The sequence below is a fragment of the Monodelphis domestica genome, chromosome 3 (assembly GCF_027887165.1).
Source record: "Monodelphis domestica isolate mMonDom1 chromosome 3, mMonDom1.pri, whole genome shotgun sequence".
Lineage (NCBI taxonomy): Eukaryota > Metazoa > Chordata > Mammalia > Didelphimorphia > Didelphidae > Monodelphis > Monodelphis domestica.
The window spans coordinates 497,051,308-497,195,486 of record NC_077229.1 but is presented as its reverse complement, the minus strand read 5'-3'; the positions used below and the strand labels follow the sequence as shown (position 1 = coordinate 497,195,486).

The following is a 144,179-nucleotide window of genomic DNA, read 5'->3' as shown; positions in this document are numbered from 1 at the left end:
AGCATTTTAATAAACATACTAATATACTGAGCAGAATTGTTCCAGAAGTGTAGAAATTCCCATATGGAAATATTATATCAGAATATAACTATGTACTAATGCATCATTGTGAAATATTAAGAAATTCACCCAAGAGATGGAGATAAATGCTTCAATAATTTAGGAATTTGCCTGATTTGTACCCTATTGAAAACCCATGAGCCATCATTTAATGAATAGTTAAACAAACCATACTATATGGATATAATGTAATATTCTGAGCTGTAAGAAATTATAGGGGTAGCGGGAAACAATTTGAGAGAGACCTGGGGAGACTTGTATAATTGACACAGAATGAAGTGAGCAGAACCAAGCAAACAATTTGTACAATAACATTGTAAAGATCAGCAATCTAAAAGACTTCAGAACTCTGATCAATGCAATAACCAATCAAAATTACAGAGAACTTATGATGAAACATGCTTCCCATTTCCTAAGGAAGAGATTGTAGACTCAGGGTCTAGACTGAAACACACACATACATATATGGGGAATTTGTTTTGCTTGACTTTATTTTATCACAAAGATTTTGTTTTCCTTTCTTTTATCAAGAAGGGGGGCATGGTACAAAAATTTTGGTTTTTTCCATTTAAAAATCAGCATTATAAAGAAAAACAACCTTGAAGAATTTAAGAATTCTGAACAGTGGCATGACCAACCACAATTCCAAAGGAACTATAATGAAGCATATTATCCATCTCCTGACACAAAGGTGATAGACTCAAGGTGCAGAACAAAATAAACATTTTTTTTGGACATGAGCAATGTGAGAATATGTTTTGCTTGATTATTTATATTTGTTACAAGGGGGAAGAGGAGATGTTAGGAATGGGGAAGAGATAAAGAAAGAGAGAGAAGGAGGAGGAAGAGGAGGAGGAGGAGGTGAAGTAGAAGGGGGAAGAAGAAGAAGAAGAAGAAGAACAACAACAACAACAACAACAACAAGAGAAGGAAGGAAGGAAGGAAGGAAGGAAGGAAGGAAGGAAGGAAGGAAGGAAGGAAGGAAGGAAGGAAGGAAGGAAGGAAGGAAGGAAGGAAGGAAGGAAGGAAAGTACCTGCAAGTGAATACTTTTTTTATTACTGTAAGGATAATTTTAGCTTTGTGACTTGAAATCTGAATAATTGGTCGCCAGGGAAAATTCCCAAATAATAAAATACCCAAGTTAGCTGGGAATTATGGTGATTTTAATTAATATCGAGAGAAGGAATTAAGGAAGAGAGAGAGAGAGAGAGAGAGAGAGAGAGAGAGAGAGAGAAGAATTAATTTAAACTGCTTTGACTCAGGCTGAGCCAGGCAGTAGATAAAGGCCTTGGCCAAAGTAGCCTCCCTGAGCCTAAGGGAAAGGGAGTCAGTCTTATCACTCTCCCACTAGACCGTCTCCAAGGAAGCTGTCTGAGTGAGATCCACCAGGCTGAGTTCCAGTCCTCACTGAACTGAACTCCGAATCTAATTGCACTCCAAACTGAATTCAATCCGAACTGCATTGCTTGAACTGACTTTTTAGCTTCCTTGTAAAGAAATTTTCTCTTATGTCACCTCCACTAAATTTTCATGTCTACCAATCACAGTAGACATTTTTCTCCAGGACTGCCCATTCTTTAGTTCTCACCTTCTTCTCCAGGACTATCCACTCTTTAGTTCTCACCTTCTCTGGTTAGATTATATCTCCTGAGGTACTTCACACTTCTTTGTTAAGGTTACCTTTTGTGAGTTACTTGACCTTTTTGTGATTAATTTAATCTTTATAGGTACTTAACATCCTTTTGTATTAGATCTAAAAATAGACTTAGCTTAAGTTTTAGCTTCACTATAAGGTATGAGTTAAGTAGCTTCATTGTTCAATCAAGAGTTTACAACTTTATCTTCCCCTAAAGTATGTCTAATTAGGGTGGAGTAATAAGTTCACATTATTTAGCCCAGTGATGGTGAACCTTTTAGAGACCAAGTGCCCAAACTACAATTGTCATACTGCATGAGAGCCCTGCCTCCTTACCCCAGACAGGGAGGGAGGAAGAACTCCCATTGGGCTGCTGGGCAGAGAGGCGGGGTCATGTGAGAAATGTCCTCAGACATGGTGTAGAGGGGGAGGGGAGCAGTTTTCTGGCATGTGTTCCATAGGTTTGCCAACATGAGCCTAGCTTTTACTGTTCTTCTCTCTTGAAACTAATACACAATATTGATTCTAAGTCAGAAGATAAAAGAGTTAAAGCGTACACACACACACACACACACACACACACAATTAGACCAGAGAAGGTAAATTTTTAGGCAAAACTGTTCCTTTAAATATTAGGAAATAACCTAGTCTATATGGGCATATTATTACTAATAAAAGTGCTATTAAAGCACTTTAAGGAAAGAATTCTGCATTGCTGTAAGTCTTATGTCATATTCTATCTCTGAAACATACAGATTGTGTGACTTTAAGCAAGTCATTTCCCTTCTCTAGGCTTCAGTTTTCTCATTTACAAATGAGAACATTAGTCTAGACTAAATCTTTATTGACCCTTTACACTCTAAATCCTGTAATACCAGGTTCCTATGGTCCCATGCAATAGAATTGTCATAATAAGAGACGTCCTTTCTCTTCTCTGTTACAAACTCCTGTACTGGCAGCAGCCCTTTGGATCAACTATGGGTGATGACCTTTTCTCTCCCTTTTGAGATCCTTAAAGTAACAGACTTAAGTAATTTGTACAATCTGGGCCAGTTGCCTCCGGAAAAAGAGAGGGGACCAAAAGAAAGTTGGAGTATTTTTTGGAAAACCATAAGGTCTCAGTGGAAAGTACTGACGAAATGGAAGGACAACAACTTGTGCCCTGGGGGAGAATAGAAATAAAAAAAATATGTGTTATATCAAAGTAAAAGATGGACACCCACTGAGTGAGGAACTAGTCATTGCCACAATCACCTGGAAAGACCCTTTATGTGAGGAGTTTTTAGCCTTGTCAGTCTATATGACTGACAATAAGTATCTAATTTGCACCTATTATATGCCAAAAGATAGTCCTTGCTCCCAAAGAGCTCATAGTCTAGTCAAGGAAGAGAAGACCACAGGAAAATGACTATGAAAAAACAAGATATAGTCAAGATAAATTGGAGATAATCAAATGAGTGAAAGGACAAGCATGAAGGGCAATCAGGAAAGTCTTATAGGAGGTGAGACAACTGGGACTTGAAGGAAGCCAGAGATGCTTGAAAGTGAAGAGAAGGACAGATGAGATACCAGTCATGGAGGGCAGCCAGAGAAAATACATAAGGTTGGAAGATGAACTGTCTTGGGTGAGGAATAGCAAGGAAGCCAGTGTTTCTGAATCAATGAGTACCTGGAAGGAGGGAAGGAAGGAAGGAATAAGAAGACTGGAAAGGGAGGAAAGGGACAAATTGTAAAGGGCTTTGAATGCCAAACAGAAGATTTTATACTTGATCCAGAGGTAATAGGAAGTCATTTGAGTTTATTTAGTTGATGGAGGAGAAGGGGAGAGCTGACATGGTCAGATCTTGGGAAGACTAATTTGATAGCTAAAATGGAGGATAGATTGGAGTGGGAAGAGACTCGGGGCAGGCAGACCTACCAGCAGGTTATTTCAACAGTCTAATAGACCTGGGATCCTTGGATAGATTTCAAGAACTTGTATGGGGGGAAAATACATCTTTATTTCAACAGAAGTGGTTTCCTTTATAAGCCTATGTGTTTCATTCCATTTATTGAAATGTATTATTCTAAGAAAGGTTCATTGGTTCCACCAGACTGACAATTAACAAAGGTTAAGAAGCACTGCTCTATATGATGTGCAGGGTTATGGGACAATAGGCAATACTAGCTTGCAGGCATTCTGAGTCATGGAAGAGTTATAATACTGTCATCCAGGATTCCAATGTGATCCTTCTCTATTTTGGCAGCTTCGGCGCTCAGATCCAGGGAGAAGAGCCAACAATCATGGAGGAGGAAGTAAAACTGAAGATAGTAACTGAAAGGAAAAGGACCATGAAGGTAGTAGTGACACCATCCAAGGCAGGACTTACTGTAAGCCACAGGGACTCTAAAGGACCAATAAGAAGGTGGCCTTTTAGATGCTGAATATTATTATGGGGGGGGGGGGTAAACCCTTAGCTCACCTATTTTAGAATTGATAACTAAGTATTCATTCCAAGGCAGAAGAGCAGTAAGGGCTAAACAACTGGGGTTAAGTGACTTGCCTAGGGTCACACAGCTAGGAAGTATCTGAGGTCACATTTGAACCCAGAACCTCCCATCCCCAGGTCTGGCTCTCTGTCCACTGTAGCTGCCCCAGTCTGATCTTTAATGTTTAAACAAAACTATTTCATGTTTTGAAAAGTTATAAGCCTGTGGCTTATCAGGGAAGCTGGAGATCTCAACTGAGGACATGGCAGATACCGAAGTGCCTGGTTTCTATTTGGAGGGAGACAAAAGCCACATTAATGAGCAATACTTAAAATGTACATAGACCTTTTACAGGAGAACCTCTTTAGCTTTCTGATATGACTCATATTCCTAGCCTCAGAATATTACATTTCTCTTTTTAAAAAAAAAAACCCTTACCTTCTGTCTTAGAATCAATATCATGTATTGGTTCCAAGGCAGAAGAGTGGTAAGCATTTGGTAATGGGGGTTAAGTGACTTGCCCAGGGTCACACAAGAATGTTACATTTCTAAGGTAAGGTAATTTTTCAGAGATACAGAGAAGTTAGGTTCTATAAAAATCAAATTTGCATATGGTTATTGTTCAGTCATTTTTCACTTGCGCCCAACTTTTCATGAACCTATTTGGAGTTTTCTTGGCAAAGATATTGGAGTGGATTGTCATTTCCATCTCCAGTTCCTTTTACAGATGAGGAAACTGAGACAAACAGCATGATGAGCTGTCCTAGTCTGACACATTCTCATTTATAACTGAGAAAACTGAAGCTCAGAGAAGATGAAATGACTTATCCAGGGTCACACCGTCAGTAAGTGCTTGAAGCCAACCTTGAACTCAGGAAGATGATTCTTCCTGACTCCAGGCCTAGTGTTCTCTCTATCCACTGTGCCGCCTCGCTGCCCATATCTACTTTAACGCCTTTATTTTACTGATGAAGAAATTGAGACACAGAAATTTTAGGTTCTATAAAAATCTAATTTGCCTATGATGGATCACATCTTAAATGTACTAAAAGGAATTACACAGTGAATGGCTGTGTAATGCAGGGGCTCAAATATTTGTGGAATATGCATTCTTAGGTAGATAATCATCTCCTAAACTATCTGTGGAGTAAATTTGAATTTTCCCATACATATCAGCTTTTCCGAAAGTAGGACATGCTGATGCTCAGCTCAGCCTTGAGAATAAACCTCTGCCCATTCATCTCAGAGCCTAAAAAAATTTAAGGGGACCTACAGTAAGTCAGGCAGCGAATCCCAGAGGAATTTACAATAACTCCAAGCTCTGGTTCTTTTCCTTTCTTGTTTGCTGTTCGTGGAAATCTGGGTTTGTGAGAAATGCAGTGTTGGTGCTACAGAGACGTTATTTCTCTCCCACCCTAGTCCTCTGAGGAATAGTAGGAGACAGATGGCAAAGGACTGGGGCAGCAGTGTGAGTGTGGGCAGAGTGAATGCAAATTATGCAGGCCAGATAGATTATTTTTACAGGCCTGAATAACTTTGAAAAGAACCTTATTTAGCACTTTAAAATTTGAGAATCCGTTTTTACTAGCTTCCTGCTTCCCCCAATACAGAGAGTTTTCAAGGTAGGTCAGTCTCGTAATTATAACTTTGCAGCTAGAAAAACCAAAATGGGGAGGTGAGGTAAGCTGTTCCCTCAGGTTAGGCACTCAAACTATTGCCTGTAAAAATAGAGTCAGTCGTTGCCTAAAAGGTTGCTGGCCTCCTGAGGCTGCACTGCTCAGTGCCCAACCCAGGGCTTGGTTCGCTGAGCCATGAAGCTGTGCCACCACTGTTCACTGCGCCGCCCCCCCCCCCCCCCATCATCCTCTGTCTCCCGGATTGAATTAAAGTCCTATAATTTCCATGATGTCTGAAATATCGTGAAAAATGACAGGGAAAAGCACGTTCACACTTCCATGTGTAGCTGAAGGGCTGAAAGGGAGCTTTTGCTTATTATACAGAATTCCCATGATTACCCTCGAGTTACTCAGGCAGGCTTATTTCACTGTGGTTAGGGTAAAAAAGAAGCTCTCAAAAGATTTTTTTTCCCTAATATAAGCTCTAAAACGCAGTTATTCTGAGAATTATTGATAGCGGGACATCGGTGTTGTCACATAAAAAAGGAGGTCTAACTGGTATTTTTGTCATTTGGACCATAAATACAGCACTGGAAAAGGCCACCAATTCCTTCATGGAAAATGGAGCAATGTGAGGTGACTTACCTGAGGTCACACAGAAAGCAGGTGGCAGAGACTAAGTCTTTTGAAGGTAAGTACAGCCAATGATCCTTCCACTATACCATACTATCCCTGGTGGAGTTTTTCTCAAATTACAAAAATCCACAAAAGCTATCCCTCCTTCCCTCACCCTTTTTTAAACCTTTTCTTTCTATCTTAATAAAAACTCTAAGACCGAAGGACAAGGACTGGGCAAGCGGGTTTAAATGACTTGCCCAGGGTCATACTGCTTGGAGGTGTCTAAAACCACATTTGAACCCAGATCCTCCTGACTCTAGGTTTGACACTCTTTTCACTGTGCCACCTTGATGCTCCCCAGTAAACTCTTTGAAGAATAGTCAAAACTGGTTCTTTTTAGGGCAAGACTTAATTTTTAAGCCTTTATTTTATGTTATTTTTTGAGGGAGATATAGATACAAACAAGCAACATATTGTTTCCTCCTGCGAAAATCCCCACATCAAACAAAAATAATCCATTCCTTTAAGCATTTCCCCATTGTTAACTCTATTCTGGTTCATTGTTTGCTTTAAATATATTTTTGCTATGGTTTTCTGTTTTTCTTTACTAATTCACAGTACCTCACACTGGTTATGGTCTGAACAATAGTGATCCCTGTGTATAACCTCTATCAAATTACTTGCCATCTCCGGGAGAAAAGAGGGAAGAGAGAGAAAGAATTTGGAGCTCAAAATGTGAAAAAAGAAATGTTAAAAGTTGCTTCAACATGTAATTGGGGGGGCAGTAAATGAGGGGAAAAACAAAAACATTGATTCCATCCTCTGAAAAGCTCACAGTTTAAGAGCAATTAAGGTAGCTCAACTGACAGTCAGATGAAGAGATGAGATGTCCTGGGTTCAAATTTGACCTCAGATACTTCCTAGCCATGTTTCCCAGGACAAGTCTTTTAACCATCATTGTCTTTTATTTAAGTGTTTATTTATTTTTTATTTTATTTTTAATTGAAATTTTTTATTTAATTAATTAATTTAGAATATTTTTCCATGATTACATGATTCATGTTCTTTCTCTCTCCTCCTGCCTCCGCATTCCTGGTGCTGAGGAGCAATACCACTGGGTTTTACATGTGTCATTGATCAAGACCTATTTCCAGATTATTAATATTTGCACTAGGGTGATCGTTTAGAGTCTAAATCCCCAATCATGTGCAGTTGTTTTTTTCTGCATTTCTGCTCCCACAGTTCTTTCTCTGGATGTGGATAGCATCTTTCCCATAAGTCCCTCAGAATTGTCCTGGATCATTGCATTGCTGCTAGTAGAGAAGTCCATTACATTCGATTGTGCCACAATGTATCCGTCTCTGTGTACAATGTTCTGCTTCTGCTCCTCTCGCTCTGCATCACTTCCTGGAGGTTGTTCCAGTCTCCATGGAATTCCTCCACTTTATTATTCCTTTTAGCACAATAGTATTCCATCACCATCAGATACCACAATTTGTTCAGCCATTCCCCAATTGAAGGGCATCCCTTCATTTTCCAATTTTTGGCCACCACAAAGAGCGCAGCTATGAATATTCTTGTACGAGTCCTTTTCCTTATTATCTCTTTGGGGTACAAACCCAGCAGTTAACCACCATTGTGTAACCCTCACTGAGCCTTCTGCTTCAGAACCAATACACCGGATTGATTCTAAGAGGGAAGGTAAAGTTTAAAAAAAAAAGACCAAGGGGAAAGTGGTTTTCTTTGTCTTTGCCAAATACTGTACTGTACACCTTGTTTCCTTGCTACAAGTTGGAAAGGCCATCATGAGAATGTAGTCATTGTGTTTATACTTAGAATTAGAGAATCAGAGAATTATTAAAGCTAGAAGGAATTTTAGAGAAGAGAACATCTAAGTCCCACCTCCTCTCCTTCTCCCTTCCCCCATTAAGTGACTTGCCCAAGGGCACACAGCACAGTAATGGTAAAGCTGGGATTCAGACTCAAATCTCCTTACTTGATAGACTAATGCCCATTTGATGGTATTGGTCTGCCTCTTTAGTAGCCACTGTTCAGGGACACAGTTTGAGTCCCACATTATAGGAACTGGCATCATTGTTTAGTTTCTTTTGTCTCTTGCTTCTAGGTCAAAGAAAGACCCAGAGAATTCTCATCGCCACACCCCTCTACCTCAAAGAGCTCTTTTACAAGTCAGCCTTCCTCCACCTTTCCAGGACTTGCAAGGGACTAGACTCTTTCTTGAGTCTTCTCAGGGACAAAATCATTTCTGGCAGGGTTTTCCCATAACATACAAGCACAGGATAATCCTTCAGTGAAATGGAACTGTCCTCAAACCTCTTTAAGCTTGTGGCATCATCCTATTGCATTTTTAGGTGGTGACAGTCCTCTCTATATCATAGTTTCACGGTCGGTAGCTGACTTAAGTCAAGTTGGCAGAGAATTGAGTCACCCCATCACAGCACAAGAATGAAGCTTGTTTCAGAAGATGAGCAGTGGCTCCCTGATTTAGAAAATCAAAAACTTTAAGGTGGAAGGGACTTTAGACATTGTCTAGCCCCAACCCCAACTCTCATTCCCACTTCTTAAGGTATAAAGGAGGAAAGCAAAGCCTAAAGAATTATTTTTTTCAACCTTTACTTTCTGTCTTAGTATTCATTCAAAGACAGAAGATGGGCAAGGGTTAGACAATCTGACTTAAGTAATTTGTCTAGAATCATACAGCTAACAAATATATGAGGCCAAATTTGAACCCAGGCCCGCCAGACCCCAGGCCTGGTGCTCTATCCACTGGGATACCCAGCTGTCCCCAAAAGTCTAGAGAATTTGTGATTTGCTCCAGGTCACACAGGACTTAATGACAAGACAATTTGAGTGCAAGTCCTGTGTGTGCAAGCCCTGCCATATTTCGTCTTCACTGGGAAGTCTTAGAAACATCTAGTCCAACCCTCTCATTTTTCAGCCTCCATTAGCTTCTTGGCTATCTCCTTATTTTCTCATAGGAACAGATTAGAATGACTTCAGACTATGCCAATGCCATACTTAATGCTTAATTTTTTTTTCGGTATCTGTAATTTCCTTAGTCTAAGGAAGTATCACGTGAATTAATTGGGTCCAACAATGCAGAACCCCAATTATTGAGCAACTTCAGTTTAGAGAATTGCCTGGGGTATTTGAGAGACTGCTAGTTTTGCTCAGAATACTACTGCCAGAGAAAAGATTTGAAGGCTCTTCCATACTTCAAGGCCAGTTTTCTATCCCCTAACCCAGATTATCTCTAATGCTTAATTAGCACAGCTATAAAACTTTGATTAACCAGAATCCAACCAACTACTTTCCATTTTTATCTGAGAAGCAAGGAGAAAAGGGCAGTGGTGACTGAGGTCCAGGACTTTAAACTCAGTGAAGGCAGAAGAAAGACTGTGTCTTAGTTAATTTTGTATTTCACTGAGGATTTCATATCTTTTTATTTCCTCCTTTGTCTATTCCCATAGTACAGTGTCCTACACATAAAAATGACCTAATAAAAGGTCTTACAATTGAAATGTCCACACGTCCATGATTTTGACAATAATTAAAAGATTCGGTTGTATTCAATCTACAGAATTTACTCTGATAGGAAATAAAATTAAAACCTTTAAGACAGATTTTAAATAAGAATTGAAAGAAAAAATGACTTCCTGGTTTACACTTAATAAGAAAACTTCCTTACCAAGAACATGCTGATGTGAGATTATTCCAGTTAATCCAGGCTTTGCTGTTCTGCTGAAGGAGCATTGCACCATTACAAGGTAAGAGAACAAATGAATTGCTTCTTCTTTCCCATTGTTCTTGGGTAACATATACACTGATAACACAGAAACTCAAGAAGAAGGATGTTCCCTTGGCAGATACTTGTGACCAGATCAGTGGATAACCCCAGGAATAAATGAATGAATGTATGAATGAATGAATGAATGAATGAATAAAGAATTTATTAAGAAATTATTGTGTGTCTGTTGGGTTTGTACCCCAAACAGATTATAAGGAAAAAAAACTTGTACAAAAATACTCATAGCTGCGCTTTTTGTGGTGACAAAAAATTGGAACATGAGGGGATGCCCTTCAATTGGGGAATGACTGAACAAATTGGGGTATATGTTGGTGATAGAATACTATGGTGCTCAAAAGAATAATGAACTGGAGGAATTCCTTGTGAACTTGAATGACCTCCAGTAATTGATGCAGAGTGAAAGGAGCAGAACCAGGAGAACATTGTACACAGAGATGGATACACTGTAGTACAATGGACCGTAATAGACTTCTCTACTAGCAGCAATGCAATGATCCAGGACAATCCAGAGGAATTTATGAGAAAGAACGATATCCATATCCAGAAGAAGAACTGTGGGAGCAGAAATGCAGAAGAAAAACATATGGTCGATCAAGTGGTTCAGTGGGGATATGATTGGGGTTTTGATGTTAAAAGATCACTCTACTGCAAATATGAATAACAAAGAATTAGGTTTTGACCAATGATAATGTATAACCCAGTGAAACTGCTTGTCACTGCCATGAGGGGGTGTGGGGGCAGTCATGAATCATGTAACCATAGGTAAATATTCTAAAGAAAAAGAAAGAAAAAATTTAAACAAGAGAAATCACTGTGTGCAAAACACCCTGGATCTACAATGCTTCTTCCTTTAAAGGCTGTCATGGGAACTGGACTAGAAGTAGTTTTAGTGATCTGGGGGACCCTGCTCTTGGACTCAGAGTCAGGACTTTAGGAGAGATGGTGGTCAGGTGGTGGTTTGACTTGGCCAACATATGCTGCCCCCAATCTCTCCCTTGGGGTGCCCTTCTGTTTCAGTTAGAGTGGTTTTCTAGGTAGTAGAGGTTGCCAGTCTTTCACTTCAGGAGAGTTACACTTTTACAGTTTGAAGATCAAGAGCAGAGGTCTTAATTTGAAGTCATTAACTTCTTTTTATAATATTTTGAAAACTGCATTTCAATATAATTGATTTCCTCTGCAATCCTATATATCTTATTTTGTGCAATTAAAAACATTCTTCTAAGAAAAAGTCCATAGGCTTTGCTAGATTTCCAAAGGGGTCCATGATGCAAAAAAAAAAAAAATTAAGAACTTTGTTCTAGTATCTAGAGACTCTATTAGAATTTCAAGGAATATGATATCACATCATCTCACAGCTTTTTAGAACATTGAAGAAGATACTCAAATAGAGAATGAATTTGATTAATCTAAATGTTAAAACACTATAATTCTATTTCATTTTAAATAATATTTTTATTTATATCTTCTCTTTTTACATCACCAACATTTCCTTTGTATCATCTGGCCTATCACTTTTCAGAGTGATTTCTTATAATAAATAAAATTTTTAAAAAGGGACAAAAGAAAGTTTCACAAAATGAACAAAGATAGTTTTAAAATTTGATATTATATGCAGGCTTTCAAACCTGTGTTCCACATATGGAAAAAAAATCTGATGGTATGTGTAGTCTCTCATACCCATAGTCCCCTACTTCTCATGTCTCTTCATTGCAGCCAAACTTAGTCATAATTTCTGAACATGGTTTCAGTTATTTGCTTTTATTTTTTTCTCTTTTTATTGTTCATCATATATATTATTTTCCTGGTTCTGCTTACTTCACTTTGCATCCATTAATGGAAATCTTTCCACATTTCTTTGTATCCATCACATTGATCATTTTTTATATCATAGTAATATTCCATTCTATTGATGTACTACAGTTTGTTTAGCCATTCCCCAAACAATGGGCACCTATTGTGTTTTTAGTTTCTAGTTCTTTGATGCCATTAAAAAAAAGTAGTATTATAAATAGTTTGTGGTATCTGGACCTTTCTTTTTGCACGAGGAAAGACTTCTTAACATTTTTGATGATGTAGACTCCTTTGGCAGTCTGAAGTCTTTGTACCCTTTCTTGAAACATTTTTAAATGCATAAATAAGATACATAAGGTCAGGGGCAGCTAAGTGGCACATTGGCTTGAGAGCCAGGAGTTCAAATGTAGCCTCAGACACTTCCTAGCTGTCTGACCTTGGGCAAGTCACTTAACTCTCATTGTCTAGTCCTTACTGCTCTTCTGCCTTGGAACTGATACATAGTACTGTATTGATTCTAAGACATAAGATAAGGTTGTTGGTTTTTTTTAATATATAAGATCACAAATAATACCAGTTATACTGAAATATATTTGTCAAAATATTTTTAAAACAAGTTCATGGACTCAAATTAAAAGCCAGTAAGAGGTTTCCCATTTCAGACTTTGGCAATTTTGCTAAGTGAGAGAGACAAAGGCCCTTTACAAAAAAAGTAACCCTTGCTTTCAATGCCTATCCTACAGAGATCATGGAGACTGTTACTGTCTTTTTAAAAGCTATGTAGTTCAGAGATTGCTACTGTAACACTAAAATGCTGATAAAGTGACAGTCAGTGCAGGCAGTTAGGGGTGATAGTTGAGAAATGGTTTGAGGTAAAGTATCTCCCGATGGAGTAAGAGAAGATATAAATAAAAATATTATTAAAAATGAAATAGAATTATAGTGTTTTAATATTTAGATTAATCAAATTCATTCTTTATTTGAGTATCTTCTTCCATGCACTAATGTAATCTGTGATTATAAGGATTCATGAAGAATTTATTTCCTAATTTTCTTATTTCTATTAAAAAATAAAGATCCCTTACCTTCTGTCTTAGAATCAATTCTGTGTATTGGTTCCAAGGCAGAAGACCAGTAAGGGTTAGGCAACAGGAGTTAAATGACTTACTTGCCCAGGGTCATATAACTAGGAAGTATCAGGCTTCATTTGAACCCAGAACCTTCCATTGCTAGGCTTGGTTCTCAAGCTACTGAGCCACCTAGCTGCCCCTACTTTCTTATTTCTATTAAGGGTACCACTATTTTTCCAGTTATTTTCAAATTCACAAAATTGGTGAAATCCTTGACCTTCACTTCCTTTCACTCACTGCCAGTCCTTCATCCTCTTTCATATCTGATCCAATGGCCAATTCAAGTCCAAGACTGGCCTAATATAACTCCACAATGTCTCCTAAATGAGTCCCACTCCTTCCATTCAGGTAGGTAGCCCCCATCCTCATAATTCAGGCCCTCCTCACTTCTGACCGGGACAATTGCAATAGTATTCCTCATTGTCATTCCCATCTCCACTCTTTTCTGACTCCAATCCTTCTTCTGCACAGCTCCCAACATTTTAGAATTCAGTTCTGATCATGTTCCTCTCCTCCTCAAGAAGCAACACTTGTTCCTAATTGCCCCTAATATGAAAAGAAAACTTCTCTATTTGGCAATTTAAAATCTCTTTCAACTAACTCCATCCTATCTTGCCAGCTTTATTCACTACTCCCCTTCATGTAATATTTTTTTTTCTTATTTCTGTTCTAGTAAAACTCTAAGACAGAAAGGCAAGGGCTAGGGAATGGGGGTTAAGTGACTTGCCCAGGATCACACAGCTAGGAAGTGTCTGAAGTCATATTTGAACCCAGATCCTTTCTTCTCCAGGTATGGCTCTGTATTTGCTGTGACTCCAAGGTGCCCCTTCTTCATGAAGTCTTTAGTTCAGCCTAAGTGACTTATTTTTTGTTCTCAGACAATTAGATCCTATGACCCGTCTCCGAAGTCTATGGGACGTAGCCTGTAGACATACTATCACTCCATTACTGGAAGGCATCTCACCTTATCCTTATAGAATACCCAGCTTCCTTCAGTCTGTGTCACCCTCTAGATATGGCCTCCCCTGACCTCCCCCGTTGTTAGTACTTCCATTCCAACCATCTCCAAATAACCTATATTTATTTATTTTACATTTACTTTTCTGTGGACATATTGTTACCCTCTATAAAATACAAGCTTCTGACAATTCTGAAGGACTTTTGACAAAGAAAAAGACCTGTAGGAGTCAGATGCAGATAAAAGCAGACTATGTTTCACATTAGATTTTATATGGTTTTATTTTGGGGTTTGGGGTTTATGTGAGTATCCTCTTATGACAATGACCAATCTGGAAGTATGTTTTTCATAACACATGTAGAATCAAGATCGAATTGTTTATTATCTCAGAGAAATGGGGAGAGAAGGGAGACAATTTGGATCTTATTTCAGAAAACCTATGTTGAAAACTCTAATAACACGTAATTGAGAAAATAAAATATCTGTGACTTAAAAAAGAAAAGAAAATACAAGCTTCTGTAGGGCAGAGATTGTTTTGTTGTTGCTTTTCTTATCACTTGTATTTATCACAGTGTCTGGTACCTGGTATGTACTGAATAATTGCTTGTTAATTGAGAAAATGGAGACCCAGAAAGGTCTCAGCTCATATTTTTAATAAGGAGCAGGCCACGATTGGGGCAACTAGGTGGCAGAATGGATAGAGTGAAGGCCTGGAGTCAAGAAGACTCATCTACCTAAGTTCAAAGTTGACCTAAAACTAGCTCTGTGACCCTGGGCAAGTCATTTAATCTCCTTTGCCTCCGTTTCCTCACCTGTCAGATGTGCTAGAGAAGGAAATGACAAATTACTTCGGTATCTTTGTCAAGAAAAAACCAAATGGGGTCATAAATAACTGAAACAAGCAAACAACAATAAGGAAGAGTCTTGAGGGTTGGAATTCCAAATCCTGTGCTCTTTTTCAACACACCTCATTTAGTCTGTCACTGTACTCCTGTGTCCTGAGTTCTAAGCTATCATATTCCCTGTGCCTAATGTGTGAGTCTTGTATCTCCACTCAGACTTCCTGTAGGAAATGCCTACTTCATTGCCTTTATTTCTCCCCCATTCCAGTTCTGTAGTTTAGGTGAGAGGTGATGAAAGCTTGTACTGGAGGTAATGATATTGGGAAGAGAAAAGAGAAAGATAGAAAGTAGGTGGAATCTATATAAGGAAGAGGAAGAAGAGTTCTCTATGACCCCAGGAATTCACTCTGTGTGCCAGGAAGAGGGAGCAGCAACATTTGCTTATAATCTCACACTTAAAGAAAACAATCATGCAGAATATTGTAAGAACAAGTTAATCTTGAAAAGAATATCTTAGAATTTCTTCCCTGTTAATATATTCATCCTCAGCTACTTGCAAACTCCACTACTTAAGGAAGCAGCTGCTTGGCACTAACACCTACTGATCATTCCTATTAGGAGTTGCTCTCTTTCTGTTGCTAGCTGTAGGCAGATTGTGTACAGAATCCCCTTTAATGATGCTACAGTTTGACCGTATGGGATTTGTAATGGGGTTTCTTAACTTCTCCCTTTTTATTTTGTCACATTCAGCAGCTCCTTCAGTAGGGAAAGAAAAAACTCTATTCCATGCGGTATGCAGAATTCTGCTTGGTAAGGAAAACACAGATATTACATTTGTAGCCATATGAATCAGCTAGGAAGGGACAGTGAAGAGGGAAGAGCATGCTGGGCAGGAGCTAGTGAGAATGCCTGGGGTCAGGAGATGAAGGGTCTTGTTTGAGGAGCCTCAGGGAGGCCAGTGCCCCTAAACTGTGGAGGATTGGGTGTGTTGGGGTAAGTTATGAGAAGACTCAGAGCCTGAAACATTCTGGGGTGATCACATGTAATCGACAATGCAATGATCCAGGACGATCCCGAAGGACATGGAGAGAAAGAACTGTGGGAGCAAAAACCGCAGAAGGAAAACATTGGGTGTTCCATTTGTTTATATGGGTATTGGATGTGGGGCTTTAGTTTTGAAAAGATGATTAATATGGAAATAGTTATGGAGTGATAATACATGTATAACCCAGTAGAATTGCTTGTCTATTCTGGGAGGGGGAAGGGAAAGAGCAGGAATCATGTAAACATGGAAAAATACTTCAATAAATTAAGTTAGAAGAGGACCAGGTTACGAAGGTCTCTGAATGCCTGACAATTTTATTTTTCTTCTTAGAGACAATGGGGAGCCACTGGGATTTTTTGAATAGGGAGGATGATGTGGTCAGACCTGCACTTTATTTGAGTGTAGGCTGGACAGGAGTGGGGGAGACATTTGAGGCAAGGGGGACTAAGCCCAGGGCTAGTGAAACAGTGTGAGGCCATGAGGGCTTGGAGCAGAATGGTGCCAGTGTCAGACAAGAGAAGGGGATATATGGGAGAGATGTTAAGATGGTAATGGGTATTGCAACAGATTATTTGAGAGATAAGAGTAAGAAACAAGAACGGAATGCCTAGGCAGTGTTCCCCCAGTGATTGAAAGAATAGTAGTCCCTTCAAATAGTAAAAGGGAAGTTCAGAAGAGAAGAAGGTTGAGGGAAGGGAAGATGATGAGTTCAATTTTGGACAGGTCAAGTTACAGATTTCTATGGGACAGCTAGTCTGAGATGTTTAATAGGCACCTGGAGACATGAGTCTGGATGTCAGCAGAGCAATTAGGGTCACCTTGGAAGGAGCACTGGCAACTGAATGATGAGGTTAGAAGCTAAACTATAGAAAAGAGTGAGAGGTGAAACATAGGCAGCTAGGTAGCAGCTGTAGACAGATAGCCTTCTCAAGGAGTTTAGCCATCAAATAGAGGAGAGATGAGATGATAACTAGTGGAGATGCATGCATCACATGAGAGTTTTTTGACAATGAAGGAAACATAGACATATTTGTAGGCAGGAGGCAAGTGGCCAGTAGACAAGAAGAAACTAAAGATAGGTGAGAAGGTAAAGATTAGAAAAGGGGCAATTCCATAGCTGGAATGGGAGGATTTATGCTTATAGAAGGGATAGCCTTGGTAATAAGAGTCTCCTCTTTATGTGAGACACATGAGATGAAGGAGGAGATAATGATAGAAGCATGTGGGAAGTGAGAGATAAGAAGGATAGAAGAGAGAAGTCTTAGGAGAATGGCTTCAATTTTTCAGCAAAATATGAGGCAAAGTTCTTAGCTGAAAGAGTATCGAAGGATCATAAAGTCACAGATTTGTTGATAGAATGTACTTCAGAAGCCATTCAGCCCAGTGTCTTCATTTTACAGATGAAACTGTGGGATAGAAGTGAAGTGACTTACCCAAGGTCACACAGTCAGTGACTAAAACAAGATTAGAATTCAGATCTGATGTTATTTTATAGTTTTCAGAGACTGAAAGCCTGAGATGAAAGTTTTTAGAATAAAGTAAAGATCAAGATGAAAATGTTCATTTACATGGACATTTTTGGCCTCCTTACAACTCCCCAGTTCCCCAGGGGTTCACAGAATCACTAGTATAAAGTTGAGTGATACTTAATTCCTCTAGGATAATTATTTAATATGCATGTACATGTTTCTTTGATAACTCTAGTCTCATAAGTCTTTTAAGTAATGGTAAAGAGATCTGAAAGGATGTTGATAAATATATTCATCACAACATTAGAATATCCAAAAATAGGACACCAGATATATTCATTTGCATTCACATAATGCTTTGTAAATGTACTTAATCCCTTTTCATGACTGTAACATTGTAGATTCCTAACTAGATTGTAAAATCCTTGAGGATTCAAATTTAAAATATCAGACTGGTGGAACTTCAGAATTGGTTTGTGAATGCAACCTCCTCCCCACAACCCAACGTCCTCTCCTCCTGATTTTGGTGGTTTGATCCTGATCAGAGCTGGCATTCATAGATTAGTAGTCAGTGACACCCTCCCTTTTTCCATACTTGATTATTGGGGGAAGCCTCATAGCTCAGTGGATTGAGAGCCATGCCTAGAAATGAGAAGTTTGGGGTTCAAATGTGACCTTAGTTGCTTCCTAGCTGTGTGACCCTAGGCAAGTCACTTAAACCCCATTTCCTAGCCCTTGCCACTTTTCTGCCTTGGAAAAAACGCGATTATTCTAATAAGGGACTTCTATCAATCCTCAGTGTCTTATCCTATGAATTGTTCCTCAGGGAGTCAATAAATATTTATTAATCACCTATTATGTGCCAAGCACTGTGGTAAAGGCTGGGCATACATAAAAGGGCAATTAGTAGTCTCTACCCTCAAGGAGTTCACAATCTAACATGCAGAGACAACAAACAATTATGTACAAAATATATACCGGATAAAAAGAAAATAATTAACTTGGGGACGATTCTAGAATTAAGAAGGGTTAAGAAAGGCTTCCTGGAGGACTTTAGTTGAACTTCTATCCTACAGTGAGGACTGTCTAGCCCTAATGCTCCAATATTTAAACTCTGAACTAAAAATAGGAATGAATGGCACTCATCTGCTAAGCCTCAAACTTAACCCCAATATGATTATTTTTAATTGCACCAAAGTTTTTGTTGGTTTGGATTTTTTTTTAGTAAACATTATTTAGTGATCCTTTGGTTTTTTTTTAACCCTTACCTTCTGTCCTAGTAAGGGCTAGGCCATCAAGATTAAGTTACTTGTTGAGAATCACACAGCTAGGAACTATGTGAGGTAACACTTGAACCCAGGTCCTCCTAGCTCCAGGCCCAGTGCTCTGTCCACTGCATCACTTAGTTGCTTCCCCAATCCTTGGTTTTTTTTTTAACTTCATTGAACCAGAACTAAACAAAATCCTTCTATTTTCTAAAACAAAAGAGTATTTTATAGTATAATAGTTCTGGGCAAATCATTGTTTCTTATATATCCTTATGCTAACTGTTCAAATTACTTCTCAAAGCAAGAAATTCCAAACTTGACCTGTAGTTAGTGAATCTGCATGTTTATAATTATATTTATATAATAATTATAAATATGTATATATTTTCCAGAAACCTCTTAAAGAAGGGGTAGCTGGGTGGCTCAGTGGATTGAAAATCAGGCCTAGAGACTGGAGGTGCTGGGTTCAAGTCTTCCCTCAGACACTTCCTAGCTGTATGACCCTGGGCAAGTCACTTGACCCCCATTGCCTAGCCCTTACTGCTCTTCTACCTTGGAACCAATACACAGTATTGATTCTAAGATGGAAGGGAAGGGTTTTAAAAAAACAAACTCTTAAATATAAACACATCATTTTGCTCTTTGCTTTACTCATATATATATATATGTGTGTGTGTGTTGCTTATTATATTTGACTTTTAATCTTTTTTGTTAATAACAGATTAAATATTTAGTATTTGCTTGTATATTTTAAAAGAATATAATGTATAATTAAAGTTTACTGACGCTGTTTTTATTGCTGTCGTTATTTATGGATGACCCTCCCCCTCCTTTGCCCCCTCCCCCCCATCTTGCCTTGCACCTAGTATAGTCCCTTCCCCAAAGTGAACTGAATTGGATTGAAGGGAAGGGGGAATGTGCCTGGACTTGCTGACCAGCAAGCTCTTTAGTTCAATGGGAGTTTTAGCAATCAATAGATACTAGAGTTCGGATCAAAGGAAACAATCGCCTTTTGGCGTGCCTATCGGTTTCAGGGTTTAAGGGCGCTTACAAAGCAATCTACACATGAATACAGGCAGCTATCATGCAAATGTACAGCCCGAGCTGAGGCTGGGAGTGTCCGCCGCTCACCTGGGAAATGCTTGGGAAAGGTGGCACTCACCTATTGTGAGCCACACATCCAGAAATAGCCTCCCTCCGGAAGAACTGTCAAGTAGTTGCCCTCCCGTCTACTTTCTCAGCACCTCTTTAGGGAGTTTCTCCTCTGCGTCATCTACATCCCTCTCCTATATTGCAGTTCTTAATTGAATGGCAAATAATGGCAAATTAGGTGTTCCGTGGATAATTAAGATTTCCCTCTGATAACAGGCTTAATTTGGGACTTCTTCCAGTACTCACAAATCCAAGCTGGTCAAATCCCAAGAGACTTCTGGGATACCGCTTCTGCCATTTCAAGGCGTTAGCCTTTTTACCTTTATACCCTATAGAAAGAAAGCTTCCTGAGGGAAGGAACTGTTTAGGGTTTGCTTTTTTTTTTTTCCTCTGCGGCTCCAGTACCTAGTCCTGGCACCTGGTAAATGACTCTTAGTAAATGCTTATTGGTTAATAATATCTCTTCCCCTCCCCTATATGTATACTCTCCCTAACAAACTCTCAGGCTCATTGGTGATAGGAGGCTCTGGTGTAAAGAGGGCACTGCTTTGGGAGTTGGAGGACCCAGGCTTGACTGTAAGACAAACGCTTCATCTTTCACGCCCTAAATCCCCACTCCCTGCCCCCACACACCTTCGCCCTCCCCACCCCACCTATGCAAAATGAGAAGTTGGAAGAGATGGCTTCTAACCTTCCAGCTCCCAGCTGTTGATCCCTCTGAGAGACTGGAAATTCCAAAGAGAGGGAGCTGCCTTCTAATGGAATGATGAGAGCGAAGCAGAGTTTTTCAGGGAGGATTTCCTGAAAGTTTTTTCTTTTCTTTTTTTTAAACTCTTACTTTCTGTCTTAGTAACAACTTTTAAGATAGCAACTCAAGGGCTAGACAATCAGGGTTTGCAACCCACTATCTTCCCAAGTGTTTGAACCCATGGGACTAGAGTTGAATTGAGTGATAGGAAGACACTAGGAACTGAAGAATAAGCAAAGGATATTTTTAATGTATTCTCAGCAGAATGAGCATGCATGTAGGAGCCCCTCTCACTAGGAAAAAAAAGAGCCCCCCCCATTAGATACAGAAATTAGCCAGTTGTTGTTGTTTGAAAGATGAGGAAGATTTTAAAAAAAAACCCCAACAAGATTATTGCTTGTCCAACAGGTATAACTGCAAATTCTTGACAGTTAACTCCTTAGAGTGATTTTTGGGGTCTCAAGGATGTAGGCTGATAACAGTCATCTTATCTGGAAACCTCAGGAACCCCTCCTGGTGAGGTAATGATCATCCTATTGGGAACAGTTAGGGCAGAGTTAAGTTGGTAAATCACCCTTTCTCAAGTTTAGCTTATATTCACAAAGGATCATTGTTACCTATCAGAAACCCCTGGAAAAATGGAGGCAGGAGCAAATCCAATCAATTATTATAGTCAGTATTCCTTTCACTTGTTCAGTGTTGTGACTTTCTCAGGGTCATACAGCTATGAAATGTCTGAGGTCAGATTTGAAGCCAGATCCTCCCACTTCAGGTCTAGTAGCTGGCCCATCTAGGGCTCCTCCCTCCTGGCTCATCTTCCATAGCCCTTGCTAGTGGCAAAAGTGATTCTCGGTCTTGTGCATCCACTCTTTCCTCAGTTCCCCTTCTCCTTGTCCTTCTTTTGTTTTGTGGGGAGAAGGGAAGCATCAGGGGGCCATCCATCGAGCGGTGTGGGGGCCAGAGGGAGATGTTGGATAATGTGCCTGTTTTTTTTAACTCGACTTCAAGCCTACCTCCAAAATCCCCTTTCCGTTCTTCCTCCTCCCTACCTGGGCCTTCAGCCTTCTGCCCTCAATTGAGTTGGGAGCCTCTCGGCCCCAGCTCATGCACCCAAGCTCCTAGGTCACAGGAGAGCCCCTCGGACATCCCCTCCTCTCCTCGCATGTTTGCTAGCAGCTGGTAAGGCCTTGATGCCCCTGGCTCCTCAGGCTTCTGCCAGGCGAGGCTGATAGTGGTGTGAGAGATGGCATAAATACTTTTTGACTTGATTAAACTAGGGATGTGGGATATAAAGACAAAAGTCCAACAGAATCTGTGCTTAAGGAACTTACAATCTATCATATATTTAATACATAAAACATATGCAAAATTAGCCCAATGTAATTTATTTTGGGGGGAGGGGAGTCACTGAGCTAGGAGATCAAAGTATGTTGGAAAATGTACATTTCTCTTTTTCTTTTTTTTAAACAGTACAATTCTTTATTTACTAGCCAAAACAATCCTAATTACTTCAAAGTTTGGAAGTAAAACTGCAGACCACAGTAAGGAAGAGAAGGGGAAAAATCAAAAATTTGGTTGGAGAGTTTACTCATTGAACTGAGCTGGTCCATTCATAAATAGTTAATTCCTGTCCCATAGGAAGATGGAATTTCTTTACTTGGGCTTCTCATAGACTCTGTGGCATGTGACACTGGTCATATCTAGTCCACAATAGCTTGCCTCTTCCATTTTTCTTGTTACTGTGCTTTCTTTTCCATCCCTGGTGCTGGACCAATGTATCATTTTCAAAGGTACAGAGAGTCTAAGTTTTCCTGCCATCAATTATGGTTTCCTCAAATTTCTCACCAAGTTTGAAAGAAAATTGTGTAGCTTTTATGGCTCTCTCAGTCTTAATAGTAATTGTATTTCCATTTTCACTAATAGAAATATCTGGTTTGGCCATTCTGGTCATTTCCCACTCCAACTTTCTTCATGTACTTGTCAAATCCTTAAAAACCAGATGCTTGGGAAGGGCCAAGGTAAATGTAGGTGAGATGAGGAGAGAAGAAAACCCAGAGAGGATCACAGACTACATATGACATTCCCTTTTCTTTAAGTGAGTATAAAGCCAGCAGGATTAGTGAGGTGCTTGTCATAGCATTGCCTAATGTCCTGCCTTAACATTTCAGGTTAAAAAGAGTTCTGCCTTAGCATTCATCTGACCATATTGACACTTCTGTTTTTCCTATGCCAAAGCGGTCACATTTTGTACAATAGTCTGAACCTTATTATAAATAAATATTTATATATGTACATATATGTATATATATAAAAATAAAAAGGTTGGAAATCTTTGGGTCACATAACAATGGCGTTAATATTTTCTGCCAAATACTTCAGCTGTTTGTAGTAAGTATATTATATAACATAAAGCCACAAAAAGAGGCTTTGTGTACCAATGGGAATAGTATTGGCCTAACAATCAATTGGGCATCTAGTTCTAGCTTAGTTGCAAGCTATGGGACTTTGGGCAAGTTGCTTTCCAGCTCTGTGACACTAATCATTATTACCCACTATAATTGGGGTCTGGAGCACATCCATTTAGAGGACCCAAAGGGAAATACTCTTGGGAAAACCAAGATGACAATGTAAAGAAGTGACTTGGAGAGAAACATAATGTAGAACATGCATGGATGGATATTTTGTCACTAGTTCTAATGCACCAATCACTTGTTAAAAGTAGGCTCTTTGGGTATAGAGGCATTCAAAAAATCCATTCAGCTTTACTTATGGTCTATCGACCTCAGTACTTCTGGGGGAGCTCCAGGATTATGCTATTGCAAGAAGAAAGCATAAACAAGTAAGTTTGAAGGGTCAAGAGGGCTTCTTGGCATCCAAGTTTCACATCCAGGGTGGCAAAGATGCCCTGAGGAGCAAGTAGAGACTTTGGAGATATGAGCATGTACTTCTTGGATACAGCCCAAAGGTAGCTGAGGGTCAGACAGTTGTCATGCCACATCTGGATAGGAACTCGTTGGGACCAGTGCTATGTATAAACTGAACCCCTCTCCCTTCCATTTAGGGTATGGGGGGGTTGTGCCGCCAGGTGTTGGAAGAAATATTTACGTTTGTTCTCGAGGATCTTTAAAGTAAATATCCATACATAAAAGTCAACCTAATATTAAATGGATTTGGAGAGCAGTCTGTAATCATGCTCAAAGAGTTATAAAAACTGAGCATACCTTTTGACCCAGCAATACCACTAATTAAGTTTATTTCCTAAAGTGATAAGGGAAAAGAACCCAAATGTTCTAAAATATTTAAGGCAGCTCTCTTTGTGGTATCAAGAATTGGAAATTGAAGGGATGCCCTTCGGATGGGGAATGGATAAACAAATTGTGGCTTATGATTGAGATAGAATAAATTCTACTGCACCATAAGAATGACAAACAAATTAAGTAATTTTGGAAAAACATGAAAAGATCTACATGCCTGAAATTATGAAGAGTGAAATGAGCAGAACCAAAAGAAAAACAACAGAAATATTGTTTGAAGAATGACTTATATATGTCCGCCTCCATAAAAAGAACTACTAGAAATAAAACATAGTTTTACATATACATAGATCTTTTTGTTAAATGATGCCTTCTCTAATGGGAGGAGGGGAGGAAGAGAGGTAGTTAACTGGGAACTTAAAGGCAACAAATGTATATAATGTATATTACAACATATATACAAAATATAATAAATAAGTTTATTTTAAAAATGGAATTGGAAGGTATTACTTATTGAACTTCTAACAAGGGGGACAGGAGCAGCAGTGAGGGTTTGAGTCAATGGCAGGAGAAATGAGATACCCCTTCTACTTGGTACCTCAGCATCTATAAGAGGAAATGTAATGGGCTTGACCCAAAAAGAGAGTAGAGCTAGAGTCAACCATTTAGCATAAGTAAGAAAATAATTTTTATTGACCTTGCTTCACATCCTGCAAATATTCATTTGGTAAATATCTATTTTCATCCCTTTTCGGTGGCAGATACTTCTCTTACTGTACATATCTGGTGTAATTACTTATCAGGTAAGGAGTATTGTGTTGCAGACAGAGCAGGAGTTCAGCATGAAGCATGAATTCAGCTTAATGACTTTCCCCTTAAAATAGAATAAAGAAAGGATGGGAGTCTGGAATAAAGTAATGATTTTTAAAAAAACTTGATACCAAAAAAAAAAAGACATCATCTAAGATATATCAGTAATTAAGGCTTTTAAAGTGTGTTTTAGACTAATAGTTACATACACAAAAATACTTGTTAAAACTTGAGTACACATACTCAATAGGCATTTTCTCTGTTAAAAATACAAGATTCTAACCCTCAGGAAAAATAATATTTTCTGAATGCATCTTTACTTGATCTTAACAATTTCCTTTGGAAAAACTATTTCGCAAGGCTTTCAGAAAAGTCTCTGTGATAATTGCAAAGTCAGGGAAGTGAATGTGATTCCATTATGCCAGGAACGTGCCTGAATACTCTGACAGTTCCATAACCACCATAACAGAGAGAACAAAGACTGGGATCTCATTTTTGAAAAATCCATTTAATCAGTTTGCTTGTCTAATATAGTTTTCGTGATCAGGGATATCTACTATACTGGTGTGTTTCTGTGCTTAGATGACAGTGCTGGGCATATGTCAACCGTCATCTGCTGCCAAGGCACTCTGGACACCATCTAGGCAGGAGATATGCCATCTCTGACTTCATTCACCAATATTAAGATCTCCCAGGAATATGACTTCGGTCTTGTTTTTTCCTGTTTGTCCTTTTTGTCTCTTTGGTTGCTTAAGTTTATTTCCAGAAATATGACTGCTTCTAGAAATGTGAGTTATTTCAGATTTGTGTCTTTGCTAAACTGACATTTCCCTAAATGCCTTTAGGATGGTCACAAATACCAGATGTTATGGCTACTTCCCACTATAAAAAAGAGGCTATGTTTTATAAGTTTGGTCCCCTTGAAGGAGCATGCATTTATAATCACTAATTTCTCTGAGTAAATTAGCATGGTGCAATGGAGAAAGTGCTGGGTGAAGACAGGAAGAAGGTTTAGGATTTTAAAAAATCCTGCCTTTAAGGCTTGCTAGATGTGTGAACCTGGGAAAGTCATTTAATCTCTTGGTGCCTCAGGAAATGCTCTATGATTTATTCCCTAAAGTTGGGAGATCTTGGTGGGGAGATGATGAATGAAATCACAGATCCTTTAATTACTTCTTAGTAGCCACACACACAATATGAATATATATAAAATAAATGCAAATAAAAATATAATCACATATAATATCCAAATACATGTGATATCTTTGGAAAAACTAATTTTAAATGAAATCTCTAGGCTACCGAAGTTTTACAAAAATGCAGCTATATGAGGTGCAGCTGAGTGGCTCAGAGGATTGAGGGCCAAGCCTAGAGATAGGAGGTCCTGGGTTCAAATCTGAATTTAGATACTTCCTAGCTGAGTGACCCTAGGCAAGTCACTTAAGTTCCGTTGCTTAGATCTTCTGCCTTAGAACCAGTATTGGTTCTAGGACAGAAGGTAAGAGTTTTGAAAATATATATATATGTATATATATGTATGATTATATACATAAACAAATATGTGTATATATGAGTCAGGAAGACTTGGGATCAAGTACTACTTTTCTTATATTCTGGCTGTGATCCATGGCAAGTCCCTTAACTTCTCACTGTCTCACACAACTCTTAAATTGTGAATATAGTGCCCTGCTACACGGATTGAAGAAGTTTCTCACCAGGAAATCTCTATGCCCGTGACATCATAGCCTCTCCCTTAATACGCAGACACACATATATGTATGTGTATACAAATATTCATAAATACGTGCCTGGAGAGAATTCCATAACATGTAGTGTGAGATGACCAGGAATTGCTTCCCATCTTGAGGAAAAACTTGGTCCAAACCACTGAAGTGTCCAGCGAAAGTCCATCTCACACTGCTCTCTCCACAGGCTTAAAGCCAAATGAGACACTAAGTGTGCAACTTAAGGGAATCTAGAGAAGAAACTACAGCAGAGAAACCTGAACACATTGTTCTATGGAACATCATTTCAGCAATATCTGACTTCATTAAAGCTGAAAAAGAAAGAACTGCTCAGCCAGGGCTGGAGACAATATAATAACGAGACTCACAGTACTGTTTCCCTCTAGAATTCTTGTGTCTATAAGTGTTCTTAAATAAATGCTTTTTAAAAGTTTCTATATTAAATTTTACAAGCTTTTATTAAATACTCATTAGAGGCAGTTAGGTGACACAGGGGATAGGACACTGGGCCTGGAGTCAGGAAGATTTGAGTTTAAATTTGGCCTCAGACACTCAGCCTCCACACTGGGCAAGTTATTTAACTTGCCTGCCTCAGTTTCCTTAATTGTAAAATGGAGGTGATAGCACCTGTTGTCGGTATCGAATGAGATAATATTTGTAAAGTGCTTAGCACAGTGCCGGGCACATAAAAACTGACAAGATAAGGGAAAAAATAGAATGGAAATTATAATCATAAACTTACTCTTAGAAGGGACTTCAGAGATCTTATTTAGATGTATCAAAATTGGTCACTGACCTCTCAGAAGTGTAGGCCTAACCAGATGAAAACATAATTGGAAAATAATTAACAAAATAAAATAATAAAACTTTACATTATATTTTTTTATTATTTTTAAAATTCTGAGTTCTAAATGATCTCCCTCCAGCCCCTCAACTCATTGAGAAGTATGATGCCAAATTATACAAAAACATTACATTTTAAAGTTAATATACTGCCTGCCTGGATCTTTAAGTACAGATGAAAGTTCTCTCCCCTTTTTATTTGAGTTCAGCTTCTCCCTTCTTCGGTTTGGCTGAAAGGAGGTCAAGAGTTGAAAGGCCTTGTCCGAGATCATGTAGGTATCCAGCAGCAAAGCTTGGATCCAACCCAGGTTCTGGGAGTCCCAAACTGATTGATTTTTCAATGGAACTTATATATAATTAACTATTTATAGTCTTTCATTCAGAGAAGGCTACTGCTTGTGGCTCTGTTATTTTCAAGTTTGCTTTGAAAGAAAGTAGATTCTTCTTCCTGCACTGACCCTGGGCAAGTATTTTAACCCTTACCACTCTTCTGCCTTGTGAATCTAAGATGAAAGGTAAGGGTTTTGGTTTTTTTTTAAAGTAAAGTAGATTCACAAGTGTTTCTTCCTAGGATCATAGTTCTAGGGCTGGAAGGGACCTAAGAAGACATTTAGTCCAACTCCATAATTTTACAGATGGGGAAGGTGAGGTTCAGTTATAGAGGAAACTTTGTTGTTCAGTCCTGTCCTCTTTGTTCATTTTACAGAAGGGGAAATTGAGGCAAACAGGGTTGAGTGACTTGCCCTGGAGTCATGTGGCTAGTTAAGTGTCTGAGGCCTGTTTCAAACTCAGGAAGAGTCTTGATTCCAAGCTCAGTACTCTATCCACTTCACCACCCAGCTGAACCCCCTGCTAAGGGTAGATTTACCTATAATGTTTAGATAGAAAGAATGGCAACAAGAAGAAAATCGCAAATCCTTGCCACCATTATATCCACATTCTATGGCAATTCCTGAATTATTGGATATTCATCCTCACCATAATTTTCATTCTAAGCCAGGGCAAATGAATGACTGAATTCAAGAAAAACTGTACCTTAAGCTTCAATTTGCTTGGCAAGAATGCAAATAAAGCTTTGGGTTTGAAGCACTCAGCAGCATTCTCCCAAGGAAATGGAAAGTTTAAACAAGGAAGCCTTCTAACTGCTTTCACCATCCTAGCTCAGTTTTCTGTGCTGGCCTTCCATCTCCAGTAAATACCTAGCAAATAACCTTTCACACTTTGAAAAAATGACACTGTTGTTAGAAGGCATCTTTTCATACTTTATTAGTGGATCAATAATTTTTTTACTCAGCCTTATGCAGAATTCAGGACCAAACTTCTTTTTAAAAAATTTATTTATATTTATTTTATAAATTTTATAAATATTTATAATAAATAAATAAATTTATTTATTTATATCACCCCAATTCTCTTGGTTATATTGCCCATGCTGGTTGTCAGTTTCAGAAATGCCGGGATACTAAAGAAGAAAAAAACAAAAACAAAACTCTAAGCAGCAAGAAACAACAGGAAAACAAAAACATCTGAATCACAGAGAGCTCATGGAGTCTAAACTCTCCCTTAACCGGTATGGAAAATAGAAGCTCAGAAAGATAAAGCCATTGTTCCAAGGTCATGAGGTAGTAAAAGAGCTGAGAGTGCTTCTCAGAGATCCTCCTTCCCTCTTCATTGTACTTCTTCATCATCCCAAGTTTTCACATGTTATTTACATCTTTTTTTGTAGTTACTGCGCTGCAAAGTGACTTCGAATCCTCAATGAAAGACTCACAGGACTGATTACTTCTTCCCAATAGTATTATAAAAAGCGTCGTAGCCAGCTCATTCTATTTTGGCAGTTAAGATAAGGCTTTTTAATCCAGGTTTTAGAAAAGGTCAAAGAGTACTTGGTCCCGCAGTCCTCAAAACTGCTGGAAAGGGAGAAACTGAGTATTGTAGAGCTACTGTAAAGAGGAAGGGGGGCAGGGCATTCATGTTTTAATTAGCTAATGTCTAATGGGAAAGGATATACAGGTTTTACACCTAAATGTAGAGCCTACTCTTCCCTCTTCCATTAGGAATGTTTAAAAGAATACTAACCTTAAAGCCAACCACAAAAATCAAGTTGGCTTTTGTTCCTCTTTCCTTCCATTCCTCCAACCACACCCCCGGGTGGGATTGGGGAACCGGGAGGAGACAATTAGCGATAACGGGGTCACTCTGCCTGAATGACCTACATTTGCTTCAACAGCACAAGAGTGGATGGGATTAATCAACGTATTTTCCCGCTCCCCCCCCTCCCCCCATAAAACTTGTATTCCTTCACGTAGGCACGTCATCCGGGGTCCAAGTTTCAGGGGTTTAGAAGTCAGGGACAAGGAGCTAGACTCTCCAGCTGACCCTTTCGGACCTTTCCTCATTGCCCTGGGACAACGCGCTGGGTAGCACGGTCTTTATACGCAATTTGAGGGCTGGTGCCCAAGAAGCACAAGCGCTAGCCGATGGGCACCCTGCTCGGGTCAGCTCCAGGAAGGCTGAGGGTCAATGGGCATGGGGGAGGGCGGAGGTTTGTGGAAAGGGGGGAGGTGGAGAGGAGAGATCCATCTGCAGAATAAACACTAGCGGGTCGGACACACACGGCCCCCCAGGTGCCGAGCTTGCGCCTGCCGCCCACACGCCGCCTCCGGCTTAGCCCGGACTAGGGCTGGGGGAGGACAGGCCAGCGTCCAGCTTTGCACAGTCACGCGAGGCGAAGACTCAGCGCGCGCCCGGGCGCTCATCCAGAAGGGCCGAAGCGGAGCTCTCCGCGTGCCCGGCGCCGCTCCTCCTCCACGCCCGACGGACGCCAGGGGAAGCGGCAGCGACAGGTTCGCCGGCTAGTTAGTAGAAGAGGAGGAAGGAAAGAGAAGGAGGAGGAGAAAGAAGCACGCCCGAGGCCCGGCCGGCGCGGGGGGCAGGGCGCGGCGCAGGAAGGGGCCGGCGGGCCCGGATCCCCGCCACCCCCCGCGGGGGCTCATTGGCCAGCGGGCAGTGGGCAGCCCAGTGAGTGGCGGCGGTGGCGGCGCCGGGAGGGAGGCGGGGGAAGGGGCGGTGGCCTCAGCGCTGGTTGGGAGAAGGCGAGGGGGAGGGGAGAACTGGGGGCCGGGTTGGAGGCGTGGCCGGTGCTGGGCGACTGGGAGCTCCGGTGGAGAGGAGGCGCCGGCGGCGGCGGCTGGAGCTGAGTTGGAGGAAGCGGGGGGCTGCGAGTAGGTCAGCGGGAGAGTGGCGGCGGGAGGAGAAGGAGGAGGAGGAGGACGACGTCGCGGAGAAGGGCGGCGAGGCAGAGGCGGCGGCAGAAGCGGCGAGGTTACGGCCCGCGCATCCTTCCCGGGAGTGCCTGCGGGAGCGCGAAGGCCGCGAGAGCTGCGGAGCCAAGCTGCGGGGAAGGTAGGGAGCTCGCGGACTGGGCTTGGGGCGTGTGCGCGCAGCCCCTGCTACCTTCCTGTCACCACCAGCCTCTTCTCCCAAAGCTCAGCCACGACTGCAGAGAAGCGGTGCCGGCGTCCCTGTCCCGAAATCTGGTCGTTCCATCCTGGCCCTCGAGGCGCGTGTGCTGCCCCTTCACTCTCCGGTCTGCGCTTTGCTTCCGTGCGCGCCGTCGGGCGTATGTGTGTGCGTGTGGGGTCTCCTTACCCCTTCTTATCTCTCCGCACCCCAGGGAGCCTTTCCGGGGTGGGGAGTGGCTGCGGGGGTCCATGCTTTTCCTAAATCCACGAGACTTGTTTCGGCTTCTGGGCCCCCCAGTCTAATCTTGTAGGCATTTCAATGGATCTCGCGGCGGCTGCTGTTGCTGCTGCCCGATTTCTGGACGCTTGCGGTAAGAAGGCGCCCTCCCGGGGGAGCTGCTCCCTCGCCCCTGGGAGTGGAGGACTGGCAAGTGGTGGTCTAACCAGCGGGCTGGCTCCTGCCTCCGCGGTTTGACGCCCTCCTCTTCCGGGGTGGGGGGAAGTGTTGCGGGTCTGGGCGCCCCGGAGACCCCGCTGGTCTTGCATTGTTTGGCCCTGGGCTGATTGTTGAATGCACATTGAAAGACGGGGGTGGGGGGGGTGGGAGTCCTTTTGGATTCGCCCAGACAGACACCCAAACGTTTATAACCCGGTGCTAGACAGCAAGGCCTGCCCGGCAACATGGAGACGGGGTGGGGAAGAAAAGTGAGGATGTGCAAAGCAAACTGTAGTGTCTTTGGGAAGCGTCAGTCGATTTCTCTAGCAGCAGAAAATAATTAATTGCAAATTTTAAAACAGTTGCTCTACTGCCCTCTTTGTAACACACACCCTCCTCCCCAAAATCCACCGCTTAAACAACAACAACAACAACAAAAAAAAAACCAAACAGCACTTCTGCAAGCAGCGTTCAGGCATGAAATGCAAGGGAATAAGTAGAATGGCCGTCAGTGTTAAAAGCAGAACCGTGTGAACTAGATTTGGGCAAAATACTTTACTGTAGCTGGGCTTTTGCTCCCTTGGAAAGAGCTGACCACCGTTAGATCCTCTGGTGCACTCTGTAACGGTGCTGTGACTAATTTTGAGTTTGCTCTTCTCTTCTGGGGTTTTAAAAGTGTTAAAGGGTTTTCAGTCGAGAACTGCAAATGGAGCAAGAGAGCCCTTAGATTTTGAATGAAGTGTAAGGTTGTCATTTCAAGCGTGGATTGCTGGGGCTTTTAGCTTTCAATGAGAACTACGCATGGTTAAGGACAAGTCTTGAATTTTGTGTGAAGTGGAAGAATGTATTTCTCTGTGGCTTATGTAAGCTTTTTAGCTGTTCAAAGCTACAAACACAAAGGCTTACCGACTTGAACTTTTCCGTGGAAAATCAGTGTTTAGTTTTAAGGTGCATTGTGTTTCAGAAAGCTTTTAAAAAACAAGAAAATGAATTCTGCATCTCTATCAGAGGCAAGAGTGTGTACGGTAAATTATGAGTGGTTTCTTTTGTGCCAGTTTTTGAACATTAAAAGCTCATTTCAGTCCATCAGCAAACATTCACATGGTAACTACTGTGTGTCAGTCACTGTTATTGACAGATCACGTTATTGGAAAAAGAGGATATGGAGTTAGTAGCTTATAAACTCTCAGATAGTACAAATAGTAGAAACCTAAGTTACCATACTTCTGGAAGCAAGCATTTTACTCTCTAAAGAGCAAATATTTTAAACATACTCTTTCCCCCCAGAGGATTGTGATGGTGTGATCCTTTTAGACGTAGATAATTGAGACTAGAATTTAGGGTCTAACTCAAAAGACTAGACTGGAAGGGGCTATCTTGCAGAAGTGTTGAATTAATTCCATCGCTGGCCCCTTAGTTGCTTTTATTTGCCTGACAGTGGTAGATTCCAGAGGGACAAACTGCTTTTTCCGTAGGGATTTGTTAATTCTTTCTCTTGATTGAATGAAGGAGACTGTATACACCAGGGGATGGACTAATACTGGCTTAAAAAATGGCTACAGGTTTTAATTTTATTATTATCTTGACATTGGGCCTGCTCTTGAGTTGCAAAATTGTGGTTTATACACACAAGCATCTGTTGTTTCCTATATTGATATCATTGTATCTTTTCACAGCTGGAGTAAGTGACAAAAGATTTAGTTGCCCATTGTTGGAATGACTTGAGGTTTTTCAAAAATTATATTTCTTGTCTAAACTAGGTTGGTGCAAGATACATGAGAAGCATAAATTGTTGGTTTTTGTTAGGAAGCAGAAGTAGTATGTAGTAAGTCAGATAATGCATCTCGTGATTGCTCCTGGCAGGTTTTAGAGAACATTTCATTTAGTCTCTTTAGAGCTGAGGACCTTGCCTTTTGGGAGAAGGAAGCACAAAAAGTGGAGAGCTGCTCTCAGCTTTGTTTGTGATGGGTTTTTGGTATTGAGGCTTAATGGGTAATGCCTACTTAATTATCAAAAGTCAACATTTAAAATATTTTTTTCCTTAAAAAAAACAACAACTTAATTGCATGTAGCCATTTCACATTGGTGAGCTACTAATTTTCATTTTTCATGGGGTTCAGGAAATTTTTGAAGAGTATGACAGATGAAATTGCAGCAGAGACAATAAAATTCATTTTATTTTAGCTTTAGACTTTTTTTTAATTTAAAGAGGAGGTATGTAGCAGTCTTAAAGTTAGATTTGAGGTAGGTAGGTGAGAAATGGCTGTGCTATATTACTGCTATTATTAAGACCATTATTAATAATCTCCATTGTCTTTTGAGTTTGGATACTTGCTCATCAGATTCTTTGTTCTCCCATTTGCCCACTCATTTTTTCAAGAGTATACAAATTTGCTACTAATAGATAAAAAAAATAGAGAGTGGTAATGAAGTGTCCCCCTTCTCATATAAGATAACAAGAAATTCTATAACCTCTTCAATGAAACCTAAATTGTAAATCAGGTTTAATATTTGGGTCACTTGTCACCGCTCTTTTTATTCCTGTCATGCTCTTCAGATACAATTTTTGAGTGTCGCCTACTTAAAATGAAGGAAATTAGAGGCAATTAATCTACATTAAGCCAAATAATATGACGATATTATTTATAAATGTGCTTTAGTTTGTTTGACTTGTTAGATTTAAAAGAAATCTTAACTGGGTGAAGTGTGGCTTTTTCTTTAAAAAACAAAAACCGTGAAACACAACTTACAGTACCTACTTCAGAGTACCTTTTGCCAGTTATATTTTGTAAGCATTTTGGTTAAAATATATACTCATGCTTTACATATAATGAAGATGAGTTTCAAGTTAATGATGACCCCACAAGTTATGTTAGCTGTCATTTTTTTGTCACAGAGGTCATGGTTGAAAAGTGAGTGGAAATTCCTTCAGTGGGAGTTGTAAATTAATAAAACTCAGGTGGCTTGCCTCACCCTCTTTCTCTTTGCTTTCCGCCTTGGACTCCACTGTTACAGAAGTGAGATGATTGGCAGGAATTAGGGCTATAATATGAGTAGGCAGTTGCCTTTGCTCCCAGGTTGAATAGTGATGGCATCTTTGTGTGCCTTTGGGTCACTGTTGTGGCCTTGAGAAGGTCAGAGCCCTGTGGGTGTGAATCTCATGTTTTGACCCTCTACTCCTCATATCTACTGTCTTTTACCTTCACTTATGGGTCAAATCCCCTATCATAGAATTTTAATTTGAATCTTTGCTTTGGGATTCCGCAGGAGGGAGGAGTGTTATCATGCTTAAGAGAAATTGAGGTGGGGGCGAGTCTTTGAATAAAATACATGGAAGCAACTAATTAGGTAGTAAGATCCAAAAATACTCTTTTGTTTCTTATAACTGTGATCAACCAGGCATTGCTATATGGAAGGACTATGTCTTTTTCTCAGTGCTCTATAGACTTAGACTGGCTCTGTAATCACAAATTGCAGAAAGTTAGATCTCTTCCACCAATTCCAGGCTTTAACCATATAACTCCTAAATTGTGCATACTTGACAAATGGAGACTTTCTTTCACTCTGAATCCCTTATCAGACTAGCTGCTCAGTTAATTAGTAGACATTTATTAAGCCTCAGTACACAGATTAACATATAATTACATATTATGTCATTATTCACTAATCAATTCTCTGTTTGACCAGCTAGACTGTACATTTCTGAAGGGTAGGGATCTTGTCTTAATATACCACTTATTCTACTTCCACCCATTCCCAATACTGTAGTAATTCATTTTATGCCCAGTGTGGTATATTTTCACTCAGTTTTTCCAAGCTCATTTTTCTAAATTTGAGATAATTCAGTTGATTTCTCAGCATTATGAATTTGGCCTTTTCCAATTAGATTTCTCATTGTATTGAAATAGAGGAATCGTGTTATGGTGACGAGTTTGGTGTTGGATTCCCAAGATCTGGGTCCAGCTCATATCTCTGCCATTTACTAAATTTAGTGAGACCGAAAATGGGAGTAATAATTAAACTACCTCCCAAGATGGTGGTGGTGGTTGTTTTAATAAATCCTTACTTTCTGTCTTAGTGACAACTTTTAAGAAAGAAGGGCAAAGGCTAGGCTAATGGGGTTAAGTGACTAGCCTAGCATCACAGTTAGGAAGTGTCTCAGTCACATTTGAACCCAGGCCCTTCACTCCCTGATGCTTGGCATTGTCCACTGAGATACCTAGCTGCCCTTTGGAAAGCACTTTGTAATCTTTAGACCAATATTTAGTAGGAAGTTGGCTCTAGGGAAGAAATTTATATACAAGCATATCCTGCATGAAGTCCTGAGCAGTGCTATAGGGTAATAACATCAATAATAAGTTTGGATGGAAGTCTTGGAACCCTACTGCAAAAATCATTTGGCCATTATATTGATAATGTGGACCTGACTTACCCCTTTAATACCATCAAGTTTTCTTGAACACTACAGATTTTGTTACATTAGTGGAAACACCATTCATCTGGGATTTAGGAAGCCTGATTTTTGATGCTAGTTCATTCATTCAAAAAGCATTTTGTAAGTATCTCCTGTGTGGCAAGGCACTATGCCAGGTCCTAGAGATTCAAAGACAAAGGGTAAAACAGTCTCTCCCCTTATGGGGCTTATATTTTTGAGCAGAGGAAAAAAAGAAATCCAGATCATAAGATGTTACTTTGAGAACTAAAAGGGATGTAGTTCTACCCTCTCTTTTTCCAAATGAAGAACTGAGCTCCAAGGAGGTTGAAATGATTAGCCCAAGTAGTAAAGGGAGTAAGCCAATTCTTCTGATTCCAAATCCATTGCACCATATTTCCTGAGTAAATACAAAATATAAACAAAGTAAATACAAAGTGATTTCTAAGGGAAGTGTATTAGCAACTCAGGGGGTGGTGGCAGCAGTGTGGATAAAACTCCTTCTAGGAGATGATATTTAATAGGAGCCTTGAAAGAAGCTTGGAATCCTCAGAGGAAGAGGTAGGGAGGTACATTCTGGGAATGGAGACAACACAGACAGATGGAGGAGCATGTGTTGGGAACATTGGTCAACTGGGCTAGAATATAGACAGTGTCAGATAATATGTAATAATCCTGAGAAGAGGGAGTAACCTTCAGTCTCATTTGTGAGACTTAGTACTCAGCAAAGGAATTTTATATTGTTTTAGAGGAAATCAGGTGCCACTGGAGCTAATTGAGCAGGAGAGCAACATTGTCATACCTACTATTCTTTGAGAAGTATCACTTTGGGGGCTATTTGGAGGAGAGATTGGGGTGAGGAGAAAGAATAGAAAGAATTCCCAAGACCAAGGAAGAAAATTTTGCCTGTAGTACAAAGAAAAGGTGACACGACTTTTGAGCTAAGGTTGTTGTGAGTGTAGAGAATGGAACAGAAATGAGTTTGTAAAAGTAGAATTGGAAAGACTTGCAAGCATTTGGATAATTGAGAATCACCCTTAGGTTGTCAGTGAGGTGACTGGAAGGAAGGTGATGCCTACAACAGAAATAAGGAAATTGAGAAGAGGGAATGGTTTTAGGGCAAAGATAATGACTTTGTGTATGTGTGTGTGTGAGAGAGAGAGAGAGAGAGAGAGAGAGAGAGAGAGAGAGAGAGAGAGAGAGAGAGAGAGAGAGAGATTAAATTTGAGATTCAAATGATATCCATCAGTGAAATTTTTGACTGGATGATTTAGATTTTATTCTAAATAATTATGTTTGGAAAGGTTCTACTTAAGTCTGAACTTCCCTTATCTGATTGCAATCTGTTGTCATTCCCTCTGCCTTCTAGCCCCAAACCATTTTCTTCATCTAACCTGTAACCTCTAATCTTTTGACCCCTTAGTTTTTTCTAGGCCACTACCCCCTATACTTGCCATGTTCTCATCCTTTTCCCATCTTGACCCCATGGTGAACCAATTCAACTCTACACTCTCCTCTTTTGAGTCTCCTGCCTCCTTATCCTATCTCTGATCTCGCCCTGTCAAAACTCAGCCTTGGATCCCTTCCACTTTTCTCCTGCACCCATGTTGCTGAATGAAGTTGGGGAAAAATCATGAAACCATGTTGAGTCCATTACAATGAATTTATGTTATATAAAGCCAACCTGAGTCCCAATGTTGCAAGGCAATCCTTTCACATTCTTCTATTTAACTCACTATCCCACTGTCAAGAGCAATTTTTCCAAAACTTTTATACTCTCTCAAATTTCCCATTACTTGCTCCTCCTTCCATCCTCTCAACTGTGAGAGTCACGCCTATTATTTTTTGGGAAAATTTGAGGTCAGTCATTCATTGAACTCCCTCTTCTCCCTTCCTCAGTCACCAGGCCTACATGACATCTGCCCTTATGTTCTCCTTCACTTGTGTCTTGAGGTGGTGGCCATGCCCAAATGATCTCATTCCATCTTGTCTTCTCCAGCATATTGCCCTATTTATCATCCCTTGCCTCCTTCAATCTCTTCTTGTCTGCTGGCTTCTTCTCCATTACCTACAAACATGTCCATCGTCAAAAACCCTCCATCAATTCATTCATTTCCTCTAGTTATCCTATTTCTCTTATACTTTTCATGGCTAAGATCCTTGAGGTTATCTATTCTATATGCACCCGTTTCTTCTCACATTAAAAATTTCTACAGTCAGACTTCTACTGAATTTGCTTTCTCCAAAGTTACTAAAGATTTCTTAATTATCATGTCTTAATGGCATTTTTTTCAATCCATTTCTTACTGCTTATTGGATATCTCAAGCTAGATGTCCCATAGACTCTTTTTTTTTTTAAGAATTGAAAAATTTTATTTAATTGATTTAGAATATTTGTCCATGGTTCCATGATTCATGCTCTTTCTCTCCCCCATAGTCAATGAGTAATTCCACTGGGTTTTACGTATGTCATTGATCAAGACCTATTTCCATAATACTAATATTTGCATTAGGGTGATCACTCAGAGCCTATAGACATTTTTAAATGCCACATATCCAGAACTAAAATTCATTATCTCCTCTCCCCCACCAAACTCTTCCCCCTTCCAAATTTATTTATTACCATTGAGGGCACCAATATCCCTTCAATCACCCAGTCACCTCATTCTTTCTCACCCTCTCATATCCAATATTTTTCTGAACCCTATTGATTTTACCATTGGAACGTTTTTTGTATACACTCCTTTTTCTTTTCTCCATCCTGGTATAAGCCTTCATCTCCTCATGCTAGGACTATTTGCAGTAGCCTTCTGGCTTGCTTTTCTTTCTTAAGTCTCTCAGTACAGTCCATCCTACAACCCAGCAGTAAACTTAATCTTCCTCAAGTACAGATCTAACCAAGGCACCTTCCTATTCATTAAACTCCAGTGGTTCCCTATCACCTCTAGGACCAAATATAAAATCCTTTCACATTCAAAGCCCTTCACAACCTAATTTACTCCTACCTTTCCAGTCTTACATTACTTCCTGACCTCCTCCCCTTCCCCTATTCTGGGATACAGTGATAAAAGCCTACTTGCTGATCCTCAAACAAGACATTAGTTACTCCAGGCATTTTCCACTGTGTTGCCCATGGCTGGAATGTTCTCCCTCCTCATCTCTGCCTCCTTGCTTCTTTTAAGTCTCAGCAAAAATCTTATCTATTTTATGAGAAATCTTTCCTGATTTCTTTTTTCTTTTTTAAACTGTTACCTTCCATTTTAGAATCAGTACTATGTATAGGTGCCAAGGTAGAAGAGAGTGGTAAAGGGCTAGGCAATGGGGGCTTAATGACTTGCTCAGGGTTCCACAGCTAGGAAGTATCTGAAGCTAGATTTGAACCCAGGACCTCCCATCTCTAGGTCTGGCCCCAAATTCTTTTTAAGAGTTTTTTTCCTTGGCAGTGACACATTTTTAAGGTTATTGGACCAGCTGGAGTACCAATAGGAGCAATGTGAAGAGGAAGAAGAGGTAGTTAGTCCGGGGCTTTAGATGATGATGACGCCTGTGACTTGTGATTCCTGAATATTCCTTGTTCTTAGGTTGGAGGGAGTAATACCTAGTACCTTGTGCCTGACATAATAGTAGAGGAACTGAGATGGTAGCAGGAAATAATAATTTAATACTTAGAGAGCAGCCAGGTGGCACAGTGAGAGAGAAACCAGGTGGCACAGTGAATAGAGTTCTAGGTCTCAAGTTAGGAGAAACTTGAGTTCAAGGATAGCCTTCAGATACTAGTTGTACGTCCCTGGGCAAGTCAGTTGCTTCTCAGTTTCTCTCATCTGTGTAAAGTGAGCTGGAGAAGGAAAGGACAAACTACTCCAATATCTTTGCCAAGAAAACCCCAAATGAGATTACAAAGGGTCAGACATGATTAATCAACTAAGCAACAACAGAATCTTCGCACTGCTTTAAAGGTTGCAAGACACTTTACATACAGTATCTCATTTGAGCTTCACAGTATCCAGTAGATTGTTCAGAGATAATCCTGATTTTCCAGATGAGGATACTAGAAGGGAAAGAAGTTGCCCAGCATGGTATTATCTGGTGGGTATCAGAGGTGAAGTTTGAACCCAGTTCTTTTGACCAAAATGGAGATGTTTGAACTTAGGCGGGGGTGAGGGGGCTGGGGGGGGGGGGTCCACCAGACTTCCAGGAGTTAAAAAGTAAAAAGTGATCTAATCTTTTATCAACTAATTTAAAGTTTCTTTACTACATGCTGGTAGTAAATTTTAGCATTTAGTGTCTTAGGACTCCCAAGTGCCATTCCTTTTGCTATCTTCCCAAAGCAGTTAAAGCTGCTGGGATTTTTAAACTGAAGGACCCTTGTCCTGGGAGTCTACATACTGAAGCAGTTGATGGGGTGAGGTTGGGGCCACTCTTGTAGAACTAGCTTGGGCTGCCAAACAAGTCAAGTGTAGTCTCCTGGGGCCTAGGAATAACAGGAGAAAAAGGAGGTCTTCAGGGCAGACTCTCCCAAAGCCTCCTCCATGGATTTCCTGGAATCAGAGCATTAGGTTCTTAACTTTTGTATGTGTCAAAGATCCTTTGGGAAGTCTGGGGCAGTTAGTGGGGACCCTTTCTCTGGATGATGTTTTAAAAAACTTAAAATGCTGAAGATCACAAAGGAAACCCATTATAGTAAATAAGATGTAATTCCACCCCCCCCTCCAGTTTCACTGATTCTCTGAAATCTGTGCCTTGGGGGTGTGGGGTACAAAAAAAAGTTCCCTTTGCAAGCCTTAAAGTGTTATGTAAATGGAACTGCTATTACCATCAACAATGACTTGCAATCAAAAGATCTCATCAAAGAGATCTATGGCTGGAAAAGGAAATAGGATACAATAAGAGCAAGTGATAACAGATGGACCGCCCACATGCATCATTTATGTTGCTTACAATGCTGAGAGACATAAAGGAAGGTCCCCAGCTTGGTGGTAGACCCTTTTAGAGGAGGGGTTTGTGGGAAGACTTGAGCCATAGATAAAATGAGGGTTGGGTGGAATGTGGGATGTAGAGTCAGGAAGACCTGTGTTCAAACCCTGCTTTTCTAAACTGTTTACTAGAGTGAGTTTTCACGAGTAACTTCTTCCTGTTGGTGACAGCATCTACCTAGGATTTATCTAATAGAATTTTGGTATAGGGAGCCTTTGTTGACAGCATCATAATGTATTCATATATGGACCCAGAAGTAGGGCATGAGAAGGTATGAATGGATTGGGAACTTGCCCATGCAAGGGAGAGATCCTTTAGAGTAGAAAGGTGTGGTGAAGCATCCTAGCCCCCCTTCATCTGCACATGTTAAATCATCCACAATACTTAGCACAGGCATGGAAGTCTACAGGGAATGAATTAATATTTATTAAAATGATCTCTCTTGGGTCCTCTTCCAACCTGAAGTTCTGCAATATCACCTTCAGGTCCTGGACTCTGGTTAACGCTTGGTCCTTGATTTTTGAATTTACCAGACATTTCTTCATTCAGAGTCTATGGATCTAGCCTGCATGTGGCTTTCAGCATGATATATAGGTTTGAAAAAACTTGATATTGAAGTAATTAAAAAACCCCATTATCCTCTACTAATGTGATATTGGGTCATGCTTCATTCCATTGAAGCACTGGTTTTGTCAAGGAGGGAGGAGGGGGTTTTAATGTGTATCTGTGGATGTGAGATTTGGGAAGAAGGGAGGAAGACCAGTTAGCTGGCTACCCTACCCTCCTTTATTTAAGTTAGGGAAATATGCTTCTTGAGAGAAAGAACTTTGATTTTGCATACTTAATAAACACTTGTCAGATTATATGGGAGTGGCATTCAAAGCTCACCACCATTTAGTTCCAGTTAATTTTTCCATTGTTTGTTTTGCATTCCACATCCCAATTTAACTATACTATATTTTCTTCTCTATTCCTATTTTGTCACAACATCTTTGAGTCCAGAATGGATTCCCTTCTTCATCTTTGCCTCATAATATTCCTTTATTCAGGTGCACTTCCATGATAAATTTTTTTCCCCCAGTTGAAAGTGATTATCTTCCTCAGATTTCTCATAGGATTTTGTTTGGGCTTCTCTTTTAATATTAGTTGCATTTTCCCTACTACTAAGAGTTATGCTTGTTTTATTCTACCTATTAGATTTACTGAAAGCTTGTTAGAAGCAAATCCTATGTCTTGATTCATCTTTGCTTATAAAAGTTGAATTATGGAGGTGGGGCATAAAGGACAGGAAGCTGTTGGGATATCTACTACAAAAGACTTTGAGATCTACTAATATCTCTATCTGGTGGTTGAGGACACAAACTAGGGTACAACTTTGATGGCACTGATTATAGACTAAAAATAATTATGATATTTGTGGCATATTATGCAGTCTTTGTTTAAATAGGTTTCTTAGGATATAAAAAGCCCACATTTCACAGATGACAGAATACTCAGAAGAGCTGTTGAAACTGAAGTCAGAAGTGCCAGGATCCCCAGCATGATAAGTTCCTTAAGTTTCTCCTAGGCAAAGAAGTTATTAATTCATATTTGCTTCTTTGTAATTAAAAATGATAAATGTAAGATAAAAGCTTTATTTTTCTTAACTAAAAATTATTAAATAATGTGTTAGATGCTGGAGATACAAATAGAAATTACAAAATAATTCCTGTCCTCAAAAGCTTATGATCTAAGAAGGGTTGACTATATATTGTTGAGGGAGTAGCCAGGGGGACCATCTTGGTCTTCAGTAATAAGGGATAATGAATAAAAGCAATAGGGCAATGAATTTTGTACTTTGTGGCAATGATGTTGAGTTTTTTATTACAATCCTCCAAGCTGGAGGGGGAAAAAGGGATAGGAGTGAGGTGGAGGGGGAGGCTAAGTGGAGCTAGATATAGATAGAGGATTCTGACTGATCTTAAGAGTTTCAGGGTGGTGGGGCAGAAGCTAGAGTACGAAGTCTGAAACTGAGGTATATGCATTTTGTGCAAAATGGTTTCTCCTTTGTATGCTGCACTTCTAATTTCTGTGCTTGTGACAGTCTATGACTGGGCAGGGACTCCCTCCAGTGGCTTTTGGCCTTCTGATGGGGAAAATAAATTCTCCCACTTCTGTTTCAGACATTGAAGATATGGGCATTTTTATGAATTCTTAGTCACCATTATGGTGGAACCCTGAAGTTTGGTTAAAAAAAAAAGCCATTTGTTAGTTTATTCATGCTTTATCTTGCAGTGAATGACAAGTTCAATTCTGGTTCTGTTAAAAACAGTTGCTCTTTAAATAGATATTGGAGAAAGGAGTTTTCTCATCCCCATAAAATCTGATAATTGCTTGGATTTCCATTTGGTGTATTTTTTTAAAAATACAGCTATCTTGAGTGCTATTGCCTTTGGAAAGGGTTAAAAGATTTTACCATGGAAAGTTTGAAAACACTCTGAGATGTCAGCATGTAAACATTTAATTTGTAATTAGATTTTTTTACAAAAGATCAGAATTTTAAATGATTGTATACTGAAAGTTTTAAAAATATGCCTTTAGATCAGTACACTTAAAAAAGTGGTTTATCTAAAAGTAGCCATATCATGATTATCTCCAGTCTCCCTGATTGGAACACATTCTTTCTTCACCTCTGCTTACTAGAATTCCTAGTTTCCTTCAGGGCTCAGATTGTTATTGTTCAGTTCTTTCAGTTCTACTCTTCTTGCTCAGCTTACCTGACACTTTTTACTTGAAATCTTATCTGACATTCTCAGCTGTTAGTGTCCCCCCCTCTCCTCCCCCAGCCTTTGGGTATTTATTTGTGTTTATTTTGTATATCCTTATACATGTAGAAGCCTTCTCCCTAAAAGAATCTAAGCTTCTCAGGAGACAGCAATGTTTCATTTTTTGTTGTTGTTTTATATGCTCAGCACATAACTCAATACCAGAAAGGTGCTTTTAAAAAATGTGGTTGATTGAATATAAATAGGATATTGATATTATGATGAATAATTAATAAACTATTCTACATAAAGCAATATATTGAACATATAATGTACACATATTTAATCATGTTCAATTCAATATATGGATATCCTAAATATAAAATATAAAAATATAAAAACTTTTCCCTTTTTTGGGTGACTTTTAGAACTAAAACTGTATTCAAGCTTTAATCTCTATACAAAAAGATAAGCTTCAGAAGTGCCAGAGGTAAAATGTGTGCATTATATTGAGACTTAAAATGCCAAAAAAGATGTTTGAAGTTATTGATTTTCTCTCTTTCCATTATTAGGTAAAACATGTATGCAAGGTGCAATTGTAAGATCTTAAGACAGATGGACCATCAGTGGCAAGAAGATCACAACGGATGGCATTTGACTGTGAAACTCAACTAAGCTTTGGAGTCCAGATAATTGAGAAAAGGAGCCATCTGAAGGGAGGGAGCAGCACCACACCATTGATGGAGGACACATGGGCAGTAGAATGGCAGATCACCTTTCTTTTTAAATCGCTGAAGAATCTAATTTTATTTTTTTCTGAAATTACTGTAGGTGTTTTAACACACTCTGCCCAGGCTCTTCTTCTATAAAGATAATATAACAAAATTCAGTTGTTGAATGGTCACGTTGGCAAAAATGAGTGCTGAAGGATATCAGTATCGAGCCTTATATGAGTATAAAAAAGAACGAGAAGAAGATATTGACTTGCATGTGGGGGACGTGTTAACTGTGAATAAAGGGTCCTTAGTAGCACTTGGATTCAGTGAGGGGGAAGAAGCAAAGCCTGATGAAATTGGTTGGTTAAATGGCTATAATGAAACCACAGGAGAAAGAGGCGACTTTCCAGGAACTTATGTAGAATATATTGGAAGGAAAAGAATTTCACCTCCTACCCCAAAGCCTCGGCCACCCCGACCCCTTCCTGTAGCTCCAGGCTCTTCAAAACTGGAAACAGATAATGAACAACAAGGTCAGTATTGACATATGCTTTTGCTGACATTCTCTGTTAAAGACAATTCTTAAATTTGTAGCATGATCATTAAACTCGGGCATTATGTGTTTCATTCCCATAGTATCTTTACCTAAAGGTCTTATATGAGAACTGTGATCATCATTATTACAAACCTTTTGTTGTTTAAGTTTCCGTTGTGTCCAACTCTTCATGACCCCTTTTGGAGTTTTCTTGACAAAGGTATGGAGAGGTTTGCCATGTCCTTCTCCAGCTCATTTGACAGATGAGGAAACTGAGGCCAACAGGATTTAAGTGGCTTACCCACACAGCTAGTAAGTGCCTGAGGGTCACATTTGTGTCAAAAGATTTGAACTCAGGAAGATGAGTCAGCCCGATTCCAGGGCTGGCACCTATCCACTGTGCCACCCATTACAAGCCTAGGAATATTTCATGAAATGCTACTTAGTAATGTGAATGTATTTTAAACATTTTATGTTTAAAACTTTTCTATACTGCCACAGTAGAATTCAGTGATTGCTACTCTCCAGAGGAAACATTAAATGCATTCTCAGTCAATCATCAAGCATTTGTTAACTCCTTATTTTGTACTAGGCACTGTGCTAAGGACTGGAGATACAAAGAAAAGTAAAACCATGATATTTCTAACCTCAAGGAACTCCTTTCTAAGGAAACAACTTGCAAAAAAATATACACAATATACAATATAAATGAAAACCTCCATAACATTTCTACCATAACAAGGGGAAGGCAATTCTTATTGTAAAACTTATATTTGGCTAAGTAGGAATCTTGGAGAGGTGGGAGTCTGTTTAAAAGTTAGCCATATTTATCATTAGAATATTTGTATGGTAAAATGTAGAGAGTAATAAAATGACCACAGAATCCAGTACAGAAGAAACTGTTGTTTTTATAACCTTCTATCTACCTTTTGGTTTCCTGTCCAGGAACATTGTGGCTGAAACCTGAAACACAATCCTGTAGTTAATATAAATGTGGAGACTTTATTTTCTTTAAATGCAGTATATCATTCATAGCATTCATACATATTTTTCTAGTTGGTTGATGTGTGGGGAAAAAATTGTACTTTAAAAGAAATTATGACTGAAGCCATTTTGACTCCAACTCTTTAGGAGATTGATTGTCACTAGCCTTCTTACTAAACCAAAGTAGGCTTACTACGCCTGCTGTGCCAGCCTTGTGGTTTAAGTTTTATTTATATATATATATATATATTTTTTTTTTTTGCTGCTTCACATAGGAAAGAGCCTCCCATTTAAGGCAAACGTTGTAGAATTAATTTGCGCCTTGCTAGAATATCTTAATTTTTTGTGCATTGTACTTTTTAAAAATATTTTTTGATTAAAAGGAAATTGTGTTTGCCTAAGTTGCCTAATGAGTTACACTGTAAATGATGACACAATGACTTCTGGAATAAGTTCTGATGTTGCTAATGGTGGACTAGACTGCCACTAATAATGGATTATTCTGTCACTCAATGAATTGAGGCAGAAAGTGGAAGTGGAGGGAGGATTAAAAACTGCATTTTAACCCAGTTATCTTAGTAATCAGGAATGATAGAACAGGAAATTAAAAAAAATAATTATGAGTCAAAGGAATTTGCTGAATGCTTAATAAATTTGCTAAGGCAAGCCAGAAGTTATGTTTTTCTTCCCCAAAGAAAATGCTGCTTCCTTAAACAATGTAAATTTATACAATTAAATTCAAATAATGCCCACCACTGTAAGACTCACCAGAGCTCATTTCTGTTGGCATGTAAATCGCCATGTGATTTAGAGTGCAATGATTTAGCAATAAAATAGAGCTCAGCTGCTGTTCAAAAATGATTTGCATAATTTCACTGTGTCTGTCTAAAGGTATTTATCAGTTTATGTGTGAGTATTGTGCAAACTATTTGGAATCCGATCTTAAGAAATTAAGTAGAATTGTTTTTAACAGAAGTATTAAAAAAGGAAAAGGGAGCCAGTGATCCTTACTATATACACAGCCTTATTTTTGAAAGGTGGGGTAGAAGGCCTCAATTATCAATATAGTTTTTCATTGTTATTGTTTGTTTTTTCAGTTGTGCACTACTCTTTAGGACCCTGTTTGGAGTTTTCTCACCAAAGACACTGTAGTGCAAGTCACCACACCTACACACCCACACATACACCCCTCCCCTAATATCTAGTGTTGATTCTAAGAGGGAAGGTAAGGATTTAAAAGAAAAAACAACAACTGAGTTTAAGTGACTTGCTCAGGATCAGACAGCTGGGAAGTGGCTGAGGCAGATTTGAACTTGGGGAGATGAGTCAGTCTGACTTCAGACCCAATGCTCTATCAGGTTTACTACTTAGTTGCCCATCAAAATACACTAATGGAGTAGAAGCAAGTCTTTCCTGATTAAATGATTTTTGTTTCACATATTACATTTTTTCTTTATTATTTCATTGCATGTATATAGCGCTGATTGAGATTTTTAAAATAGCTTTTAAAATGATTCTTCAAGATAATAGCTTTTTTTTTTTTAAGAAGCGATGAATGAGAGAAGCAGAGTGATGGGCATTAAACATCAGAGAGGGAATTTACATGAAAGAGAAATTGGGACAAAAGTGGGAGGAGGTCCACATTCAATTTTCTAGAAATATCGAGCTTCGTGTTTTCAATTTTAAAGTAGTTTCAGTTTAGTACGATGATAATTCAATAGTTAGCATTAGTGACAAGCCAGATTATTATGGAAAATGGGCCAATAGGAATGAATTTTATGCATGTTAGCAATTACTAATAAACTAGTTGGCTTCCTTTGGGCTAAACATATGTATTCTGCTTGAAAAGATATCAAATTGCCAAACTGAAAGTTAGGGAGGATAAATATCCTTTTTTTAGTTAATTGTAACATGGTAATTGTTTTTCAGCATCCGTGTCTCTTCTCTGTTTTCCACCCCCCACCCCAAAAGAGTATTCACTTGTGACCATATGTATTCAGTTTTAACTGGTTACCCCATTGAGCCAGTTTATTAACACACTACATTAGGGCTGGGAATACAAGCAAAAAGAATGGTAGTGCCTGCCTTTGCAATTTATATTCTAATGGGCAAAGACACATTAGAAAGCTGAAAGGGAAAAGGGCAGGAGAGGAAGGTACCCAGTGCCTGGGCATAATGGAGATACTGGAATTATGGTGTGGTAAGCAATGAAGAGATGACTGACTCCGGTCCTTGAAGAAGGTGGAAGGTAGGTCTGGGGTGAGATGACATTGAAAGCAAGGACTATATCCATCCATCCATCCATCATCCATCCATCCATCCATCCATCCATCCATCCATCCATCCATCCATCCATCCATCCATCCATCCATCCATCTATCCATCTATCTATCTATCTATCTATCTATCTATCTATCTATCTATCTATCTATCTATCTATCTATCTATCTATCTATCTATCTATCTATCTAAAACTCCTATTTATTGACTGAGGATCCTGCAAAATCTGTTGTCATACAAGAGGAAGAGTTAATGGTTCATAATAGTAAAAAGAGAAAACTGACTTGAGCCACTTGGTAATTGTGAATGTGTTGTACTCTATAGAGTACAGTCATTTTTTTTAAAGTGTTAAATTCTGGCTAGAATCCTATTCAAAAGGAGAAGCCAGATATTGTTTGGATATAAGTCTGTTTCTGAAAATGCATGTAGCTAAGGGAGCATTGTGTCTCAAAGCAGGGATAGCATTCTGACTGTTAACCATCGTAATTGGGCATACATTTAGTATGTGATGTGTGAGACTATAATGCTATAATGGCCCATTTTCCCCCTTCAAATCCACTTTTATTTTTCATTTATGTTCCTTTTTTGAGGATCTGAAGCCCTAAAACCCAGGCCTTCCTTAAACATTATCTTCCTTAAACATTATGTTAACTCCTCCCCAGTAATAAGTACCCAGGTGATTATCTGAAAAAAATATTTATGCTGGTGGGAAATAGGCTTCATCTGATATTACTTTTCCTCTACCACTTAACCAGAGTGAATGGAGTATGTGTCATGGTAAGCATCTGCTGGCCTGAATGCAGCAGTACTTGACAGGAATGAATAGGGGAGGGATGAGGAAAGACATCTTTTCTCTCCTCTTTCCTTTTTTCCCCTTTCCTTGTCACAGATCGTTGAGAACTTCACCATTAACAAACTTTTTATCCCTTCTCCTGTTCTTTTTTGTGATTAGGGAAACTTTGGTTGACCTAGCTTTTTTTATTCTTTCAGATGTGAATAAAAATTAGATAAAACCAATCAGAAGTTGCCTTATTGTCGGTTGACCAGTAAAGTTGGCAATAGTTGTCCTCTCAGTGATTGCTTCTAGAACTTTTAAGAACTTTATCTAAAGAAGGCACTTTTTTTATGCTATTAAAAAATAGTTTTTGAACACTAAAGTGGGCATTTTTATATACAAAGTAAAACAAAAAAAGAATATGTGTAGTTAGTTCAAGTATTTAATAACTTTAGTAATTAACTTGGAGAACTGTTTGTTTCCTTCTGCCTTCTCTTGTGTAGTTGGTAAAAAAAAATGCTTCCATGATCTCCCTCCCCCCCCTTTACATTTTCAGGGTGGGGGGGCATTTCTTTATAGTTCCCTTTACTCTCAACTTATCTTATTTAGGGGAGGGGGATTGTAGCCCCCTTGACTTAGTCAAGCAAAACAGTTTTCCACATTGTTCATGTCCAAAAAGTGTCTGTCTCATTCTGCACCTTGAGTCAGTCCTTTCTCTGCCATTTTAAAATGGTTAGCATATATAATTGGCCCTCTGGGATTAGTGATTACTTATTGCTTTGTTTAGAGTTTTCACTTCACTCTTTATTTTGTTGTCTTTTTTAACTGTTCATAAAAATATAGGGCTGAAAGGGACTTTTTACCTTTGATGAGGTGAATGTCTCTCCTGAATGATAGTTATCTTTCTTTTACAAGTTCTCCAGAGGGATGGAGACATCACAACTTCTTTGCCATACCTCTCTCTTGAGTCAGAAGTAGATCCTCTGACTACTGGCTACAAGATCAGAGATACAGAGTGAGAAGGAACTCAGGACATTTATTCCAATCCTGTCATTTTACAAATAGAAGACTGCATTTTCTTTTTCCTTTCTGACAGTAGCAGAATTGTTTCACTCGGATAAAAACCACACTTCTGTCTTTTTCATTGTTATTCTATATATGCATCTCTATTTCACGGTTCCTTTTAAAAGGATGTGTGTTGGAGGTGGGTTATTCACCTGGAAGCCAAACGTGACTCCCCAGGAGAACGTGGAAGCCAAACCAGCCAGGCTGTTTAAAGAAGGGTATTGTGTGGGAAGTAAAAGTTCTGTTCTACTCTTCCTTGGTCAGGCCAGACATGAAACACTGCATTCAGTTCTGAGCTCTCCCTGTAAGGAAGGAAATAGTCAAGTTGGCGAGTGATATGAGGAGAGCACAAGACAGACATGCAAAGGATTGGTTGGAGGAACTTGGGATGGGACTTGGAGACCAGAAGACTAGGCTGTCATGGAAGAGAGGTTAGCATTGTTCTGGTAGGACTAGAACTAAAAGAAGTAGATTGGCATTGCCCTGGGGTGGGAGCAGATTTAAGCCCCATGTTAGGGAAATCAGTAGGCTTCTACCTCTAAATATTTTCCTTCACTTTCATAGAATTCCTATTCTTTAGGGATTTCAGACATTGAAAGGTCTTGGTTCTGGAGATTTTGTTTTGTTAGACAATGGCATTCCAGTCTCTTAATATATACACAAACCCACATTCTATAGATAATGGGTCTATATTTCCTCTCCCAAAGGAGGAAATGAGTTGATGGCGGAAGGCTGGGGAGAAATGAAAGTTTATTATCCTCCTTATATAATTGAACTTTCAGTATTCTCTCATTGTGTGATGGAGTGTTTTTTGGAAGTGCTTTGAGATCCTTGCTTTAAACTCACTATGGTTGAGTAGCCTATTTAGCTTTTCGTGTGTATGTATGTGTGATCATGCATCAATGAGTCACTGCTGAGATAAGCTGTGAAAGCATTGACTCGTGTCATAACTTGGGAGATGCCAGTTTAAAGGTATCTTATCAGCTCAGAAACATGTTCTCTACACAGGTTCACAAATATTTTGTTCTCTCTTTGAAATGAATCTGACTAGGGTAAACCTCAGTAGTTGAGTGAGATCGGAAGTTGCTAGCAATGATGGGTTCTGTTTTCAGTTGTGATATTTATTCTTTCTTGGTGGTAGGTTTCTTTGGGGCTTCTGTTGGTGAATTCTTTTGTCTTACTGTAATGCTTTCTTGGGCTTGGTTATTTGAAGTGTCCCATGATTGATTGTCAGCATCCTGTCTAGAAAATTGTAAGCTGCCATATATAAAGCATGTTAAATGGCTGCTTTCTACGGAGGTCACAGAAAAGAGTGTGACTTTATACCGAATTGCACATCTTTTGGTGACCTCTATGCTCACATCAGATTATTGTCCCTCCAGTTAATAGGAAGATACCTTTTGAAAGTGATTTGCCTTATTTAAAAAATGTCTGGCTTTATACAGTCTCTTTTCTTTCCTTTCAGCTCCAGTTTTCCCAACTCCTTTCCAGATTCCAGATTTTGGGGAATAGCATGAAAAGTATTCATTCACTGTTTATATCTTTATTGTCTTTGCCTTGGGACTCAAGTTCATCCTGTTGAAGTCTTTTTGAGTAAATATCTCCTCTTAGAGGACAGCTAGGCGTCTCATCTTCCTGAGTTCAAATTTAGCCTCAGACCATTACTATTGTGTGACCCTGGGGAAGTCACTTAACCCTATTTGCCTCAGTTCTTCATTTGTTAAAAGGAGTTGGAGAAGGAATTGGCAAAGCACTCTAGTATCTTTGCCAAGAAAACCCTAAATGGGGTCACAGAGTCAGAGACAACTGAAATGACTGAACAACCGAACTCTCCTTAAAAGGCTGTGAACTTCTGTCATAGAATTTTGATTGCCTGTTCTGTCACTGATCCATTTTGTGGGAAAGTCTGCCTTGTTACTATAGTTGGCATTTGAAGACAAAGAGCTTTGAAGAATATCTAGAGTCAGGCTGACCAAAAAGAGTACTAGCATTCTGCACCCTCCTCCCTAGGGGTAAAATGGAAATTTTGCCCTTTGTAGTCTAGTGGGAAATAAAATAAATGTCTCACAGATGTACTCAGCATAAAGTGGAGCCATTGACATTTTGGGAAACAACCAAAAGACACAGAAGCATGACAATGATATCAGTTTTGGGATGTCCAGTGAGCATTGCAAGTTAATGACGTGTTACAGCTACACATTAAAACACAGTTATCAGACATAGAAGAGTTTACATTCAGCTCTCACCCATGTGAGTCCTCCTTGCAATTTTCTGGATGATTAAATGAATAATTTAAACAGATTTATACCAAGTAGTTTTAATTGAACTGTTTTATCTTTTTCTGATGGGAAGCTAGGTGGCATAGTGGATAGAGAACTGGACCTGAAGTCAGGAGCCACCTGATCTCAGACACTAACTGTGTGACTCTGGCCAAGTCACTTTACCCCCCATTTGCATCAGTTTCCTCATCTGTTAAGTGAACTGGAGAAGGAAATGGCAAAATACCCACTTCATTTTTTTTTGCTAAGAAATCTTTGGTAAGAAATCCAAAAGTGGAGTTATAAAGGGTCAGATATGTTTGAAAATGATGAAGAACAAATTTTTTTCAGTAGATAGAGGAGAAAAAGGAAAGGGAGTAGTATTCTTATGAGCTAATATTGACTTGGAAAGATAATTAGTGTAAGAATGATTTAACTTCCTTGTTAAGGTTCAATTGTTGAAGGTCCCCCCCCTCTCCCCCATGACAATTCCAGGATAGAAGGGCAAGGGCTAGGCAAATGGGGTAAGTGACTTGCCCAGGGTCACAGATGGGAGCTGTCTGAATACAGGTTTGAACCCAGGACCTCTGACTCCAGACCTAGGGCACTATCCATTGTGCTACCTAGCCGCCTCTTTATCCATTCTTCTTTTTCTTCTTTTTTAGTTTTAATTTTTAATTTCATACATTGTTCCTTGGTTACAAAAATCATTTTATTTCCCTCCCTCCCCATCCCCACCCCTCCCAAAGATGATGCGCTACCCATTCTTCTTAATAGTAATTAGGGGAGAATTTTACTCTAGGTATCCCTTTTTATGGTTTGTGAGCTAGAGTACTAAGAAGTATCTTACAGAGTGTGATTTTTTCTCTTCCCCAGATTCCATAGAATTATCTTTAAAACATGTTCTAAGAATTCTTTAGAAATATTTGAAGTGAAATCTATCTTGCTAAAGTATAGGCTAGTAAAATTTTAATTTTGCACTTGGATTTCAGCTTGTGTTTTGTATTGTGAGAAACATTTTAGGTTGTGAAAAAAGATCTTTTCAAGGTTAAGCTTTTTGATCCTTTGACTTGTTTCTTTTGATATATCTATTTGAGTCAGAATCAGTATTTGAATATGTATGCTTCACCATATAAAGTGGGGCTTCTTAACTGACTTTCTGTTTCATTGCCCCTTTGGCAGTTAATCTGCTGAAGACTATGGACCCTTTCCCTGAATGATGCTTTGAAATGGGTAAAATAAAACATAAAGATTTCAAAGGAAACCAATTATATTGAAATCTTAGCTATGACAACCAACCTGGTGAAAAAATTTACATAACCTTTTGGACCTTAAAATATATAACATGCCATCAGGCTTCCCCCCAAGTCTTCTAGCTTGATGTCAGTAAGGGTGTGCCTTTCTCTAATGGCATAATCTTGGAAAACCCAGACACTTCCATATGCTAATGAAGAAATAAGTAACTCAGACTTGTATTGGAGGAAAAAGTAACAGATACAGGTACATTACAAGACTCCATGTATAAACTTAAATAATGCTTGAGCTTTCGTAGCATGTGATGGTGCATAGCCAAGTAGCTGGCAGAGATCATTTTGTACCACTGGCAGACAGTCCCACCAAGGGAAATCCTTGCACAGATCCATTTACACATCCATATCTTGTTTAGTAAAGGAAAACAGATGTTACTGGTACCGTATAGCCTTTCACATAATAAATTTCCCACTACCAAACGTTCATAAAGAGATGCCACAGAATTGTTCTGCTCACTGAAACAGACAAAATCAAATTGATTTTAATAGCTAAGAATGAGGGAGGACATTTGCATGATAGATTATATTCGCTATTTCCAAATCCTTTGTAGCTTTTATTTTTGAAGTCTAATAGTATAACAGTTCTTTGGCATTTTTCACTAAAACTAGCCTGGGTTAAAAAAAGACCAAAAACAACAGCTAACATTCATTGTATTAATCTGGCACAATTTCCCCCAAATCTTAAGCAACAGAAACAAATGCTAAAGTCACATATAAAAAAAAAATCCCTTCTTATTAAAACAGTACAAATAGAACTCTACAGTAATTTAAACTTTTTGTCAAAGAACCAACATTTCACTTTTGTCATAATCATTCAGTATATTATGTTAAATTTACCTGGCTGATCTTATGGACTGTGGTCAAGAATCCGGCTTGTAAAGATGAGACTCTGTACCAGGTTAGCCAAAAGGTGATGAACTTGTTAGCCACAGCTTGCTTATCAAGAACATCTGTCAGAGTCAGCTAGGTAGCACAGTGGATAGAGCTCTAGGCCTGGAGTTGGGAGGTCCTGGGTTCAAATTTGGATTTAGATATTTCCTAGCTGTGTGATGCTGGGCAAGTCACTTAACCCTGATTGCCTAGCTCTAGCCCCTCTTCTTAGAATTAACAGAAGTGTTTAAACAAACAAACAACCCACCTCCTGCCCCCATCCCAAACCCAGAAACTGGGGCATCTGTCACTAGAGATACTCCTCAGGCTGCTAAAGTAACAGTTCTTTGTAGGATTGAAGTTAAATGGACCTGTTGGAATGTTAGCTTTAAAACAAACAAATGGACAGCAAACAACCAAGTACTGTATTTTTCTTTTTAATTTTGCATATTGACCTTCTGTCTTTGCCTTAAGTTTTACAGAAACAAAGGTATTGTCTTAATTTTCAAGAATATAAGCTATTTATTCACTTGAATGTTGCCTACTAACAGCTCTTTAGAGTGAACTTATTTTATTGAATAACCATCTATTTCAACTTGTAGCATATATGATAAAGCACCTGTACATTTTATTGAACTGTCAGAGTCTGATGTTTATTACAGTTCTACCCATGAATTTATTAGGAGAAATGTTCAGTCTGATATCAAGAGAAAGTACAAAAACCCTTTATAATAATAAATAGAAACATCCTTGGAGTACTGTTGAGTTAGAACTCGTGCCCTGATATACTTCATGAGTTCCTTAACCCAGCTGTGCTTAAGATTTCCCCAGTTTTTCAGTGCTGGAAAGATGAATGTAGGGTCTCTTAGTGGTTAATTTTCTCTTGAATAACTCTTGTGACCTAGAACTATTCAGGGGAGTTATGCAAATGTGAAGCTTGCAGTTTCTTTTCTTTCCTTTAGTTTTCCAGGAAAACAAGTTCCAAGACCTTAAGTAAACCCCATAACATTGTCGGCTGAGTTGGAGAATCATCAGTTTCATTAGAGCTATGTTTTATTTTGTTTAGTTTTAAGAAACTGATATGCAAGTCAATGTACAGTTGACATATTGGGGACTTGGTTAGAGCATTTTTGATGTTTTCAAAGTTTAATAATGTTGACCTTTAAATTAGTAGATCTATAAAATGAACTGGAGAAGGAAATGGCAAATTCAGTATCTTTGCCAAGAAAACCCCAAATGGGGTTACAAAGAATCAGACACGACTGAAAAAAAAATACAAAAAAGTCATCATCTCATGTGATTTGAACACCTCACCCAAATTATAGCCAAATTTAGGAAAATTTTAATATAATAATGAGAAGAGGAATATGCCTAACCTTGATGTTATTGGCATACCTGGAAGAGGAAACTCCCTCAAACTAATTTAGTCTGATACCTTCTCTGTAACTCTTGGTTGTTAAGAAGACCAAGAAGTTACAAGTGACTTTCCCAGGATCACACAACCCATATGTTATAAGGCAGGACTATCCTGACTATAAAACAGGCTCTTTAACACATCATGATGCCTCTCATTTAAAAAAAAAAATGAAATACCTGAGCTCTTCTTCAAATAGCAAAGCTTTTTATTCACAAGGAACACTGTGCCAACTTTGGGAAACACATTGGGTTTTTGTTAACTGTATTTTAGAAGTAAAAATGTTAAAACAAATAGATGGATTCTGGCCTCCCCAGTTTAAAAACAAACATATTTGAGTTTCATGAAGATCATCTTGAGAGGAAATTTTAACTAAGCACAAGAAGTGTGCCAAAAAGTCGCAGTGCAATTAAGCTTTAAATTTTATGCTTTAAGCTGCACTGAGACTTCTGGAACTTGCTATATAGTAGTAAAGTAAGTAGGGCCCTTGACAAAGAGGAAATAAAAATTGTATTTTCTGATTGCTTCTAAATTTGGCAGAAAATAAAAATACAATTTATTAAGTTAAAAGCTACGTGGTCATTGGGAGATTATCGAATACCTTTGCTGCACTGAGAACTTTCTTGCTCAAAGAATTGAGTCAAGATAATATGAAAAAATGATAATAATACTCAGCAGTGTATAATTGATTATAGAAGATCATTAATTACTAAGTAGACTGATAGGGAAATTAAAATATCACCTGCCCTCAGCAAAGTGAAGGACTATTGGGTACTTTTTCCTTTTCTGTAGTTCCTGACCTGTTTATTCTTTTAATTTTATTTTTAATTTATTTTATATTTTTTAAATAATTTATTTTAAAATAAATTTCCATGGTTTCATGATTCATTTTCTTTCCCTCTCCTCTCCTGGAACTGACAAGCAAGTCCACTGGGTTATACATGTGTTATCACTTGATACTTATTTCCATAATTCTTGACCTATAGGAGGCCCCCTAAGACATGTTTGTTGAATTGAATTGGAAAAGACTTCAAAGAAGAGGTAGAATTGAACTGAAACAATCTGGCTTTTATTTTCTTGCCTCTACCCCAAAGTATTTTTTCCCCCATTAACAATGTTTCCTCCCAAGATATATGTTTTTGGAAGTTGTTTGTGATTTCAGGATTTCTGCTATTTTAATCTACAGTAAACAAGGTATATGAAACATTGTTGGATGTGGCCTGGAGTCAGGAAGATTAGAGTTCAAATCCTTCCTCAGGTGATTTTTTTACTAGCAGTGTGACCCTGAGCAAGCCACTTACCCTCTACCTACATTCCAGGATTGTTATGAGAATAAAATGGCAAAATATTTGTAAGGCACTTGTTATAGTACCTGGCGCATAGTAGGTGCCACTTGAATGTTCTTCACCTTTTCCTCTGTGGGTGAGATTGGGGACTACAGGTTTAAACTGTTATGCTTAAGAAAAGATTGAAAATTTGCAACTCTTGTGTCTGTTAATCCATCCATTCTCCCCACTATGTGCAGTTTGATATAACAAAATATAAATGCTCCAGAGTTTGGAGTTTTCTAACACTAAAAACACATGCATTTAAAAGATATGTTTAAAAATCCTCTTCAGTGCCCCCTCCCCCCCTCCCCCCAATTCTCCAATATCTTAGCCCTATTTGCCCTCACAGCTTATTCCTGGGCTGTGTCTGTTCTATACCCTTTAAAATTTTTTACTCCTGCTAGTGCATCTCAATGTCCAAGATTTATTTATGCCTTTTATCATACTTGTAACATCACTTTGATGGAGAGGGTAAGGTACCTTTGTTGAAATAACTGGGGCAGATAGAATATACTTTTGTAAATTTACCTAAGTCTGCCTTTAACTGAAGTTTGGTTTGAGGGATATCAGCTGTCAATATTCAGAATCCCATTTCTTGGACATAGTTACGTTTGAAGTAACTTATAACTGTCTTTGTTTTGGTCTAATCTTCCCTTAAATCTCTTTCAGGACATTCTATCAAGATTTTATTTTTTTATCTTTTTTTGAGAAAGTTTAGGAAAGTTTCTCATCTAAAGCTTACTATTTGTTTTTCTTTTTTAATTCTTTCAGTTTATCCTCTAGCCTGACAGCTATTTTGATAACCTTTGGTCTACACTTTATAAAAAAAGAAAATAGTGTCTGTTATTTCACAAGTCATCAATTCTAACCTATAATATATGGAGTCAATAATTATATATATGTACACACACATTGTGTGTGTGTGTAAATAATTGCATATATAGGAACTATATTATATTGAGTATGTAAAGAACAAATGCGAGATGTGGGAAGATAGTATTAAAACTTTGTCTTATATGTAAGAGAAGGCATTCTGTTCATTTAAAGTATCATTAAAAGTGATCTGGAGTCCTAGTGCTGTTCTACTGTCTTTGTAATTAATTTCCATCATTTGACTGATGGATGTTTGTGCCTTCTTTAACTACGTTTGGTGAATTGAATGGATCTATACCATTTCTTTCCTTTTTTTTTTAAATTTACTTAGTCAATTTAGAACATTTTTCCTTGGTTTACAAGAATCATATTCTTTCCCTCTCCCCCTCGCCCTTTCTGTAGCTGTCTACCATTTCTTTAATGTTTCACTTGTGTAACTTGTATCCCTAAAGGAGAGAAGCCAAATGTTTTTTGTTCTAATTTTGTTTACTTTAGATTTACTAGAACACAATTCGGTTAAACAAATATTTGAGAAATACCTCCTGCCTATGAATCATGATCCTGGGCTCTGGGGAAGATAAAAAGTTTAGATAAGATACAGCCCTTGCCTGCCCTCATGGAACTTAATATGTATGCCAAGCTTCTACTGTGAATGCCTGGGACATTATAAAGGATGGGATGGAACCTAAAAAAAAAAGTTAAAAATGGCTATTACATATAATTGGGGATGGGGATGGAATGTGGAGTGTGGCAGTGCCGTGTGTAGAAACATCTATCAGACTATCCTATATTATTATTTGTTAGATCATTTCCCAACCTTTCTGAACTTTATAACAACAGCTGTTGTAATTTTCATGTTAAATAGTCTCACACTTTAGTTTTCTCCAGAGAGAGAACCCTGGTATTTAATCCTTATTGATAGGAGCTAGCTTTCTTTTTTTAGCCCTTGTTTTCTATTGTAGTCACAACTCTTAGGCAGAAGGACAAGGGCTAGACAAAAAGGGGTCAAGTGATTTGCTTGTCTAGGGTCATACAGCTCTGAAGTTTCTTGGGGCAAATTTGAACCCAGATCCTCCTGATGTTATATCCCACTAGCGGTCTCAAGAGCGTTATTTCTCCTGAGAACAAAACTTTTGTTTATAGCAATGGAAAAGACCATTATAGGTAGTTCCACTCAAATTTAATTCCCAAGTTCATTGTGAAGAAAAATTAGGTGTTTGGTGTTTGTGAGGTGAAAGAACAGTAGGCCCTTATTTATTCTGCCTTTTTGCAGGAAAAAATTAATTTGTAACTTAGTGAAAAGAATAATCTTTAAGAGAATATTTGCTATTTGTTTAATTATTGCAAAAACAATATTGTCGCGCCCCCCCCCCCCCCCCATGTTACATGGAATTGTTTAGTTTAGAATAGTACTCTCTTAATGAATGATCCTCAGTGGGGACAGTTAGGTGTGTAGATGTCCTTTGCTGCTCATGTGATAGTTATATGAAAAATAATATATCCCATAAAATTTTATCCTGATCATGTATGGATCATAATCCAGTTGCTGGATGAGGGATATATGTAAGGAATGTAAAAATGTATTTCTTCTTAAACTCCTATTTCCCAAATGGTGAAGTATAAAGTTAAATATTTTCTCCCTGAGAACTAGGAAGGTTTACATGTCCTTAAGCTACATGGCTCCTTATTAGTATCAAAATGAAATATGAAGAAATGTTGACCTATCAGTAGTAACTTTTGTTTTTCTCTTTTTTTTTTTGGGTATATAAGTGAAAGGTGGTGGGCTTTCACTATGCTTGGAGCTAAGAAGACCTGGGTGTGAATCCTTTCTCAGCCAATTAACTAATTATCTGACCCTGGCAAGTCTGAGCCTCATACCATCTCTGTAAAATGAGGAATTATAATAGCACCTACCTCACAGCGTTATTTAGGATCAAATGAGAGTATGCTAATAATGCAGTCTGCAAACCGTATATTCTAACTATTATTTTTATTATAATGTTAAATGTTATATTAAATTAGTAGTTTGGGAATTAGTGGGCTTCTTAGTGAGGTCACATCTCTTTCATCTGTGTATAACACTTCCTAGGAAAAAAGTTCTCAAACACAGCACAACTTAATATTTTTATTCATTACCTAACATTGTGTTTCAGTGTAGTAGATTTGAACCCACAAATCAAGCCGAAGTCTTTCTTAATATCTTTTACTCTGTTCTGAGTTGTGTTGGGGGGAGGAAGGATCTGAACCCATTTGTTTTGATTTGTGGGGAGCTGCTAATGATAAATTCCTTCTACTTAGGCAGGTAAGCAACCTAGTTTTAGAGAATTGCTTTGGGGGGTGGTGGAGGAGTGACTGAAAGAGACTGGCACACATCTACTTGCCTAGGGTTGCCCTACTACCATATGGCATTAAGGCAAGGCTTGAAATCTAGATCATCCAGACTTCAAGGCTTGATCTCTGACCTTTGCATCTTGTCTCTCCTGCTCTACCAATGTGTACAATTGTCCAGTCTTCCTTTGTTATCCCGGAATGATAGCCTGATGCATGCAAAAATGTTGAGATATAAGCATTGGTTTTTCTGTCAACTTAAAGTAATTTTGTTGTGACACAGACATCATTATAGGAGGGATTTTGCATTTAGTTTCTTAATTAAAAGTTATACTTTTCTTTCCTGGGAAAGATCACAGATAACTTAGAGTAACCTAAATAGAGGGAGTCACAAGCACTATTCTCAGGGAGCTGTGATAAGAATTGAGTCCTGTGGACTGACTGATCAGTTTTCTCCATCCAGAATCTGGTTCAGGGGTTCAGCGTGTCACTGACAAAATTATATAATCCAAATACCAGGATTGGTTCCAAACCATCATATGGCTGTGTGCTACTCCCATTGAACCACAAGCGGGGAGACAGGGTGGCCTGCCGAGGGGAGGGGATTGATAGAGGCATGTACCATTGTGTTGGAGGCTTTGTTCCAGCTCTGACTCAGCTCAGTTCTCTCTTCAGTGCCAGGGACATAGCTAGCCCCAGGCTAGATCAACTCAATGCCTGAATCAGAGTGGCTTGTCAAGTGAGGCAGTGGGAAGAGAATCGCACCAGTACAGTGTCTCAGATGTACTCAAGAGTTGCCAAAGACTTAAGTGCCAGCTCAGCCTTGGCATGTTGGCTTCTCGTCTCGCCAGGCTACATTGCTCCCCACTTTTTTGAGTAAGCGTAGAAGATCTCTCCAGTGTACGCTCATTTTCAGACTTGGGGAGGGCTTGGTTTTCTGTGGGGCTTAAATGTTTTGATAAACCTTGTCTCTGAGTTTAAAGTGCTCAGGTATGGTGGAATAATAATTTATTTTAACTTAGCACTATATAGCTAGAGGGAACTATTCTCTTTGCTGTCTTCCAAAGTTAGGTCAGTGCAATTAGGGAGTTCTGTCATGTGCATAGACAAGGCTGAACATTAAAAAACAAAAAAAAATATACATATATATGCACATATGTACATATGTGTGTGTATCTGTACAGAGAGACATACATTTGTAAATGTGTATATAAACAGAAAGAGAAAAAAAGTTCATTATCAAGCAAGACCTTTTTAGCTGGAATAATCACTGTTCAGTTGTAGCAATGATTTACAAATGCTCATGAAGGGAAAAAGGAAAATTTATGTCTAGTCTTATGCCTTTTCTTTAAATGAAAGATATTTGCCTGCCAGCTTTTGGCATTTATAAGAATACTGATTTTTTACAATTGTATGCATCTGAAACAAGTAGATATTAAGGTAAAATTTTGACATCTAGCTATTTCTCATTCATGATTAGGCACATCTTTTTTCCCCCCTCTCATCCCTCCATTTTCTGCTTTTAAAATGTGCCTTTTTCCATTACCCTAAATAAAGATTCCACAAACTGGATTCCTAGAATCCTGGTATTATAAAGGGTCTGAATAGGGCTTCAGTGAGAATGTCCAAATGATTAGTCCCTGATACAGGGCGGTAGGTTTGGAGTAAGGCAGATAAATAGTAGGTTTGGGCAAAGATGGGTAAGCAAGGGAGTAAAAAGTACCAATAGGACAGACCCAAGGATTTTTTGTGCTGGGTGATTGCATTATGGAAGGATGGGGCCAAGATTCAGGCATATGTGAGATCCTGCCCTGCTTGGGTAACCCAGGCCTTTGAAGTAGCAACACTAGTCCCCTCATCTTTCTGTATTCTTGTCTCCCTTCTTATCAGGAATACATTCTGTCCTCATCTTTAGCTATACGACCACAGGCAAATCCTTTTATCTTTGAGCCTCAGTTTCCAGATCTACAAAACAGGAATAACAACATCTGTGGTATCAACCATACAAAGTTGTATTGAGGTTTAAATGAGATTTTATATATGTATATATAACTTGATTGGCAAAACAAAAAACATGGATATTTCTATACACACATGTGTATACATATGTTACATATGAAAATTTCAGTTCAAGGAGAATGTGGGCCTCATGTAGGTGGCAGGAACCATTTAAAGGTTTTGTCTGTTTTTCAGTAGACATGTAAGTATTAATTTGAATCACTGCCTGTTGAAATTTCTCTTCTTCATTGAAGAATAATTAAGCTTAGGTGTCACCTCTTTTATGAAACCTCTAATTCTTCCATACTCCACCTCCCCCAAAATAATCTTTCTCAGCTTACTTTTTCCTGGGATACTTTTTCCTGGGATCACTCCTTTGCCTCTGTCATAGTCATGTCAAATCATTGTGTCATACCCTCTCACTCCCCAGCCTCCTTTCTTTCTAGTTTCTTAGAAACTAGACTTTGTTAGGTTTCTCTTGTTTATCTCCAAGTGCATGTTGAATAAATGATTTGCTGTGCTGAGAAGCTGAAGTAAATTAACCTAATATAGGACCAATTAATCAGCCCCTGAGTAATTGAGGACCTGCCTCTTGAGACCAGAAGACCAACTAATCTGAACAACATAAATGGGGCCTTTAAGGGCAAGGGACAAATGAGTAACTTCAGTTCCCTCTATTCTGCCCTTGTTCACTTCCTCCTAGTGTCACGCGATAATTTTTCCAGCCTTTTATAATGAGAAGATTTAGCCACATCTGTAGTTTAAATTAAATCATTAATTTCAAATGTACTCAATCAGGAATATATTAATTTACTTAAAAAAAAAAGCTGGCAGTTTGGAAAGCTTCAGCATAGGAAGGAGCAAACAGAATTCCTGCAAAAATATGGTCATTCTGAGCTTCTGACATTTTTTTGGAAACGTTTTGAAAATGATGTTCCTTTTCATTGAATTTCAGTGTAACATTGAAATTCTGTGTGTGGTGCCATGCAGATAATGCTTTCCAATGGGAAAGTCTATGTTGTAATTTGTAAAAACTTCAGAATAAACACTGACAATGTCCTAGAAAAACATAAGGCAAAATGAAAGTAAGAGTCTTAATGCAGCTTTTCTTCCTTCCTTCTTTGGTTAATATTGGCATAGCCCCCTCATTGTATCTAATTGTATCTGCAAATGTTCTGTGCATTTACTATCAAATTAGGCAAAATAAGTTCAGTGAACATGTTGGACTGCTGTCATTGTAACAGGGAAGCATAGGCAATTTTAGAAACATCTAGTCCTCTTTTTTTTAAATTTTTAAAATTTTTAGATAACTAGCATCACCTAGGAGAATGTAAGTGGATGGCGCTTTGGGCTTGGAGTCAAGAAGACATGAGTCTAAATCCAGCTAGATACTAGCTTTGTGACCCTATTTGCTTCAGTTCCCTCATTTGGAAAACTAACTGGAGAAGAAAATGGCACATCAAAACCTCAAATGGAGTCCAGCTAAAAATGACCAAACAACAGAGCATCATATGGATATAATGAATTGCTCAATAGCAAATGCATATTTTTGTGTTTTCCAAATAGTCCATTGCTCTAGGAGTTGTACTAGGGAGAGTTCAAGTAGGGAACATGTGATGAGCCAATTTGGAATCAATACTCTACAATTTATGCTTGATCTATGTATAGCTAGCATTTAAATAGCACTTTCAGGAATGATCTTATTTGATCCTCACAATAACTGTTGGTATTATTAACTCCATTTTACAAATGAGCTAACTGAGGCTGAGAGGCTAAATGTACCTAGGCTCACCCAGGAGTGTCTGAGCCGGAATTTGAACTTAAGACTTCCCAGGTCCACAGCTCTGCTTACTGTGCCACCTTTCTGCCTATGGTTACTCTTAAACCATGGGAGCCACAGTTTCCATCACTGATTTATCCTGTGACCTAAGGGAAGTGACATATTTAGCTACAGTTTTTTCATTCGATTGGGGAAAAAAAAAGATTTCACATCACCAAACAAAGTTGCAGATTACAATAACTAAACTTAGTAACCAGCAATAAAACAATCACTCAACTAGACTTAACAAGAATCTCTTTTATAAAAAGATTGCATACGAAACTATAAACTTCCTTTATTGAGTTTGTTTTAAAAAATTAAGTGAATTTGAACTTTAACAGTAGTTAAGTAACAAAGTTATCCAGTATGTTTCTGTGTCCCCTTTTCTGAACTCCCCCCTCTTCTTAAGAATCGAGATTGTTTAGCCTCAGGAGATGAGGCTGGGGAACAACTTAAATAATCTAAAGTCATATGAAGTTGTCATAAGAATGGTAATTAAGTGTTCTGAATTCCCTGAGGAGAGCAGGGAATGTCATGGCAGTGAAGCAAGAATGAATATGGGACTGCAAAGCTTGCCTGCCAGCCACCAATTCCCTTCTGCGGTCAGCTATTGGTATTATATCTGTCCCTTCAATTTCAGTGTGCCAGTGGTTGTGCAGAAAGAAAGTTGGATGTTTTCAATGAAATGTTAATGGTAATACTTGTATTAGAAACTCTTGAGGTAAAAACTTGCCATTTCTTTGGTCGTGATTGTTCTCTAGGATAAGATTTTTCAACCCTACTCATTTCTCATGCTTTTCTTGATCACAGATATTTAGGGATACATCAAATATTTTAAAAATGTACCTAAGCTGTGCCTTTTGCGTAATGGTAATATTATTGCCAAATGATGCTAGTAAAACAAACTTCTCTTCCTTGAAGTACAATCTGTGTTGTTAAATGGTTAAGGTTTTCCTTAAAACTCCTGAGTTGCATTTAGTTGCCCCTCCTCAGATACTATCCTTTCATAATTACTAATCAGTTATCTGATAACTTGTGGTTTAAAAGGTTTTTCTGGTCTCCCCTCCTTCTCCCCCTCCTTTTTTAGTTCTCTTTCTGTATCTTTGTCTTTTTGTTTTAAATTCTTAAGGGTGTGATTATAATAAAAGCTGATGCCACCTTTTGGAACACATATGGAACTACAAGATCCTTAGTAGTTCTCTGAACTGACAACCCGTTCTGGACTTTGCTGATGATGGCACTAGTCCTGTTGTTTTAAAGAGGTTTTATTTCATTTGGAGTCTTTAGATTATACTTTGTGCTTATCTAAGTTCAAATGTTAAATCAGTAATAAAACCATAGGGAAGCAGAGTATTATTTTCATTTTTAAGTGTCAGAGTTTTTAAGTGAAAATTTCAAAAGTCTTACTATTGCCAATTCTATAGCTTGTAAAATTATCTCATTTTTCACCTTCTCTTCATTTTTAGCTTTGAGAGAAGAATATCCTAATAAACCAAAGTTTCTTTGGACATATAGAAAGAATTTCATGGGAATCAAGGGCCTAAGATCATTTAATCTAGATTAAATTAAATGATCCTCTTCTGGGTCATAAACAGTATATAGTAGAGTTGGTATTTAAACCCAAGTCCCAAATGTAAGGATTTTTTTTTTCTGCTATAAAGAGTAATTAAGTAACAGTGAATGGAAGAACACAGAGTGGAGGATATGAATTAATTACTATTAAATCAGGAAATCTTTTTTTGAAGACAAATAGAATATATTTCCTTGGGAACTAGATTTTTGTAGCAATGATGTATTTCCTTTAGTGTTTGGTGGCAGTGATACAGTATAGAAGAATGGTGAAAGCCCTGAGATCAGGTTATGCTTGCCTGAAGGATCTGGGTATTTTAAACCTGGAGGAGATGAAATTTAGGTGATGTAGGGGACTTGGTAATTGTCTTCAAATATTTGAATGAGGCGGCAGAGGGTTTAAACTTATTCCACATAGCTCCAGAGGGCAGAACTAGACACTTGCTACAAAAGTGGCAGAGGCAAATTATGGCTAGGTAAGAGAGAAAACAATTCCGTTTCTAGACAGTTGAAGCTGCTATCTCAAAGAGGATCAGGTAGCCTCAGAGGGTGATGGCTTCCCTCTCACTGGAGGCAAAGATGGGTCTCCCACTTGTCTAGAATGTCATAGAAGAAATTTATATTAACATAGCCTCTGGTGTTTCTTGGACATCTTATATTCTGTGAAATTCCACAAAGGTAACCCTTCTTTGTGAATATTAACCAGAAACTTTAAAGGCTTTAAAGAAACTTTAAAATGTTCATACATTTTAATTAGGAAAAATGAAATGTCATTGTTATAAAGAGATCAAATAACTTCTCTCTGAAAGATCAGCCTGCTTACCAGTAAATGACACCTTCCTTCTCTTCTATTTCAGTCTCTTCCTTTAGGGAAAGGAATAGATGTCCAGTCATTATTTAAAAGCCAGTCATTTTCCTGTTTCTGTTGTTTTTTGTTCTTGCTAAAGTGATTAGGAATATATAGATACTGGAAGCTTTTCTGATTCTCTTGTACTTTCATTCATACTCAAAGTCCTTAATCCTGAATAGTACTTACTCTGATAGTTTCCTAAAGGAAACACATCTAAAATTTAGCTGCTCAATTTACATCTTGGGGATAAAGAAATCTTGCGTTTTTTTCCTTGTCATTATTATGAATGACTAGTTTTGATATACTGCTTTGTAAGTACTCTCCCGCCCCTCCCTCTTAACCCCCATTCAGTTTTATGTTTTCTAAGTAAATTTTGTGAGTTTTATCTTGTCTTTATATTATTAAAAATAATTTATATTATTAAAAAATGGGCAGTTGAATTTGATAGCTAGCTGTGTAGTTTTTCCTCTAAATTATACATCTTAGCCAAACATTCTGGAGTGACATTTAAAAAATTTGGATCTAGAAATGATTACGGCTTCCATTTCTAAAAGGGTGTTATTCTTTTGATTCCCAACAGTAGATACTAATGCATTGGTTAAATTTGTATACCATTACTGTCATTTTACCCTCTGGAAAGTTACTCTTTATAACTCTTGGGAATCCATTCAGACCCTGAAGGGAAATTTATAAAGTGAGGTAGCAGACCACCATAACACAGAGAGCATTATTACCTTGAGAAACTACCAAATTAATTAGTTCATCAGTACTTGAGAAGAAAGAAGTTTAGTTATCTTAAACCATTCTTGTCTGAGTAGGAAGACTGTTCAGGAATTTTTTTTAAAAAGCACATTTAAAAAATAGCAATTGTTAAGTATTCACAGTTGACTAATACTAATGTATTAGTCAACTGTGAATACTTAACAAGCTTTCTCCACCTTTAAAAAGACAAACTAAACAAACTTTTACTGCCTTACTTTTAGTAAATATTCCAGATCTTAATGTATTGATTTTCTTTGTCCTCCAAATAAAGAAATGTTACTTATTTAAATGTCGTTCCCCCTACTTCATCTACTTCGAGCTTTCTTTTTCCAGTTTTCTTTTTCATCGTCATTTCATCTTAAAATTTCAAAAAAGATCATGTCTTTTAATAGTATATTTGTAAAAATTAAATTTAATTTAATACATTATATCAAGGAACAAAAACCAGATTGACACATACATTAATTCATGTTAAGACAAGAATTTTCTTTCTGGAGTGAATTTCATTCATCTGACTGCTAGAACATTATTGTCTTTTCCAGAATTTTTTTTTGGTTAATCCTTACCTTCCATTTTAGAATCAACACCCAGGGTCACACAGCTAGGAAGTGTCTGAGGTCAAATTTGAACCCAGGACCTCCCATCTCTGGGTCTGGCTATCAATCCACTGAGCCACCCAGAGACTTGTACTCTCACCTCTGTCTTTTCCTTTATGCTGTGCTATTCGAAAGTAATTTTGATTCCCCACAAAGTAGATATTATAATAGGTAATACTTATTAAGCATTTTGAAACATAGGTGGGGTGTGGGGGAAGAGGGACCCTCCCTTCTGACCTACAAACTTTTCTCGTGAACACTGTGCATGTGTCAGGGGTGGGGTCTCTCTCCAGAAAGAAGGAAGCCTTGCTTTAGACACACATTTTCCCCCTACTTGTTGGCTGGTTGGATATTGTAATCAGAAAACAAGGTCCTGTGTTTCTGGTGCTGCTGTGTGCCCCTTTCTCCAGCAGTTGCTGTGACAAGAATACTAAGGGAGAAAATTACCTCCATTTTTCCTTCTGTGTTGGCAATAGCCTGTGGTCAGAAGTCAGGTGAATTAGCGGGAATTTGTTGGAGGAAGTTGGAGGGGCTCCTCAATTGTTCCCCAATCTTCATGTGATTACTACATTTCTCATTTCCTCACTCCTCTTCCTTACCTCTTTCTTGCCACCTCAGCAGCTAAGGAAGAGAAAGTTGCCAGTTTGTTCATCTGCTTTTCTTCAGGTATATTATAAAGTATATTTATCCATATAAAGCATTTGAAATGGTATGAAGCTTAATGTTCAAAAATCATAATGTAGCTAAAATCCAGTGTACTTATAATCAGGGCTTATATTTCATCTACATTATAGATTTAAACAAACTTTGGTGGTCTAGCCAGGGTGATCTGTGAAAAAGCTTTCCAAGCTTAAAAAAAAAATTGGCTTATAAGTTACTTTTTGAAACATATCTTATGAGTAATTAGGAGACTTTCTATAGTCAAGCTGTCCCAGGACTTGTTTCACTTCATTCCTACTATTCCTGTTATTCTTATTATTTGGTTTATCTTCGCATAAACTAAAACCAACAACTCAATTTGATTTGATTTATGATTTTTTAGATTAAATAATAGAATAATAACTTTTTTTTTCTGTTTTTGACTAGCTATGTTGATAGAAGACCAAGATCATATGGATAATCCAAATACTAAATTTATTTAACTCAGTTTCTACCTTTTCCTCACCAGCTATTCACAGGATCTACTGAAGTTCATTTGGTAATAATATCCTTTCTCCTTAAACACTAACAAAAGGCAGGTAACAGAAAGGAGCAAAGGAAAGGATATATGCACATAATTGTCCCTTGAGTAATGGAGAGTTGTCTGTACAGCCTTTTGTTGTAGTAAAATTCACTTTATCTGACAATTTTGAGAAATCTATTGTAGTAATAACCATCAAGATGAGAGTGTTTTTGTACTATAGAGATTAAATAGATGTGGAGATAACTAGATGTAGCTGGTGACTTAACTACAGTAGCTGAATGTTACCTTTTTTTTTTTTGGATCATGGGAATTTATAATTCTTAGGTTCTCAAATCTGATCTGGTAGTTTTAAAATTTGTCATGACAATAGGCTGTTTGACCAGACCTTTATAATATTCAATAGGCTTTCTTTGGATTATATTAATTAAAGAGGACTTGGAATTTCAGAGGGACTCATTTTACACATGAGGAACCAGGGGTCCTGAAAAGGGGAAGTAACTTTCTTGCCCAAGGTCATAAACTGCAGAGGAAGACCCAGAAGCCACATCATTTTCGGAGAGTAGCTAGTTGTCACATTGTATAGAGCACTTGTCCTAGAGTCAGATACTTAATAGCTATGTGACCCTGAGCAAGTCTTTTAATTTCTGATTACTTTAGTTTTCTCATCTGTAAAATGGGAATAATAGCAACCTTGTCTCCCAGGGTGTTGTCAGTATCAAATGAGATAATAATAATGTGTTTAACGTAATGCCTGGTACATAGTAAACTATATGTTAGTAATAATTGTAGTATAGTAGTAAAAGTAGTAGCAGTAGCTGAAGTAGTGGTGGTGGTGGTGGGTAGTAGTAGTAGTAGTTAGCAGAAGAAAGAAATAAAGATACAAAGAAGAAAACCATTCAAGGATTAATGATCGAAGCTTAAAATACTATTGCTTTGTTAGGAGTAGGAACTAGCCTTGTGATTGCATTGATAACTGGGGATTCCTCAATAAGGACCCCCCACCCCCACCCCCTGAAACACTGTGCAGGTAGTTTTCTTTCTCCTTTCCTCCCCTTCCATCTTAGAATCAATACTTCGTATTGGTTCCAAGGCAGAAGAGAGAAATAAGGACTAGGTAGTAGGGATTGAGTGAGTTGCCCAGGATCAAACAATTAGAAAGTATTTTGAAGCTAGATTTCAACCCAGGTCACCTAGCTGCCCCCCCTCATCTTATACTCTTTAAACCTAGACCAGAGCCCAATTATTAAGGGGCTTTGTATAGGCTCACACAGCTTAAGTACATGGACCTCCTGTTCTAGGAAGAGGATCTGAAGTCTCAGTGTTTGACCAAGCATCCTTGCTACTTTCCTTGCCAGCAGAGCTGGTGACTAATAACAAATGTTTGTCAATTGAAGACCCTAGAGCTGGAAGTAATCAGGAGATCATCTGGTCTTTATTACCTTTTGCCTTGTTGTATGTAATTTGTGAATTTCATTTTAGAGATAGGACAACTGAGACCCAAAGAAATTGAATTATTTTTAGCTAGTGAACTAGGAATTTGAACCCAGTTTTCCTGCTAAACTCAGTATGATAGACCACCTCTTGGCTATACTGTAGTGAATAAGAAATTACAGAAACAATTTCAGTTAAATTTTAGGAGTTTGCCTCTGACTGGCTAATAATAGGATGTGCAAGTCCCTACATGTGTGTTTTATTTTGCATTTGCCTTAACAGACTGCTTATTTAACTTGGCAGATACACCCATTAGAAAGTAAAGCTTGTCCACTGGTGAAATTGCTGATTTCAAGAAGAGAAAAAAAATGTGAAGTGACTAAATGCCAAAGCGGGGGGTGGGGGGTGGCAGGGGCAGAGTATGGAGTACTAAAAGTGTGGGCAAGCTATGAAGTTAACAAGAAAAAGTTGAATTAAACATGGTTTTAATTTGTTGAAATCAGATCAGGATGATCCCAATTGAGTGGAGTTATGGAAAGATTTTTCCTCACTGCTTTTTTTGCCCTGCCTTCCCTTAAAAAAATATCCAGAGTCCAATTGTATAGGATGATACATTTCCTCAGCATCTAAATTGCCCTCCCTGGTTGTTAAAGATTCTAGTATGGCATTGTTAGGATAGCCATTTCATTTTCATTACTTAGCAATAAAATGGTGATTAAATAGAATAAAACATTAAAGTACACTTACATTTAAAAATTTAAATAAAAATATAAGATCAAAAGATTTATCATCTCCAGCCTCTGAAAAGAGTTGCCACTTTGTTAGAAGTACTTGTATAGGATTTAGAGTCCTCTGTCCTTGATGGGAGTTCAGATAAGCAACTTTGCTTTATTTTCCACATGAAATGGTGGCATGATGGTAGGCCAGATGAGAGGTGTCGAGACTTGAGGGTATAACTCCTGAGTGTGATTAAAATGTAATTAGGAAATGTTTAACAAAATAAATAAAACTATAATACAACATAGATAAGGTTAACTTGCAGCTGTGGGGGATAGGTTTCTCTTTGATTTAGCTGTTACTGAACTAAATATGACCATCAGCTTTTGTGACTGTTGTTACTTGATCCCTAACTCTAATCCTAAATTGTCTTCAAGTGGAGATAATTCTTGTTGTTGTTATACCTTAAATGATTGATTAAAAACAAAACAACCTATGATTACTTTTTCTTTCCTTAAAGGTTTGAGATTAAGGAATAGTGGGGAAGAAATGAGGAGGGGTGGGGGGTGGGGAATATAATGGGCCTTAGTGGGCTTTAACTGATTCACTGCTTTTTTCCAAGAAGTATTTTGTACAAGAAAATTCCAGGACCACAAAAGAATTTGGATAGCACCAGGGAGTTTGTTGTGTGGCATTTGACCTCGTATTACTGCTTCTATGTACTCAGTGATCCCCTAGTGTCCTGTGCAAGAGTTAATGAGGTTCCCTCCCTAAATGATAGGGAGTAACTTGGACATTAGAGCTTAGCTGAAAGATATAATAAAATTTCACTAGCCAAGACTGATTTTGGACAAGGAACTAGTCTGGATTACAGAATCTTTTAAAAGTGATGTAGTTATATTTATGTTTCGTACATATGAGAACTGGATCTAGTCTTAACATTATTAAGTAGTCATCCTTGGGGGACCCTTTTTAGCAACTCACTGAGAACATTGTGTAATTCCTATACCATTTATTTACCTTGGGTGTTTCTAAAGTGCTTGATAACAGAAATTAACCATGCTCCCTATAATTTTTATTCAGGCTTTTTATTGTAGATTTGTAAAGTTTGTCTTATGGTGCTTGAAATTTTAAAGTTTAAATTCCACTTTTGTTACTTTTCTAATTATTTTATTTTTTGCCCTCATTCATTTTTCAGGTTTGGCCACAAGCCAATTGATTGGTCACTTGTAGAAGGGTTTTCTAAGTGGACTATACTGGAGAACCATCCTTTCATCTTCCTTATGCAAGATTGCCACCTAAAGGTTGTCTAAATTAACTGTAGGCCGTACAGTGGATATATACTTCATGGGGAAAGCGATCCCTTGATCCCTTTTTGCTATATGGCTTTCTTACTTTTTCCAAGGTTTCATGGTAGAGAAGAGCAGAGACCCTTAAAAGTATTAATATGAGATTAGCACCCCCCCAACCCCCTGCCCCCAATAGTGCAGAGGTTAACATTTTAGCTCAGCCTCAGTCCAACTTATATCAAGTTAAAAAGATTGAAATCCCTTGCTTCCTTCCACTAGCAAACCTGGTGATCACATAAGTCTATAACTAAAACATCATCCTAATCCCCGGTACCTCCAGCCCCCATAAGTATAGCAAAAATGATTTGAGGGTCGACTGGAAAATGTTCTTGCTTTTTTCTCCCCAAGCTGTTATTTATCATTAAAAGCAATGCATTGCATTTATTTATTTATTATTTTTTATTTAATTTAAAATTTTTTTCCATTGTTATGTGATTTTTGTTGTCTCCCTTCCCTCTTCCCTCCCCACTCCCAGAGTTGACAAGCAACTTCACTGGGTTATATTATTACTCATCCTATTTCCATGTTAATCATTTTTGTAATAGAGAAATTACCTTTATTTAAATAACATTTTAAAATTAGATTTCGACAAGTCTTTCTAAAAGTATTCATTTTACTTTCACCTAAGAAGAAATACCAGGCATTATTTCTGTATTATCATTATTTTGAAAGTCATTTCCCTTAAATACTTGAGTATTTAAGCAGTCCTTGAGGTATGAAATACCAGTTTCCCAATATGCTTCATGATTTTGACTTCAGAAATGAATTAATCTCTCTCATGGGATTCTCCACTGATTTAAGAGGTGAGGCCAACTAACAAATGGAATTATCCAGCCAGTGGCAGTAACTGGACTCTGAGAAATAGAAAACAAATATTCTTGGGAAGAAATTCATAGTCTGTTAGAACTTGGCTTAATTGTTTTTGGTAAAGAAAAGAACGTTTCCTGTACTCACAAGTACATGCAGTTTGAAATACTATACTTTTTAAAAGCCAGTCTTAAATTTATTTGGGAGTTATTTGTTTGACGCAGTCTTAATTCTTTTTAAAAAGTTTCAGAATTCCATTTCTAATTAAATGATAGTTTGGAAAGTTATGCAAGATGTTCTCCACCTCAGCTATCAGTGACAAACAGCTGTTATTTATAGACATGTTTGCAAATTTCTGTGGCGATCTTGGGGATTGGCAACGTATAATAAAAAGTCAAGTCCAGCTGCATGCATTTGCCTTATTAGTCTTTATGGTAAATGAAATGCATACTTCATATACATGCTTTGGTTTATTTGCCATATTCTCCCAGCGATTGACTAAGCCAGGTGGAAAGTTCATCTCAACAGCAGAATCACTGGAACCATTGACATTAAGAACTGCCTATAACTTCTTAAAGAAAGTCCAGTTAATTCTTCCATGTATCCTTGTTTTGTTTCATGTTTTGTAGCATCTTTGCCCCTAGAGCTGGAAAGGACTTGAGAGGTTATCTTGTCCAACTCCCTCATTTTACAGATGAGGAAACGCAGGCCCAGGGAGGCTATGATTTGATCAGATGTAACTACCTCCTTATCATAAGTATTGAATGTAAATATGAGTTTTGTACATTTGAATTTCATAAATTTATACGATCAGTTTTTAAGTGAATTTTCAGTTCATGCCCCTTATAACCTATAACAGCTTTTTTTTTCCATTACCCTAATTATTCAGTATAGAGTATCTGTCTACAAAGATGATTTTGAGGGGGAATAGGAAAAGAATACCCTGGAAAATGAGATGGCTGCTTAGGTTCCTTCCAATTTCCATATTCAGTGATTCTCTGGAAATCTCTGAGTTAATTTAATTCTTATTGATAACTTTTAATATTTTTAAAGCTTGACTTAAATGTGTCATTATAACTGAACCAGATTCTTCATCATTTAACTATGTATTTTTGGTCCTATAATGTATATATTGTTTAAGCAATTACTTATTAAGTATCTAGTGTATGCAGTGTGTGGTGATGGGTGTTGGAAGAGATGCAAAGATAAGGTTCAACCCAGTGCCTACTCTGAAGAAATATTTCAGGGGTATAGCTTTCCTAAATATAGTTTTTATTTTTTTTTCCAAAGAGGTAAACTCAACAGTGTCTTAAATTAAATCAGGCTTTCCTGAGGATCCAGAATTTTATTCCTAAACTTTCCATTGGATTACATCCAAGTTTTAGTCTCGCCTTTGTCCCTAGTTGACATTAGTTGGGCTCCAGTTTAAACCACTTTTGGACTGGAGGCTGTTTTAGAACTGGACACATAGAACAATTATAACATGTACTGATAGACTGAAAAGAGATCTTCAACTATAGGGTGATATGGAAGCCATTTAGATTAGAAGTTCATGAAATTTCAGAATGAATTATGAAATGAAGCAATATTCCGTTTCTTAAAGGACAATTAATTGAATCATTGATTTGACAACTTTAATGATTAACTTGGGTCTCTTGAAACAATTTTATAAGACTTTCTCTCCTAGATATGTAAAGGGATAGCAGTTACCACTGAAAAGTGATGTCACTAAAATATCTTGGGCTTAAAACTTTTTAAATTCTTGACCAAATTAAGTAAATTTGACAGCAAATATGTTCTCCTCTTTAATCACATATCTTTATAATTTTCTATCATCTTTATATCAGTCTTGGGCCTAGCTTCAGATATTAATAATTATTGTTAAACACAAGATACATGAAAAGACTTAGTCTTAAAAATGCACTGACTTTTGGGATGGAGATATATATCTGTAGCCTTATTTACATGAAATAATTTTAATGTTTGAAGAATATATTAGAATATATCATATATTAGAAGAATATGTGTATCATATATAACTATATATAACTATATATATATGAACAAGTTGCTGAAAATAGTTTACTCAGACTGTAATTAACTTTTTATCCCTTCTCCCTTCAGTATTTTCATAATTTCTCCTAATTTGAACTGTGGTCCTATGTCGTAAGTACAAATCAGAGATTAAAGTATAAATAACAATAAGAAGAAATATTTACATAGTACCTGCCATATGTCCATGGCACTATTCTAAGCACTTCACAAATATCTCATTTGATCCTTAGCACAACCTTGAGACATAGGTGTTATTATATCCATTTTATAGATGAGGAAATTGAGGCAAACAGGTTAAGTTACATGTCCAGGGTCACAAGGCTAGATTGGTATGAGGCTAGATTTGAACTTAGAAAAATGGATCTTCTTGACCTCAGGCCCAACACACTTTATCTACTATACCACATAATTAACTGCCTTTATTATCCATATTGCCTTACAAACATACCCACATCATTATCAATAATAAATTATTTCGCAGTCCTGGGCTTCTTTTGCCTTTGATCAATTTGATTGCTATAAATTCCTAGGCAGTAACAGTTATTTGGGACTTTTATGTCAGTAAGAAATTTTACATCGATAACATCTTCAAAACCACCAGAATGTGGGTTTTGTAGGCTTTCTAACTCCGTGTCTTTGTGTTGTGGTTTTGTTTGCTCTAATGCATGTGCCGTGAGACCCTGAATTGTATGTATAGGTAATACTGTAGGACCTTTAAAAGTAAATAGTGGTTTGTGCAAAATAGCATTTGTACAATCGAAAGATCAACTGTTACCTTCCACTTTTTTTTTGGTGGTTGTTTTGTTTTTAATTTTTATAAATTTCCCTTACCTTTTCTTATAGTATCAGGTCTAAGAATAGTGGCCAGGGTGAGGCAATGAATTAAGTGATTTGCCTAATGGTCACACAGTTAGGAAGTGCCTGAGACCAGATTTGAACTGACTCCAGGCCAGTGTTGTATCCACTGCTACCTAGCTGCCCCCAACTTTATTGTCCTTAAATTAAACTAGCCATTCAAACTTATTAATTTGGACTTTTCATGTAAACTGTATTTTTAAATTTTTACCCCTATTGGACACATAGTAGGTAGAGAGAAGGTGAAGGGAGAGGGAGGGAGAGAGAGAGAGAGAGACACACACACACACACACACACACACACACACACATACACAGATAGAGAGACGGAGGGAGAGAGAGAGAGAGAGAGAGAGAGAGAGAGAGAGAGAGAGAGAGAGAGGAGAGAGAGAGAGAGAGAGAGAGAGAGAGAGAGAGTGAGTGTGAGTGAGTGAGAGTGTGTGTGTTCAGGATGGAGATTTGTTGAAGGAACAATAGGTAGAGGTTATTAGCCTCAGCCAGAATGTAAGTAAGAGAGACTTAATAGTACAGGTAGTTTGGCCAGGTACCAGAAGGGACCACACTCTGCTCTTAAGTATAAAAACTCCCAAGTGTTAACAGATGACCAATTTCATGATTTGGTTGGACATACTAGGACTAAGTCATTTTCATATATATATATATATATATATATATATATATATATATATATATATATATATATATATATATATATATATATATGGTATCCTTATGTATCTACATATCTTTAAATATACATTAATTACTCATTATTTTGTATTTCATGGGCTTATGAAATAAAAGAAATTAAAAATATAACCATATATATTTATATTTAGTGTATATAAGCAAGGCCAGTGGTAAAGTGCTAATTAGACCAGGAAAGGAAAAAGATTTCCTTCACCACCTGTCCTTTTACTGGAAAGCCACTATTTCTTTGGCTTTGTTTTGTTAAAAAATTTATAATAAAAATGATTTCAAAACTAAATAAAAGTTTGAGGCACCATGCCACACATTTTAGGCAGTTAGCACAATAGATAGATGAAGTATTGTTGCACTTGGAGTCAGGAAGCTCTACCTTTGAATCCTGCCGCAGACATTTAGCAGACATGTGACTCTGGGCAAACCATTTACTCTCCTAGCCTCAGTTTCCTGATCTGTATGTATAATATGGGGGAAATACCTTCCTCACATGATTGTTGTGAGGCTCCAAAAAAGAAAATGTCAAATTCTTTGCAAAAATCTTAAAGAACTATATAAATATTATTATCATTGCTATTATCTCTCTTCTGAGCTGTGCTCAGTGGGATCTTCTACCATCTTCCAGCCCCTGGTACCTAGAGACAGTGTTTGGGATTTGCCCTTTGATGGTTCATCTAAACTGGCATTGAAAAAAAGGAAAGCTGACTGTAGAATAACTGGGGGGGGGGGTTTCCATGAAGGGAAAGTAAAATAAATGCCAACTTGGATTATGAAGCAGTTATTCCCAGGGATTTTGCATTTACCTATTGTTAATGCCCACTTAAATTCAATTAAATTTATTTATTTATTTATGTTCAATTAAATTTATTATTACTACTACTAAAAATTAACTTGCTCAAAGAATTTGAATGATAGAAAGGTCCTCAGCAACCATCTAATCCAAATCCATCCACTAAAGGAATCTCTACTCTTAACTCATTCTACAAGTGGTTGTTTGCCCTTTGCCTTCTAAGAAGGAGGAATCTACTTCTTAAGGCAAGCTGTTTTACCTTTTTGTTCAGTTGTTTTAGTCAACATCTGACTCTTTAGAACCCCATTTGGGGTTTTCTTGGCAAAGGTACTGGCATGGTTTGCCATTTCCTTAGCCAGCTCATTTGACAGATGAAGAAACTGAGGCAAACAAGATTTAAGTGACTTGCCCTTGGTCACACAGCTAGTAAGTGTTTGAGGACAGTTTTGAACTCAGGAAGATGAATCTTCTGGATTCCAGGCCTGGAATCTAGGCACACTATCCACTGTGCCACCTAGCTACCTTGTTCTATTTTGTACAGCTCTAATTTTGGGAAGCTTTCCCTGACATTAAGCCTAAATTGCCTTTCTTGCAACATCTACCCCATTGCTCCTGTTTCTGACCTCTGGGACCAATTCTGGGACCAAACAGAGTAAGACTAATAATCCCATCTTTGAAGATGTTGGAAGGCTTTGAAGATGTTGGAATACTTCCTCTGAATCTTCTTCAGCATAAATATTCCCACTTCCTTGAAGAAAGAATTCAGGGTGCTTTAAGTCTTGCAGAATGATTTCTTTCCAGCAATCCAACTCTCATGTCTTCCCATTTACCCTTTACCCTCTGAGGCAAGAAGTAGAAGTAACACTATTTCATAGTCAAAAGAAACTAATCTCTGATAGATATGTGTCATTGTAACCCAGCCAATAAATGCCACCACAGATTAGAATTCAAGTTTTCCAATTTGGTCTATTATGTTTCTTTCTACCATGCCAGTCCATTTGTTTGTTCATACTTTGGTTTGCCAGATCTTTTACTAGGAGCAGGTTTTGTTCATAGACAAGGGAAATGGACACTTGTTAAATTCTCTGGTTTCTAAAGGGAAATAGGTGGGGCAGGGAAAAGAAGGAATAAATAAAATCCTCTGATGGGTAGGTAGAATTTGCTAGAGGGAAAGGGGAGAATTAAGTACTAAACATTGTACCTACCTTGCAACTTAGTTATTTTGGAGATGTTACGTTAGCATCTCCAGGCTCCTAGCATACTGTTTGTTGCCAAGGATGTCCCCTGCAAAACCTTTTAAAGTCCATAATAAACATTCAGTAATATCCCGAGCTTGGCCTAGATTTTTTTTTCCCCTAGGATGGGCATGGTGACACATTCTTGTAGTTCTTTTGACAAGGGGAAGTTGAGGTTGGTAGATTAATTGAACTAGAGAGCTCCAAGCTGGTGAAAGGAAGGGGGCCAGGAATCATCATTTACAAAGAACCTACAGTTTACTGGATGCTATATGCCAAGAACTTTTATAAATATTGTCTTATTTGAGTCTTACAACAACCCTGTGAGGTAGCTTGTTTTATTAGCCCCATTTTACAGTTGAGGAAACAGAGGCAAACATGGGTTGTAGATAGACAGTAAGTCTCATTTCCTGAATAGACTCACCAAGGAGGCAGTAGATACAGCACTGGTTCCAAATCCCAGGAACTTGATAGTACTTTTGTGACCTTGGGCTAGTTGCTTCCCCCCTTAGGTCTCATTTTTCTCATTTGTAAAATGAGGGACTTGGTCTAGGTATTCTCTGAGGCCCCTTCTCATCCAAGACTAGAGCCTATGGTTATATTTTAATTTCTTTTTTCATTTTATAAGCCCAAGAAATTAAAAATACGAGCAATAAATGGGTCCCAACATCCACAATTTTACCCAGAACCTTAGAACATGAGAAAAAGCTTCATTAGGAAGCTAACTCTCACTTTCAGTTTTAGGTGTTGCCATCAAAGTTTTTCCCTTTTGGGGAAGTGGTAATAGATGCTGAACTTTGGAGAGGAAACTATACTTTAAGTTGAGAAGCCTCAGTTCAGAGTTGATTGATGTTTTCCAATTCATTATATTAAAGAAGAAATTATAGGTTTTTGTTTGTTTGTTCATTTTTTTTAAGGCAGTGCTCTCTAAATGGTCTCTACAGCCGGGAAAGGAAGCTGTCAAATGGGAGGGTGTGACTTAAATTGCTCTGAAGCATCATCTTGCTGCTTTTTTTGGGCATTAGTATATAGTCCAGAGAGCACTTGCTGTTGTAACCCAGGAAGCTGTAAAATAATTTTCCATTTTATTAAAGAAAAAAGTATTAATGAAAAGGCATGACCTGAAAACAAATCTATATCTACATTCTGGTTTTGAGAGAATTCTATAGAATCTGAATCATTTGACTCATCATAGGAAGTAGAAAATTAGTTCATTGTTAAGTATCCCAGTGCTGATGAGTGTGCACAAAGGCTTCTTTCCCTCATCCATCCTACAATTAGTGTCTGCTTTGTGTTAATGGTCACTAATTTCATAAAGGAAACTCTTGAATCCATTGCATGTTTTCAAAATAAACTTAAGCAGACTCCAGTTTTTCTCACTTAGTAACTTAGCATGGAACTTTCCCCTTATAAATTAAAGGCTCTGTCCTCTGCCATCCCCCTGGCAGTGAGAACAGGAGGTACAGAGACACATACATTTAAAATCCATTTTAAGAGGAGTCCATAGCAGATGTTCATTGCTATTGCATACAAGAATATCATTAACTTCATAGGATATCTGGCAGTAGCAAATGTATAGACATGGCTACTGCCCTGAAATCTTGTTTGGCTTAGTTCTGCCCAGGGATAAATTTCCTTCTGTGGTAACAAGCTTGATGATTACATTTATTCTGCCCTCCAGGTACCATTTTGGCAATCTGGGCAATTTATTAAATTGCTTACAATTGAGATACTGACCATTACTTTATTCTCTTAATTCTTTTTATGTATATAGGACACATTTCTGTAGTGATTTGCAACTCAGAAGCTTAGTGGGCTGTGTCACTTTGACTCTTGAGTAAAGGCTCTTCTCCCTACCCACTCAGTGGTCTCTTTCACCTTTGAACTCTGTTAGTACTGACTATCTGCACCACTCAATCTGGCAGGTGTCATTTGGCTACCTTGTTTTTATATGTCTTTGTCTTGTCTCCACAAGTAGGTGGCCTGATTATCCAGTACAAGGATCCTTTCCCAGCCTCAGAGTACACAGACACACTGTAAATAATTAATTTTTTCCTTTTCATGTAATTTTCCATGTTGTAGAAAGGAAATATATATATATATATATATATATATATATATATATATATGTAGCTAAATCATATTGCCTTAAGACACCCTTTACCTAATCACATTTTGAAAAGTTCTAGGGAATGTGAATTAAAAGTTGTGGGAGATAATTTCACTCAGATTTTTTCCTCTGAAATATTAAGTGAGGAATATGTATCACATACTCATGTGTTACCATTTTAGAGATATTAAAAAGGATTTAATTTATCAGTTTTATGCCAAGATTTCCCCTACCACCTTTATTCCAGGCATTTTCCATGTTCTGAATCTCCCCAGACAAACGTTTTTAGTTTTTTTTCTTTGCTATATTTAAACCTTAAGTATTATGTAGCCAAATTCATTTGGGAAACTGCCTTAATGGATAATGAAATAGCATTTTTAAAAGGAAAAAATAACCAACAAAACTGTAGGCTAGCTGGTTCATTAGAGCATATAGCCAATGTAATCACAAGGTATAGGTTGACCAGTTACTTTTGCTCAGTTCTTTGGGTTACAGATATCTTGATTTTTCTTAACTATCTTGCCAATTTATGCAATTCAGCTTTGGGGAGAGGAGGAGTAGGAAGAGGAGAGGAGGGGCAGGGAGCAAAGTGTACAGGGTCATAGAATAGTAGATTTTGAGATATCTTAGAATTTATAAAGAGCAGCCCTTCATTTTTTAAACCCTTACTTTCAGTCAGAAGAGTATCAATGGAAGTCAAATGATTTGCCCAGTCACAAAGTTAGCTCAGAAGTATCTATGGTCAGATTTGAACCCAGGATACCACCTATCTTTAAACTGACTCAATTCATTGAGCCACCTCAATGCCTCTTTGAAGATGGAGTAGCAAAAAGATGAAAGGATTTGCTTGAAGCATCATACATACAGTAAGTAGAGAGAGGATTTGAACCCTGTTCTATTGGTTTCCAAGTCAATGACACATTGTTCCATAGTTGGGAAATCAACCAAAAGGCTTCACTATTAATAATGGTAGGTCAGAAGCATTATTTTCTAGGTGTAGGACAGTGTTTTTACATTTGTTTTGGAAGTTAATTTTAAATTCCCCAGAAATACAGATCTTAAAGAGTCAAAATTGACCAACCAGTCAGAGAGTAATCTTGACATTACATATTTCAGAGTCCTAAGCCTTTGAACACAGGAGTATTCTTGAAGATTTGGCTTGGGATAGACACCAGCCACCTATAGCTGTTGTGTCATTTGCTTTGGTCTCTCCAAAGTTCAGAAGATCAGAAAGCTTTATCAGCAAGATGGGCTAGGATGGGAGATTGGTGAAGGGAGCCTTGTGTCTTACTTAGCACTGCTCTATTCTTAAGCTTCTGAAAATGGAGAAAAGAAACAGTTCAAAAGTATCCCCCAAACCCAGTAGAGTAGCTGCAGAGCAAATGGCTTATAGGACTTGGGAAAAATGGTGGTCAGTTTACTATAACTTTATTATCCTAATATTCTTTGCCACTGTAGATTAAGTTCTTTTATTGCCACATTTGTTGTTGTTGTTAAAACCAGATTGTTCTCCAGCTCATGCTTGTCTTAATATTTGGGGCAATTAAAAATTTTATATTTGTCTTATCCAGATTAAGGACATGTTTGAATCACTTTTGGTTATTAGAAATTCTCCTATTCACTTTGGTGAAGCAGCTTGAAGAAATCCACATAAATTTTGTTTTTACTTAGCTATTAGCAACATTTCTTTAGGAATGAGACCAGGGATTTTGTGTCCCTCCATCAATATGGATCCTTCCTGTTTTATTATGTCCTTTTTTCCTGCCAGTTTACATGTTCACAACTATTGCTTATTTGTATGTGTGTGTTTGTGTGTATACACGAACACTTCTGAATGTTTATTTATAATCTTTATAATATGTTAATATCTTTTTGAATGTGTGCAGTTATATCTAAATGAATTTTTAATATCAGCCTTGTAAAGGAAGTTTTTATTAGTGGCTGTAACCTTATGGACTCTTAGGATCATAGAATGTTAGCTGTGGATGGGACTTTAATCTCTTTTATGTTTGAGGAAACTGAGATACCCATAAAGTTTAAGTGACTTACAAACCAGTCACCCATCTGGTTGACAAAAAATAAACTTGATATTTTTCCGTTGTACTAGTCAGTTTTTTCTGTAGGCAATATTGGTTGGAATGCTAATTTTGTAGTTTTTAAACCACCTACAAATAGGTCTTCAAAAGATTGTGACAGTTCCCAATAGGGGGTAGCCTAGTATCGGTTGTGCAGTGACTCCCTTAACTTCAAGACACTTTTAAAAAATCACCCAAGCTCTGATTGGAGCCAACCAAAAAAACATCTGTTGTTTTATTTATAGCTGCTATTTCTAAGAAGCATATTCTTTTAACAGATGAAAAGAAGTGGTTGACAGGCCATAATTCATGAAGTTACTGAGGCCTAATCTGATAGAACAAAATGTACAAAACTCTTTTCCTTCATTAAGACACTATAGCTTCCCTTTTAACGGAAGATAGTATTGGGGCAATGAAAAAAGAGAACATAAGTTGTCATACTTGTTAAGAAAGTGAAGACTTTTTAAATGATGCAGAAAATAACACCCTGCCATGATAAATTATGACTTTCACCTGTTGAACTTCCAGCAATCTGAGTCACTGTTTCTGCCTTTATACTGTCTCAGGTGATTTTCATCTTAAAACTAAATTTTCTTATTCCCATAACTGCTTACAAAAGTAAGATAGACCATTTGTCTATTTCACACATGCTTCCTAGGGCTCCCACCATGATAGCATCCACCAATGTCAGTGGCGTGTTCTTTGATAAAGAGACATAATATATCATGGATCAGGGCCAAACTTAAATCTCCTTCCTACCACACATACCCAGCACCAGTTTTGCTTTCTAGTTCTGATATTGATTCTAGTTCTGATATTGATATGATAATTTTTCCCATCACGATTTTCCATTCAGCAGTACACCCTCGTAATAGTAATTAAGAGATTCATTGATGAGTCTATAACTGGGATTACTTTCAGAGGCTTTTCCTGAAGCCACTTTACATCGTATCTATTGCTTTCCTCCATCTGTAAGGCTAACCACTGTACATAGAAAACATTTATGTCTGCCTGACATTAATTACTCTTCATAAACCTGTCATTTAATACCCAAATGCCTGGTACCGTTTTAGCTATTTAATGATTTGTTCTGAGTACATTACGTATAAACGAGTGATCTGTTAACTATTATTTTTTTTCTTAAAAAACAAAAACACAAAACAAGACCCAGCAACAGGGTGATTTCAGAAGTTAATATTGAGTTTAGAAAGATTAAACCCCTTTGTGGATTTCACTGTAGATCATTTTACACTGTGAGATGTAAATGTGAAGCCTTTAAAATGAAGTTCCATTTAATTTTTTTTTACTAATTCCCATTGCATTGAGCTGTTCATGTTGATGGCTATTTGTACCTATAGCATCACATTTGTCTTAAAAATCATTCCAGCAACATTGATTTTTGTTCTTTACTAGCATACTAAAGATGTGATGCTCCACTTTTCTTTTTCCTGAAAAAAATTGTGATAAATATGAGTTTCTACTCATCATCACCCCACTTCCTTTTCTTTTTTATAGCCAGTGGTGCTTTATAGGATTTCCAAGTATCCTTTCTATTCTCTCCATTTCATTTTATCCTACCTAATTATCCAGTGGGGGAGATTGTAGAAAAACTTCATGCTTTGGCTATGAATTAGATTAGATGACCATCAAATCCCCTTCTGATGGGGAAGGACATCCTCAATTGCTTTATGTTATCATTATCTCACATCGCTTCATTAACCATTCTAAAGCTTAGAAATCTTCAGGTCCTATTTGGAGGAACAGTTAAATATGTTTTATTTTAATTTTTGAAAGCTATTATCCATTTCCAACTTGATTAAATAGAATAGTTCTCTTGTACCACTAAAAGTGATAAGTTGGCCAGCTATATTTAGCTGAATAAAAACTATGGCATCCTTTGGGAAGAATGTGCTTATTATTAGTTTAGCCTTATGAGAAAATGCTTAATAAATGTTATCCTGGAAATATTTAGCCTGGCCCATGGTCCTGGCTTAGTTTCAATCTTGATTTATAAAAAAAACAAAACTGCCACAGAATGTAACAGGAATTACCTTACATTCCATAGAAAAGAAGATTTTTGTCACTGGCAGGAGTGGAAAAAAATGGATTTGTTCTGTCACTAATGTGACTGTAAGAAAGTCAGTTAACCTCTGAAACTCAGTTTTCTCACCTGTAAAATGAGTATGTTGGAGTGGATGACTTAAGTGGTCCCTTTCAACTCAACCTTTTATGCTCTGTCCTATAGATATCATCTTTGACTAAAAATATTTTTTTCCTTAAAAATTTTAACCTCTTTAAAACAGTGGGCCATGCCACCTTTCCATGCTTTTGTAGCCTCAAGGATATTCTGTTGCCCCTTGTGTGTGTGTATAATATACTCTCCCCCCTTCCTCTTCTATCGTTCTACTACTTTCTGAGGGTATTTTTTGGGTGAGCAGCTGCTTTGTTTGGAGGAGAGGAGAGTTTTTCCTCTCTGAGCTGCTCCTAAGGGGCTTATAAAGCTCTCCAGGTTTGGTACAAAAAGTCTGTGATTTTCCAAATCTGGATAGAAATAACCAAACTCAATGGCAGTACCAAACCTTGATGGCAACTGGAAGCAATGGAATAAAGGTGGGAAGAAGGAACACATAAGGGTGGGTATTGGGTTTTCTAACTTTGAACTGTTGTTACTATATTGAATTTCTTCTGTATTATTTGCATTTGATAACTTCTGCTGCTATCATGACATGAATCAGGACTTTCCCCTCCTTATTCTAGGCAATTGTCCTTTGCCATTATTTCTTCATGGCATCCCTCTCTTATAATTTATTATATGTACACTATGCATATTCAGTCTCTAAAGTAAAGATTCTTATCTTTTTGTGTTCTGATCTCCCATGACAGTACTGTGAATCCTGTGGAGCCCTTCTCAGAATGCTTTTAAATGCATAAAATAATACATAAGATCACACCAACATCAGTTATATTAAAAGTTTGTAAACTCAAGATTGAGGACTCCTGCCTTAAAATATTAACAGTTCTTAGGATACAAATAGTACACTCATAGGAAATTATTTAATAGGTAGTGAATTAACACATCATTTGTTGTGCCAATTGGACCCAACTAAGAGACTTACAACAAGCCTTTTCTTTCGCTTTGAAGCTAATATTCTCCTTCCTAAACACAAGTTGAGAGACACACTGACCTTCCTTGACCAGAACCAGGTCAAGTCTGGGGGTCCTATCCCCTGGATTCTAGCTAGTAGTCCTTTCTAGTAGTATATTCCATCTTTAGGCTTTGTGGCTTTATTGAATAATTTTCCTCTGTGCCTTCCAAGCCTTTTTTCATACTGATTTTCCCCTCTGTTCTTCAGTCTTATTATTCAGTCTTATTGCTGTATCTTTTTTACTTATTACTCTTTTTATTTATTACTCAGTCTTTTCAATCCACACTTCTCCAGTCTAAATCCATTTTTTTCTCTCATCCCCAGTTTCTCTTAAGTTTTCTTTTCTCTCCATCTTTACCCCTCCCCTAGTCAGCAACAATTCTCATGGGTATATTTAAAATCAGTCATGTCATGAGTGTTTTTGAAATATGTGGCAACTTTTTTCTCAGTTAAAATGCAATATAACTGCTCTTGAAGAAAAACCAGAAGTTTCAGATAATATAAGATATAAAGATTCACCTAGTGATTCTTAAATGTAACTATGAATGGTGTTAGAGCTTTCTTAGTTATGTGATATAGTAAAATGGGCTGGTAAAAGAAGAAAATGAATCCTTTCTAAGAAATTCCCAAGTATTCTCAGATCAGTAGGGAGGATTTTTTTGGTCACTAAATTTAGTGACGGTGAGTTCTAACAAGGAAATACTTCTGTGTTCAATTTGCTCTCATCTCCCCCAGTACAAGTGGCTTTCAGATTTCTGTCAGACCAGCTTTCTTTTGTTAATATTTTAAAATTAGGAAGCCTTGGAAGGAAATCCCATTTCATTTTGACACCTTCAGATTTTTTAGGCATTGTCCTTCTGTCTCAGCAATCAGAAAAACTTAGTTCTACTTGTAATACTCCAGACTCTGGAATTCTGTAGAATTAGACATTTTCTTTCTTAAAAAAAAAAAAAAACCAAACATATATTCACCTATGTATGTTAAATTAAATGTGTATGTGGTGTATCTTTCTCAATAAACACCCATCATAGGGTCTTTGCTATTCACAGTGCATTGTAAAGTCAAATTCTACTTTAGGTGATAGGATCATAATTGGCCTTCCTGAGATCAATAACTATTTCACTATCTTGCTTGTGACATCAAAAGCAAAGTTGGAATGTCTCCTTTTATAAAAGGAATCCTACGTGCTATTTCAGTCCTTATTTCCTATGGCAGTCTGTCTCCTGAGCGTAAGGGTAAATTTGGAACAGTGTCATTTTTTTCCTCTTGAAGCTATGTGGTTGAGAGGCCTGTGTCAGACAGTTCAGTTAAAGGTGTCTATATTTCAATATTTAAAAAGATAGTATGTGGAGTGAGAAATTCTGTGTTATTCTCAAGTTATTAATATCTAAGTTAGTAAAGCTGGTTTTCTCCCCCCCCCCCCCCCCCCTTATTTATCCATCTCTCCTTTTTTAAAATCTTATCTTCTGCATAAGTATTGGATCCAAGATAGAAGAAAGGTAAGGGTTAGGCAATTGGGGTTAGATGACTTCCCAAGGTCACACAGCCTGGAAGTGTCTGAAACCAGATTTTAACCAAGGACCTTCCATTTTCAGACTATCCATTGCATCATTAAGACATCCCATATTCTCTTTAAAGATGTATTTATATAATTAACATACACATGACAATATATTTAAAACTTACCCAAAGTTACAAACATTTAAATAAAAACCAGTATATGGGGGGGGGAATAAATTAGTGCTTATTTTATCAGTTATATCTTCAATGAAATCATTTTTAAAATTTAGGATGAAACTGCAAAAAGTTGCCAGTGTTCTCAACTTTACCTTAGTTAAGTGTCTATCTTAATGAAATATCAATCTTCTTCCTTAAAAATTTCCAAAGATAATTGGGTATTAAAATCAGTGTTAAGATTAAATTTGAAAAATCGCCCCCCCCAAATTGTAAAAGCTAGTTGTTACCTTGTTAATTTTATTGACTACCCCCTAAGTTTTTGGGGTGGAGGGGTCTTGTGTGTATCAAGTGTCACCTGATACTATAAGGTGTTGTTAAAGGTATACCAGAAATCTTTAGCATGTGCTTCTTTTGTGTCACAAAGTTTCCATTATGACATTAATTGGGGTTTCTTAGACTTAGGATCAGTTTTATATTCCTCAAAAGCATTTTAAAAGAGGTATAGCAAAGTATCTATTCAGTTTTGGTGGCGATGGAATTTGGACTTAGCTACAGTTATTATGTAAAGTAACATCTGACAAGATATTTGTTCCTATTTTGTATGTGAGCTTCTCTTCATGTTATATCCTTTTACAGTTTTAAGAAATTCGTGGTAATTTCTGCCCACTTTCATACTGCTTCCATCCATAATGAAAGATTTGGCTCGAACATTTTTGGAGCTAGTCAGTATTCCAGCTTTAATTTTCCACTTGCCTCTGCCAGGCACTCTAAAATATCTCTTTTTACTGAGAACTCCTCCAAAAGGTGCAGCTGTGTGCTGGTTTCATCTTGCACTTTGTAGCTCTGTTGGCAACATTTAGTATAAGGTATGCTCCCATCTCCCACACGTTGTTGCTGCTGCTGCCCAAGTACTGTTCAGGCCTGTCAGTGTTACCAGTTTGAGAAGAGCCCCACGATTTGTAGGGATGCCTGGCCTCGCTTTCACATGATTGGCTATTGATGGAGTGAAGGAGGAAAAAAAAAGAAAACTCATGGAAAATGCACCATTTTGAAGGGTCATCCAAAATCTTCCTACAGCCTTTGGAGACTGAGGTCATCCTTATCCTTGCAAATGATGAAGAGAGAACATGGTAGACTCTTTACCTCCTGACTTTTAAAAATATTTGGGAAAGAGAATGAGATTTCTATCTAATAACTCTTATGCTATTTTTTTTTCTTCAAGCATGCTGATAGTTTTTCATTTCACTGAATTATTTGATAGGAAAAACAATCATTGAGGTATAGTAAAAGGAATTCACAAATTTGCCCAGATTTGAAGGAGTGGGCTTGATTCTTCACAATTGTCTTTTGCCTCCAGAGATATCACAGAATTGCAAAAATTGTCATCAACCTGGTACTTACCCAAAGGCTATTGAGGATGATAATCAGATTGCTCACAAAACTTAACATTTGTAATTGCTGCTGCTTTTTCTAGAAATTTTACTGAATAAAAAGGGGCTTTTTGTTTCACTAGATTTTATGATTATATCTCTTTATCAGAGCTTAATTTTTTCAAAGGTTACTTGTCAAATTTGTTATTTTTCCTAGTTGTTTCTGATCTACATTTCTTAAAAGGAAGGGTGCTGTTTGGTTTGAAATTTTTGGATGGTATTAAAGATTTGCTTTTTTTTTTCCTTGAAGGACTTCTGTGACTAAGGTAGGGTAGATTGTTGTCATACAATCAAGAACTTTTCAAGAAAAATGTTTAATAACATAAGCTGTAATGGCGAGTAGGGAGTCCTTGAATTCTTCTGTCACTTTGCTTCTGTTAAATTGTACAATTTTAAACTCCAGTTGCATATTCTCATCAGGCAGCCATGGTAATTGAGACATTCTAACAGTTGAGTTATAGCATGCACTGTGAAATTTACAGACAAATATTTGTTCCTCTGCATTCTTTTAAACTTCCAAATTTTCTGCAGGATCAACCTATGTGGACTTCAAGCAATATTCCAGTATCTTGGTAGATAGGATAGGGGCAAGGATTGGATCTGCGATTTCATTGATAGGAGGAATTTTCCTGGTGAAGAAGCTCCCTTTACTAATGTAGACTCTACAATTTAAGAGTCTTAAGAGTTTCCCCGAACATTAAGAACTTAAATACTTGCTCAGGCACCTAGCCAGTATATGTGAGAGGTTCTAGGTCTTTTTGGCTTCAAAGTCTGCCATCTATCTAATACCTTATACTATAGCAGCTATCTTTTTTTATAATTACCATACATTTTTTAAAATTTGTTATTTGAGTAGACCCAAGTGGTAAGTAATTTTGTAGAGATAAATTGATATCTTGGCTTACAGAAATATTGAAAGGACACCTAGGAGCAACATTAAAATCTATTTGAATAAATATTTTTGGTTCTGTTTTCAGAGCTAATATATTGGCACAGTTTTTGTGAATGTGGCAACTTAAATGCCCCCTTTTCTCTTCCCTCACAATCCCTTCTTTGTAATGATAATTCATAGAGGATCTGTTCATATTTAAAAATCACAGTTGGGTGAAATCCAAACCTTTTCTTACCACCAGTTTTTCTAAGTGCCAAGAAAAATTAAATTACCAAAATTTTTAAAGGAATATTTTTTTTAAACTCTTGTTTTCCTGTTTAAGTAGCAACTCTTAGGATTGAAGGTTAGGTAAGAGGGGTTAAATGTGTGTTTTTCCACCCATACCGTCTGTCTTTAGAGTCAATACTGTGTATTGGTTCCAAGGCAGAAGAGAAGTAAGGGGTTGGCAATGGGAGTTAAAGTGACTTGCTCAGGGTCATATAGCTCAGGTGTCTGAGGTCAGATTTGAACCCAGATTCTCTCAACTCCAGGCCAGTTCTGTGCACTGTGCTACCTCTAACTGCCTCCAAAGGAATCCTATTGAACCCTTTCTTTTCCAGTCACTTAGTTTTTATTTGGCTGTTCTTGTTTCACAGGATATCCAAAAAAGAAAATAAGGGACAATATTGGTTTGGAGGATAGGAGAAAAGTGGGAGCACTGAGGTTTTTAAGCCAGTGATCATAATATTACATATAAACTTAGTTCAATGTTTCCTGAGGAGTCACTTTCATGCCTGCTTATGCTGGGGATGGATTCAGGAAGACTGAGGCAAATCATGTAACTTATTCAGCCTCAAGTGTTTGAGGATCAAATGAAGTCGTTAATGTAGTTTGTAAACTTTATATAAGAGCTTTTATAAAACATTGTCATTGTTTGTGAGACCTGAGGGTATAGGGAATCTCTGTGGTTGGCTTTTCTTTAGCCTCAGGATTTTTTTCCTCCTTTTTAACTTTGGGCTTTTCTTCAGCCTTTTATTTTTTTGTAGTGGAAAATAGAAAATTTTGAGATTTTTAAAAGCATAATTGACTCTCTAGCAACTTTGATTTTTACATGTAATGATAATCTTTACATGATATTTTAAATTTTTTTTTTTTTTTTGCATATAAGGATCCATGTTGAAGACAAGAACTGGTTGTGGTGAACAGTGTCCATGTGAGCTAATAACATCACTTAAGATATAGGCAGAGAAAAGTGGATTATATTCTGTTGTTTGAGAAATCAGGAGTTGTTGGGTTTTTGTTTTCACTTTGTGATAATTTTAAAGGAATTCTTTCAGGTATATTGACTTTGTTTTTGGTGGAGGTGGGGAGGACATACTATGTGTGTCCTTTTTGTGACTCAACTTGAATTTGCTTAGCTCAACCTGTCATTTCAATCTCTTATCCTCAGATTTGACAGATTTTTTCCTATTGTTAAAGATATCTTATCCCTGCTTTCGAAATATAAAAGAAGAAAAAATCATGTGCTTAAGGAAATTTATTTAATGCTTACTATGTCCCGGGCACTGTGCTAAGTACTTTACAAACATCTCATTTTATCTCCCAACAACAACCTTGGGAGGCTTTTTATTTTATAGTAAAGGAAACTAAGGCAGACAAAATGATTTGCAGGGGGTCACAAAGGGTAGTAAGTGTCTGAGGTCAGATTTAAATTGAGTTCTTTGATATCACCCTCCACTACAGCACCAGCTACATCTTGAACTTTGTCAAGAAAAGAAATGTGGGTTTCACTTATGGATTAGATGAGTCCCAACAAAATTGTCCATGAAGTGAATTTCTATAGCATGAATTCTCTATTCCTTACAGCAGAGGCATTTTCCTTAGGGTGAAGGGAAGATGGGCTTTTATAAATTCTTTGAGTACAAAAGAAAGTTGGAAGCCCCATGGATTGTAGCTGTACTTGTACCTAGAGAATGGTCTTTGCCATTCCCTTGACTCTGACTCTGTACACAGATCTAGCTCCTGGAGGTTTTGTTTGTTCTGTCAACTAGGGTCACCAGCCAAAACACAATATCATCTAAGTTTCGGGCCATAAAAATTTATAAAATGACTGCCTTTTGAAAAATGATTCCATAAATGCCAGTATTTAATAAGGTAATTTTTGCATAGTAAGAATTTCATAGTGATTGAGAAATGAGTATTTTTAGACTGTTTTTGAAGCTTGATATGTATTGCTTTTTATAATAAAGAATTCTTGACCTAAGACCCTGGGAGTTTTTAACACAAAAAGGAAAAAAAAATTAGAGCATATAAAGTTATCTATTTCCAAATAAAAGCAGATAGTGAGTCACCAAACAAAGTCAGTTAAAATATAGAAATGTAAATTAGGGTGAATGTTAGCAAAATATTGGCCACACATGCTGAGATTTTCGTAATTGAGTCTACAGTCTATGGTTTGACAACTTTGTGGAGGATGTTTAGCTCCCCCCTCTGGCATACTGTGAGAAAAATGACTTACTGCCAAAAAACATTTTTCACTTTCATTTTTTTGGGTACAAGAAAATACCAAGTTTCATATGCAGTGTCAAAAGAATGGAATATTTGTGTGAATAACAGCAAGCCTAAAGTGTTTTTGTGGTGGTGTATTTTTTCAAGTATGTAAGTGGACCCTTGAAGAACTTTTAACAGAAACACTAGTATTTCAGAAACCACTCATTATTTTTCTTCTGACTAAAGTGGATATGTGCAACAATAGTGGTATGGAACTTTCTCTCAAATATAGAACTGATGGTATGCATTTGTTTAGGTTGGCTGGGTAAAATTAATTTAGTTTTTGTTTTATGAAGTAACTTTTTTGTCTTGAGATTTTGATAAACTCAACTCAATTCCTGCCTCCAATTTTTTTTTGTCTCCTAGGTTTTACACTTCTAGATCTCACAGAGCAATTTTCCTCTCCTGCTGTTGCTCCACCAATCCTTATCAAATTAGTGGAAGCTATTGAGAAGAAAGGTATGTGCCACAGTTGCATGCTAATTCTATTTGATAGACCCTTGGATCTTACTGTGTACATTTCTTAGACTTGAAGAGTCTTGAAGTAATTGAAGTTAAAAAAAAAATGAAGACTTGAAGTAATAGAAACTCAAGTATTAGAAAGTATTGTTTTCTTGCTCTCCACTAAAGTTGTCCTTCAGTGCCTCATCAGTTGATTGATAAGTACATTAAGTACTTGCCTACAGTTGCACTCAGCCTCAGAGACACAAAGACAAAAATGGCAATGACCCAGGTTCTCAAAGATGGTGCCAATGTGCTTTAAGCTCTAGTGGGACCTAACAAGTTGGAAGAGCTTCATATATGGGTCCTCTGGCATCTCTTGTCAGAGCCCTGCCTAGCTAAGAATGGATAAGTTCATCACTAGAGGATCAACTACTTGGCAATCAATTCTTTGGGCCCCTACAATTTGTGGAATGTAAGTGACTCCCTGTTAAGTCATCATAGATAGATCCAAGTCTAAAGTCAGTGGAGGGAGCTCTAACACCAGGGAAGTCATAGATCTTTTGAATTCTTAGGGCAGATGGAGACAATTAACTAAATAATTTCTGCCTATGCTCTAACTAACAGTTTCTATAAAATAATTTGTGTCTACGTAGTTGTTTACGATTTAGTGCTATTGGAAAGGCTTGTGGCAGGATTTGACCTTTGTAACCTTTTAAGACATAGAATAAAACGTCTTTTTTAGAATTTAAAAATAGAAATGAATGGGAAATGGGAGTGCCTTTCTTAGTGAGCATATATTAAGTAAGCACTTATTATGTGTCAGACACCATGAGAAAAACAGTCTCTTGCTCTCAAGGAGCTTACATTTTATTTTTATTTTATCATTATTATGTGTGTGTGTTTTTTGTTTTTGTTGTTGTCATGCACAACACACTTCCATATTGGTCATTGTTGTAAAAACACATTCATACATAACCCAAACCCCCAAATAAAAGCTGAAGATACCCTGATGTGAAAGGAGCTTACATTTTAGTGAGGGAGACATAAAAGAAGCTTAAAAGGTGAGCCCTAGTGCATGGGGTTCTGGTAGAAGAAATCCGGAGTATAATTTGCAGAGTGAGCTACACAGCTGGCTTGGGCACCCTCCTTACATGGGCACCCTATCCCAGAAGGGAATCAGAAAGGAACCAGAGGGTATTTTCAATGCATGGTCTCCCAGGCTGGAAATGGGTTCTCTAAGAACACCGTTGTTACTGACACAAGACTGTTTTTTGTGTTTTAGGTCTGGAATGCCCAACTTTGTACAGAACCCAGAGCTCAAGCAGCTTAGCTGAACTCCGGCAGCTTCTTGATTGTGGTAAGTATCTCAGGTCTAACTCGAAGGGCATTTCTTATTTAAGAAACTGAACTTGGGGTCCCCTTACTTTTGGGATTCTTACTCATAGAAGAAGAGACCTTAAATGTCATAGAGTTCAGCTCCTGCCAACATAGCATTTTGATAGTAATGCAAAACTTCAGATACCTGTCTGTCCTAAATAGGTGGTGTGGGACTGTAGAGCTATGTGTTTTTGCAGTAATTCTCTGGAGAGCAGTTAGGGGGCTCAGTCTGAGAGCCAGGCTTAGTGACAGGAGGTTCTGGGTTCAAATTTGACCTCAGATACTTCCTAGCTATGTGAACTTGGGCAAGTCACTTAATCCCCATTGCCTAGCCCTTATTGCTCTGCCTTGGAACTGATACTTAGTATAGATTCTAAGACAAAAGTTTAAGGGATTAGAAAAAAGACTATTAGCAACAGTAGGGGCAATGAAGCCCTGTGAGACTGGGAATAAAGAGTAGGGGACTTTAAAAAAACGATTGAATCCGAGAGGTGAGAGAGCTGTCAAGATAATTATCGTAATGCCATAAAAAATAGCTTTAGTAGGTTACTGTTTTTATTATGCCTTTCTCCTGTCATCCATCTTCCAAACTTGCCAACTCTGCATTTCACCATCGCCAAGGTACATAGAACATTATAAGCAACATAATTGCCATCACAGTAAGTAGCATTGTATTTTTACAACTTCAGGATTTAGTAATAAGTGTTTCCCAGGTGTGCTCATGTGCATACATACATACATTTGTGTATATTATCCTCCTCTATGTTTTTTACTTCATTCAACAAGCCTACTTCTGTGCCAAGTACTTGTCTACCACAATCAAGGATACAGGTATTTCCTGATTTAAAAAAAATTCTATTTCAAAAATATATTTTCAAGCTAAAATTCAGTACTTTGAATGAAAGTGCCTAGTGTCAGTACTATGTGATGTTGGTTAATCTGAAGTGTCTTGAATATTAAAGAAGTTTCCTGATGGATTAAAAGGATCACTTATGTTTATCTTAAGTCTATTAATAAGATTTGGAGAAAAAGGACTTCATTCAGCAACTTTTTATTAGTAATCTATGTGCAAAAGCACAAGGATGTCTTGTTTTTATTTTCCTATTGAAAGAAGTACAGAAAAAAGATAAAATCATGTGAATATGTGTTTATACTCTTTCCCTTCCCCCCTTCTTTTGCTCAAATGATCTATGAAGATAGAATCTGACATTTTAAAGCAGGGTTTTCTTTTTTAAATGCCCTTATGGGAATCTATTTTCTCCCAAGATAGCCCCCAAAGCTATTTATCAAATTCATTTTAATATTTACTTATCCATACTGATCATGCTGATCATTTAAAAAGGTAGCTATCATCTAAGACTATAGGATTATCAAGTTGTAGATTATGGGCTGAAAGAGACAGCCAAAGCCTTCTAGTCCACAAGAGGTTTCTGTCCTCCCCTTTCCCCATTTTGCCGATGAGGAAATTGAGAAACAAGGAGAATGAGACTTATCACATGGGGGTAGTAACTATTAAGGGGCCCTTTTCAAAACCTCTAGTCCTTCTTCATACTCCCAGAGAACCACAGAGGAAAATAAAGGCCCTGAAACCAAGAAGTATCCCATGCCAAGGAGAAAAATCCTTAGGACAAAGTATAGAATCAGTGCAACTGATGTCAAATACAAATAATGCATCTTAATTGTGAATGACTGAACAATTTACAGATATTCCTTCCTTATTGTGATCTTCCCTGTGGTGGTATTTATATATCTCAGGTCAGCATAAGAAACTAAATGGGCATTTTGGGGGGAGTTATGTAGAAGTTGTACACAACATGTGAAGGTCAGCAGATGGAACAGAAAACCTTTAGAAACTCAGAAATGCATATGTATAGTATTTTTAATAGCAACATATTTTACTTTTTTTGATACCATAAATATATACAATTTCTTTTTTGAAGTTAAAATTTGCTTCAGTGATGTGGGAGAGATAACTTGTACTTAACCCATATTTTATAATAAGATATTGTAAACATCCTGTAGAAGAAAATCAGACTCACTCCTGGGTATGAAAGGAGGGCCAAAAAATTTAGCACAGATTTTCCAAAATGTGGGAGCTGCATCCCTAATCCCTGCAGTGTGATATGGATACCTGTATTTCACTTTCAATTTCAATTAAATAATTTTTCTCAGCCTTAGTTTCCTCACATGTAAAATCAATAGACTTTTATTTTTTTATTTTTATTCATTCATTCATTCGTTCATTCATTCATTCATTCATTCATTCATTTATTTTATTTGGTCATTTTGAAACATTAGTTGTTGGAAACAAAGATCATTTTCTTTCCTCCCCTCCCCAATAGACTTTTAAAAGTCATTTTCTTATGAATGATCTATGATCCTGTGATCTAGTGAAGAACCATCTTTTGTAGGCATGATGCCAATTGATGTCTATGAATCACTTGTCCTTATGTGCCAATTGAAAGTTGGAAAGAGTGTGGCTAAAAGACTGGCATAGTCTTGGTCGTCCTCCTTTAGAGAAACTTAAGGAAAGGGTCAGAGAAACATTTATTTTTTAGGATAGGCAATTGAAATAGTCTCATGTTTTAGACTGTAAATTTGTTAAATGATGAAAAGATCAGAGAAGATACAAAGACATCAGAGACTCATGAGGAATCTGTGAACCACTGTGAAATGATTAGATTTAATCATTTATATACATGGTCTAGTAGACCCCGTATAGAAGTGTGGAGCAGGTTAGTAATGAATATCTTCATGCTAAATCATTGCTTCATGCTATCTTCATTGGCATGAGAATCAGAAATTTGTGCAAGTAAACTAAGTTGGTGGCCCCATTGAGATCCCCAAGAGAGTACCAGTAGAAAGAAACCAGTTTGGATCTCTGCTTTCCTTTCCTATGAAATGAGGAGAATGAGAGAGAGATCTCCAAGATTCTTTCTATCCCTGATATTCTGGGGATTCTTTGTTGGGATGTTAAGCCATAGCAGTACATTCATTATTGCCAAAGGGAAGACTGCCTTGGTCCAAACTTTGATCCAACACGTGAGCCAAGTTTCTAGCACATTTCTCTTCCTTGAAGAGTACATGATCCTGTAGGAGATTTAAGAAGAGCTGTTTTATCAGAGTTTGAGGAGAGCATGGCTACTCATCTAGCTGTGTGAATTGCTAAATGCTTAGTTAAGGTATTATGCTATCATGTATGTGTATTTAATTGAAGATAATTGCATTTTTTTAAAAAAATCTGGAGATCGAGTATAATGGTTGGGAAACATAATTAGTGAACTATAGGAAGATTGGGTAAGAATTGGTGAAAAACTTAGAGAACAGAAGAAATGAGTGTTTTCAGGCTGTAAATTACTTAAAATTTGTGGGTTTAGGTCTGAAGCAATTGTGGGACAGAGCACTTAACACTAGTACAATAAACAGAAGAAATGAGTGTTGGGTTAAGAAGTACTTTAAAAGCACACAGACACATTAAAGGAGTAGTAATGTTGTTTTCAAAGATTTGTTTTTAAAAAATCTTTAAATATATACTGACCCGTATAATAATTTGTACCATAGGATGAACTTTGGGCCTTAAGCCTTGTTGTTCAAAGTAGCTTATTTCTGGCTGAAATACTCTTTTAACCTGCAAGATTCCTCAGTCATTATTTCCAGAGTCAACTTCACGCACACAGAGAAGCTTCTGTGTGTTCAGATTGCCCTCAGATAATGGAGAAAAACATTTGGAATGCTAAATTCAGCATCTAGAAAATTTATGTGACAATTGCAAGGTTTTCCTAAAAAGGGCAGCATCTGATTATGCAGATAGTAAAATTATTAATAGTGATCTGTTAGGCAAATAAACAGATTTATTCAAGTATGCAGGAGACCATAAACATGATGACATGTGGAGGGACCTTGGGCAGATACATGCACTACTTATTTTTCATAAGACTGGTGGTATTAAAAAACTAGCAGGTATTAGAATTTAAGAAGACAAAAGAATTCTTGTTATCATTAATTTTGTAAACTCATTTGAGAGTCTACGCTTTAATTTTTAGTATGAATGTAAATTCCTCAAAGGCAGTTTTGTTTTTGTCTTCATGTTTCCCATTCAGAACCCAGTAGGTTCTGAAGAAATGCTTGTAAATTGATTGCTTAGAATTAATGTACATGCATGTATAAGCATCAGATGGATCAGCTGTTGTGCTGTGCTACCCAATCAACTGAATAACACATGTGAATGAGAGAGGGAGAAGGAGAGAGACCCTGTAGAAGGGCAGCATCCCAGGCCCAGATTTAAATAGAAAGGAGACTGGATGGCATTCTGGGTGGAACAGATTGTGGTAAATGGATTTGATTAGATGAAGTATTGGGCTATAGGAAATGATGAAGATGAATAATTCATAATAACATAGGAAGAGTGATAAGAGCTAGTACAAACCAAAGTAAGCAAAAGAAAGAAAGAGTACACATAATGACTACAAGTGTATAAATAAAGCCACACAAAGGACAACTGAATTCAGAGTGAATGCAATGATCAATATTGAATCCAGAGGTTAGATAAATACAGACAGATAAATAAATTACTGTGAATGCTAAAGGTGGCATCTATGGACCGCCGACATGCTTTTTCCCCCCACTTGAATAATTTTTCTTTTTTATGGGGAGGGTCTATAGGGGAGTAGTTAGGATGTTTAAGAAAAAGACATTTTTAAAATTAAGCAGTACTTTTAATGACATCAGTGTTCTCCCTGAAGCAAATATACATTTTTACCCCCAATATTCATTTATGTAAACTATGTAATTGTAAATCATGGAATATCATAATTTGTGAAGAATTAAAGCTTACGGGTCAACCAAAGGACAACAGGAAGCTAGCTACATACATGGCAGACATGGATAAGCTTAAGCTTATTACCAATGAAGAATTGTATACTAAGAGTAAGTGTAAAAGGTCATCAAAGAGAGATGTATACCTGAAAGAAGGAGGATGGTCATAAGTCTGGATGATAATTTGGAGTTGTGCAAAATGCTTTATGGATATGGACACATATGTTCCCATCTATTAAATATTTGATACACTGGCCCATGTGTCTTCTACTTAGGACAGCTAGCCAGTCCCCATTAGTGTGAATAATGAATCCTGTGAAGTAGTCACAATATTTAAATTCTTACTCCATATTTTCATTGATTTGAGCTGGAATCAATTGTCATGTTTTTCATAATTTAAATTTCAGATAATGCAAATTAGAATATTTATGGCTTCTTCACAACTCATTTTCTACATTAACTGGGATCTATCTGTAAATGTTAGAAGTAGAATTAGAACCCAAGTCTTCCTGAATCCATCAGGTACAGAAGTTCATCCATTATGCCACACTTTCTCCTTTAATAGGAGGTGGCAGATGAACTTTCTCTTCATTCTGTCATTACCCATTTAATATGAAGATGTCTTAAGCACAGTCCCTTACATTAGTGGTCTCCCCTATAGAGGATTTACAGGAATATTACCCCCCCCCCCCCCAGCCTACAAAGGACTAGAAGATATTGACAGTTTTAGAGGGCTTTACTCACCTTGGTGAGATCACAGATCCTTTGAAGTATCAAAGTTTGACTTACTTGAAGATTGTCACTGAAAAGTAGCTTGTCTGACATTGGAATTCTAAAGTAATAAATGCAAAGTCTATGGCAAGCCTTTGTAACTTCTTGCTTGGGGATAGTTTAGGCAGTAGCTTCTCTTTAAGAAATTCCAATATTTTGGGTTAAGTGATAATGAATCATATAAAGCACTTTCTGTGGCTAGAATATACCCTTTCCTCTCCAAAACAGTTTGCAGTTTAGGATGGACTATGCTGATGAACTTCAGGAGGGTCAATTGAATAAAATTATTCTCCTCTGTAATCCAGCCAACATTTTTTTTTCTATTTGAAGAAATGCTGCTGATGTTCCTTTCTGTGTTTCCTTAGGGCTAGCCAAATCAAATGTGTGACCCACACAGGCCTTTCCACATAGAGTACAAATGTAATCTGTGGTTAGTTGTTCTTGGTAGGACCTGAAGTGGTTTGAGGCACTACCTCACATAATATGCACTGTTTCTTCTTACTTGCCATTGCTTATACTGGTTGGATCTGTCTTGGGGCTTTTTGTTGTGTCTGTCTTCTTATAATACTTTGTACTACAAGCTTCCTAACCTTGTAAAAGATGGCTTGCTAGGGAGGCAATCTGGCATAGAAGGAACGTTCAGGGAATAATTTGCCGTAGTGTTACTTAGCCCTTCTCTCAGGTTTCTAGAACAGTAGATCTGGAAGTTGCTTTGGGTGGCAATCTAAATAGCCACCTTGTTATTACCTTGCATGCTAGATATCTTGCATAGACCTTTGTTAAATGTCATGGAAAATAGCTTTACTCTTTTTATGAACTATTTTTGTTAACATCCTGATTGCTGAAATTTTGTAACATACCAATAGTCAATTTCCCCAAAAGATTAAATATAAATCTGTGCTGATTTGTAAGGTTCAATCAGCGTATCTGTGACTATCACAAGAGATTCTGGGATAATGTAGTTGTGATAGATAAAAACCCTATGAGATATCAAGTCTCTTATCTTCCTTCTTTTTACTGCTCTTCTTTCTTTCCACATAAGAAGTAGTCATTTTGAAAGTATGATAGATATGTTAAAATTCTTGACCCTTAAAACTCTTATTTCTTCTTGTTTCACAGATGCCTCTTCAGTGGATTTGGATGTGATTGATGTGCAGGTCCTATCAGATGCTTTCAAGAGATATCTCTTGGACCTGCCAAATCCCGTCATTCCTGGGACGATTTACAGTGAAATGATTTCTGTAGCACAAGGTGAGTTTTACCTTTTCCACAACTGCATTATATATACATTTTGGGACCTCAGAACTCCAATTAAATGTTGTTTATGAAGCCAGCCTACCTTTCCAGGCTGATTACCCTTTATTTGCACTTTCATGTAGTGTTCCAGCCCAACGAGGCTATATCTTCCCACCTCCATCTTTAGACAAGCTGTTCTTCTTGCCTGGACTACTCTCCCAATTTACCTCTGAATCCTGGAATCTAGCTCTCTTCAAGGCTTTAAGTGCTCTCTCCCTCCTTGAAGTAACTTTTCCTTATTTCCCAGGTGTTAGCTTACTCCGGAAATCATTTGGTATTTATGTTGTATATACCCTGTATATTCACAGATTATTATCCATTATGTGGTATGTCTTGACTCTTCATGACCTCATATGGGGTTTTCTTGACAAAGATATTAGAACAGTTTGCCATTTCCTTTGTCAGTGGATTAAGTTAAATGACTTGCCCAGGCACACACAGCAAGAGGAGGTGTCTGAAGGTAGATTTGAGTTTATCACTGAGCCATCAACCCCCCAGAGCCTGTAGGGTATTTAGCAGATAACTTAATAAACTCCTTTTTTGATTAAGTAAATATCAATGTTAAATGATTCATGGCTCCCATGGAACCGTATTACCTCTTGTACCCCATTCACAGAGGCATCGAATAAAAGTTCACTCAGAGAGATGTGTCCACATGTCGAAATGGCTAATTGTTAACCTTTTATCAGTATTGGCAAAGTTCACTATCGGCAGAGGACATAGTGTTCAGAGGTTCCCTGGTAGTTCCAAGGAATTGGGACAGAGACTGGTGAATGAGCAGACCCATTTCTGATCTCCCTCTCCCCCCATCCCCACCCTTTTGAATGATCATTACAGTATATGTTCACAAAAGAATGGATGTCACCTAGGAGCTAATGCTCTCATCACATGCTCTTTGGGACAGGATATCGTGGTTAGTAACCTTAAAAGTTAGAACCTGTGTTGCTTATCTGGTGTATCTCCAAATTAGCCAATCAACCACCAGTGAGCACTCAGTTGTGGTTTGTGCCAAGTGTCGCTTAGATTTCCATTTGGCTTAAGAAGATCTTACTTTCTCACAAAACTACTTTTTCTAATGAGAAGAACAAATGCCCCACTCCTCATGAAACCTACCTGTAACTTGCTCCTGTTAGTATTTTTGGTGGAACTGTGGGAAGTAGGGAAAATACTTTCCAGTGCTTTATTTGCTGATCTCTAGAAGTATTTTCTCTTTGTTCTCCTTATAGAACTGCAGAACTCAGAAGAGAACGTCCAGATGCTAAAGAAGCTTATGAGGACTCCTCACATACCTCATCAGCATGGGCTCACGCTTCAGTATTTGCTAAAACATTTCTTCAAACTCTGCCAGGCCTCCAGCAAAAATCTTTTGAATGCAAGGTCTCTCTCTGAAATTTTCAGCCCTGTGCTTTTCAGATTTCCAAACACAGGGTAAGTGAGTGTGAGTGAGAGAGAGAGAATATGAATATGAACCTATGTTGGTCATACATTTAATAAAGCAGTCCTACACTTTCAATTTGGGACTAAACATGCTTTAAAGGGGTTGGCCTACTAATGGGTCTTTAAATTGGCATCTCCTATTTATAGAGAAAGATGCACATTTTCTATTTTTCCTTCTAAAGCAAAACATTTCTAATAAGATTTTTTTTTTCCAGCTCTGATAATGCCGAACACCTCATAAAAACTATAGAACTTTTAATCTCAAGTGAATGGAATGAGCGACAGCCTGCACCAGGTCAGCCCCTTGTTGTTGTTTTTTATTTTTTTATAATTTAAAGAAGCTTTTCTTATCCTATCTGTTCCCTTCGTATTTCTTGACGAATATAAGCCTCCGGTTGAATTTGGTTTCAATTCAAGAGCATGTTGATTTAGCTGGGAGTCAGTGTGCGTGGTTCACGTTCATTCGTTTTAGGATTTAAATGAGTATTTCAGAGGTCCTCATTTTCCTTCTCCCCTAGGATACATGAACAGGACTGCTTTCAGGAGTTGACACTCTTATTTTTCTTTCTAATACTTATGAAGTAGGTAATTTATAATTACTCTGTAATTGGAAGTATTTTGCAATGTGTGTTTTGGAAGCAGGTATGCTGTGAGATGTCTGTCAAAATAAACATTTTCAATAATGCAAGCAGTATAAAGCCAGAGTATTTGAATACTGCAGCAAGTTGTAGCAAGCCATATACTTCTTTGAAAGCATATGGGTTAGTGTCCCATCAGCTAGCGAACAGAGCAGGAAACAGACTGACGAGCAGCTGCTTTCATTTGAAATCATAGCATTTCTCCTCCTGTGAAGTTCTCCCTCATGACCCCTTGACCGATCTGGAAATGTGTCAAGAATATTGATATGAATGCTAGTTTTTTATACTTCTGGGTGTATATATGCTAGGGGTGAAAAAAGAAAAATCTCCAAAATCTTAAATTCTGAGACCCTATATATACCTTCAGATAAAGGTTTAACTTTTTATAAAAGTTAGTTTATTTTACCAATATTGAACTGGTACCAAAACCTACCAAGGGTTAATGAAAGACTTAACTATGTAGCATTCGTATATCCTCTTTGGGGAATGCTCTCCCAGGTTATGTACAAATGATTTCTGAGATTGGTTGAGTCTTCACATTGCTCATGCAAACGTGAGAGGGAAGTGTCTATATGAATATGACCAGATCATGAAAGATCTCTAGATAGAGAATGGTAGATAGGGCAGCTCAGTACCTTAGAGTGCTAGGCTTGCAATCTGGAGGACCTGGGTTTCAATTTGCCCATAGCCACTTCTTAGCTTAGTGACTCTAGGCAAGTCATTTACCCTAATTGCCTATCCATTGACACATTTCTGTCTTTGAATGAATATTAAGATAGAAAGTAAAGTTAAAAAAAAAACTGAATAGAGAATGATAGTAAAAGGAAAAGATGAAAAATTTTCTTGTGCCTTTATCTGGATTCATATATCTTTTGTGTTTAATTGGGACTTAATAGTGTGCTCACATAAGCAGAGCCTCATAAATTTACACCATTACTTCCTTTATTCCAGTTTTCTGAAAGTACCTCATCATGTCTGTTAGGGTATTTATTAGTATTAGAAAGCTTTTCCAACATAGAACCTTTATGGTAGTCATAGAATAGATGCCTAATACATATTTACTGAGAATGAATGAATGAATGAAGAAGAGCTGCTACTCCCCCCCCCCCCCCAATACTTTAGGGCCTTGGGTATAAATCAGTTTTTTCATTTGACGTGGTAGAACTTGATTAGAATGGGAGTGGGAGAGGAAACCCAGTGTTAATGGTGTCAGAGAATGATATCTTCTGTTTGGATAGGCTATAGGAAGCATTCAATCACTTACCAAATATTTATTAAGTTACCACTGTTTGCCTGTCATTGGCCTATGTGTAGGGAATGGGATTCACAAGAAGTAGTTGGTCCCAGCTGTTTAGAGTTTGCAATCTAGTAGAAAAGACCGGTTTAGAAAATATATGAATAAAGCTAGTAAATGATACAAAATAGTTTGTAATTATGGGATAAACTATATGGAACAGCTACTAAACCCTGTAGGAATTCAGAGATGAGTGAGACAAGTGAGATGGGAATTAAGCTGGCCCTTAAGGCTTGGCATAGGATTTATCTGGTGTGAGGGTTTGCTGAGCCCTTTTCTGGGCTGCAGATCTGTCTTTGGTGTCTGCCTTTCACCCACTCTCACTTGAGGCTTCATGCATGGCAGCCGCACCGTAGTAAACTGTCTTGGCACCAGGTTGAGGATACCTGAGAGGGCTCAGACCCATCAGTGAGCTGGGGAGATTTCTCCTGGCACAGATGAGAACAGGTTAGCCATGAAGGTGGCAGTTGTTACAGAGCGGGTGGAACTCGATCAGATCTCAGAGTTGCTAAGGTCACCCACTGTATCCTGAACCATCACCAGTTCTGACTTTAGCCTTTTCATTAGACTTAGATGACTCTCGAAGAGAGAATGAGGCTGATGACTTTGTACAGTTCGACCTCACTTAAATCCGGTTCACTTCCAAGTCAAAACATCACTCGATGTCAATTGGTCCTCTTCAAAAACAAAGAAAAAACACCACCACCCAAGAGGCAGGACAGAATCATTAAAAATTTTTGGGATAGTAAAGATTCAATGTGAAAGAATAGTAAGTCTTGCAGTGTTTTTAATTTGGCTACAACACACTCTGAATCATGATGCTGATAATTTATACAATATTTTGTTAGGCATTAGAGTAAAATTGTTAGCAGTATTGTTCCTTGCCTTCCAGGGTTAAAAAAAAATAGAAACTTATTTCCTTTTTTGAAATGTCTTGTGGTCATAGAATTGTAGAGCTGACAGACATTAGAGTCTGTCTTATTTATCACAGTCATTATTACAATGACTTAACCAAAGTCATCTACCATATAGAACTCAGACTAGAACACATTGTATCCTGATTCCTTGTTCAGTGGGATTTTTCCTCATACAAAATTGGATTCATTCTTTTTTAAAAAATATTTTAATTTATTTTTATTTGGTCAATTTCAAACATTATTCCTTGTTTACAACACTCATATTCTATTCCACTCTCCCCTCCCCCCACCACTTCCCATAGCTGACGCGTAATTCCATTGATCAGAACCTATTTCCATGCTGTTGGTGTTTGCACTAGGATGTTCATTTAGAGTCTACATCCCCAGCCATATCCCCTCGACCCATGTAATCAAGCAGTTGTTTTTTCTTCTGTGTTTCTACTCTCACAGTTTTTCATCTGAATGTGAGTAGTGGTTTTTCTCAGAGATCCCTCCAAGTTGTTCAGGATCACTGCATTGCCACTAATAGAGAAGTCCATTACATTCAGTTGTACCACAGTGTATCAGTCTCTGTGTATAATGTTCTCTTGGTTCTGCTCCTTTTGCTCTGCATCAGTTCCTGGAGGTCCTTCCAGTTCCTATGGAATTCCTCCAGCTTATTATTCCTTAGAGCACAATAGTATTCCATCACCAACAGATACCACAATTTGTTCAGCCATTCCCCAATTGATGGGCACCCCCTCGTTTTCCAGTTTTTTGCCACCACAAAGAGCGCAGCTATGAATATTCTTGTACAGGTCTTTTTCCTTATTATCTCTTTGGGACACAAACCCAGCAGTGCTATGGCTGGATCAAAGGGCAGACAGTCTTTTATCGCCCTTTGGGCATAGTTCCAAATTGCCGTCCAGAATGGTTGGATCAGTTCACAACTCCACCAGCAATGAATGAACATCCCGACTTTGCCACACCCCCTCCAGCACTGATTATTTTCCGTTGCTGTCATGTTAGCGGGATTCACTCTTTTTCCATTGTTATAACCCTTAATCTTGTCTTAAACTCCATTATTTCATGCTTATGTTACTCAAATATATTTAATTTTTTAATTTAAAAATTTTATTTTAATAACATTTCTACATAAGGTTTCTGAATTTATGTGATCCTTATTGTCTTCCTTCTTTCCCTCCCTTCTCCCACAGCTGACAAGCAATTCAGTCTGGTTTATACTTGTATTAACATGCTAAACATTTCCATATTATTCATTTTTGTAAGCAAATAATCCTATAGAACTAAAGCCCCAGAACATATACCCAAATAAACAAGTGATAAAATATGTTTTCATCTGCATTTCTACTCCAACAATTCTTTTTCTGGAGGTGGATAGCATTCTTTTTCAAAAGTCATCAAAATTGTCCTGGATCATTGTATTGCTTTTGCAAAGTCTGTTACATTTGATGGTTCCACAATATTGTTTTACTGTGTACAATGTTCTGGTTCTGCTTATTTCACTCTGTATCAGTTCACATAGGTCTTTCCAGCCTTTTCTGAAATCATCCTGTTCATCATTCCTTGTAGCACAATTGTATTGCATCACTTTCCTATACCACAATTTGTTCACCCATTCCCCAAGCAAGGGACATCCCTTTAGTTTATAATTTTTTTGCCATCACAAAAAGAACAGCTATAAATATTTTTGTACAAATAGGTCCTCATTCTTTTTAAATCACTTTGGGATGCAGACCCAGTAGTGGTATTGCTGGATCAAAAGGTATGCATTTCAAATATACTTTTAATCGATTTTTCAGATCCCACTTAAATCTTCTTGCAGAATTCAACCAAGCTAAACAACACATTTTCATTATTAATATCATGTAAATCTCCTTATTCTAGGATCTACTTGGCTCCCTATTATCTCCTAAATTAAATCCAAACTTTTGTCTAATTTTAAAGACCATCATCCTATCCAAATGTATCCATGTGTCTCCAATAATAATTAAAATATATCACATCAATTTAAAATTTATTATTATTGCTGCTGAAATTTATGTGGAATATATGTAAACCACTTTACATTATCAAGTAGTATGCATAATGGAGAAAGTACTGAATTTTGGAGTTCTGGGTATTCGAATTCAAGTTTTAGTTTTGCCACTTATAAGCTATGAGACTGAATAAATAACTTTTCAGGGTTTAATTTCTTCAACTGAAAAACAAAGGGGTTTTCCTATCCCTTCTGTCTGTAAACCTATGATTCTAGATCATGTGATCTTTCAACAGTCTGAGGAGGGAGATATGATATAAAGAGTAATTATATCCCTATTTTTTGTTCAATAGTGTCCCACTCTCCATGACACCCCATTTAAGGTTTTCTTAGTAGAGATACTGGTTTGGTTTGCCATTTCCTTTTCAACTTAATTTACAGGTGAGGAAATGAACAGGTTTAAGTGACTTGCCCAGGATCACACAGTTAATAAAGTGTCTGAGGCCAGATTTGAACTTAGGAAGGTGAGTCTTCCTGACTCCAGGATTAGTCCTCTATACACTAAGGCAGCACTTAAATGAGGAAACTATTAACTTTGGGGTGTAGAGAGTTGGCTATGGTCACACAAGTAGTCAGTGTCAAAGGTAGGATTTGAACACACATTTTAATAAAGTCCAGAAATCCTTTCTACTATATGAAGTTGCTTCTCTACACTTTGTATACTCTTCCTGTCAAACCAGCTACTTTGCCCCATCAACTTCCAACTTCATGCTTTTTTTTAAGCTGTAGGTGCCATAGTAGATAGTGTGTAGGGCCTGGAGTCAGGAAGACCCAAGTTCAAATCTTCCACCTAGCTGCCTCCCAAGACCACATTTTTGCTTAAACCTTTCCCAATACGCAGCATGGTGTTGAGCACACGGCAGATTCTAGAAAAAGACTTGGTGATGGCTAGCTATTGTTGCCTCCTCCTTTCTCATTGAAAAGCCCTGGGTTCTCTTATTCTGACCCTCCTGGATTCGGGGGCATATTCATTTTTAAATCATTTATCTTCTCTATAACCATAACTTGCTTAGTTTAGTTTCTCCAAAAATTTCTGTGCCTTAGAAAGAGAATTGTTATAGATTTGGAAAAAGTGTAATTTAATTATAAAATTGTACCTTTAAGTCAGTGAAAAAACTTTTAAATTGTCCTCGCCTCCCCTAGCTGTCAAGGTTAGTTTTTAATCTTTTAATATAATACAATATATTCAGGTTGAACCTGATTACATAAATCTTATTAAATGCCTTGGGCTTGATTTTTTTTTTTCAAGTAAGCTTATAAAAAAAGTAAACCCTGGGGCAGAGGGAATAGCCTTGCAAGAATTTTTTCTGTTTTCTAATGCTCTGTTGGGCCTAACCTTTGATATAATTTAGGAGATTTGGGCTGGTTTCAAAGAAATAGTGAACTTTAGAGAATTGAGAAATGGAGAAATAGAACTTAAAAAAAATCCATGTATTGGTTGATTGGAGGGAAGAACAGAGAAACGGTGGAAGAGCCCCATCATGATCTATTGGAAAAAGAAAGACTATAATTGTGGCTCTCAGATGGGGAGGAGTAATGATACTCATGCATGTTAGTCTCACTTTCTCTCCCTTTTCTCCTCTCTTCCTTTTTTCTCTTTTCTCTTTCTCCCTCCCTCCTCTCTCTGATTTACAGATGAGTTTTACTTTGGCTTGTCTATGCTGACTTTTTCTTTTCCTCTGAAAGTGATAAGAGGTTAGTGGAAATTGGCCTGAGTGGGGAGGAGTCACTTTACTATCAGGTGACCTTTTTTCCCCCTTTTTTCTATGACTCATTGAACAATAATCTGTGGAAAGGAGGAACTTTTAAGTTGATATTTAGTGTTTAAGTCTAGGTCTTAAACAAATAGATATCAGCCTGCATTTGTGACTACAATTTGTAAATTGAGGGACCTGCAAGGATTTAAGGCAGGCAAGATTTCACCAAAGATCTCAGCTCAGTTTGAGGGGGACAGTGTGGAGCAGTGGGAAAAGAGTACTGAAATTAGAGTTTTTGTTAGCTTTGATTCAAATTCTGGCTCTGCTATTTATTAACTAAATCATCTTGAGTGAGTCACTCATTTCTATGGATCTCAATCTCCTTATTGATAAGATGAGGGGCCTGTTCATTGATTAAGAACCTTTTACTTTTTGTGGGGCTAGGAATACTCTTTGGCTGACCTGGAAAAAGAGAGGAGCAGGACAGAGGCAATAGATTTTGGCAGAGAGGCAACACAGGGGATGAGTACTGGTTTGGGAAAGAGCTGAGTTCAGAGCCAGTCTCTGACCCATAATAGTTGTGTGACCCTATTAAAGTTAAAGGTTAAAGTCACTTAACCTCAGTTTCCTTATTTGTAAAACGGGGATAATAGCACCTGCCTCCCAGGGTTGTTAACAAAGACAAAAGGAGATGATACTTAAAATGCCTGTTGAAAAACCCAAAAGTTCTATTTTAAGCGCTAGAATTATGAGTCGCATTTAAGTACTAATCCTAAAAAGTTAATGGATCTATATCCTAAAAGAGTTTCCATTCATAACAGTTGTCTAAAGAATTAATGCAAAAAAGGATCAAAAGCATTTTGGCATTCTATAGAAGTACTTTTTAAAAACTGATACTGTAACTATTTGTCTTTTCATGTTTGGTTTAAAAAACTTAAAAGTTACATAAAATGATACTTATTTCACAACTTATTTCTTTTGAACAAATTTTAGTGGTGGTCTAAGGTTCATAGAATCTGGGTGGTTCTGTGTCCTGAATATGCCTTCCAATAAATGAATTGCTGGTGATGTTTTGGGTTTGCTTTTTAAACTAGATCATGTAGAATCTTTGAAAGAGAATTGACATGCATTTGCTGATATATGACCAAGTTTTCTGAATTCATTATGTTTGATCAAGAATAACGTTGGACCCCATATACTAGTAAAAACATTAAAATGCATGCTTTAGTCTTTAGAAATCTTATTCCTGTTAGCATTTTGTTGGTTGTTGGTAATCAATCTATGAAGTTTATGTTTTCTGTTTGGTAATAAGTGATTCTAGACTCTTTAAATCAGGGATAGCCTTGGTAGATCAAGTTTGTAATTTTCTTTCAGGAAACATTTACTTTCTCTGTTTTGCCAGCAGAGGGCTCCCTATTTTAAGCTATGGAGTGTGCCTTTTTAAAAAGAATATTCATCAAAGAGAAGAATGCCTCCAGAAGTGATTTGTCTCATATTTTCAATAATATAATAGTATCTGCATGGATCATATAGAGAAGTCATGAAGAAATTGTTTGAGCAAACTTTCCAAACATGTATTATAAGACTATTATCTCCTAGTAATTAGGGAAAGATCCTTTCTGCTGGATAATTTGATTTGATTTGGAAACAATAAATACATTGGTTGATTTGGAAAGTAATTTAATCATCTAAGTTTTCCATTTGCCTGAAGTGAGAATTCTGTAGGCATGATAACTCTTTGTGAGTACTTCTGCTAGGAAAAGAGGTTTCTAAGATGATGAGTGTTAGAAGACAGATGGTAACTATCAGTGTTAGAGCAATGTCTGAGCTGACTACATGCTAACCCTGTGACTAGCTGGCAAATATTTAATTTATTATAAAATAATCTATGCCTTTTCATTGGAAGAGGTGGATTTCAGTGGCTACACAGAGGGGTGTCTCCTAAGTTATTCTTGAGTAAAATGTCAAAATGTTTTAGCCGTTTGACCAGAGTATTTCCATGCAGTATGAGAGTAATCCCAATGCATGTTCTTGGTGTTTGGATCTGTTAATTATATGTCAAGACATAGGCATTTCTGCTCTTATCACTGCCTGTGATTCGGATTGCTTTCCAAGTGTAAAGTTTTAATGGGTATTGGCAAGATCCTTTTTTGCTTCAAAGGGAGCAAAGGAGTGATGACTGTTGTTATAATGTGCACTGAATAGGAAGCAGAAAAGTATGAGGTAAATGTAGGTTTTGCCTTTTTTTTTTTGCATGGGACTAAAAATAATAGCAATTTCTGTGATCGCCTGGTTCCATCCCCCCAGAGAAAGGCAGTCATATAGATTCTCTTACTGTGCTCACAGCATCCCTAGAGAGATCCTCGATGAACCCCATGATACCTTTGGTCAGTCAGATAAATGTGCCTCCTGTTCCTAGGAGCACAGCCTAGACTCTTCATGGCTCACTTCTTCCCTATGACTTCCTCACACACAGGAAATGAAAACATCCTCTGGGATGACTTGACCCCAATGGCTTCCCCATCCCGTCCCTTTGCCCTGTGTGGCCATCAGATAAACATAATGCGGACACACCTTTCAATTATTAGAAAATGGTGTGGCAGTTTAACTGTCGGGTAAAATCACCCTCATAGCAATAGCTGCAAAGAAATTTCCACCCAGTCGTCAAGCGCTCTATTCATGCCCTGTAATAATAGCCTTCCTGAGGAGGACCCTCCCTTCAAATATTTTGGAATCTCTATTTTGAATACCTCCCCTGCCAGGGCCGCTGAGTGGGTCAGCCCGGGATGGAGCCGCTTCCTGGGGGTCTTCACACTGCACCTGTAGTCGTGGTTGCACACAAGTGGTGAGGAGGAGGGACCCGAGAGAACTGGGCGCTAGTCACTGTGTGTGCCTGGGTTGTTCTGAGAGCTTCAGAACTTTACAAGGAAAGCTTTGATTCTATTTTTTGCTGAACTAGCTCAACCACTTCCTGTGTTTGGCTGCTCCTAGTGCCTTGCTTGACTGCCGGTTGCTTTAGTCCTGCAGCCAGTTACAGAGCCTATTTTAGGGCTGCTTACAATGGCCTCCTCTCTCATGTGCTCGGCTAAAACGAGAAAGTTAGCCCGGTGTTGGCCACTTGTTAGCTGATGACAACTTTTACTCCGACTGGCTTTCCCCTCCCCCACCTGAAATCCCTAGCTCAGCAAATATTTGAACCTGCCCAAGTTAATCATGAAACTGAGATCTTTATCTGAGAGAGACGTGCCAGCGACTGAGTTTTTTTTCCACAGTACAGTACTGAAATTGAGTTCGCTTTTTAATGATGAGCCAGACAGGAGTGGATCTCCTCGGACTGCACTGAGATTGCATCTGTTCTGAGCAGAGCGAGAGGAGGAGGAGGGCTCAGCTTTTCTGACTACATGTTTCTGCCATTTCCTAGTGGATTTTCTGGAACGTTAATTGAAAGCGGTAGAATTCCTCTTCAGGGAAACTTTTCTACCCGTCCCCTCAATTGGTTCAGACTGGATCGGAACCAATTCATGATCCAGTTGGGGGAGGCTTGGGGGCTTTTTATATTTTCTTGGTGGGAAAATAACTTTGTAGATTTTTCAAATTGTTGGATCCAGGAGTTTCAGAGGAAAACCTTTGCAATGCATAACTTACAGAGTAAGTTGTTTCTGATTTGTCTTTTGTTTCTCCACATGGATTTCACTCTCCCCGAAAAGCATGAGACTCCCTCCTGTGGGATGTTGCTGGTGCCTGCGTGTGTGGGGGGAGGGGTGTTTAAGCAGTGGAATGGAGGTGAGGGGGGTTAAGAGTAGTTTTTGCGAGTGTGTATGGAGAAGCAGGAGGGAAAGAGTGTTTGGATTGGAAGAGAAGGAAGGAGATAATTACATTGTGCTTGGTTAGAAGTTGTTCCCAAGCCAGGTCCTAGGGGAGGCAGTGGAAAATCACCTGTCTCTCTGTCCTCCCTGTGCCGGCTTGCCATATGGTATCACAGCAAGCTAGACTGGTTTGGGTTAAGCGCTAACCTGATTGTACAAGTGTAGCTGTCCAGAGTTGGCTAACTGAAAAGTTGTAAAGAAATTGCTTTGAAAATGACGAATTCTCATTTTTCTTTTTTGGGGCCAGTATGATGTCTTATTTTTAACCTCGGGGGGGAGAGGCAGTCAGAAACCTTATGTCAAGTGAAAAGATTATGATTTAACCACAGATATTCTCAGCCCCTCACTCTCTTGTAGGGTCACAGGGCTATAATCTCTGGAGGGGGGGAGGCGAGAAGTACACCTTTAGGCTAGTGTGATTGTATGTACACAGCTTAAAGGCTTTTGTCCATGGTGTCCATTTAGTATGTGTCCAGATTGGATGGAAATCCTAAGAATAAACTTCATGGCCATCTGTACTCTTCATATTGTCTCTCAAAAATGTGGGATATACATTTTTAAAAAGAATGCAGGCATTTTTCAAGGACTCTGCTAATTTGCATAGCTGTTCACATAAGGTCCATTTGTCTTGGGAGAGTTGTATTTTCTTTCTTTAGAAAATAATGAATGTGATAAATCTAATTCATGGTGGGGATTTACTATAGATCTCCGAGTAGGGTCAGCTATATTATTAGATGATTTAGTAGGGCTCAAATTGATTGTGTGTGTGTGTGCCGCGCGCGCATGTGTGTATGTGTACACACAAGAAATCCATGTCTTCACTCTAAATACTGATGAAATGATATGTTGGTCTCCAGAAGGAGACTCTGGAAGGGTAGTAAAATGAGTAAAAATTGGGATGGGATTTTTCTATCCTATGAGAATCGGTAGCACAGTAATGATGAAAGTAAGAGTTGAGGAATAATTTTTAATTTTTAGTACAGTATAGTACTCTCAGAATTGTAATGAATAAGTCGTCTGTGTTTGGAGAGGCATATTAAATTACCCAAGCTTGTTCCATTTTATTACTTCAGTCCTCATTAAGTGTTGACAATTGTTTACTCTGTTAATACTTACTTTCATGCCTGTTTTAATTATTTTAGGGGGAGGGAGGGTCCATTAAAATCCTATTCAGCTTTAAAATAATTCAAAGAGAAGGAAAGGTTTTCTGTACATTATAAAAATGTATTCAGGTAGTGGTACCTTTTAAGGTCTCTGGGCATAAAACATGCAAGTGAATTAAATCAGAATAAAACGTGTATCTTTCAGTATTTAGAATTCTTGGTCTTATAGAAATTATTTTGCTACTTAAGGAACATAAAATCTACCCTAAGTGTAGGATTTTGATGTTTTTTAATAAGATTCTGAAACCAAGAAATGACCTGACTGTATCTGTAAACCCAGATGCACTAGGGAAAGAAGGGGGGTAGGGGGGGAGAAGAAAGGAGGAAAAAAAAAAGCTACGTGCTGCAGCATATCAGCTTTTGTCAACCTGCCAACAGTGGAACGTACCATGCTGCAAGGAGTCATAAAAATGAATTAGAAAACTCTATGCTAGGAGAGAACAGTCCTATTAAACACCTTTTTGAGTAGATGAGCATGCATACATTGCGGTACTGTTAAATGTACGGTCTCCCTGAGATTGAAATAGTGTTAAGATTAGTAGAGAACAAAAATGATGAAGCAGGAGGGGTCTGGTGACATTATTCTGACTTGATTGGCTGGAGTGTATGATGTAATAGGTTACAGTGCAGCCCCTTATAGGTTTTAAAATGAATTCCAAGACACCATTACAAAGAGAGCCTGACTCTTTTCTTATAACTGAGCTTAACCAGGGAAACTCTTATCCAAATGTACAACACTGTTTGGAATATGGAAGACCTGGAGATAGACTGTTCTAAGACAGATATACATTGTGGCACAGACTTGATGTTTTACATAGAAATGGATCCTCCAGGTAATGCTGCAATGGATGGTTGTGTGTGGAGGGCTAGTTCATGTTAGTCTTTTGACAGCTGCTGCCAAATATCCTCTTTCGGTTTCTAGTCTGGATTACTTTTTTTTTTTTCACGGATGAAAATGAGTTGGAACATAATGGAAATTTAAGAAATGGTTGGTTTACATGTGAAAAGCCAGGATATTATGGTAAATAATTATCATTCCTTGGATTGAGGTGAATTGAATTCAGACTTTGTAGTTCTGCCTTTTGTTATTTTTAATCCTCTGCTGTTTGGGGCTTGTTGTTATTGTACATCGTTTTTGTGGTTAAAATGTTGCATCCTTTTTGCTTCTGATCTTCGGGCTGGGGGACAGGGGGCAGATGTGAGAGAGCACTGGTACTGTGCAGTGATAACACATTACCATGTACTTTTAGCAAGAGCATTTAAAATAGAACAATGATTACAACTTAATTCATGTCCAGAAACTGTTCTAAGTCAAATACTCAGCTTTATTTGCTCTCTGCTCATTTCTAAGAATTATAAAAACTGATATGAGTTGGGCTTACATTTATTATTCCTTATTTTGTATGAAACATTAATTTATCTACACAAAGAGCTGCAGAATCATTCTGAAATAAAGCCATTAAAAGCTTTTAAAAATTAACTGCACCCCTCTCCCACCATTTCAGGATTTATTGTGGGAACCCCTCTTATTTTTGTCGTCCCCCCCCCCCCCCCATCTTGATTCCAGCTTTGTCCTTTCCCCTCCCTCCTTTCCCTAGCTAGTAATTCAGAAGTGCTGCAGTATCTTCCTTGGCACCCGCTAGTGTATGTATGCTGCTTTGACATTGAGAAAGGGGGATGTGGTTTTTAATTAGGCTTGGCATTTGGAACACAATTTATTCAGCAGAATATTACGCTTAACACTAAGGATATTTAGGTCACAGATGGGTTTCTTAAAGTGGTTTTTGGCAGATCAGTGCACAAAATACTAAGGATCAGAGAAATCTTAATTCCTTTTCCTGAAACATACTGCTAGAGATGGGCTGTTTTTATTACCACAATAGCATTTGTGAAAGAGAGCAACCAAATTTCTCCTTGATAATAAATAGGAAATTAAGCTAGACCATTCAATTTCTCTTAGTCATTATAATTTTATAATTGATGGAAAGAAACAGACACCAATTTTATTAGAAGCAAACTGGAAAATGTATTTTATTTTGTATTTTTGTCACTTTTCCGGCTCAAGTCCTTTATTGTACTTTGAAGTCTTTTGATCCACACTTTAAAATATAGCACTCTTTTAAATAAAAATACCCAAGATTTTCAGGAATTACTATTTTCAGGGACTGTATTTGCTAATTGTTTGATTCCTTGCATACATTGTAATGTCATTTGTCCTTAGAATGATAGGCATAGTTTTTATCTTAGACTTGGACTTGGAAATGAAAATAAACTTTGTTTCCCCTCTCCATCCTTTGCAGCACTGCCTCCTAAGCCACCCAAACCCACTACTGTAACAGCTAACAACGGTATGAATAACAATATGTCCTTACAAGATGCCGAATGGTACTGGGGAGACATCTCAAGGTAAGACAGCAGCAGAAAGTGATTGTATATGTCCCATTTATGTTTCACATTATTGAGAACAGGAAAACTACCAGCTTGCTAATATCCATTTTCAAGATAGCTTCCAACATAAACATGAACCATAGTTGGCTTTGTTCCAAAGATGACCAAAAAAAGTCACTGGGACTTAAGAAGCAATGAGGGCCTGATGCCTTATGAAATTAAATACTTTTAGAGCTTTATTATTGTCTGATGTGCCTGCTTAAATTTAAAAGGGCAGTGCCTGGAGACAGTAAAAAGTCAAACCTTCTGCTAAAAGATAAAAACTTGCAAGATTTAATCCTCTCATTTATAACAAAAATGAGCACTGCTTTTAAAAGCAGCCAGTATTGTGATTGTGAGGAGGTCTTTCCTAGCCAGGTCAATTGTTCAGAGATGTTGAAAAGAACTTTTTGCAGAGATTACATCAGTGAGAATATCTTTCATGTCAATGTACTTACATTTTACAGAGACGTTTAAGAGAGAAGGGAAAAAATTGCAATGTGTCTGAATAAAGCAACATATAGATTAATCTGGGAAGAAAAAAATTAAAGAGATGAAGTCAGAATAGCTGTGTCACAGAAGTGAACATTTATTCTTATTACTATTTTTATTTCAGGGAAGAAGTCAATGAAAAGCTGCGTGATACAGCAGATGGCACCTTTTTGGTACGAGATGCATCCACCAAAATGCATGGGGACTATACTCTTACACTTAGGTAAGACTGGATAGAGTTAAGATCAGCACTTAGATTGACTTTAAAACACTTTCTTAAATGAGAGAAATTGTACTTTAAAGATTAATATTGTTCTCATATTTTGTTCACAGGAAAGGAGGAAATAACAAATTAATCAAAATATTTCACCGAGATGGGAAATATGGCTTCTCTGACCCATTGACTTTCAACTCTGTGGTTGAACTGATAAACCACTACCGGAATGAATCTCTAGCTCAGTATAATCCTAAACTGGATGTGAAATTACTTTATCCAGTTTCCAAGTACCAACAGGTAAATGGCTCCACTTATGATTACATTTTGACAAGATAACTTCATTACTTACAATTACTTAATATTTCAAAATAAAGAAAAAAATTATTGAAGTAGCTCATCATTTATATTTGTGATCATGTTTGAAAATTTTATAATTGAGAGTGTGCCCTCTCCTTCTTAAAAAAAAACCTGTATAGTTGTTTTTTTTTAATAAGGGCCAGATTTTCTTAAGTGATGACTATAATTTTAAATTTAATGCACAAAATATTAACTTAATTTAAAAGTTTCTTTTTCCCATCTAATTTCTTTTCTAGGATCAAGTTGTAAAAGAGGATAGTATTGAAGCTGTAGGAAAGAAATTACATGAATATAACACTCAATTCCAAGAAAAAAGCAGAGAATATGACAGACTATATGAAGATTATACCCGTACATCTCAGGTAAATTATTCTTAGAGTCAGATTTTGATTTTAGAATTCTTGATTATTGGATTTTAAGCTGGTTGTCAACTGGTGAACCCTGGCTTAGGGAGTCAGAGGACATAGATTTGGCTTCAAGCTCAGTTACTCACTATCTGGGTGATAATGAACAAATGAAGCCATCTGTCAAATAAAGGATTTGATGTTTCTTCTAATGTTTAATTGATAATCCTGTGACCCTAGTGACATATGCTTATCTTTAAAAAAAGAAAGAAACAAAAAACTAAATAGCCAATATGTGTATATATGTAATTATTTTTTAATATTTAATTGATACTTTTATGATCCTAGCGATAGATTTAATCAAAGCTGAGGAACAAGTATGTGTTTATAGTAATTATAATATGTGATCAACACTTTTATAATTCTAGTGATATATGCTTATTTTTTTAAAATTGAGCAATAATATATACACATAATTTTTCTCATACATAAGTATAATTATATAACATTAAAACCTTTATTTGTCCTCAGCTTAAAAAAGTCACTAGGATTGTAAGAGTACCAATTAATCCTTGAAAGTCATCTAGTTATCCAAGTCATCTTTGAGCTCTCTGTGTGTGCCTGTCTATGTCCCAAAGCGTTCTCTGTAAGACTGATCTCCAGTTGCCTTTGTGCAAACACTTAACTGGGACAGACAGTAGGAGGTGGAGAAAGACCTGAATGCCATAAGATACCTATTCACAATGGGATGATGGCCTTTGAAGAAGGTGGCAGCTCAAGGAAATGTTTCAGGGATCATCTTTCTTAGGAAAGTCCTGTTGCTGAAGCACAAGTTTATTGTTGTCATGAACAATATTATTGTCATTATTATGGCATATTGATTTCGTGGATTTGGACATTACACATCAAAACCATCTTGCCTGCTAAATATTTCACTTGAGCAAACCCTTCAGTGCTTTCTGTGTTAGTGAGCTGTGGGAGATAGATACAGAGCTTAGCTCAATACAGAATTCTTGCCCTCATGGAGTTTTTATACTGTACCACCCGATTCATCATTTTGTCTGTGTTTTGCTACTTATTGGAAATTGTCTTGTTTCATCTGAAGCATCAAGTCTTGCTTTAAAAAATAAAATAAAATTACATTGCAGGAAATCCAAATGAAAAGAACAGCAATTGAAGCATTTAATGAAACAATAAAGATATTTGAAGAACAATGCCAAACCCAGGAACGGTACAGCAAAGAATATATAGAAAAGTTTAAACGTGAAGGAAATGAAAAAGAAATACAAAGGTTAGTAAGTCATTAAAGGGTTACCATTTCTTTTGAGTCAGCAGTCCCCGAGTCCTTCCTGGGTGACATGTAGTTTAGAAAAGGCACAGAGGAACTGAAGATCATTGATTACCTTTTAGCTTGGGGGGGGGGGCGCACCCCACTTTGTAGCTGGGGCAAAAATGGTTTCAACTTGATAGGATGAGCCCAGTGTCCGACAAACCTATCTCTTCCCACAGGATTATGCATAATTATGAAAAGTTAAAGTCTCGAATCAGTGAAATCGTGGACAGTAGACGAAGGTTGGAGGAGGATTTGAAAAAGCAAGCAGCCGAGTATCGAGAGATTGACAAGCGGATGAACAGCATCAAGCCAGATCTCATTCAGTTGAGGAAGACAAGGGACCAATACTTGATGTGAGAGCTTTGGCTTAACAGCTGACGAAGGGAGCGGCTGCGGGGGATTCGTTCTCTGTGATTATAGCGTGACCTTGATTTTTAATTGTGGTTTGCTTTAAACTGTAGGTGGTTGACTCAAAAAGGTGTCCGACAAAAGAAGTTGAATGAATGGCTGGGCAACGAAAATACGGAAGAGTAAGTATACGATGGGGATGTTGTCAGGAAACTTCCTAGCTCTGGGAGAAGGCCACAGGCAGTCATTTAGGAAGGCAGACGGGCCTGGGAAAAAAGTGACCAAACTGTTTTATTCCTCTTTGAAACAGAAGGCTCCTGTCTTTACTTAGTCCTTGAGGGTGAGGTCCGTGGCCCTTGGAGACGTGGGGTCACAGATCTAGTGCTATCAGGGCCTTCAGAGTCATCTAGTCCAACTGCTCCTTTTACCAATGAAGACACCAAGACTCAGTTTGTTCTGCCGACAAGGCAGGCAGATTGCGGTCTACCTTTTAAATGTCAGGACCTGGATTCATACCCTGGATTCCAGGATTCATTCCTCTGACTCCACATCTAGTGCTTTCTGGGTGGTGCAGTGGGTAGGACTAGAACCTAGAGTCAAGAAGACCCAAGCTTAAAAAAGAATGTAGCCACACCTGTTTCCTAGGTAGGTGACTCTAGGCAAGTCCCTTCATCGTTATCTGCCTCAGTTTCCCCAACTGTAAAATGATGGTAAAAATAGCAACTACCTCCCAGGTTTATTGTGAGGGTTAAACAAGTTACTAGTCGTAATGCCTTTCGTTTTTCAAAGCACTCCTGGTCTTTCTTGATTTGATATCTTTTCTGGGATAGCAGGAATGGACTGAGTTTGGAACAGGATAGATTATAAACCTTCTGCCATTTAATCCAGTTAGCTAGCCAGAAAGTTTTAAGTAGCCAGCATTTCCTCCCTTTTCACTTAAAAATGATGATATTTGTTCATAATGGTGAGCCTGATAAATAGAGGATCCAAAAGGACTTTCTGAAATCATCAGGGGGAAAATTATATTCCTTCTATGTTAGGGTTATTTTCACTTTTTGAAACTTATGTCCTGGAGTTCATTTTGAACAGTCGAATCCCCCCAACATTCTGAACAAACCGTACTTGTTTTCCGCTATCAGGGGTGTGTATGGAGTTCTTTGGTAGCAAGCACGGATACTCATCTGAGTGGAGTGTTCAAGGGGCATCAAAATAGCACCTGATCCTATTTCAGAACCTCTAAAATCTAAAACAATAATAAGAATTTTTAACCACATCCTTTCCTTTGCTCCCAGTATGAGACTCTGGCCTGACCCTTGTGTCCAGGCAATAAGGGAGACCTGGTCAGGGCTACTCCCGAATCAGAGTAGAAGGCGAGGTCACAATTAGAATTTTGGGTTTGGAGTCAAAGAATCCGGATTCAAGTCCACCGCTACCTGTGTGGGCTTGGGCAACTTTGGAGCCCCGTTTCCTAGTCTGTAAAAAATGAGAGAGGGCGGGCTAATGGCCTTTTAAGAGCTCTGCATCTGTGGTCCTTTTTTGGGGATGTGGAAATGTATACAATGGTAGTGATGCACGCCTTTCCCGAGGGGATGAAGTCGCCAAGTATCTCTGTGAATGTGCATCCAAAATATAAGTGACACCTTTCGTTTCCGTGCAGCCAATATTCAATGGTGGAAGATGACGAGGATTTGCCGCACCATGACGAGAGGACATGGAATGTGGGAAGCAGCAACAGAAGCAAAGCAGAGAACCTCTTGCGGGGCAAACGAGATGGCACTTTCCTGGTTCGAGAGAGCAGCAAACAGGGTTGCTTTGCTTGCTCTGTAGTGTATGTATTTCCATTGGACTTGACTTTATTCCATTCATTGAGTGAAAACTTCTAGAGGATCCATGTGTGGGAAATTAGGTGTTTTCAGGATCACAGGAATCCCTGGAGCTCTTAAGGAGTCGGACTATAGAAACTGAAGATTACACCATGGGGCGGCCATTGCCAGTTGGTACTTACTGAGGCCATGTTGGGCTCTGGTCCACATGGCGGAGACAGACAGGACTGGCATTTTTCATGTTAGTGTTTTTTGAGGATGTTTTCCAATAGTTTGAGGGTAACAAACTTTGATTTGCCCGCAGTTGTACTTCTTTAGTAGAGAAGTTTGGTGAAGATGGTGACCAAGAAACCATCTTGCACATAATTAGGAGCAGCTTCTTGTAGGAAATGGGGTTTGAGGAGAATTTTGAGCCAAAGACATGGAAATGGAAGAACAAAGTTTTCAAAGTATTTCCCATATACGATCTCATTTTAGCCCTTTTCTCAACCCAAAATTGGTGTTGGTATTATTCCCATTTTATAAGTGAGAAAACTATGGTTCTTAGAGGTGAAGCAACTTGCTAGTGGTTCACATATTTCACTAGTTCAGGCAGTATTTGAACCCAGGTCTTTATGACTTCTAACTCAGAGCCCTATCTTCCATCTGAACTGAAGACTATTTCATAATATTAGTAAGAATAATTAACATTTCTGTGATGTTTACTGTGTGTCAGGCACTTAAGTTATTATCTCTCTTATGGGGAAGAAGACAGTATGCACCATGAGAATTTAGAGAAACATGTAACTTATTGTTGGGTTCATTTTTATTTAATATGAATTTTATCTTTCCATCACTTTTAGCCCATTAAAAAAAAAGTATTTATTTTTTCTCTCTCTGTAATTGCACCCTGAAGTCTTTCACAAACTCAGAACTCGGACTGACTTTCCCCTTCTTCCTCTCCTTTTTAGGGTGGATGGTGAAGTAAAGCACTGTGTGATAAACAAAACCCCAACGGGGTATGGATTTGCAGAGCCATATAACTTGTACAACTCTTTGAAAGAGCTGGTGCTACATTACCAACACACGTCCCTTGTCCAGCACAACGACTCTCTCAATGTCACCCTAGCCTACCCAGTCAATGCACAGCAGAGGCGATGAAGAGCTCGTACTGTCTCTTTACCTAAAAAGTTCTACGATGTTGAGGCCTCTGGAAAGCCAAGGGCTCCCCCCAGCCCCCCTCAGCCTAACCTGTGATTTTGAGCTGCAGAAACAAAGCTGTCTGTCTTCAGATAGGACTAGAGCTTTCTTCGGGGGAGGGAAAAAAGGATGCGGGGGGAGAACGCAGCCTTGAGCTGCGGCCGTTCGTTTCTAATCCGGAGTGGGTTTTTTGTTTTGGTTTTTGTTTTAATTTAAAAAACCCGAAGAGGAAAAAAATGATAAATCTCTGCCTGCAGGGACATAGAGGCCTTTAACTAACATGGTGCTTGTTTACGCTTTCTGAAGCTTTACCAGCCTGACGTTTGGACTGTGTGGACCGAGGGGCAGGCAGGGCTCGGCAGCCCTGCTTTGAGAATTGATCAGCCTGGACTGGATTTTGGCAGGTCACTGTGCTCAGTGGACCCAGACACACACAGCACTGTGGATGATTTCATTTTTCTGATGAATGAATGAACAGGCGAACGAATGAATATGTAGCAGAAAGACACTTCCACTTCTAAGGAACACTTTAAAAGGGACACTTTAAGAGAACTTCAGTTCACATCTGTTCAGAGGAATTGCTTATAGTAGCCAAGTGCCAGGAAGTGTTTTGTTTAGACTTTAAAACAAAACAAAAAAAAGGAAGAAAAAATACACCACCAACAAACCACCCAGTTTTGAGAAATTGAGCTTCGAGAACATGACTTTAAATGAAATACAGTATATATAAAATATGTACATAATATCAGATGACTAACTATCGAATAGATGGCTCCTATCAAAACCAAACAGCTTCTCTTTTCTTTTGTTTTGCTGAAAGCTAAATCCTTAGTGCTATGCAATTCTTCGTTTTCATTAAGTTGTATTTCAATTTTAAATGTACCTTCAGAATAAGCTCTTCTGGGTTTTGTTGTTTGAAAATGTTGTTTCCTCTGATTTTTTTATTAATATTCATTTTGTTATTTTTTTTTAAAGAAAGAAATGTACAGGTTGCCAGTAAAAATTGGCTTCAGAATTAAAACTATGAAATATTTTACAATTTCCCTTGTACAGAATACTTGGCTGTTAGCCCAAGGTTAAAAAGTTCATAACAGATTTTTGGACTAAATGTTTTGTTGGGCAGTGCCTGATAAGCTTCAAAGCTGCTTTATTCAATAAAAAAAATATATGAATATTACAAAGTATCATTGAAGTCCAACAATATTGTTTTAAGATTCTTAAAAATACGGTACCTGGCAATGTTTATTTGAAAAAAACATTGTAAGCTTCTTGTATTGGGGTGGGTGGGGGTGGGTGGGTGGGGTGGACAAAAGAAGGAAGATGGGAGAAAAGGAAAGAGTGGTTTGCACCTTCTCCTTCCCTTAATGATTGCAGAGTTTCAAGTGATGTAATTTGTTTCAGTCTTTTCCAAACCCTTTTGATTTATGAACTCACAGCCAGTTAAGTGATAGTCTAATTGACCACTGTAACTCTTTAAACCTCAACTAGCTGGTCAGATATTTCAGTTTTTAGGAAGGAAGTTTCGTTGAGTATGTTTTTCTGTTATTCATAGAAAAGTACCTAAGTTTGTTTGGACACCTATTTATGGTCAATTAAAAGTGAGCCTTTGTGATTTAGAAGACTATGATTGTTTAAAAAGTTAGGATTCCCATTTTCTAAAACAATTTTATAAGGGAAGACAGGTTCTGAAAAGCATCTTGATTGTGGCAGCACCAAGTATATTCCAGCTGACCAAGAACCAAAGATGTGTCATCATCATCACCACCCACGCTGCATCAGTGGTTTGACCATTCCCAGAAATCGTGTTCCTACCCCTTTTCTGTTCATCCAGATAAGTGTGTCTTTCTTTATAGTAGGAGGGCATAGGAATTAGTCTAGGAGAGTAATCCTTCCAGTTTTAGGGTAGGCAGAGGTACGTTTTCCTTAATTTACATATGCAAAATTAATTTTGATTGATAGGATTTGTATATGTACTGAAAGGAATAAATGCTAGTGGAATTCTGGTCACTGTCCAAACTAATTAACACAGGAGTCTGGAGACATCGTTTTAACTTAGGAAATGCTGTTAAGAGATTGGTTTAATTCACCTACACTTCATTTGCCTCTCCACTTCTGCTGCTGTGAAGATTATTTTAGTTGCTTTTTGTAACCAGCAATTGACTTTATTTTCTGCGGAATGTCTTATCTCTCTCAAACTGAAATCTTCACATGTTTTAAGACGAAAGTTCATTCTTATGTCCAGACTGTCGGTTCAAAAGCTTGAGTAAATTTTTCTGAGCTGCACAAGACTATCGATCATCTTCCTCTCTTATCGAGACAGATCAGAATTCATCTGGACTAAAGTCTTTAACAGTATTTCTTTTATGATCAGTTTGGGGGAGATAGGGTTGGGTCATGCCTCAAGTGGCACAAAAGTATAACAATTAGCGTTATATAGTTAACTAGCTTTCATTGTAATCCAGATGTAGCAAGTTAAATTTCACATTGTTTCAAGAAATAAAGACAAATCAGTGATGAATTATGTTTCGTAGGCAAACGCACAGAAGCAGAATTGCTGTTTTTACTTATAAGCATTTTCCTCAATATAATACCAATATAAATGTTGGTATTCCAACATTTGCTATCCTTGTAGCCAACAAGCACATTTGCAGAAGTTATTTTTTTCATTAAATAATGAGGCAGAATTCATAGCCACATATCATAGCAAGTTATGCCATAAACATGGTACTGCAGCTCTACCAAATGCCTCTGTGATTGCTGAGTAGCATGCCCATCATAGTTGTACTTCCAGACATTTTACCAGCATTCTGTAGTGTCCTTCAGGTTAAATCCAACAGTCAATGCTCACAGTCCTAATGAAGCTTCCTGTAGACATTAATGGATGATACGTATATTAGAGCTACTTCTCAGAACTGTTTTATCCACCCAGTTTTTCTCATCTATGTGACATCCCAAAAAAGAAAAGTCAGAAACTAAGCTGCAAAGATGCTGTTCCAGGGCTGTAGGAAATGGGAGCATTGCTTCTCAGTCTCATTCCATGGGAAGGAAGGAGAGATCATAAGTACATGTAAAAACAAAAAAGCATGTTTTTGAATCATCTTACGACTTAGACTCACGACCCTTATATATAGATATATATAGTGTTATATAGATATATTCACATGTGCATGGACTGTGTTTTCAATGCACCTTTCAACAAAAAACAGATACACAATCATTTACTTCATTCAAGCACATAACCATCCAAACTTCTAAGAACAATTTTTTGTGTATGTGTGTTTTTTAAAGGTTGTGTTCGTTTCGTTTTGTAATGGTGAAAACTGTTTGCAAGTGAAGTGAGAAGTACAGTAATTTTATGGCTTTTTTTTTCCCCCTTTTGGAAAAAAAGTAACTCCTTGCAGACTGGTCTGGATGACTCTTAGCGGAGAAATCTTCGTCCAAGTGTGTAGAGTCCAAATGTGTCATTGTGAGTGCTGTGGGGAATCAGTGGCTTTGTTTTGTAGCTGGTTATGAGTTATTGTGCTTGGGATGTCCTACTGATGTTCCTCCTTGGGAGGAGCTCACTGCTGGTTGTAACAACTATGCTTCTGTTCTGCATGGTATCCAAGTCAGTTAGGAAGTAGACCCTGGTAGCTGTGTAGGTTTGGGGTCATTTAAAGAGAGGGGCAGTTCAAAGCACAATGCCTCCCATGGGACAAAGTTCCAAAATGCCAAAATTTTCTGAAGATAAAACTTCTGGCGGTTGCGGGTTGGGGTAGAAGATGGGGAGGAGGGAGTTGTTATCCTAGGTGAGGAGGGGGATAGGGCCAATTGGAAAGAATATCCATATTACTGTTACACTTGTCACCATGAGAGAGAGCATTGGCTGCCCGGGATGCTGCTATTTAATTTTTTTAAGAAAAAAATTAAAATTCATTTTTCTTGTTATTTTGCAAAGCTTTGTTCAATGTTTTTACAAAAAAATATATTGTTAAAATAAAGTTGGTCTTTGACGAGAGGGAGGATATGATGGTCAGTTGTAATTTTGCCTTTACAAGGCAATGGGGGGGTGGTGCTGGGGAAGTGTACCTCCTTGAAATTTTGTTCAAACTCTTAAGATTTGATGGCTCTGTGTCTTGTTTTAAGTTGCTTTGATGCATTGTATTAGGTCTTCAAAAAGAATAAAGATTGTTTTGAAACTTAAATTTGGATTGAGACTTAAGTGATCATTTTATCAGGAATTCCCCAAATAGCTCCTTATACTTTGGGGTAACCTACATGTGGTTGAATTTGTAATGATATGTGGGCTGTGCAGATGACCATTGCCAAGTTCATACCAGGGTTACATGGTTATTTGTACACACAGGACTGTGGAAAACTGGCTTTGTAGTCAGAGAACCTGAGTTCAAATCCTGCCTTTAGAGCTTACTACTTTAGGTGAACCATTTAACTTCCTTAGATCTTAGTCTCTTCATCTAAAAAATGGTGAAGATCGGTCTAAATGGCCTATGAGATTCCTTTTGTCTCTGGGTCCATGACTAGGTAGCTTCTGAGATTACATTTTTAGCTCTTGTTCTGGGATCTTCTTTGTCCATCCTTTGGTTGTATTCAGTAGTTCAAAAATCTGTATTCCCCAGTTGGTGCAGATCACATGATAATTAAACCATCTCACCCTTTTAAGCTGCTGTGGTCAGGCAGGTAGGTCCCTTCAGTGGATAAAGAGTTCTAGGCCTGGAGTTGGAAGGACCTGGGTTTGAAACTAGCCTCAGATACTTCCTAGTTAGGTAACCCTGGGCAAGTTACTTAACCCCAATTGCCCAGCCCTCATCACTTGTCTGCTAGGAATCCATACTTTAGTATCTATCAAGATTTTAGAAGATAAGGGTTTAAGAAAAAAAGTTGTGATGATCAAAAGAAAAAAAGCATCCTGGTACTTCGCCCACCAGTGATGAGCTCCTCTTGAATTCACTAAGTGGGTCCTTGAATGAGGCAAAATTGTTCAAAATTCCTGAAAGGCACTGGAATAAGGCTTGAATGGACAGCCTGGATGGCCAAGGTCTTTCTGTTCAAGAGACCAGAGCTTACTGAAAAAGTTCTTCGTTACATCTTTAAAGGGGTCGCCTTATGTAGATGAATCCCAAATTCAGATGTAAAATCTTTTGTCCCATGATCAGCGACAGTATCTAGGAGTCCAAAGGGAGAATCCGAAAATTCAGAAGACTGATAACTGAATAAGAGCCTGATAAATCTTAACTGATAAATCTGACAATTCATCCTCTAGTCTTCATTCCAAGACTTCAAGTGATAAGGGAACCAGCTACCTCCATTCCACTTTCAGATAAGCTCAAATTTTAGGAAGTTTTTTTTTTTTCTGAATTTCAGCTTTTCAATTATTACTGCTTCTAGGTCTGATCTTGGGGGGCCAAACAGAAATGAGTCCAATACCTTCCCCTAATGATTTGCCTTGCAAATAATCATTAGATACCTATTATATTGTCCTCCATCCTCATTGATGACTTCTCTGGACTTAGCTACATTAGAGCTGAAGGACTCTCCAAAAGAGAAAGGGCTTGGAGGTACTGGCCATTGATTCTAATCCTACCTTACCCTCGCAGACCTTGATGAGCTGCTTCATATTGTGAGTTAAAACAAATAATGAAGATCTGCGTGTGTTCCACATTCTGACTCTGACACAGGCTCTGAGTCTTGCTCAGTTTCAGAATTTATATATACCAGTCAATGAGTAAAGAATTTGGTGAACACGTGGAAGATGAACAAAAACCCTGTCTCCTCTTAAAAGGTTTTATATGGTTACATGTTTTCATATACGTACTCTAGTCAATAGGTCCAAAGGTTTATAGCTGTAGCTCCTCCCAGTTTTATCTGGGCCAGGTATCCAAAAGTTGTTAAGATTTAGGCCAAATGAAAGTAGGATGGGTTTGGGATCAACCGAACAGCAAGACTTCGAGAGTAATCATTCACGGTTCAAGGTCTTCTGGGAAGGAGGTCGTTAGGGATCTGTGTTGGACCCAGCGCTATTTAACACTGATCAATTACTTGACTAGAAGTATAGGGATGGTGTATCTATCAAATTTGCAGATGACATAACTTTGAAAGATATAACCAAAACAGTGGCTGACAGGATTTTCAAATATCATCTTGGCATATGATGCTGGGTTGAATGTAATAAGATTAATGCCAAGTCATATTTGAGTTCAAAAATTCACCTTCACAAATATAAGATGAGAGGAACTTTTAAGAAGCGTGCCTGAAAATGATCTGGAGATTTTAATGAGCTTCAAGCTCAATGTGTGAAATAGATCCTGAAAAAACTAATATCATCTTGGTGCCTTAAGAAAGGTGTTCTTGGTCCTTTTTTATCCTGCTGGGAATGGCCTTCCTTCCATCCAAATCCTAGTAGGTTTCCAAGAGATGTACCATCTCTATGAAGTCTTTCCAGGAACTCCCACATATAATGTGGATCTCTCTCTCTCTCTCTCTCTCTCTCTCTCTCTCTCTCTCTCTCTCTCTCTCTCTCTCTCTCTCTCTCTCTCTCTCTCTCTCTCTCTCTCTCTCTCTCTCCCTCTCCTCCTCTTCCTCTTTCCCTCTCTCCCTCTCTCCTCCCCCTCTCCCCCTTTCTCCCCCTCTCCCAATATACTCTGGAAACAATTGAGTTCTCAGTGTCATGTATTAACATGGGGGATATAGAGTGTGCAAAGAGGACTAACACCTCTAGTGTGAGAACTATTGATGAGCCCTTTTTACTGCTCATCCATCCACCTTTGGTGTCCACCTTCACCCCTCTCTCATCTGTGGCTCCAAGAAGTTGTAGCATACCCAGCGGTCACACTCCAGTGAACCTGTCTCAGAATATAGGCTAAACCAGATTGAAGGTAACTGGCAGGCTTCAACTCCTTTGGTGAGTTAGAAGGATGTCTACTCCAAGCATGTGAAGACTTTCCATAGCTGAATGGGCAGATGAGAACAATTTGTTCCAACTGCTATGAAGGCAACTGAAGCAGATGCTGTGAAGCCCTGAGAACTTGGCCAGACATCCAAGATGCCAAGGCCATCCATTGTATCCTGGGCCATCCCCACTCATCCTGACTTTTGTCTTACCTCTGGTCTCTGATGACTGGAAGAGAAAGTGAGGCTGTTGACTGTACAATTCTACCTCATTTAAATCCAATTAATATGCAAATCAAGACATCATCCCCTGTCACCAGTCCTCTTAAAAAAAAAAAGAAACAATAATATTAACATAATAGGAAGTAGGGCGGCTCAGGGGATTGAGAGCTAGGTCTAGAGATGAGCGGTTCTGGGTTCAAATCAGACTCAGGCACTTCAAAAATGGGCAACCAGGATGGTCCAGGGCCTTGAGTTTGTGCCACCTAAGGTTCAATGGAGGGACCTAGTGATAGCCTGGAAAAGAGAAAATTCAGGGACTTTGATGTTTGCTCAAGTATCTTAAATGTTATATGAAGAAAGAGTTAGATTTTCTTTCACTTCAGTAAGGAGAACCAGGAGCAACGAGTTGATATTGCAAAAGGAAATTAAGGCTAGCTATGAGGAAAAACACGTGAAGATTTCAGTTTGAGCTACCAATTGGCCCCAATAACTTTTTCCTGCACAAGGTTGGGGTTTTCCTTCCCTCTTACTGGGTCTGGGACCTCTTCTTGCTGTGGTACATAACCTTGATCATCTTTCAGTTCCTATGACCTGGAATGCTCTATGTACAACTCCTTTAGCTGGACCCCATCCCTAGCATTCACAGACCTCTCTATCTTCCTATGGTGACTAGGCTGGGAAAATGATTCCATATGATTTTTTTTTTTAGATTTCCCAATCATGATTTGATCTAGTAGATTTTCTTTTTAAAATTAAAAAAAATTATTGCTATGCAAAGCATACTTCCATAGTGGTCACTGTTGTTAGAGCAAAGTCATATATAACCAAAGCCCCAAAATAAAACCAGATACACTGATATGAAAGATGACTCTGACAGTTCTTTCTCTGGAGGTGGATAGCATTCTCCATCATAAGTATTTCAGGATTGTCCCAGATAATTGCATTGCTGAGAGTAGCCAAATTTTCACAAATGGTCATCACACAATATTGCTGTTACTGTGTATAGTGTTCTCCCAGTTCTGCTTATTTCATTCTGCATCAGTTCATGTAGATCTTTCCAGCTTTTTCTGATATCATCTTGCTTATCACTTCTTATAGCACAGTAGTATTCTGTTACCAACGTGTACCATAATTTGCTTGGCCATTCCCCAGTTGATGAACATTCCCTCATATTATGCTTTCCTGGTATTTGTAGAGGAGTTGTGTTGAAGGAGTTCAGTTGTGTTTCTTCTTGATTCTACCCAGTATGATTTGTTTAAATAAAATCTTATGAGGGTATAAAAGTTCTTATTTTCAAAGTAGGTTGATTTATTAATCCATTTCAGTTGGATTCTGAACTCCAAAAGTCAAAGATCTGGCCCAGAAAGTTGCCAAATCTGCCAAAATGCAGTCACCAGGACGTTGTCTCCTTACAGATGCCAACTATATATGACTGTAAGTCAGTGTGCCATCTACCTTCTCACTGTTATGGGTTGAAATGGTGGGTAAGAGAGTGTATGTACCATGTTAGTTTTGGACTGGGAAATTTTAAGGAATTTTCTCTGGAGCTGAAACATTGCTACAAATCAGTATTTCCACTAAAATCCAAAATGATTACTTCAGTCGGGTGCATAAATGCTGCAGTTTGATTCTATTGAATACCCACTATGTTCTTGCACTGGGCCAGATGGTGAGAGAAATACAAAGACACAAGTCCATATCTCCAAGAAGTTTACATTCTTTTGGGGGAAGATGACATCTAAATATATATTATATGTGTGTGTGATACATTTGTCTCTGCATTGTATATATACACAGCTATATTTATATGTGCACGTGTATATTCATATATACATGTGTACACATTTAAAGGTACTTCACACACATATGTGTATATACATAAATTATGGGTATCTAATACCCATCTAATATATGCTATATCTATATGCACATCATACACATATGTAATACATACATGTATGATAAAAATGAGAATAAGCACATTAGAGAGGTACACAAATCTATAACATATCCAACAACAGAAAGATCATAGGGTTTTGGACCTAGAGCTGGAAGAATCTTTAATATAATCTAATTTAACCCTTCATTTTACAAATCTGGAAACCACAGCCTAGAGAGATTAAAAGACATGCCCTTAGATTTACACCCAGGTTCTTTGACTTTAAATTCAGCACCAAACCAATGTCCCATGTTTTATTTATGTCTTGGGAGATAGGGGAGGCTCTTAGAGGAGGCTGAACCCAACCTTGACTTTCAAGATTGGGAATGATTTCAGCACAATAGATGGCACAAGGGATTGAATTTTGGGCACAATGGTTGGCATATGTGAAAACACTTTAATTCTTATAACCAGTATCATAAAAGGGAGGGGGCAGGACAAAGTGTAAAAGAGAACTAGACTGTCCTGGGCCAGGAGGCCTGATTCTGCCTAAATGTCCTTACTCTGCTACAAATTAGCAAAGTTACTTTGAGCAAGTCAGTCTCTCCAGTCTTAGTAGATGACCACTAAAGTCCTTTTCAGCTCTAACATTTGTAATTGCTTAAATTTTTCTTAGGAAGGGTCCATGGAAAGGCAAATTTAAAATTAATTGGAAACTAAATAATCAAATCCTTCAAAACTGATGGGTCAAAAAAGAAATCATAGAAACAATTGAGGACTTCATTAAAGAGAACAATAATGAAGAGACATCATGTATAACCCTATGGGATATAGCCAAAGCAGTACTCAGAGGAAAATTTATATCTCTGAGTGCCTATAACAATACGATAGAGAGGGAGGAGATCAATGAATTGGGCTTGCAACTTAAAAAATTACAAAAAGAAAAAAATTAAAATGCCCAGATAAAAACTAAATTGGAAACTCTAAAAATTAAAGGAGAAATTAATTAAATTGAAAGTAAAAGAACTATTGAACTAATAAATATGACTAAGAGCTGGTACTTAAAAAAACAAATAAAATATATAAAGTACTGGTTAATATAATTTAAAAAAGAAAGAAGAGAATCAAATTAACATTATCAAAGATGAAAAGGGTGATCTCACATCTAATGAAGAGGAAATTATTAAGAACTATTTTTCCCAATTACATGGCAATAAATATAACAACCTGGGTGAAATGGGTAAATATTTACAAAAATATAAATTGCCTAGATTAACAAAAGAGGAAATAGAATACTCAAATAATCCCATCTCAGAAAAAGAAATTGAACAAGCCATCAAAAAACTCTCTAAGAAAAAATCACCAGTCCTAGATGGATTTACAAGTGAATTCTATCAAACATTTAAAAAACAATTAATCCTAATACTATACAAATTATTTGACAAAATAAGCAAAGAAGGAGTCTTACCAAATTCTTTTTATGACACAAATATGGTATTGATTCCAAAGTCAGGCAGATCAAAAATGGAGAAAGAAAACTACAGAACAATCTCCTTAATGAACATAGATACAAAAATCTTAAATAAAATACTAAATACTACAGCAAGTGATCACAAAGATTATGAACTATGACCATGTGGGATTTATACCAGGAATGCAAGGATAGTTTCATATTAGGAAAACCATCAGCATAATTGACCATATCAATAATCAAATCATCTGAGATCACATGATTCTCTCAATAGATGCAGAAAAAGCCTTTGACAAACTACAACACCTATTCCTTTTGAAAACACTAGAAAGTATAGCAATAGAAGGGTCATTCTGCAAAATAGTAAACAGTATACATTTAAAACCATCAGCAAGTATCATCTGCAATGGTTAGACTCTTTCCCAATAAGATCAGGAGTGAAACAAGGATGCCCATTATCACCGCTATTATTCAATATTGTACTAGAAACAGTAGCAGTAGCAATTAGAGAAGAAAATTTTTCATAGGAAGAAGATCTCTGAGGTCCCATCCAGCTCTGAAATTCCATGAACCGGTGGCTCCAAGTGATCTGTGTATAAAAGCAGCTTTCGTCCTTTCCTAAGATTTTGGCTAAAGTTGTCAGACCAGAGTATGAATGCCTAATGAAGAGAACCATCCCAGTAATTCAGTACTGGCTGATGATATTGATAAAAAGAGGATCAAGAGAAAATTTTAATCACGTCACAGACTAATTGTTCTACTTTTTCATTACCCCTTGGTTTCAGCAACATCCAAAATGGCACCATGCGCTTTCAAAAACTGAGAGAATGCATTTGGGAATAGCATCAGCACCTGAGTGGGGGTGGACTGTATGGGGGAAGATTGAGAGTTCTGAAGGCTGAGTCAAAAAAAAGCATCTGCTGGGCCCAGCCTGGAGGGGGAAGGGTAGTGTAGGCTGCTGAGACTAGATAAGGACTTGGCCCATTTAAAGAAAAAAAAAAGTTTAGGACTTGTCCCTTTAAATATGTGACAGCCTAAAAATAGGAATCCTGTTGAGATATCTTATGTGTAAATAGATGTAATTGATTGCTCACTAGCCAAACTTCAGATAATCTTTTCAAAGAATAGTACTTTGTAATCTTTAGCTTGGAATTGATGTCATAAATCAGCTGAACAGAAAGGTGCTGAAATGCTTTAGGAAAAAAAGAGATAAATGTTTAACCACCAACGTGCTTGTCTGCATCTTTTTTGCCTCCAGAAAGAGGGGTATTTAGAGACTCTCTCTCCAGTGTCCCACTCCAATCCTCATGGTCTGGAGAGTGACCGTGGGATTAACCTAATATTAAAGAAACTTGTCTAGGGCATTGCCCTAACCACATGCAAATGTTTGCCCTAAGATAGGACAGTGGAGCAGTCATGGAGGAGGGCCTCTGCTATGGTGCCTCCATTAATCATCTTAAACATGAAAACGCAGGACAGCACTGCTGATCTTAGAGCCTGCTTATTGAAATTACAATGTGTTGGCTGGAAAATACACTGTGTATCTTTACTGCTAATCCAAGGGAGCCTTTTTATATCTGTGCAGCTCAAGTTCCAGATAAAACTAATTTATAGTGTCAAAAGCCCTCGCCACCGAGAAAGTCGAAATAACACTATCACAATGGAGAAAAGGTCCCAATAATTTTGAGTTGACATGAAGTCACAGCCAAACTACAGCTACTTTGTTGGTCTGAAGCCTGGGGGCTGTTGATGTCCATTATGTTTTGAAATGATGCTTTCACTGGTAGCTCTATTAGAGGTCCCAAATGGGTATAAAAATTCTTGTTGCCTTGTTACTCCTTCTTAAGGCACAGAGTTTCCTTGAATGGGTGGGATGATCAGCCTCAGCCAGTCTTTACAAGTCTTCTTACTGTTGACAAATTTAGAACTAGAAAGGGCCTTCAAGATTATCCAGTTCAGCCCCCAACTTTATAGATGAGAAGATGAATGACTAGCTCAGGGTCACATAGCTATATAAAGTGGAATTTGAACCCATATGCACCAATGCATAGTCTAACTTTCTATTCACTGCCTCTCTTCTTATTGAAGCCCCCCCCCCCCCCCCATCTCTTAAGGCATACCAAGGAATTGCCTCATCTTTGATGGCTTCATCCCAGGTTGGTCAGGCAGCTGACTTTTTTTCCCCCTCACTAATTAATTGCTTCCCTCCTCCAGTGATATTGTGGGAAGAGCAAAAGATTGAACATCTGGAGGTTTGTGTTACAGAGCCAGGACTTGAACTCAGGATGATGTGCTGTGTAATCATATTACTTTATTACTATGAGCCTTACTTTTCTCATCTGTAAAATGTTGATTTTCCTAAGGTCAAGTTTAAGGTTCTATTCTTTTTTCTTTTAATCCCTTACCAATATTGGTTCTAAGACAGAAGAGAGGTAAGGACTAGGCAATTGGGGGGGGGGGGGGTCAAGTGACTTGACACAGCTAGGAAGTATTTGAAGCCAGATTTGGACTCAGAACCGTTGAGCCTGGTTCTCAATCCACTGAGCCACCAAGCTGACCCCTTCAGATTCTGTTCTTAAGTCAACACAACCAGAATTTATTGTTTATTTTTATTTTTTAACATGCCAAACCTACTTCCTTATTGGTCATTGTTGTAAAAGCACACTCATATAAAATCAAAACTCCAAGACAAAACTGTAAATACACTGAGTAGGCTTTGATTCACATCCATCTGATTCCAACTGTTCTTTCTCTGCCCCCTACTCAGCCCTACCCCAAACCAGATGTTGATACTATTCCCAAATGCGTTCTCTCAATATTCAGTCAGCTTTGGCTAAAATCTGAGCAAAGGACTAAGGCTGCTTTATACAAAGATAACTCATGGAATTTCATCCCAAGACCTTCAGAATTGCCCCAGATCATTGCATTGCTGAGAATAGCCAAGTTTTCACAGTTGATCACTATACAATACAGCTGTTACTGTGGACAATGTTCTTCTGGTTCTGCTTATTTCACTCCGCATCAGTCCATGAAGGTCTTTTCAGCTCTTTCTGAAATCATCCTGTTCATTATTTCTTACAGCACAGTAGTATTCCATCACCATCATGTACCACAATTTGTTCAGTCACTCCCCAATTGATGAACATCCCTTCAATGTCCAGCTCTTTGCCACCACAAGCAGGGCTGCTATAAATATTTTTGTACAAGCAGGTCCTTTCCCTTTTTTATTGTCTCGTTGGTACACAGATCCAGTAATATTATGGGGTATTACAGGATCAGAGAAAATGCTCAATTTTATGGCTCTTCAGACATAGTTTTAGAATGATTGGATTATTCACCAGAATTTATTAAAAGCACTTAATGTATATAGATAGAGCCTTGTCCTGGGCAGTGAGGGAAAGATCAAATTTAGATAAAACCTTGTCCTTTGCCCTCTCTGCTCCTTTCAGCCCAGTCTTTTCACTGTCCCATGTTAAAGGCAGTTAGATAGCACAGTGAGGCCTCGGGTTCAAATAAGTTCTGTTTTCCTTTTCTGGAAGAGAAGGAAATAGCCTCAACACTCTAAGGATACTTCCTTAGGGCTGGCTAGGTGGCACAAAGGATAACATTCTGGGCTGGAATCAAGGAGACCTGAGTTCAAATCCAGTCTTAGATACTAACTGTATGGTCCCAGACAAGTCACTTAACTTCAAAAAAATGGGGATAATAATAGTCCTACCACTTCCCAGAATTCTTGTAAAATCAAATGAACTTGTCATATTTGTAAAGCACTTAGCACAGCGCCTGTTAAACAGTAGGCACTTAATAAATGGTGGTTTCCATCCTTCTGATGTTAAATCTTGTGATCCCATGTGTTCCCTTTCAATGTTGAGATTTCATCATTCTAAGCCTTCCCAAGAATGCTTTGGGCCACATCGACGGCTCCTTTCTTGGAATTCCTAATGCACTTACAGTTTCTAAAACAATTTAACATTTGATAATGTATCTTCTCACTTGTTTTGAGTTTCATGAGCACAAGACTAACATGCCGAGGCCGAGGACTTATCTCCTACTTCTGAGCGCTGTGAGCTAGTGAATGTGTCTATATATGCGATTTCTTGATGATTTAATTCAGTAACAACCGTGAATACTTGTTGGTTATTCTTGATTCTGAAGGCCACTTTGGGCTTTGTTAGTATGTCCATCTCCATTCCCCTTCCTGGACTTCTGTTATTTTTGCCTGCCAGAGAAAGCTGGAACAATCTCCCCGCTGTCATCTGGTCTTAGCAAAAATGCAGCTCTGGGTTTCCAAGCTAAGATACTAGACTGGCTGCACTCCAGCATCTCATTAGTGATTCTGTCTTTCTGTTTAATGTTAATTTTGGCTCCTAGATAATGCTGATGAAACTGTGCAATCCACCCTTTGTCTCCATCCAAGTCTCAAAGCCATGGAGTAGGTTGTACCTGACCCCCAAGATGTATGAGCTTGGGCTACCTTCGATGCTATCCCATCACCCCCTGGGTGTGACTTTGAGTTCTTCACAATTACTAGTCTTTTTTCTTCATTGCGTCCTTTCAGAGGTCTGAGAGACTCTAGAAGGCACTTCCTTATCATCCCCGTAGCTCCCAATCGGACTCCCTTCAAAGCATAGCTCACGGGCTCGCTCTTAACTCAAAGCCTTGCTAGACCCCTTTCCCACGGTTGTTAGGGCTTTCTACCTCTTGAAATTATTTTGCATTATTTTGTCTAAATTGTTTTTACTTCTCTGAGTCCTGAGAACACTTGGTTTTTGTCTTTGTATCCCCAGCAATTACTGTTGCAAATAATAGTTGTCTAATAGAGGTTTCTTGACTCAAATGGAATGGAAAAGGAAATGTGCCAAACATCAGTGGTGCCTTTCGTTTCCCTTTTGCTGAGAGGCTTCTGGGTTGCGCTAAATTAGGGCTGACATGTTTCCATAATATTCTGGGTATTGGACTCTAGTAACCATTAATGCTCCAGGTCAACCATTGCTCAATAAGCCTTTACTAGGGTTCAACTCTCTTCTAGGTCTTATGCTGGGCACTGGATATACAAAGTCAAAAATGATTACTTCTGTCCCCAGTGAGCTTACATTGTATTGGATCATACGGTATTTTCTCAGATAAGTAAAGAGGATATGTGCAAAATAAACAAGCAGTGACTGGGAGGATAATTAATCACTGGAGGAGATTTGGGAAGGTGCTGGTCCCTGTAGCGAGTCTTGAAGGGTGCCTGGGTATCTAACAGACAGAAGAGGAGAAGCAAGAGCAGTCCACGCATGGAGGGAAGCCTTTCCAATTGCATAGGAGGCTCCTAGGAGATGAAATATCTTGTCTGGGGAGCAGCAAGTCACCTAATTTGGCTAATGTGTAGACTGTATGAAGGGAAATAATATATCATCAGTCTGTAAAGCTAGGCAGAAGCCAGTCTTTGGAAGTTTATTTTTATCCTAAAGGTCTTGGGGAACCATTGGCACTTTCTTTCATTCTTCCTTTTTATTTTATGAGAAGGAAATAGACACTTTCCTTCTTCATCTCATTTTATAAGTGAGGCAACTGAGGCAAACAGGGTTAAGTGACTTGCCCAGGGTCACACAGCTAGGAAGTGTCTGAGGTTGGATTTGAACTCAGGAAGAGGAATTTTTCTGTTTCCAAGCCCAGTGTTCTATCCGTTGCACCATCTAGCTGCCCCTGAACTGATTCTTCTTGAGCAGAGAAGTGACACTGTTAGTCTTGTTCTCTAAGAGTATCAATTTGGCGGCTGTACAGAGGATGGATGGGAAAGGTGGGAGGAGATCCATTAGGAGGCCTGTTCAATATCACCAGTGAGAAGTGATAAGGGTTTGAATTAGAGTCACTTGTGTTTGTAGAGAGGAGAAAGGTGAGAGAGATACTAGAGTTGATGAGATGTGGTAACCAATTGGATAAAATGGGCAAGAGTGTGAAGAGCTAAGGATGGCTCTTAGTTGGCAAAACCCGAGTGACTGGGGGAAATGGTTTCCTTAACAGAAGTAGAGAAGAGAAGAAGAGATTTAGGAGAAAAAAATAAAATCTGCTTGGGACACTGACTTTGTGGTGAGACCTCCAGGTAGACATGTCTAGCAGCCAGTTAGAGATGAGCGATTGGAACTTAAGAGACAGGTGAGAGCTAGATATATCAATTTAGGAGCCAGCGGTGTAGAGATGATAGAGGAGCTTGTAGGAGCTAATGACATCATGCAGAGAATGTAAGGAGAATAGCAGAGTCCAGGGTGAAATCTTGGGGAATGCACATGCATAGGAGATGGATAATGATCCTGTAGAGGAGGCCAAGAAGGATCTATTAGATAAACAGGAAGAGAAGCTGAATAGAGAAGCATCATGAAAACCTAGAACAGATTATTCAGGAGTAGGGGAGTACTCCACCTTGTCAAATACTGCAGAAAGAGAAAAAAAGAACTGAAAAAAGTTCACGGGGGTGAGGGGAGCAGTTTGGAGGCTCAGTGGATAGAGAGCCAGGATTGGAGATGGGAGATCTTGGGTTCAAATCTGGCCTCAGACACTTCCCAGCTGTGTGACCCTGGGCAAGTCACTTAGCTTCCATTGACTACCTCTTACCACTCCTCTGCCTTGGAACCAGTACATAGAATTGTTTCTAAGACAGAAGGTAAAGGTTAAAAGGAAAAGAAAAGAAAAGAAAACTTCATTGGATGTAAGAGTGAAGAGATAAGTGAAGATTTTGGAGATCGTAGGGGGAAATTCTGAGGATTTGATTATAAAGGGTTGAGAAGTAAGTGGGAGGTGAGTAATGGAAAGGAATGAAAGCATCTTTTATGTATAAGTATGTATGTATTTTTGGAGAATGACTATTGAAATTAGGAGAGAAGTAGGATAATGATCATATGAAGGGAATGTGGGGTCAAATAAAAGGATTTTTATGGATGAAGGAGATCTGGGCATACTTGGATTCAGCAGATAAGGATCTGGTAACTAGAAAGAAGTTGAAAATGAAGGAGAAAGGTGGGCAAAGTTGGGGTAGCTCATTATTGAGAGCCAGGCCTAGAGATGGGAGGTCCTGAGTTCAAATTTGACCTCAGATACTTCCCAGCTAGATGACCTTGGGCAAATCACTTAATATCTGTTGCCTAGCCCTTCCTTCTCTTCTGCCTTGGGACCAATAGATAATATTGATTCTAAGACAAAAGGTAAGAGGTTTTGTTTTGTGCTTTTTTTTTTTAAAGAAAGAAAGTTAAGGAGAAAGAGGGAATTATTGAAAGGGCAAAGTGTTGGAGGTGAAGGATTGGAAAAAGAAGGATTGGAATTATGGAGGACAAATGAAACTAAACCAAAGGAGGGAATGAGGAATGAAGATGAGATGATTTGAAAAGTAGATTTGGAAAAAAGACCTGAGTTTTTTTCAGTGAAGTATATCAAGTGAGGAAAGATAAGGATGATGGTAGAGGGGTTTTGAGAAGTGAAACCTCTGGTGCATGCACTGGCGAGTTGATAAAGTAAAAGTAATAGGATTAGCAAACATGAAGGCCCAGTTGAGACTTGATAACAGAAATTTGCAGTGGACCCAGCGAGTCTATGCTGCTTTCTATGGCATTGTTCAGGAGCAGGTAAGCCGGAGCAGAGTAAGCTGATGGTTAAAATAATCCAGGGCTATGGTCTGGAAAGCCATGAGCAGAGATAAAATAATGAGGCAAGAGATTTAAGGGCCAAGGACGAAGGAAATTTGAATTTGTAAAAACAAATTTGAAATTTTAAAGAGAGGGAAGGAAGGCCATAGGGAGGGGTGGTGACTTGGGAAAACAAGGAAGAATAGAGGTCTCGATGAGGATGGAGAATAATTTTAAGAGGGATGAGACACAAGGAGACCCGGAAGGATAGATTCTATTGTCAGATTGTGAGATTCTTAAATTATAGGTCCTGGAAATGGAACGCTTATGGATGATGAAGAGTTCAAAATTCTGGCCATCTTTGTGTAGCTGAGGTGGAATGAAAATGCTAGTTTTACAAGCTAAACTGGGCAGCAAGGATAAAGGAGGTCTCCAAATATAAGAACAGGAATTGAGTTCCAGAGGAAGACGGTGAACCATGTTTATTAGACTTGAGAAAAGAGGGTGAGTGAGGCCAGCTAGGTGGCACAGTGAATGGGGTGCCAGAGATGGATAGACTTGGGTTAAAATCTAGCCTCAGACACTTCCTAGATGTATGACCCTAGCTAAGTCACTTAACCCCATTTGCCTAGTCCTTGCCTTCTGTCTTGGAGTTATTACTAAGACATAAAGTAAGGGTTTAAAAAAAAAGAATGAGTTATCTGGGGCTGATTGGTACTGAATGAGTTGATGAATGCATCAATCCTCAAAGGAGAAATCTTGAGTGAAGGTGGTACAGGGAGGGCTGGAAATAGCAAAAGAGAGAAGCACACCTAAATTCTTTTTTGACCTACTGTGTGTCAAGATGTCTGAAAGAAGGTGCTTCCAGTGCTGGAAAGAGAGGGCAAAGATAAAGCCAGTATCTTCAGAGGAGAGCCAGGTTTCTGTAATTTTGAAAAAATGAAAGGAAGTGTGAGAAGTCTTACAGGAAACACAGTTTGGTAAAGATAGAATGAGAGATCATAAAGGCACATTAGATTGGGAAGTTCTTGTTTTTGCCTCTTTTTAGATCCACAGCTCTTAGTCCAGTGCCCACACCTTGGGAAGAGTGGGCTCAAACTTAAACATGGTTGCTCTTAGCGGGTATCCAGGTCTAGATGGTGAGAAATACAGACCACTTCAGTGACTTTGATGAAAATTGTCTAAAGTGATGCCCAGGATAGTATGCTGGACCCAGAGTTGGGAAGACTAGAGTTCAAATCCAGCTTCAGACACTAACTTGCCTAGAGACATTAGGCAAGCCACTTAAAGTCTGCCTCAGTTTCCTCACATGTAAAATGAGAATAATAATAGTCTACCTCCCAGGATTATTGTGGTGATCATATACAGTACTATATAAAAAGCACTTATCACAGTGTCTGGTATATATTTAATTTATTTAATTTTAAGTATTTTTAGATATTTAATAATATTTAATATTTAATAAATGCTTCTTCCCTTCCCTCTTTCCTAAGAGTTTTAATGCCATTCCTCTTTATTTCTTTCTCTTGTTATCTACTGAAAATGTAGTTTTTTGCTTAGTCTTATATAGAAAGATTTTTAAGAGATTCTTAACACTTAATAAGATGATATGACTGTCATCTTTTGCTTGAGTTGTACACAACTTGTGCTTACCTACTTTCCTGAAAAGAACCACCACTCTTATTGCCAAGCAAACCAAAACTCTTTCAATGTTGGAGCAGCTCAAAGAAGAGTGAAGACCCATAAGAAGAGTTTCTGCTTCTATTAACATTCTCAGAGTGTGACTCACTGGATTGAGAGCCAGGTCTAGAGAGGGGGAGGTCCTAGGTTCAAATCTAGCCTCAGACACTTCCTAGCTGTGTGACCCTGGGTGAGTCACTTAACCCCCATTGCCTAGCCCTTACTACTCTTTTCTGCCTTGGAACCAATACACAGGATTGATTCTAAGATGGAAGGTGAGGGTTTTTAAAAAGCATTTTTAGGGCACTAGCTTTATGGATAGACTTGGGAATACTTTATGTAGGTATGTGGATTAGATACACCTATAGGGATTCTTTACATGCATTAGACATGTGGCTCAAAGGGAGGCACTGACAGGTATCTCTGTTATCGTCCGCCCTTTTCCAAAGGAGACTGAGATTCTTGCCTTGAGTGGAACAGGGAAAGAGGCCATGAGCCTGTCTACTCTGTTCCCTCCAAAATAGGGGTACTAGACTAATATATCAATCTGTCCCCTCAAATATTGTTGGGAGAGGGAGGTGATGTTTCAATTGAAAGAAAAAGCTGCTAGTTTGCTATTACTTAAAGGGAGAGAGTTACCCAAAGTGTATAGACTCTCTGGTTTGGCTCCTTCTGGCCAAACAGGCGTTACACAAAAGACTGTGAGAAATCTTGGATAGTAAGTAAATCCATTTACCCAAATAGAAATCAAAGAAGTTATGCAAATGAGAATACTCCAGAAAATACATTAAGTAAATGAGTTCTCTCTCCAGGAGTGAGATATTTCTGGCCAACTAAGAGAGGTTCCAATCTCACCCAAAGGGAAATTACCCAACGTCTTTAGGAAGGCAAATTGGATATCCAAGACATAATGAGGCTTCCCTTGTATGTAAGCAAGAGTTTTCCTTTGTGCTCTTTCTTAGAGTCGATCGTGAGAGTCTAGTGCTATGTGTGTCTCTCATGAAGGATGGAGAACGTGTCTCCTCTTTATGCTAACTCGGCCTCTCGTGAAGTCACGCAGTCTAGTCAGCATCCTTTCCAGCTGCTAGGAGAGTTTCATGCAAAATACTCCAGGCTTGGCTAGAAATTTGTGGTACATTTACACGTGGGATGATTTAAAGCATGGCATGGCGAATGTAAGATTGGACTTAGAATCCAAAAGGACTAGGCTTGAATCTTGTCTTCCATATTGATTAGCCAAGTAACTAACCAGATCACTTAACTTCCTTCAGTCTTTGTTTACGAATCTGTAAAATGAGGACAATAGTAACACCTACTTCATAGCTTTCTTTTGAGAATCAAATAAAACAAATATATGTAAAGCACTCAAAAAGCTTAAAGTATTATTGAAATATTAAGCTGTTAATATTACATATGGTTTCTCTGAAATTTTAATTTTTAATTTTAGTTTTTTAAATTTAGAATATTTTCCCATGGTTACATGATTCATGATTTCTCCCCCCCTTTTCCCCTCCCCACTCC

General features: G+C 38.0%; 1 protein-coding gene across 4 annotated transcripts; it reads left to right on the top strand.

Moving 5' to 3' along the window:
• Positions 1 to 30,388: 30,388 nt before the first annotated feature.
• Positions 30,389 to 127,104, top strand: PIK3R1 (phosphoinositide-3-kinase regulatory subunit 1). Of its 4 annotated transcripts, XM_001367112.5 has the most exons (16): positions 30,389 to 30,689; positions 43,907 to 44,583; positions 93,014 to 93,106; positions 94,374 to 94,448; positions 101,174 to 101,305; positions 102,577 to 102,778; positions 103,003 to 103,082; positions 116,701 to 116,806; positions 117,444 to 117,542; positions 117,653 to 117,833; positions 118,130 to 118,255; positions 119,386 to 119,528; positions 119,747 to 119,923; positions 120,032 to 120,100; positions 121,576 to 121,746; positions 122,692 to 127,104. In XM_001367112.5, the coding sequence occupies exons 2-16, from the start codon at positions 44,232 to 44,234 to the stop codon at positions 122,879 to 122,881; spliced, it is 2,196 nt and encodes a 731-aa protein (XP_001367149.2). In that variant the 5' UTR covers positions 30,389 to 30,689; positions 43,907 to 44,231; the 3' UTR covers positions 122,882 to 127,104. The 4 variants fall into 4 exon arrangements, with proteins under 4 accessions (XP_001367149.2, XP_007486473.3, XP_007486475.1 ...); XM_007486411.3 differs by lacking the exons at positions 30,389 to 30,689; positions 43,907 to 44,583 and adding an exon at positions 88,908 to 88,926; XM_007486413.3 differs by lacking the exons at positions 30,389 to 30,689; positions 43,907 to 44,583; positions 93,014 to 93,106; ... (2 more) ...; positions 102,577 to 102,778; positions 103,003 to 103,082 and adding an exon at positions 112,390 to 113,019.
• Positions 127,105 to 144,179: the final 17,075 nt, after the last annotated feature.

What these genes read in the sequence shown, in the direction of transcription:
- PIK3R1 (XM_001367112.5), top strand. Translation starts at nt 44,232, where the DNA reads ATGGTCACGTTGGCAAAAATGAGTGCTGAAGGATATCAGTATCGAGCC. An exon ending in GACTATACTCTTACACTTAG is followed by an intron (nt 117,543 to 117,652) that starts GTAAGACTGGAT and finishes TTTTGTTCACAG; the next exon opens with GAAAGGAGGAAATAACAAAT. An exon ending in CAGTTTCCAAGTACCAACAG is followed by an intron (nt 117,834 to 118,129) that starts GTAAATGGCTCC and finishes TTTCTTTTCTAG; the next exon opens with GATCAAGTTGTAAAAGAGGA.